Consider the following 144,179-nt stretch of genomic DNA (forward strand, 5'->3'; position numbering starts at 1 on the left):
AGAAAGAGCGACTCCGTCAAACATCAGATGAGAGGCACCCTCTGCATTGTCATACACTTACACCCAGCCGCCTAAAGTCAAGGAAGAGCTTCATGAACAGTGTTGTTCCATTACAATCAACCTCATCTGAAGCCCGCATCACCTTGTGGAAAGACCGGCTCGCCAGTCTTGAACAACCCCCAGCGATGGAAATTTTACCTGATGAAAGCCTTCCCCCAGGAGCTAATTGCAACTGGGCAATCTGGAAGTGCCTTAACAGACTTAGGACCGGTGTAGGTTGCTCAAAGGTGTCACTAAACAAATGGGGATATTCAACCAGCCCGACAACTTGTGAATGTGGAACTGAGACACAGACTATGCAACATCTCCTGCAATGCCCATCGTTAGAGGAACCCTGCACTGTTGCAGATCTTGCCGAATCCAACAACAAGGCGCAAAAATGTGTCCAGTTCTGGCTGGGCTATGTATAGACTGTCCGTGGACACGATAAGAAGAAGAAGAAGTTTTCACACTGTTGATCTAATGCGGGGAGTTCCCAGCAATTCAGCAATGAAATCCAAGAATTAGTGCATATTTCTCAAAAGCATGAGCTTACTCATTAAATTGCAGATTTGTGACTACTTGCAATCAACGGGCTTCAAGCAACATTGTTGAAACAAGAGCTCTTCCTTCCAACTAAATAACTCATCCGGCCTGGTCTGTGACTCACGTTTGGCTTCCCCAGTCTAGTGAGATGGGTCTGCAGAGCTGCTGTGTTCAAATCTCCCAGCCACCCCCTGTACCCTACGTGAGGTTTCTGGGATTCGTGGTCCTGCGAACACATGATTTGAGCAGCTGCCTTCTCCTTGCCTTTACCGTGTGTGAGTTTGGAAGTCTTTTCCTCCCACACTCACATTACTTTGTGTAACCACAATGCTACCTTAACATCAGAAGCAAAACAATATAACACATCCCATATTAATGAACCAATCACTCCTACAATGCATTCACCTAACTAAAACAGACAGCTCCATGCATGCAGGGCTCTTTTAACTAATGTTACATTTGTGGCAGAATTTAATTTTGACTATAGTACATTATTGATTTGAAGTCTTTACTAAAAGAAATAACTTACATTTCCATAGCAACTTTCACAACCTCAGGACATCCCAAAGCACTTTACAACCAATGAAGTACTTTTGAAGTGTTGTCACTGTTTAATGTAGGAAACACTGCAGCCCATTTGTGCACACCACACTCCCACTAAAAGCAATGAGATAAATAACAAGATAATGGCCTAGAAATTCAGTTGGTAGCGCCAGCCGCCAGCGCCTTAAGAGGGCGACAAGTGGGGCGCGAAGCAGCTAGTGCCCGGGCGCGGCACGATCTGCGCCTCTCACAAACTTGAGTGAAGATTTCTCGGCGGCGCAAAACCGCAACGCCTGCTCAGCTGCGCGCGCAGATCCTGACGTAATTTCATGGTGCAACGCCCTTGGTGTGCCCCGAATCGGAACTTCAGTGGCGCCCCCCTTCTTTCCGCCTGGTGCTCCCAGCGACTGGTTGAGTGGAACGGTTCCCATTCGCTGTGGGGCTGGGGGGCGCTACTTAAAGGGGGCTCTTCCTGCATTCTTTGTGGTAGCCATTTTGGACCACTCCTTCTGTGTGAGAGAGAGAGACAAAGGGAGAGAGCTTTCTGCTTTGACTCAGCACTCGCACAGGTATTGCTGGCTTCAGCCCAGAGCTTTGCAGTTGGATTGATTTTTCAGTGCCATAGCCTTGAGTGGCCACATATAATGGGTGCAAAGGGTGGAAACGTTGGGTTTCTCCATTGCATTGAGAGGGCTCAGAGACTCTGAGAGAGAGTGCCAATCATGGCCAGATGGAGGAGGGCCAACAGGCGTCGGCACAGGAGGCCTTACCTGTTTGATCCGTGTATCTTGATGTTGTGTTTCCTTCAATAATGAGACAAGAGACTGCAGGGAACAATCAACAGGTGTTTACTGGATGAGGGTTACTCTAAAACGAACTATACAGATCCCTACTCAGGGTTTATATACAGGTGTGGTCACTGCCGGTACTACAGTATGCAGGAGCTGTAAAAGTAGTACTCCCCTTAAAGGTACATACACTACAATTCCTCCCCTTTTAGATTAACAGTACCATAACATTCATTTAACAATTAAATATCAACTAATTACAATTAACACTTTTAACATGCAAAATTAACTGAAAATAGTCAATTTATAAATTCAGTCTTTGGGGAGGCTTCCTGATCCTTTCTGGATAGCGCCTTTCCTGAGTGTCTTGCTCTTGGTGCGGTGGCGATTCTGGCCCCCTGTCGTCGGTTGGTTCATCAGCTTCCGATGCTACTGTTTCTGGGGTAGATGCTACCGGTATGTCGGGTTCATCACCAGGTACGTATGGGCGAGACATGGGGTTAACTCGTTCCTGTGACTCTAGGATCTGGTCAACATGGCATCTCACAATGTTCTCCCCAACATCCACTGTGTACATTAGTGGCCCCTGCCGTGTGCATATCGTTCCTGGTTGCCATTTCTCTGTTCGGTAGTCGCGGGCCAAGACTGGTTGCCCTACATTGAAGCTCCTTGTCGGCTTCTCATTGATGTGCTGGAATTGCTTATTCTCAACATCTCTTCGTACATTTGGTCTGAGCAAATCCATACGAGATCTCAGCCTTCGGTTAAAGAACATCATGGCCGGGGTCTGGTTGGTGACGGCATGTGTCGCATTTCTGTAGGCTAACAGGAAATTGTCCACCTTATGCTGCAGTGGAATGTCGTCATCGCACATGGCCCTTATTGCTTTCTTAAAGGTTTGTACGAACCTCTCAGCCAATCCATTTGTGGCTGGATGATACGGGGCGGATGTGTAATGCTTTACCCCATTCCTTTTCATAAATCTTCAAAACTCCTCGGACACAAACTGTGGTCCGTTATCAGAGCAAATCTGCTTTGGCAAGCTGTTCCTGGCAAATATGGTCCGTAGGACTGCAATAGTTTTTTCCGTGGTGGTGGAGGACATTTTGATCACCTCAGGCCATTTCGAGTGCGCATCCACGGCTATTAAAAACATCGAGTCCATGAATGGACCAGCAAAATCAATATGCACCCATTGCCATGGAAATGAGGGCCACTCCCATGGGTGTAGAGGGGCATGTGGTGGTGCATTTTGGACCTTCTGGCATCCTGAGCAGCTCTTTGTCAGGTCCTCGATTTGCTGATCGATCCCCGGCCACCACACATAAGCCCTAGCAAGGCTTTTCATTTTCACCCGTCCCAGATGGCCTTCGTGAAGCTCATTGAGCACTCTCTCCCTTAACTTGGGTGGAATTACCACTCGGGATCCACACATCACTGTCCCCTGGCATACTGACAGCTGTTCTCTTCTGGATGAGAATGCTGGCAACAATAAGTCGCCATGTGTTGGCCATCCCTTCACCGTCAAGTCATATACCCGAAACAGTGTCGGGTCATTTCGGGTGTCCTTCTCTATATCAGTGCTAGTTACTGGCAATCATTCAATTATAGTCGAATGAAATATTTAGACAGGGTCCACTGCTGGTGCTTACTCCGCAGTAGGCAGTGGCAGGCGTGATAGCCCATCAGCATTTCCATGCTGTTTCGTGCCCTTATACTCGATTTCATATTGGTTCGCCCCTAGAAAAAGGGACCATCTTTGTAGCCGTTGCGCAGTTATCACCGGAACGCCCTTCTTTGGATTAAAGATGGGGACAAGTGGTTGGTGGTCAGTCAGCAAGGTGAACTTCTGCCCGTGCAGATAGTGGTTGAACTTTTTTACTCCCCACACTAGGCTGAGGGCCTCCCTGTCAATCTGGGCGTAGTTACGCTCGGCTGAGGTTAGTGATCGTGACGCAAAGGCTATTGGCCTCTCTGAGCCGTGCGAGAATTTGTGCGACAGCACCGCTCCAATGCCATAGGGTGATGCATCACATGCCAACTGAATTGGTAGTGCTGGGTTGAAATGAGCCAACACCTCTTTTGATGTGATCAATTCTCTGCTCTTCTGGAAAGCTCATTTACATTCGTTATTCCACTTCCATAGTACCCCCGTTTGCAGTAGGGTGTTCAGTGGGTGTAGTACGGTAGACAAATTTGGCAAGAACTTATGGTGGTTGTTGAGTCTGTGTTTCCAAATGTAGTTATGCTGAACTGGACACAGACTACAGAAATAATTAAACAGGTCTTTAGTAATTGAGGGTCAGGGCTGAATTGGAATACACTTTGCTCCACAGGGTTTATATGCCGGTGTGGTCACCACTGGTACTACAATGTACAGGAGCCATCAAAAAGTAGTCCATCACCTTAAGGTATCCTCTTAAGGTGGTACAGGTTACATACACTACAATTCCTCCCCTTTTAGCTTAACAGTGTACACCCCAATTTAAACATTACATGGATAACATATATACAACTTTCACACAAAACTGTTCAAAGATTCAGTCTCTGAGGAGGCCTCCTGATCCGGGCCGGATAACGCCTTTCAGGGGTCTCTGGTTCTCGTTGCTGGGGTGACTCATCCATTTGATCTCCTATGGATTGAACATCATCATGTACGTTCGAGTCTGAGGTAGATGCTACAGGCTCAATAACTTCTTCAACTGGTGTCTCTGCCGTAGACATGGGGTCGACCCTTGTTCTCGATTCCACAAGTTGGTCAGCATGACGTCGTATTACGTTCTCTCCAACGTCTACCGTGTACATCAAGGGTCCTTGTCGGGCACGAATTGTTCCAGATTGCCATTTATCATTCCTATAGTCCCTGGCCAACACTGGTTGTCCTATTTCGAAACTCCAAGTGGTCTTGTTATTTACGTGCTGGAATTGCTTGTTTTCGACTTCCCTACGCACATTGGGTTTTAACAAATCCAACCGGGACCGCAACCTCCTGTTATAGAACATTATGGCAGGGCTTTGATTTGTCACTGCATGCGTGGCGTTTCGATATGCCATCAGGAAATTGTCCAACTTGTGTTGTAGTGGAATATGGTCTTCGCTCATGGCCTTTATCGCCTTTTTGAACGTTTGTACAAATCTCCCGGCCAACCCATTTGTAGCCGGATGATATGGGGCAGATGTATAGTGTTTCACCCCATTCTTTTTCATGAATTTCTGGAATTCTTCTGACACGAACTGTGGTCCGTTGTCTGAACATATTTGTTCCGGCAACCCATTCCTTGCAAATATGGTTCTTAGAACTGCGATCGTCTTTTCAGAGGTAGTGGTCGACATCTTAATCACTTCTGGCCATTTAGAATGTGCGTCTACTGCTATCAAAAACATGGAATCCATGAATGGACCTGCAAAGTCAATATGCACACGTTGCCATGGGGTTGAAGGCCATTCCCACGGATGCAGCGGTGCAATTGGAGGTGCATTTTGAGCTTTTTGGCACCCTGAGCAGCTTTTAGTCAGATCCTCTATTTGTTTGTCGATACCTGGCCACCACACATAAGCCCTAGCAAGGCTTTTCATCTTGACTCCCCCCAGATGACCTTCATGCAATTCCTTCAGAACTCTCTCCCTTAATTTAGGAGGAATAATCACCCTTGTTCCATACATCAATGTTCCTTGACAGACGGACAGCTGTTCTCGTCTGGCTGAGAATGCTGGTAACAGTGGGTCGCCATGTGCTGGCCATCCCTTCACTGTCAAATCGTAGACCCGAGACAGTGTCGGGTCGTTTCGGGTCTCTCTCTCAATACCCGCATTGGTGACTGGTAAGCATTCGATGATGGTCGAGTGAAATATCTCGACAGGGTCAACTGCCGGTGCCTCTTCCGCTGTAGGTAGTGGCAGGCGCGACAGCCCATCAGCATTACCATGTTGCTTTGTACCTTTGAATTCGATATCATATTGATGTGCCCCTAGGAAAAGGGACCATCTCTGAAGCCTCTGCGCCGTCATAACCGGAACACCCTTCTTAGGGTTAAAAATGGAAACCAACGGCTGGTGGTCTGTCAGCAGCGTAAACTTTTGGCCTTGCAGGTAATGGTTAAATTTCTTAACTCCCCACACGAGGCTGAGAGCCTCCCTATCTATCTGAGCATAGTTGCGCTCTGCGGAGGTCAATGATCTGGATGCGAACACAACTGGCCTTTCCAAGCCATTTGGAAACTTATGTGAGAGCACTGCCCCGATACCATATGGAGAAGCATCACAAGCTAAGCGAATAGGCAGCGTTGGGTTAAAATGAGCTAACACTTCCTTAGAGATGATCAGTGCCTTGCTTTTTTGAAAAGCCCGCTTACAATCATCGCTCCACTTCCATGGTATTCCCATTTGCAAAAGAGTGTTCAGCGGGTGTAACACCGTGGATAAATTTGGAAGAAACTTGTGGTAATAGTTAACCAACCCAAGGAACGACCTCAACTGGGATACATTTTCCGGAGCGGGAGCTTTCACAACAGCTTCGATTTTGTCAGGTGACTTATGGAGCCCCTCCTGGTCAATGACGTGGCCGCAGTACGAGATTCGCTTTTGAAAGAACTCACATTTCTGGCGATTAACTCTGAGCCCATATTCTTTCAATCTGGTGAGCACCTGCTTCAAATTCGCGAGGTGATCCTTATCATCATCTCCTGTAATCAGAATGTCGTCCAGGTAGCATTGTGTGCCTGGAATTCCCTGCAATACCTGCTCCATGGCCCTTTGCCAAATCGCTGGAGCCGATGCCACTCCAAAAACCAGTCTATTATACCGAAATAAGCCCTTATGTGTGTTGATCGTGAGATACTGGCGTGACGCTTCATCAACTTCCATCTGTAGGTACGCCTGCGCCAGGTCTATCTTGGTGAAGTGTTTCCCGCCAGACAGCGAAGCGAAGCTATCTTCAATCCGCGGAAGCGGATATTGCACCGTGTGAAGAACCGGATTAACAGTAATCTTGAAATCGCCACAGATGCGAACCTTCCCAGGTTCCCCCGGCTTGTTGCTCAACGAACGCTTCATGACAGGAACAATGGGTGTGGCCCATTCGCTCCAGTCCACCTTTGACAGTACTCCTGAATGTTCTAGCCCTTCCAGCTCTGCTTCCACAGCAGGTCGTATCGCATAAGGTACCGGTCTGGCTTTGAAAAATGTTGGGTTTGCATGTTCTTCAACCTTGATGTTTGCCGTAATTCCTTTCAATGTTCCCAGTCCCTGTTGGAACACCTCCTTAGCATCGTCCAATATTTTGGACAGTCGTTTAGGTTTGGCGTCGTCCTCGTTACAGGAATCTACAGTCAGTGCTTGTATGGAATGCCAGTCCACATTTATTCTCCGGATCCATTCCCGTCCCAGTAGTGGCGGATCTCCATCAGGTAACACATACAAGTCCATTTCCTGACTTTCTTTACCATTGTAGACCACATTTACTTTTATCTTTCCGATGGGGTATACTATTTGCCCCGTGTATGTTTTCAATACAATCTCCGTATCCCTCAGGGGAATGTACGAGAATAACCTTTTGTAATCTTGCTTATTCATGACCGTCAATGCCGATCCAGTGTCCAATTCCATCTTCACTTGGACTCCTGCTATCCGAAGCGTGACCCAGATAGTTTGGTGGTCTGCTGTGTTACCCACATTATGTATTTTTAGACAACCCAGTTCCTTACTGCTGGAGTCTGAATCCATCTTCTGTTCATCCGAACTGTTCTCTGTCACCTTGTGTACTTTTTTGTACTTCTCCTGCGGCGACTTTTTGCTGCTGGTCTTCTTTCCTGACTGGCATACTCTCGCTATGTGACCAAGTTTGCCACATTGCCTGCATTCTTTATCTTTGAACCAGCACTGGTTCTGGTCATGCGTTGTCCTTCCGCAACGATAGCACTTTACTGCGCCCAATGCCATTTCATTGGTGCTGAATTCCAATGGCCTTTGCTGTATCTCTGCAGCGCCTCGTGCTGCTGCCTCGTGCGATGCTGCAATGCTGAAAGCTTTGTCCAGCGTAAGATCCTTTCCCTCTAGCAGTCGCTTCTGGGTTCCTTCCCTTAGGAGCCCACACACAAACTTATCTCTCAGTGCGTCTGCTAGTCCTGTACCGAAATGACAGTACTTTGATAACTTGCACAGTTCGATTAAGAATTCAGCGTTGCTTTCCTCTTTAAGTTGAATTCTTTTGTAGAATTTAAATCGTTCCGCTATCAGCAGCGGCGTGGGGCTTAAATGCTCTTGCAGGATAGTAACAATATCCGTGAAACTCTTTCCTACCAGTTTATCTGGTGTTACAAGGTTCCTTAATAACCCGTACGTCTTCGCACCCATCGAGTTTAATAGGGTTAGTGCTTTCCTATCCTCCGGTACCTCATTCGTTGTACAGTAAACTTCGACACGTTCCACATAAGTGGCCCAATCGCCCACAGCGCTATCAAAAGCAGTGATGTTACCCGTTTTTGGCATCCTTGTTGAGTTTCCTTTCCTTCGGATATGATGATTATTTTTATTTATTTTTTTTTTTCAAAATGGCGGCTTCCCGCACTTGGCGGCTTTTCCCGCGCTTGTCTTCTTCCCCCGCCGACTCAAAATGGCGATTACCGCGCTGTTGCTGTTCTCGCCTCCCAGCGGTCCTTTATTTTCCCCTGCGCTGCTGCTCTTGTTCCCCGCCGCTCCCGCGGTCCTTGTGGACATAAACGCTTTTCTGGCTGCTGCGCGTCTCTGCCCCGATTGTAGTCCAGCCCCTGACACCGGCTGCGGTCATGTTCTCTGCCCTTTTCGTCGTTTCCCTCCCCTTCTCTTACTGACAACTCGGCCGACTTCACCGCCGTGCCGCTCGATCGGGCTTACCTGCCGCTGTCGTCGAAGGGACGTTCACTGATGTTTGACTTCGTGGCCAGAAACCAACCCGGGTTCCCGATTGCCTCCCGTGCTATGCAGTGCCCAGCAGGATGTTGAGGGTGGATGTCCTTGATTGACGCCCGTTTCCGAGGCGAAGCTTCCTTTGATGCAACTGCCGCTAGGTAAGATCAGACTCGTCGCCACTGTTGAGTCTGTGTTTCCAAATGTAGTTATGCTGAATAACTGGACACAGACTACAGAAATAATTAAACAGGTCTTTAGTAATTGAGGGTCAGGGCTGAACTGGAATACACTTTGCTCCACAGGGTTTATATACCGGTGTGGTCACCACTGGTACTACAATGTACAGGAGCCATCAAAAAGTAGTCCATCACCTTAAGGTATCCTCTTAAGGTGGTACAGGTTACATACACTACAGTAGTAGTTCACCAGCCCGAGGAACGACCTCAGTTGTGACACATTTTCCGGTGCTGGAGCCTTGACTACTGCCTCAATCTTTTCAGGGGACTTATGTAACCCCTCTTTATCAATAACGTGGCCACAATACGAGATCTGCTTCTGAAAAACTCGCATTTGTGGCGATTAGCTCAGAGCCCATCTTCCTTCAATCTAGTGAGCACCAGCTCCAGGTTGGCGAGGTGATCACTGTCATTTTCGCCCGTGACCAGGATGTCGTCCAAATAACACTGGGTCCCTGGAATCCCTTGCAGGACTTGATCCATTGCCCTTTGCCAAATAGCCAGAGCTGATGCTACCCTGAACACCAGCTGGTTGTATTGGTAGAGACCTTTATGAGTGTTGATCGTGAGGTACTGTTTCGAGGCTTCTTCTACCTCCATTTGCAGGTACGCATGGGCCAGGTCAATCTTAGTGAAGCGTTTCCCTCCAGATAGCGAGGTGAAAATATCTTCAATCCGCGGAAGCGGATATTGTACCGTGTGAAGGATTGGGTTCACTGTCATCTTAAAGTCCCCACAGATTCGAACCTTCTTTGGTTCCCCAGGCGTATTACTCAATGACCTCTTCATTACAGGAACGATGGGTGTAGCCCACTCGCTCCAGTCCACTTTGGACAGTACTCCTGAACGTTCCAAACCTTCCAGCTCTGCTTCGATGGCTGGGCGGATCGCATAAGGCACCGGTCTGGCCTTAAAAAACTTTGGGCTTGCATTTTCCTCTATTTTGATTGTCGCTGTTATGCCTTTTAGTGTTCCGAGTTCCTCCTGGAACACTTCTTGTGCGTCAGTTAGCATTTTTGACAGTCACCCAGGTGTGACGTCGTCATCCTTTTTGGCATCTACAGTCAGTGCTTGTATGGAATGCCAATCTAGCTGTATCTTCCGGATCCATTCATGTCCTAGTAGTGGTGGTCCTCCCTCTGGCAATACATATAGGTCCATTTTTGGTGTTTCCTTGCCGTTATATATAACGTTCACCCTTATTTTTCCTTTGGGGTAGACTTTTTGCCCCGTGTACGTCTTCAAGATGATCTCTGTATCTCTCAAGGGTATATGTGAAAATAGCCGCTTGTAGTCCCTTCGGTTTATGACTGTTAGGGCTGATCCTGTGTCCAATTCCATTTTCACTTGGACTCCGGCTATCTTGAGCGTGACCCAGATAGTTTGGTGATCCTCCGTTTTGATCACATTATGTAGTTTCAGACAACCCAGCTCCTTGCTTCCGGAGTCTGTATCACTTTTCTGTTCGTTTGAACTACTCTCCGTCACCTTATGTACCTTCTTGTACTTCTCCTGTGGAGATTTCTTGCTGCTGGTTTTCTTTTCCAACCTGCAGACTCTTGCTATGTGTCCTACTTTTCCACACTGTCTGCACTCTTGGTCCTTGAACCAGCAATCCTTATGGTCGTGTGTTGTTCTGTCGCAGCGATAGCACTTCACTGTTCCGTATGACATTTCATTTGTGCCATATTCTTGCGGTCTCTGTTGTATCTCTGCCGCGCCCCATGCTGCTGCTTCGTGTGATACTGCCATGCTGAAAGCCTTGCCAGCGTAAGATCCTTTTCTGATAGAAGCCGTTTCTGGGTTCCTTCACTTTGAAGCCCACACACGAACTTGTCCCTTAAAGTATCTGCTAGTCCCGTTCCAAACTGGCAGTGTTTTGATAGCTTGCACAGTTCCGTTAAATACTCAGCATTACTTTCATCTTTATGCTGGTTCCTTTTGTGAAACTTAAATCTTTCTGCTATCAGCAGCGGTGTGGGGTTTAAGTGGTCCTGTAGGATTGACACTATGTTTTCAAAATTCTTTTCCACTCGTTTCTCTGGGGTTACTAGGTTTCGCAGTAAGCCATACGTTTTGCACCCATTGAATTCAACAATACCAGCGCTTTCTTGTCATCTGGCACTTCATTCGCCTTGCAGTATACTTCAATGTGTTCGACATATGTCGTCCAATCTTCGACTTCATTGTCGAACGCTGTGATACTGCCACTCTTCGGCTCTCCCTTCTTCTCCGCTGCGGCTCAAAATGACGTCTCCCGCGCTCTCCCTTCTTCTCCGCTGCAGCTCAAAATGGCGTCTCCTGCGCTCTCCCTTCTTCTCCGCTGCGGCTCGGCCCTTGAACACCGGCTGCGCTCTGCGCGTTTTCCTGCGCACCTCTCTCTCTCGTTGCCGCTGCTCAGCCCTTGAACACCGGCTGCGCTCTGTGCGCTCTACCCTCTCTCTTCTCCCGTCGACGCCGCTCGGTCCTGAACACCAGCTGCGCCCTGTGCGCTCTACCCTCTCTCTTCTCCCGTCGACGCTGCTCGGCCTTTTCTGTGCCGTCAGTTGGCTGTAGCCGCCGCTGTCTGGGAAGGATCTGCCCCGTACCTGTTGCCAGCCCGTTTTGCTGGACCACCGTGACTGGAGAACCAAGCCCAGCTCTCAACAGCCTCCCCTGCGATGCTCAAATCTCCGCTGGATGGTCGACGCCCGTGCTTCTGGACTCGGCCTTCTTCTTTCACTGTTCTCCAGGAGTGAATCCCTGGGAGGTGATGCAGAGTTGCAGGTAGGTTTGAATCTTCTCGTCGCCAATGTTAGATCCGTGTATCTTGATGTTGTGTTTCCTTCAATAATGAGTCAAGAGACTGCAGGGAACAATCAACAGGTGTTTACTGGATGAGGGTTACTCTAAAACTAATTATACAGATCCCTACTCAGGGTTTATATACAGGTGTGGTCACTGCCGGTACTACAGTATACAGGAGCTGTAAAAGTAGTTCTCCCCTTAAAGGTACATACACTACATTACCCTCCCAGGTATACCGCCAGCACTTCTCCTACCTCAACATGTCTGAGGAGCAATGCATTCGGAGGCTTCGATTCAGAAGGGAGGTGGTCACTGAGGTCTGCCACCTGCTTCAGAGAGATCTGCAGCCTCAGCTGAGGGGCAGGACGTCTCTGTTGGTGGCAGTGAAGGTGACAGTGGCTCTCAACTTCTATGCCACCGGCTCCTTCCAATCCGCTACTGGGGACATTGCCAATGTCTCCCAGTTTGCGGTGCATTGCTGCATCTGCCAGGTCACGAATGCCCTCTTCAAAAGGAGACGTCAGTAGATTTCCTTCCCCATGACCCTGGACAAGCAACAAGAGCATGCAATGGGATTTGCAAGAATAGCGGGCTTCCCCATGGTCCAGGGCGCCATTGACTGCACGCATGTGGCTTTGCGGGTGCCTCTAGAGAATGCCGAGGATTACCGCAACCGGAAGGGGTTCCATTCGTTGAACGTGCAGTTGGTGTGTGACCACAGGCAGCTGATACTAGCTGTCAATGCCCGCTTTCCAGGCAGCAGCCACGATGCCTTCATCCTGCGCCAGACTTCTGTGGCAGACATTTTCGAAGCCTCGGCTCACCCAGGAGGCTTGCTTCTCGGGGACAAGGGCTATCCTTTGTGCACCTGGCTGATGACCCCGCTCCGTGCGCCCAGCACCCCTGCTGAAGAGCGATACAATGACAGCCATCAAGCGACCAGGAACATCATTGAGCACACAATCGGCGTGCTAAAGCAACGGTTCCGCTGTCAGAACCATTCCGGGGGAACCCTTCAGTACTTGCCTGATCGAGTTTCCCATTTCGTTGTCGTGTGCTGCATGCTGCACAACCTGGCCATCCTCAGGACTCAGCCACTGCCAGCAGACATTGGAGGACCACCAGAGGAGGAGGAGGAGGAAGAGGAGCACCAAGACGGGAGGGAGGCACAAAGTGCAAGGGCCGTCCGTCAGCGGCTTATTGCAAGTCAGTTCTAGGCCCCCTCTCAGGGAATGGCTTGCGCCATTGAAACAACATGAATGAACCCGCTCCGCAAACCCTGAGCTGGTCAAGGCAACAAATAGTTCAAAGTGCAAACGTGCACAATCTGAATAAAGACAATTATTTATTTAACAAACTCTGTGCCCTTCCCGCATGACAAACAAATACAGATAAACCCCCAAAAAAACATTCAGACACATAACTGGCTCTCACAACCTGGAGACAATGAACAAAAGAGTTAAAGATAAATTACCATGATCCTCAGCCTTCACAAAAAATAAACACAACATTTTGCCACACCTCCTACTTTTTGGCCTGCGAGGGTGATCTGCCTCGCTTGCGAGATTGGCCCCTTCCCGCCCTGCAGCTCCTCCGCAATGGGACCCCAGTGGCTGCAGCAAGGCTGGGGGAAGGTTGCTGAGGGTCAGATAGTGAGTCAGCAGATGCCCTTGGGGGACGGCCTGGACCAGCTCTGGGCCTGGAGGGCCCGGCTGCTGACTGCTCCAACTCTGCTTGGGCGGCAGCAGTCTGTCCTATGGGTGGTGGCAGCTGCAGTGGAGCATTGACAGTGTTGGCAGCAGGAATGCTGCCAACTACACAGAGCACAGGCACTCCCTGGTCAGACGAGACACTGGCACTCGCATGGGGCAGCACTGAAGCATGCGCAGCAATCTCTGAAGCACAGACTGCTGGCCTGCTGCAGCACGGCGAGGGCCCTGGCGAATCCTGCCCGATCCAGCGAGGGTGGCAGCAGTTAGTGCTCGTGTGGCCCTGATCTGTGTCTGCATCAGACCAGCCAGTGACTGCATGGCACGACTAAGCACTTGGATGGAAGCCGCCTGTGCTGCACCGAAGTCCTGCAGACTCCTTGCCTGTGCTGCACCGAAGTCCTGCAGACTCCTTGCCAATGCTGCACCGACGTCCAAATGACTCCTTGCCTGTGCTGCCCCGAAGTCCTGCAGACTCCTTGCCTGTGCTGCCCCGAATTCCTGTACACTCCTTGCCAGTGACTCTATGGAGTCAGGCATCCTTGCCACTGCAGCCATGAGCTCAGTCTGCCTGCGCTCCGCCTGGGCACCCATTTCAGCAAGGAGCCGCACCTCCTCTGCGCTCACTGTAGCAGGGCTGGAGGCCACACTTTCCCTCCAGGGAGAAGGCCGCCGAGCTTCCCTACCACCCCGCCCCCCCCCCCACGTTGCTGCAGCCCGCTGGGCCCTGGAGCTTCACCCTCCTCAGACCCTTCCCCCCTGCTCCCCTCCTGGGAAGACGTGTCCCCATCATGGCCATGGGCTGCCTCGGCTGAGGGTGGCACTGATGTTCCGGCTTCCTCTTCCTCCTCCTCGCCTTCCGATTCGCTCCCAGTGGCAGCTTGAGGGCCCGCCTCCTCACCTGGCGAATCAGCATATGAAAGCAGGGAGGTACAAGACTTTCTTTAGCATGAGGACAGGGCGGCAGCGAGGGAGGCATGAGTGCTGCAATGCACTGCATTGGTTCGATAGTGGCAAAGGATGCTGGTGTGAGGCACAAGTGGAACGAGAGAAGTCAAAAAGGTGATGGCCTTACCATTGCTGTCCAGAACGGGGTCGGCATCTCCAGCGGCGACGGGGCCAATCAGCCAGCCTGCCATTATCCATTCCACTCGCTGCTCCAGATCGCTGAGGTCTTTAAGTTCAGGACGGCCTCCCCCGGTCCGTTGCTGCTGCCTCCTATTGTGGGCCAGCTTGCCCTGCAAGAGAAAGGACGGGCTCGGAGTACAGTGTGAAGCCCTGATCTTGGCTGCACTACCTCCCATGGTAGAATAGCCCTGACAGTGTCAAGCCTTGATCTTGGCTGCACTGCCTCCCATGGTGGAATAGCCCTGACAGTGTCAAGCCCTGATCTTGGCTGCACTGCCTCCCATGGTCGAATAGCCCTGACAGTGTCAAGCCCTGATCTTGGCTGCACTGCCTCCCATGGTCGAATAGCCCTTACAGTGTGTAAAGTGGTGAATGTGCATGTGATTTTCATGAGACGCACATAGGTGTTGGATGAGGGCTGGGCATTGGGGCTTTCAGGACCCTTTGGCCATAAAGTGAGGTGCACATGCAGGGATGAAGAGGATACTGGAAAGGGTGCTCACCCTGACAACTCGAGTGAGTTCGTTGAACTTCTTCCTGCATTGCATTGGGGTCCTAGGTACCATGCTGCTGGAGGTCATTCTGTGTGCCACCTCCCTCCAAGCTTTTCTATATTCGTTGGGCAGCGGCCTCCTGCCACTGTCAGGAAAGAGGGTAGGTTGCCTGCGCTCCACTGCGCCAACCAGAACCTTCAGGGCCCCCTCACTGAAACGCTGCGCTCGCTCCCTGACCCTCTCCATGGTCGTAGGCATAACAATGTCGCAGCAGGTCTGTCCAGGCCTAGAATCAGGGCTCCAATGTGCAGGGCGTGGCTGCAAGCCAAATCGACCCTCCCCCTTTAAGAGTTGACCGGCGCCAGCATGTCTGCCTGCATTCGCTAACTGGCCACACCTGCGCTGCGCCCGCCCTCGGTGGTAGCGCCTCGGTTCACCGGCTTAGCGCCTTAGGATAGTCGTGCACCACTTGCTTTAGCGCAGCAACAACCTCTTGGGGCGATGCAACTCAATTTCGCTGAAGGTGGCGCTAAGTTGCGCCGGGCACTATATTTAGCGCACGCTCGACTGTAGCGCCCCAAACGTGGCGATACTGAATTTCTAGGCCAATATGTTTTAGTGATGTTGGTTGAGGGATTAATGGTGATCAGGGCACCAGGGAGAACTCCCCTGCTCTTCTTCAAAATAGTGCCGTGGAATCTTTTACATCCACCTATCCACCTGAGAGAGCAGATGGGGACTTGGTTTAACGTCTCATCCGAAAGACGGCACCTCCGACAGTGCAGCACTCTCTCAATACTACATCCCTGATTTTAATCGCTCCACCATTGGCGGCCGTGCCTTCAGTTGCCTTGGCCCTAAGCTCTGGAATTCCCTCCCTAAACCTCTTTGCCTCTCGACCTCTCTCTCTCCTCCTTTGAAACACTTCTTAAAACCTACCTCTTTGACCAAGCTTTTGGTCACCTGATCTGTGTACATGATCCCTGAATCTCTTTGGACCTTGTCTGCTCTCAGCTGCATTACCTAAGTCATTAATGTTAGATCCGTGATTCTGAGAGTATGATGTTTTCAAATAACTGCACGGATGCTGTAACTTAACAATCAACAGGTGTTTACTGGAGTAGGGTAGTCTCCAGACTGGGGGTACAGAGGCATGCTCAAGGCTTATATACAGGTGTGGTCACTGCCGGTACTACAGTATACAGGAGCTGTAAAACAGTTCTCTCTTAAAGGTACATACACTACAATTCCTCCCCTTTTAGATTAGCAGTACCCATAATATTCAAATAACAATTAACACTTTAACATGCACATTAAACAAAAATAGTCCATTTATAGATTCAGTCTTTGGGGCGGCTTCCTGATCCTTTCTGGATAGCGCCTTTCCTGAGGTTCTTGTTCTTGGTGTGGAGGCGATTCTGGCCCTTTTTCGTCGGTTAGATCATCAGTTTCCACTGCTACTGGTTCTGAGGTAGATGCTGAGGTGGGTTCATCCCCAGGTACTCGAGACATGGGGTTGACTCGTTCCTGTGATGCTAAGATCTGATCGACATGGCGTCTCACAATGTTCTCCCCGACATCCACTGTGTACATTAATGGCCCCTGCCTTGTGCATATCGTTCCGGGTTGCCATTTCTCTGTTCGGTAGTCACGGGCCAAGACTGGTTGTCCTACATTGAAGCTCCTTGTCGGCTTTTCATTGATGTGCTGGAATTGTTCATCCTCAACATTTCTTCGCACATTTGGTCTGAGCAAATCCAGACGAGATCTCAACCTTCGGTTAAAGAACATCATGGCCGGGGTCTGGTTGGTAACTGCATGTGTCGCATTTCTGTAGGCTAATAGGAAATTGTCCACCATATGCTGTAGTGGAATTTCATTGTCGCACATGGCCTTTATGGCCTTTTTAAAGGTTTGTACGAACCTCTCAGCCAATCCATTTGTGGCTGGATGATACGGGGCGGATGTGTAATGCCTTACCCCATTCCTTCTCATATATTTGCGAAACTCTTCGGACACAAACTGTGGTCCGTTATCAGAGCAAATCTGCTCTGCCAAGCCGTTCCTGGCAAATATGGTCCGTAGGACTGCAATCGTTTTCTCTGTAGTGGTTGAGGACATTTTTATCACCTCAGGCCATTTCGAGTGAGCATCCACTGTTATTAAGAACATTGACTCCATGAATGGACCAGCAAAATCAATATGCACCCGTTGCCATGGAGAGGAGGGCCACTCCCATGGGTGTAGAGGGGCATGTGGTGGTGCATTTTGGACATTCTGGCATCCTGAGCAGCTCTTGGTTAGGTCCTCGATTTGTTGATCGATCCCCGGCCACCACACATAAGCCCTAGCAAGGCTTTTCATTTTCACCCCTCCCAGATGACCTTCGTGAAGCTCATTTAGCACTCTCTCCCTTAACTTGGGTGGAATCACCACTCGGGAACCACACATCACTGTCCCCTGGCATACTGACAGCTGTTCTCTTCTGGATGAGAATGCTGGCAACAGTGAGTCACCATGTGTTGGCCATCCCTTCACCATCAAATCATATACCCGAGACAGTGTCGGATCATTTCGGGTCTCCTTCTCTATATCCGTGTTAGTTACTGGCAATCGTTCAATTATTGACGAATAAATTATCTCGAAAGGGTCCACTGCTGGTGCTTCCTCCACAGTAGGCAGTGCCATGCGTGATAGCCCATCAGCGTTTCCATGCTGTTTCGTGCCTTTATATTCTATTTCATATTGGTTCGCCCCTAGAAAAAGGGACCATCTTTGTAACCGTTGTGCAGTCATCACCGGAACGCCTTTCTTTGGATTAAAGATGGAGACAAATGGTTGGTGGTCAGTCAGCAAGGTGAACTTCTGCCCATGCAGATAGTGGTTGAATTTTTTTACTCCCCATATTAGGCTGAGGGCCTCCCTGTCAATCTGGGCGTAGTTTTGCTCGGCTGAGGTTAGTGACTGAGACGCAAAGGCTACTGGCCTCTCCAACCCGTCTGGGAATTTGTGCGACAGCACCGCTCCAATACCGTAGGGTGATGCATCACATGCCAAACGAATTGATAGTGCTGGGTTGAAATGGGCCAACACCTCTTTTGATGTGATCAATTCTTTGCACTTCTGGAAAGCTCGTTTACGTTCGTCATTCCACTTCCATGGTACCCCTGTTTGCAGTAGGGTGTTCAGTGGGTGTAATACCGTAGACAAATTTGGCAAGAACTTATGGTAGTAGTTTACCAGCCCGAGGAACGACCTCAGTTGTGACACATTTTCCGGTGCTGGAGCCTTGACTACTGCCTCAATCTTTTCAGGGGACTTATGTAACCCCTCTTCATCGATAACATGGCCACAATACGAGATCTGCTTCTGGAAAAACTCGCACTTGTGGCGGTTAGCTCGTAGCCCATATTCCTTTAATCTAGTGAGCACCTTCTCCAGGTTGGTGAGGTGATCACTGTCATTTTCGCCCATGACCAGGATGTCGTCCAAATAACACTGGGTCCCTGGAATCCCTTGCAGGACTTGATCCATCGCCCTTTGCCAAATAGCCGGAGCCGATGCTACCCCGAGCACCAGCTGGTTGTATTGGTAGAGACCTTTATGAGTGTTGATCGTGAGGTATTGTTTTGAGGCTTCTTCTACCTCCATTTGCAAGTATGCCTGGGCTAGATCAATTTTGGTGAAGCGTTTCCCTCCAGATAGCGAGGCAAAAATATCCTCAATTCGTGGAAGCGGATATTGTACCGTGTGAAGGACTGGGTTCACTGTCACCTTAAAATCCCCACAGATGCGGACCTTCTTTGGTTCCCCAGGCATATTACTCAACGACCTCTTCATTACAGGAATGATGGGTGTAGCCCACTCACTCCAGTCTACTTTGGACAGTACTCCTGAACATTCCAACCCTTCCAGCTCTGCTTCGACGGCTGGTCTGATCGCATAAGGCACTGGTCTGGCCTTAAGAAACTTTGGGCTTGCATTTTCCTCTATTTTAATCGTTGCTGTTATGCCTTTAATGTTCCGAGTCCCTCCTGGAACACTTCTTTTGCATCAGTTAGCATTTTTGACAGTCGTCCAGGTGTGACGTCTTCATCCTTTTTGGCCTCATCCTTCAGTGCCTGTATGGAATGCCAATCTAATTGTATCTTCCGGGTCCATTCACGTCCTAGTAGTGGTGGTCCTCCATCTGGCAATACATATAGGTCCATTTTAGGTATTTCCTGGCCTTTGTATATCACTTTCACCCTTATTTTTCCTTTGGGGTAGACTTTTTGCCCCGTGTACGTCTTCAAGACAATCTCTGTAGCTTTCAAGGGTATGTGTGAAAATAGCCGCTTGTAGTCCCTTTGGTTTATGACTGTTAGGGCTGATCCTGTGTCCAATTCCATTTTCACTTGAACTCCGTCTATCTTGAGTGTAACCCAGATAGTCTGGTGATCCTCCATTTTGGTTACCTTATGTAGTTTCAGACAACCCAGCTCCTTGCTTCCGGAGTCTGTATCACTTTTCTGTTCATCTGAACTACTGTCCATCACCTTATGTACCTTTTTGTACTTCTCCTGTGGAGATTTCTTGCTGTTGGTTTTCTTCCCAGACCTGCAGACTCTTGCTATGTGTCCTGCTTTTCCACACTGTCTGCACACTTGGTCCTTGAACCAACAATCCTTCTGGTCGTGCGTTGTTCTGCCGCAGCGATAACACTTCCCTGTTCCATATGACATTTCATTGGTGCCATATTCTTGCGGTCTCCGTTGTATCCCTGCAGCGCCCCTTGCGGCTGCTTCGTATGATACTGCCATGCTGAAAGCCTTGTCCAGCGTAAGATCCTTTTCTGATAGAAGCCTTCTCTGGGTTGCTTCACTTTGAAGCCCACACACAAACTTGTCCCTTAACGTATCTGCTAGTCCCACTCCAAACTGGCAGTGCTTCGATAGCTTGCGCAGTTCCGTTAAGTACTCAGCATTACTTTCGTCTTTATGCTGGTTCCTTTTATGGAACTTAAATCTTTCTGCTATCAGCAGCGGTGTGGGGTTTAAGTGATCCTGTAGAATTTCTACTATGCTGTCGAAATTCTTATTCATGGGCTTCTCTGGGGTTATTAAGTTTCGCAGTGAGCCATAAGTTTTTGCACCCATGGAATTTAACAAAACCAGTGCTATCCTAGCATCTGGCACTTCATTTGCCCTGCAGTACACCTCAATACGTTCCACATATGTCGCCCAATCTTCGACTTCATTGTCGAACGTAGAGATACTGCCACTCTTCGGCATCCCTGGGTGTGATTTAACTGTCAAAAATGGCGTCTCCCACTCTCTCCCTTCTTCTCCGCTGGCACAAAATGGCGTCTCCGGCGCTTTCCTTTCTTCCCGCGCTCGCCCTTCTTCTCCGCTGCGGCTTCTAAAAATGGCGTCTCCCGTGCTCTTCCTTCTTCTCCGCGGCTCAATGGCGTCTCCCGTGCTCTCCCTTCTTCTCCCCGCGGACGCTGTTCAGCCCTTGAGCCCTGGCTGTGCGCTGCGTGTTTTTTTTTCTGCGCCTTTCCCGTTTCCACCGCTCGGTCCTGAACCCGGCTGCTGCTTTACCCTCTTTATCTCCGTTTGTTTTTCCTCAACGCCGCTTGGTTTTCAACTCCTGGCTGCGCCCTGTGCGCTTCACCCTTTCTCTTACCCGTCGACGCTGCTCGGCTTTTTCTCTGCCGTCGGTCGGCTCCAGCCACCGCTGTCCGGGAAGGGTCTGCACTGTACCTGTTGTCAGTCTGTTGCTGGATCGTCGTGGCTGGGGAACCAAGCCCGGCTCTCAACAGCCTCCCCTGCGATATTCACTCTCTGCCGGATGACTGGGCGGTTGCTCGTGGTCGACGCCCGTGCTTCTAGCCTCGACTTTCTTCCACCGCCCTCCCGGAGCGAATCCTTGAAGGGAAATGCAGAGTTGCAGGAAGATTCGAATCGACACTCGTCGCCACTGTTAGATCCGTGATTCTGAGAGTATGATGTTTTCAAATAACTACACGGATGCTGTAACTTAACAATCAACAGGTGTTTACTGGAGTAGGGTAGTCTCAAGACTGGAGGTACAGAGGCATGCTCAAGGCTTATATACAGGTGTGGTCACTGCCGGTACTGCAGTATACAGGAGCTGTAAAAGCAGTTCTCTCTTAAAGGTACATACACTACAATTAATAAATATACATAGAATTACATAGGCTGCACGGCATAGAAACAGGCCATTCGGCCCAACCAGTCCATGCCAGCATTTATGCTCCACTTGAGCCTCCTCCCGTCTTTCCTCATCTAAATCTATCAACATAACCCTCTATTCCCTTCTCCCTCATATGCTTATTTAGCTGCCCATTAAAAGCATCTATACTATTTGCCTCAACCATTCCCTGTGGTAGCAAGTTCCACATTCTCACCACTCTCTGGGTAAAGAATTTTCTTCTGAATTCCCTATTTGATTTATTGGTGACTATCTTATATTGATGGCCTCTAGTTTTGCTCTTCCCCACAAGTGGAAACATTCTCTCTGTGTCTACTCTATCAAAACCTTTTTTAATTTTAAAGACCTCTCTGAGGTCACCCCTCAGCCTTCTTTTTTCAAGAGAAAAGAGGCCCAGCCTGTTCATCTTTTCCTGATAGGCATAACCTCACATTTCTGGTACCATCCTTGTGAATCTTTTTTGCACCCTCTCCTGTGCCTCTATATCCTTTTTATAATGGCTCAGAAATTCGGGTCTCCACGGGTGAGTACGCACGGGGTACTCACCCGTAGGCCCAATGGAAGTGCTGGTTTCCTGCATGCACTGCGCATGTGCGGGAAACCGGCACTTCAGTTCCTCTGAACGAAGGGGTTCAGAGGTCGAATGCGTGTGCGGGGGAGGCTGCGCGTGCGCATCGAACTTCGTTTTTTTTTGCAGGTTTTCCCGGGAGGGTCAGTCTGCAGAATTTAGAAATGTAAAAAGCAGACGTAAGGCCTGCTTTTTACAAGGTAAGTGGTGATTTAATTAAAATTAAAACATTTTTTCCACGGGTTTATTATTTTTAAATACCTTAAAGCAAGTTATGTTTATTTTTAGCCCCGTTAGAAAATAAAATTATTTTTTTCAAAAATTTAAATTATTGTTTAAAATAGTTATTTCATGTAATTTATAGTTTATTTTAAAAATGTGATGATTTTTTAAAATTTATTTGAAGATTTAGTGCTGTTTTGGGGCCATAGGGCTAGAAATTCAGTTGGTTGCGCCAGCCGTTAGCGCCTTAGGAGGAGTAGATGTCGAGCGCTAGGCGCTTAGCACCCGGGCGCAGCGCGATCTGTGCCTCGCCCCAACTTCAGTAGACATTTAGCGCCGGCGCAAAGTCTTTGCGCGCGCTCAGCTGCGCGCGCAGATCATGACGTCATTTCCTCGTGCAACGCCCTTTGTGCGCCCCCAACCGGATCTTCAGTCACGCCGGCCCATTGTGCGCCGGGCGGCCCTAGCGACTGTTGAGTGGAACGGTGCTCAGCCGATGCGGGCCGCGGGGAGCGCAAATTAAAGGGCGCTTCCCCTGCACTATAAAAGGCTGCCATTTTGCAGCACTCATTCTTGTGAAACGGATCTTTGGAGAGAGACCAAGGCAGAGAGCTTACTGCTTTGGCCCAACACTAGGACAGGTACTTCTGGCTTCAGGCCACAGCTTTGCAATTGTCTTTGCCTTCATTGACATCTCATTGTTTGCCAGCATATTATGGGGGCTGCAATGGGTGTCAACGCTAGCTTTCACAATTACATCCAAAGGGCTCACAGACGCCGTGAGAGAGTGGCAGCCCTGGCTAGACAGAGAGGGGGCAACAGGCGTCGGCAAGGGAGGCCTTACCCACCCAGGGTATACCGCCAGCAGTTCTCCTATCTCAACATGTCTGACGAGCAGTGTGTTAGGAGGCTGCGATTCCAAAGGGAGGTGGTCACAGAGATCTGCCAGCTGCTTCAGAGAGATCTGCAGCCACAGCTGAGGTGCAGGATGTCTCTGTCGGTGGCAGTGAAGGTGACGGTGGCTCTCAACTTCTATGCCACCGGCTCCTTCCAATCCGCTGCAGGGGACATTGCCAACATCTCCCAGTTCGCCGTGCATTGCTGCATCCGCCAGGTGGCCAATGCCCTTTTCAGAAGGAGACGTCAGTTCATCTCCTTCCCCATGACCCTGGACAAGCAGCAACAGCGTGCAATGGGATTTGGAAGAATAGCAGGCTTCCCCATGGTGCAGGGCGCCATTGACTGCATGCATGTGGCTTTGCGGGCACCTGTGGAGAATGCCGAGGATTACCGCAACCGGAAGGGCTACCATTCGCTGAACGTGCAGCTGGTGTGTGACCACAGGCAGCTCATCCTAGCTGTCAATGCCCGCTTTCCAGGCAGCAGCCACGATGCCTTCATCCTGCGACAGACTACTGTGGCTGACATGTTCCAGGCACAGCCTCAGCCACGAGGATGGCTTATCGGGGACAAAGGCTATCCGTTGTGTACCTGGCTCATGACCCCGCTCCGCGCGCCCAGGACCCCTGCTGAAGAGGCATACAACGAGAGCCATCAAGCGACCAGGAACATCATCGAACAAACAATCGGCGTCCTGAAGCAACGGTTCCGCTGCCTGGATCGTTCCGGCGGAGCCCTGCAGTATTCTCCGGAGCGACTCTCCCATTTCGTGGTCGTTTGCTGCATGCTGCACAACCTGGCTATCCGCAGGACTCAGGCACTGCCACCACAGATTGGAGCACCACCTCAGGAGGAGGAGCAGGAGGAGCAGGAGGAGGAGGACCAGCACAGGAGGGAGGCAGAAGGTCCAAGGGCCGCCCGTCGGCGGCTTATTGAACGTAGGTTCTCGGCCCCCTGTCAGGGAATGGCTTGTGCCAATGAAAGAAGGTGAATGGAGCCGCTCCGCAAGCCCTCAGCCGGTCAAGGCAACAAAGACTTCAAAGTTCAAACATGGACAATCTGAATAAAGAAAATTGTTTATTTCACAAACTCTGTGCCCTTCCCGCATGACAAACAACAACAGAAAAACCCCCCAAAAAACAGTCAGGCACATAACTGGCTCCCACAACCTGGAGAGGATGATCAAAACAGTGAAACAAAAATGACCGTGATCCTCGGCCTTCATAAAAAACAAACATAACATTTTCGGCCTTCATAAAAACCAAACACAACATCCTCGGCCTTCATAACAAACAAACACAACTGCCCACACATTCTACTTTTTGCCCCGCGAGGGCGATGCCTTCCGCATCTTTGTGTGGCCCCTGGCCGCCCTGCTGCTCCTCCTCAATGTGAGCCCAGTGGCTGCAGCAAGGCTGGGGGAAGGCTCCTGAGGGGCACATGGCGTGACGGCAGATGCCCTTGGGGGTCGGCCTGCACGAGCTCTGGCCCTCGAGGGGTCGGCTGGTGACTGCTGCAGCTGTGGCTGGGCGGCATCAGTCTGTCCAGCAGCTCATGGCAGCTGCACTGGTGGAGTGGCAGTGACGGCTGCAGGAATGGGGGCAAGCTGGCTGATTGCAGGCGCTCGCTGGTCACCTGATACAGTGGCACTCGCCCGGGCCAGCACTGCAGCATGTGCAGCAATCTGCTGAAGGACAGACCGCTGTGCTGCTGCAGCGCGGCGGGTGCCCTGGCGATGCCTGCCTGACGCAGCGAGTGTGGCAGCAGTTAGTGCCCGTGTTGCCCTGGTCTGTGACCGCATGAGACCAGCCAGTGGCTGGACGGCACGACTGAGCATTTGGATACTAGCTGCCTGTGCTGCCCCGAATTCCTGCAGACTCCTGGCCTGTGCTGCCCCGAATTCCTGCAGACTCCTGGCCTGTGCTGCCCCGAATTCCTGCAGACTCCTGGCCTGTGCTGCCCCGAATTCATGGACACTCTTAGCCAGTGACTCTATGGAGTCAGGCATCCGTGCCACTACCACCATGAGCTCAGTGTGCCTGTGCTCAGAGTCGACGGCCATCTCCCCTAGGAGGCGCACCTCCTCTGCGCTGACCGTCGCAGGACTGGAGGCCGCACTCACCCTCTGGGGAGAAGGCCGCCGAGCTTCCCCACCCCTCCCGCGCTGCTGCAGGCCGCTGGGCCCCGGAACTTGACTTTCCTCCGACCCTTCCCCCAGGCTCCCCTCCAGGGAAGCCGTGTCCCCTACATCGCCATGGGCTGGCGCGGCTGAGGGTGCCATTGATGGGCCGGCTTCCTCTTCCTCCTCCTCCTCTTCCGAGGGGCTGACACTGGCAGCTTGAGGGACCTCCTCCTCACCTGGCGAGTCACCATCTGAAAGCAGGAAGGCACAAGAGTAGCTTTAGAGTGAGGACAGGGCGTCAGAGAGGGAGGCATGAGTGGTGCCATTCACCGCATTGGTCGGACAGTGGCAAAGGATGTTGATCTGATGCGCAAGTGGAACGAGAGAGGTCCAAAAGGTGATGTCCTTACCATTGGTGCCCAGAACAGGGTCGGCATCTCCAGTGGCAACGGGGCCAATCACCCGGACTCCCATAATGCGTTCCACGCGCTGGTCGAGGTCGGTGAGCTCTTGGAGCTGAGGTCGGCCTCCCCCGGTCGCAATCTGGCTATGCTTGTTGTTAGCCAGCTTGGCCTGCAAGACAAAGGACGGCCTCTAAGTACGGTGTGAAGCCCTGATCTTGTCTGCACTGCCTCCCATGGTCGAAGAGCTTGGACAGTGTGTAAAGTGCAGAATGTGCAATTGATATTCATGCCAGTCCCATAGCTGCTGGATGAGGGCTGGCCATTAGGGCTTTCAGGTCCCTTTGTCCATAATGTGAGGTGCACATGCAAGGATGAGGAGGACACTGGAAAGGGTACTCACCCTGTCAATCCGAGTGAGGTCGTTGAACTTCTTCCTGCATTGTACAGGATTCCTGGCAACCACGCTGTTGGATGTCACCCTGTTGGAGACATCCCTCCAGGCTTTGCGGTAGACGCTGGCCAGCGGCTTCTTGCCACTGTCAGGAAACAAAACATGGCGTCTTCGCTCCACTGAGCTAACCAGCAGCCTCAGGTCACCTTCGCTGAAGGGCTGCGCTCTCTCCTGGGCCTTCTGCATCGTCCTGGGCGGTAAAGAGTTGCAGCAGCAGTGCTCAGGCCTAGGTGGAGGGCTGCAGTGTCCAGGGCGTTGCAGGCAAACAAATCGACCCTTCCCCCTTTAAGAGCTGGCCGGGGCCAGCGTGTCTGCCGTCAATCAAAAAATCACCGCACCTGCGCTGCGCCCGGCCTCGGCGGTATCACTCAGCACCGCCGGCTTAGCGCCTAAAGATAGTCGTGCATCGCCAATTTTAGCACAGCAGCAACCTCTTAGGGCGATGCTACTGAATATCGGCGAAGTGGCCTCGACTTTGCGCCGGGCGCAAACTTCAGCGGCCGCCCGACTTTACCGCCCCAAAAGTGGCTACACTGAATTTCTAGGCCATAGTATTCATAAGTCTTGACAGCACTTCCTGTCAGACTTATGAATGGAGCATTCCCTGCTCCGAATGGCTCCCCATGGCCCACGTGATCCCAGGGGACACATCGAACTAACTGCGCCCCTGGGATAAGCAAGCACTGTGTGCTGGCAGCTGGAGCAGGCCCAGGATCGGAATTCCACAGGGGCCCACAGCACAACGGCCGACGCGCAAGGTAAGTGCAGGTCGGGGGCTTGCACCCACGGGAAGCCCCCGACCCGAATTTCTGGACCAATATGGCGAACCAGAACTGTACGCAGTACTTCAAGTGTGGTCTAACCAAGGTTCAGTACAAGTTTAGCATAACTTCTCTACTTTTCAATTCTATCTGTCTAGAAATAAACCCTAGTGCTTTGTTTGATTTTTTATGGCCTTCTTAACCTGCTTTGCTACTTTTAGTAATTTGTGTGTTTGTACTCCGAAATCCCTTTGTTCCACTACCCCACTTAGATTCTTATTTTCCTATTAATATGTGACCTCCTTATTTTTCTTAACAAAATGTAATACCATGTAGGAATGTCTAGTTCCTATCCAAAGACTGAGGTCCACTCAGGCGCTCAAACAAAACGAAGTTTAATGGAAACTAACAGGTTTAAACAAGTAACTGCAGGAGAACATCGAGTGTAGGTCTATTCAGTTCGGAGGCTCCATGAGGACTGCTGGCTGGTCCCGTGGTTGACGTCATGACGTTCTTCCCGCCAGTGGGGGATCACGTTATGTACAGCGTGACGTCATCGCGTTTACCCGCGCTGTTAAAGTAATCACGCTCTGTACAAGTAAACATTATAAATAAAGATACAGACTCAGGCTGTAGCTAACATGTTGTTAAAGGGAATTATATACAAACAATCTGAGTCCTTTAGTGGCTCCGCCACATGTGCCCCCCCAGAATTGTCTTTAACAGCAAAAGTGAGACGGCGAGGAGGCCTGACAAGCCTGTCCGAGCGACTTCTGTAACCCTGAAGTGGAAGCTGATGGACGGTGGTCGAGCTGGCGGGCGGTTGTGGTGGATCTGGCATGGCGGCTGTGGGCGGTCGGCCCCGTTTTGGCGGTTGAGCAATTTCGACTGGGCGGTCCAGGTCTAAGTGTGCCGGCTTCAGCCAGTCAACCGATATGTGGTCCGGTTTACCTCCGATATCGACCGAAAAGGTTTTGTCTCCCGGCTCTGTGACGCGGAAGGGACCAGTGTAAGGAGGTTGAGCGGGTCCCGGTGAGCGTCGTGGCGGATAAACACGTACTCGGCGCTTTTCAGCTCAGTTGGGACGTGGGAGCTCTGTAAGCCGTGATGCGACATAGGCACTGGAGTGAAACATCCTGGTGGCTGACGAGTTGCTGGGATGTGGACCATGGCTCCGTTGGAGACGGGAGGAAATCCCCTGGTACTCGTAGTGGCTGACCATATACGAGTTCCGCCGAGGACGATTGTAAATCTTCTTTGGGCGCCGTACGAAGACCCAAAAGGACCCAGGGAAGCCTGTCCACCCATCCCGCGCCTTGAAGACTGGCCCGCAGAGTGGCTTTGAGCGACCTGTGGAATCGCTCGCACAGGCCATTCGCCTGTGGATGATAGGCTGTGGTGCGATGCAGTTTGGTGCCGAGCCCCTGAGCCACAGCGTTCCAGAGCTCAGAGGAAAACTGCGGCCCACGATCGGAAGAGATGTCCGCCGGTACCCCGAAACAAGCAACCCAAGAGAAGATGAAAGCTCTGGCCACGTCTGCCGAAGTGGTGGAAACCAAAGGAACCACCTCTGGCCATCTAGTGGTGCGGTCTACCATTGTGAGGATGTGTGTAAAACCTTGAGAAGGTGGAAGCGGCCCCACAAGGTCCACATTCACGTGGTCGAATCGACGCTCCAGAACAGCGAAAGTGGCCAATGGAGCTTTTACATGACGCTGTACCTTGGCCTTTTGGCAGACCACGCAGGTGTTGGCCCAGTCGCGGACATCCAGGTGCATACCGCTCCAGACGAATTTTGACGACATCAGCCTTTGCGAGGTCTTCATGCCAGGGTGTGACAACCCGTGTATGGCGTCGAACACTTTTCGGCGCCAGGCGACTGGAACGATAGGGCGGGGAGCTCCCATGGAGACATTGCAAAGTAGCGTGGTGCCTGTGGCATGGAATTTGACGTTGGCCGCTTGGAAGCTAGAGGGGCTGGTCCTGTATGCTTGGACCTCTGAGTCCGAGGCTTGATCCGCAGCCATGAGGGCATAGTCGATTCCGAGTTGGACTGCGTGCACAGTCGCGCGGGAGAGGCAATCCGCCACCAGGTTGTCTTTGCCGGACAAATGCTGAATGTCCGTGGTGAATTCTGAAATGAACGTCAGGTGACGTTGTTGCCGAGCTGACCACGGTTCGGTGGTCTTGGCCATAGCGTACGTTAGTGGCTTGTGGTCCACATAAGCCGTGAACGGACGTCCCTCTAGTAAGAACCGGAAATGGCAGATCGCTAGAAAAAGGGCCAGCAACTCCCGGTCGAAAGTGCTGTACTTTCTTTCGTTTCGCCGTAGTTGACGGCTGAAAAATGTCAGCGGTTGCCACGTCCCATTCACCCACTGTTCCTGCACTGCGCCTATTGCGTAGTCCGACGCGTCAGTGGTAAGGGCAATGGTGGCACCTGGAAGCAGGTGCGCCAGCATGGTTGCGTTGGCCAAGGCGCCTTTGGTGTCGACGAACGCCCAGTCCATCTCGGCCGTCCAGCTGATTGGATCCTTACCGGACTTGGCCTTGAGGGCCTCGTACAAGGGCTGCATAAGCAGAGCCGCCTTAGGGATGAACCGGTGATAAAAATTGACCATCCCGAGGAACTCCTGTAGGGCCTTGATGGTCTGCGGGCGAGGGAAAGATGTAACCGCCTCGACCTTCATCTGTAAGGGAATTGCGCTATCTGATGTGATGAGGTGGCCCAAGAAATCAATCCGCTGCAGGCCGAACTGGCACTTGGCCGGGTTGATAATCAAGCCATGTTGACTGAGGCGTGTGAAGAGGGTGCGCAAATGGCAGAAGTGCTCCTCTTTGCTAGGGCTGGCGATGAGAATGTCGTCGAGGTGGACGAAGAGGAATTTTAGGTCCCAAAGCATAGAGTCCATCAAGCACTGGAAAGCCTGTGCAGCGTTCTTCCAGCCAAACGGCATCCGCAGAAATTCGAACAGGCCGAATGGGGTGATGACTGCGGTTTTCGGGACGTCTTTCGTGTGCACGGGGACCTGGTGGTAACCACGGACGAGGTCGACTTTTGAAAAAAGGTATTTCCTGCCAAATGGGCCGAGAAATCTTGGATATGTGGGATTGGGTACCGATCAGGAGTAGTGGCATCATTCAGGCGTCGGTAGTCGCCGCATGGCCGCCATCCGCCGCCAGGTTTCGGAACAATGTGGAGAGGCGAAGACCAGGGACTATTTGACCGGCGAATAATCCCCAGCCGCTCCATCGTGTCGAACTCCGCTTTCACAGCCGCGAGCTTGCCGGGTTCGAGTCGTCGGGCCCGTGCGTAAACCGGGGGACCGGTGGTGGTGATGTGATGTTCCACACCATGTTTTGTAGCCGAGGAGGAGAAAGTGGGCCTGGTCAGATCGGGGAACTCTCCGAGGAGCCGAGTGAAGTCGTCTGGAGGTGGGAACGCACAGAAGATAGTGCATGGCACGGCGTTACCACGGTGGCACGGAATGGAGTGGAACGTGGCCGCATTGATCAACCGGCAGTGCCTGACATCGATCAGGAGGCCGTTGGCGCACAAAAAATCCGCCGCAAGGATGGCCTGCGTGACTTTGGCCGTGATGAATTCCCAGTGGAAACGCTGGCCGCCAAAACACACCTGGGCCCGCAGCCTTCCGAAGGTCCAAACGGCCGCGCCATTAATCGCCGCGAGGGCGAGGCCGTGGCCCCCAGCTAGTATATCGAGATTTGACGCAGGCAGGATGCTACACTGCGCCCCGGTGTCGTAAAGGAAACATCGACCAGATAGGGAGTCGGTGATGAAGAGAAGCTTCCCTGAATCTCCGATGGCCATCGCAGCCATGGGGCGCTCGTTAGACCCGGTCCTCCTTCGCCAGGGTGGCTGTAGATTTTTTTTTGTGCAAAAAACTGCAGGGAGGGCAGCAGCATCTTGCTTTCGCGCCAAAACGGGCGTGGTAAAAGCACAACCCCGCTGATTGAGGAGCTGGAGCAGCGTCTGTGGGGGATGGGCGCCTCGTGGCCGCGCAGTGCTGTTGTGTCACCGCAAAAATCTTGTCCGCTTCGGCAGCAAGCTCCACGCAGTCTGTGACTTCGGACCTGGCTAGGGCAGCCTGAACTTGCTCCGGGAGTAGACTGAGGAATAGTTCCCTGAAGAGGAAGCATTCCGGCTCGGACCCGAGGAGTGTGAACATCTGGCTCATGAGCTCGGACGGCTTGGAGTCCCCGAGGCCGGGCATAGCGAGCAGCCGGCGGGCGCGCTCCGACTTCGTGAGCCCGAAGACCTGCAGCAATCGCGCCTTTAAGGTGTCATACTTGCGATCAGTTGGCGGACTACCGAGTAGGCTGACGATCCACGAGGCTGTGGCGCTGTCGAGGGCGGAGACCATGTAATAATAACGGGTCTGATCCGCAATGATGTCCCTGATGGCGAACTGGGCTTCAGCCTGGATGAACCACGCGGCTGGTTGTTGCTCCCAGAACTGCGGTAGCTTCAAGGTAACGGCGTTTGTTTCCATGTGATTATCTTCTGCGAAAACCGTTCGCTAAAGTCGGGGTCACCAATGTAGGAATGTCTAGTTCCTATCCAAAGACTGAGGTCCACTCAGGCGCTCAAACAAAACGAAGTTTAATGGAAACTAACAGGTTTAAACAAGTAACCGCAGGAGAACATCGAGTGTAGGTTTATTCAGTTCGGAGGCTCCACGAGGACTGCTGGCTGGTCCCGTGGTTGATGTCATGATGTCATCACGTTCTTCCCACCAGTGGGGGATCACGTGATGTACGGTGTGATGTCATCACGTTTACCCGCGCTGTTAAAGTAATCACGCTCTGTACAAGTAAACAGTATAAATAAAGATACAGACTCAAGCTGTAGCTAACATGTTGTTAAAGGGAATTATATACAAACGATCTGAGTCCTTTAGTGGCTCCGCCACAACCTCACATTTATCTGTGTTGAAATTCATTTGCCAGTTATATGCTCATTCTGCAAGTTTATTAATGTCTTCTTGAGATAGTGAATAGTTGAGGCCTCAGCACAGATCCTTTTGGGATACCACTAGTCACTTCCAATTCGAGTACATCCCTACTCTCCATCTTCTACCGTCTAACCAATCTCCTAACCAGGTCAATAATTTGCCTTAAATTCCAAGAGCTTTAATTTTAGTTAACAGTCTCTTGTATGGAATCTTATCGAATGTCTTCTGGAAGTCCATATAAACTACATCCATAGACAATCCCTTGTCTACTACTTTAGTTACTTCCTCAAAAAATTCAATTAAGTTCGTTACCTACCCTTTAAAAATCCACGTTGGCTCTCTCTAATCAGCTCAAATTCACAGTCTCTCTGTCCTTAATTATAGATTCCAATAACTTCCCCATGACAGATGTTAGACTAACGATCTATAATTTCCTGGTTTCTCTCTCTCACCTTTCTTAAATGATGGAGTTACATTTGCAATTTTCCAATCTAAACGGACAGTTCTTGAAATGAGAGAACTTTGGAAGGTTATGGCTAAAGCCTTGCAATTTCCTCACCTACCTCCTTTAAAACCCTGGGGTGGAAACCATCAGGTCCTGGGGATTTGTCACTCTTCAGTGCCATTACTTTTTTTAATACTGTTTTCTTGCTTACGATAACTTTAGTGAGTTCCAATCCTTGATTCTCATTAATTTCCCTGGAATTTCAGGTATATTACCCCTTTCCTCTATTGTGAAGACTGACAAAAAGGCCACAATTTTGCCTACTGAGGCGGGTTCGGTGCCGCCAGGGTCGAAAGCGAGGTTTCAGCCTGCTCCCTGCTCCAGCCCACTCTGTTGAAGTGATTTTACGATGATTGGACTTATTAAGCCCGCCCAGCAAGGTTCCTGGCCAATTAAAAGGAAGCGGGGTTGATGATGTCATTTGATGAAGCGTCATCAGCCGGGTTCCTTAAAGGGGCCATGGCCACATTCATTTTGACAGATCTGCTGTCAGCGTTCTACAGCATTGAGGTATTACAAACACTGACGAGCACTGCACAAAGGTACATGGTTTCACCCAGGCTCTCCCATGACTTCCGCCATGATTTGAGCACATAAATCAAGGCTGACACCCCAGTGCAGTGCTGAGGGAATGCTGCACTGTCGGAGGTGTCGTCTTTCAGATGAGACGTTAAACCGAGGCCCCGTCTGCTCTCTCAGGTGGACGTAAAAGATCCCATGGCACTATTTCGAAGAAGAGCAGGGGTGTTAGCCCTGGTGTCCTGGCCAATATTTATCCCTCAACCAACATAACAAAAACAGATTATCTGGTTATTATCACATTGCTGTTTGTGGGAGCTTGCTGTACACAAATTGGCTGCTGCGTTTCCCACATTACAACAGTGACTACGCTTCAAAAGTACTTAATTGGCTGTAAAGACCTTTGAGACGTCTGGTGGTCGTGAAAGGTGCTATATAAATGCAAGTCTTTCTTTTGTTGTTTCTTATGGAGGGAGTCACAGCATGCAGGGAGGTACTCTTCCCTTCCAATGTGGGGAAGAGACCTCCCCAGTACACCAACGCAGCCTGATTGCACATTGCACAGGAGGACACAAGCAGGGATATCATCAGGAGGACCTGGGTGCAGTGGCGCAAACCTTTCAATGATCTCAGTAGATCACGAAACATTAGTACAAAGCCACACTCAACCTTACCCTGCTGTGCCACTCATCACATCCCCATCACTCTGCCTTCCCTACCCTACTCCTGCACATCCTTACTCACACCAACTTACCTTGATCCTCCACCCATCCCTCTCTATCTACATTATCACTTCCCATCTCACTAGCCAGCCCTCACACTCACCCTCACCCTAGTGCAAGCATTCCAACAAACAACACACAAAGGTAGGCACGTGTGTGTTTTAGTCAATGTTCATGTAAAGTTTCTGTTAATGTGTTGTCAAACATTGAAATCTTTATTTTCAACACTTTGCCTTCTTGGACAAATTCATGTGCACCTTTGGAAGTGTCTTAGTGAGTTGCAGAGAATGGTGACACATAACTGTACCCCTCGCAATGGTGATGAGTGTGAAAGGAATGGCTTGGACATTGTAGGGGTGCTTTATGGTGCTGGTGTGGAGTTGTGTTAAACTGGCGCATCATGTGGCAGCCAGGGTGTATAGCTTCAAGTGAAGTAAATCTGGCCATGGTGAGGCCATCCCTGGTGTCCCGGGCAGCAATGTGAACATGTGATGAAAACTTGTGTCCTGTGAAGCATCAGTTGATTGTGGAGATGGTTGGTGTTGTTGTTGGTACTGCTGGTGTGCCTGGTGCTGCTGGTATTTGGGCTGATTGTGGTGGGATTCTGAGGACCAAAGTGAGATTTTTCAAGGGCACCGATGCTGATGGAATAGATGGCAGGTGAGGTTGAGATGACAGAAGGTGATCTGTCAATGGGGAGAGAGGTTGCTCCAATGACGTGACACTGGATAGAGAGTTTGCTCCAGACACTTGCAAGCTCCATAAAGATCTATCTGTCTTCCAAATGTAGTAAGCAACAGCTTCTAACCTTGGAAAGTGAACACCTATGGCTTGGGAGCTTTAATAGACCATTTGCAGCTGTCAAGTTAATCATCACATGCTGACTCAAGACCTGACCTCCTTACCTGACATGATTCCCGAGCAGCGGGGAAGCCATTGGTGAACACTTAAAATCTAAAGGTGAGCTTAAAATAGTTTTAAATTACCTGGTAACAAGTTCTTAATATTCTAAATTGCCCCCGCCCCCCCCCCAACAGACCCAACAGCTGGGAGACTAGCGTGGAGGCAGATTGACAGTGGGGACCCGACCCGTTGTCAATCATTTCAAATTTCACAGCTGACCCGCCTTCGATCCCGTCCTCTCAGCACCAGTAAAATTCTGGCCTAAGTAATTATTCAACAAGTCTGCCATTTCCTTATTTTCATTTGCAATATTACCCGCAGCTGTATTTAAAGGGCCCACTTTACACTTGACTACCCTTTTCTTCTCAAATAATTGTAAAAAAAATGTTGTGTTAATTTTGATGTCCCTCGCAAGTATATTTTTGCATTCCCTATGAAGAGATCACAAAGTCTCTGAGGAATGGACTCTGTCGGGAATATTTTGTGGACTTTATGGGATTTTCCTGAGGGATTATTTCCTGTTGTGGGATTGCCCTGTGCAAGTACGTGAAAGACTGGTTTGTTAAAAACTCCAGAGAATGCATGGCAGTTGGCTATGACAAAAGGACTGTCAGTCATCCAGTATGTATGGGTTCGCCAGACAGTCCTGGAAAAAGGAAGGGGGCCATTGAACTTGATTAGAAAAACCACTCTAATATGCAAAGCACTTCTCACCTCCATCTCAGAAGAGAAGCAGAACAATGAACCCACTGGCCTCAGCCAGCCAAAAGGCAGCCAGTTTTGTTTCCCAACACAAAGACCGAAAGATATGTCCCAGACTTAGGGCCATTAATCCAATACGCATGTGTCCGAGGATGACTCATCACAGATTAAGCACCGGAGTGCTCAGAAGCAAATGGATTTAAAGATTGGTGAGAAAAGATAGGGACTACTATAAAGATAGACTCTTTTCCACCACTCTCTCTCTCTCTCTCTCTCTCTCTCTCGCTTCCTGCTCCTACAAGATCGAACTAACAAGAAGTACCAGAGAAGCCGACGAGCAGAGCGATTGAAACAGACCGCATGTGGGGGTAAGCATAGTCTCTCAGAAGTGAAGCTTTTGGGCTATTCCGAGGGTGGGAGCTTCGTATGGTTTAGCCAGGCGAAGGGGTTTATGCGACTGGGTAATTCGTTGATAGGGGTGGAATTATAGTCCACCATAGCAACAAGGAAATTACTGCTTCTTATAGTCCCCAGTTTTGTACTGTATGTATGTGCATTGTCATCTGGATTTTATTCTCCACAGGGATAGTGATTTCATTTAGTAGTGCATGTTTTAGCCAGTGTATGTCAGACCAAATAAATACAAGTTTGATTTTTCACTGAAGCATTCCTGTCCGTGACTTATTTCATTTACACTCAGAATAATAATTCCTGGTTATAGAACTTTCGTAAGGCGGGGGCGATTCGAACCGTTGTAAGGGGTGGTGAGTGCGTTGTTTGTCAGCTTCACCTCTGATTCCTTTGAGCGGTTCGAATTGCTCCCACTCCTTTTTGTTCTAGACTTTGGACTTATTTAGGGGTTGTAATAAACTTGCAACAGACACCTGGGTTAGTCAAAAAGAAATCAGATCTTTATTTTGAGACAGGAAAATATACAATACAATATAACTTATACTTTAAAGGGGTGGGGGACACACAGAAATAAGCGAGGGCGAATTAAAATATGCAAAAACCCTTACCCTCCCAACCCCACTACACTAGCTAGGCTGGAATCTAGAGGACTAGGAAATGCTCACCAAAATGACTTTTTGACAGAAGTAGAGGTTCGCGATTTCGGGGTTCTCTTTAGTTGTGGCGGTTGGGGCCTGCTGTACCTCGGACGTGGTAGAAGACTGCACCTGCATCGGGTCTTCAGTTTGGGTTGGTCTACAGATGCGGTTAGTCACGCTGTTGGTTCTATCGGGTAAGTACCCAATTTTCTTTGGTTAGGGCTAGTTTTAGGGTCTTTTGTATCCAAATCTTACCCAGGGGTAAGTCAGACTAGCCTGTCGAGTGGAAACAAGTCTTTGGTTCGTGAGTTTTTCGGCGGTTGGTTTTTTTGTTGGTCGTGGTGGCCCAATGTTACCTGGTTGGTGGTAATATTGGCAGTTGTTGGTTTCTGTAGGCCTTTGGTTGCCACGATCGCTGTTTCTTCTTTCTTCCTTCGAGTCTCCATTGATAATCTCTCTCTTGAGCTGTACTGTGCTCTCGCTGACCTTCTGACGAGCTGACTGACCGACTTGTGCTGAACTTGGCTCGACTCTTGTCTCGACTTGACTGTTGAACTGAAAAGGCAGGCCTCAATTATACTAATTTGGGGCCTGGCTTATCTGACCGCCAAATCTCGGGTTTCTTTGTTAAATTTGGCGGGCTCGTTATTTTTAATGTCCTTTAAAACTTTGACGAGCTTCGGGGATGGCCCATCCAAACTTAACGAGTTTAGGGGATGGCTCATCCAAACTTAATCGGCCTTTAACTGGTTTTGGGATTGCCTTGAAACCAGTTTTAAAATGCAAAATGTTTGTTAATCTCTTTAAATTGACTTTGGACTGTGGTTTGTTTGTGGTAACCTGTAGGGCTAATGTTCCTTCCTTTGTATTCCTGGGGACATGTCCTGTTTATTCGATATCTGGTTCTGCGAATTCTCGGCGGGAAAACCGGCTTCATTGTCCTTATGTAAAACTGGGGTGGCCCTGGACATTCCTTGGACAGTCCAATATCCAAACCATGGGGGCCCACCCCGCCTCCCCGTTGTTCCAGCCTTTTGCAAGCCTGGACATGTCTTTTAAACCAGCCAAACTTCTTGGCATTTTTATTTTAAATCCCTTTTGCCCAATAACTTTTTTTAAAACAGTCCAAAAGTCTCTTCCTTAATCAACTCTTTGAAATCTTCTGTTTGGCCCAACCACACTTTTTCCCCTTTTACAAATTTCTTCTGTGATGTTCCAAAATCCTTTTAAAAATGACTTTCCTTGTGTTCTGGGGTTGTGCAGAAATTTTCGAACCTTACACTTCCCCCTTCATACTTTATAACACTACAGTATCATGCAGGTGTGAGCAAAATTTCTGATCCTCGGGAGCCAACCTTCCCCTGTATTATTAAAACTAATACCCAAACAAAACACTCTCCCATTCCCTTTAGGTATAGTGTTTATCAAAAATACACAAAGTAAAACTTTTATTACATTCACATCCAAGCACGGAGGGGGTCCAACACCCCTGCACCACTTGGAAAACACACACACAGGAAAAATAAATTGGCACACACACTCATCAAACTTTATTTTTAATCACGTTCACTGTTGTTTTTATAGCTGGGCATAGCCTTTATTTTTGTTTTTGTCCCATCCTCCCTCATGCTGAGAGCGGATCATTTGGTCCCTTCCTTTGCACTTCGCACACAACAGATAGAAAACTATTCCCAGCTGGCAAACCACTAAAATGTGCAAAGCCAGCCTAAACCAATATTTTCAAAAATGTCCCACCAGGGTGGAACCACAATATCCAATATCTTGGCCCCTATCTCCACTGTCTTCTGCTCCAATGTATAGAAATGTTTCTGTGAGATGACCACTGCTTTTAATAGGGCGGTAAGATGTTCTGGTAGAGGGGGGAACTCATAGCCAAAATGTGTTACATATCTTTGCAGGTTGGTGATGTTTTCCCTGATAGTGAGGTGAACAGTCGAGGGTTCAGAGATGGTTACAATCCATTCCTGGGCCACTTGAACTTCTGCCTCGTGTTTAAAACAAAAACTGCTGTCACTCACCGGACACCAGATGTACTGTCCATGTCGGTAGTGGGGCGCACTTGTGGTGATACAATATGTCCCACCCCCTATGAATGCTACCTGAGGGGAAACATGGTCTTTTGCCATTACCTCCATGGTACAGTTCACAGGTTGTGCGCCAGCACCTTTAAGCCCGCACTGTGGCCTTGAATAGGCATTCAAATGCTGGGGACACAGTATTATGCGTGCTCTCCGGTTCCGGCACCCGGAGAGGTCTGTACCTGTCATAGCGTGCTCCCACTTTATGACATAAGATGGGATCTCTGCAAAACAAACGTGTGCACCCCCTTGAATGATCCCAATGTCCTCCACCCTGTATACTGGTGCGGGTCGGGCTGTCCCACCCATGACCGGCATCCTCACTACTATCCCCATGATACTGTGATTGGAACGTCCAAAATCCACTGGGACAGGGTAGGCTTCAGAAGCTAGACGGAGCTCACACGAGCTCAGCGAATTACTAAATGGCTGGAGGGCTGTGAGGTATTTGTTGCTAATCCAGGAGGGGACTAAACCTTGTTTTAAATCCTCCAGGTTTCTGCGGCCCTCGCCTAGCAACCATGCCCTGTATAGCACGCACACCTCATTCTGTGCAGCTTGATCCGAAGCATTCCTGTCTTCCCGTATAAGTGCATTTACTGTTTTGGCGTGTTTCTCCAGCTCAGCTATTATCTCCTTTAAATGGACCATCATGGCCTGGTCCTCATGCAACTCTGAGCCCACCACTGTGTTCTCTTCTGTTAGGAGTTTTCTTAACTGGGTCTTTAAACCATTTATCTGAGTTTGTAACTCTATATCATCTAGGCTGTTTATCACTGAGGATCCTGTACTATAAGCTGTGAAAATATAATTCCAGGTCCCCCTTCTTTGTCTCCCTGCACCCATATTATGTTCAGGGTGTAAACTGTACAGTTTCGCTTTGTCTACATTGGCAAAGTCAAATTCCTAAAATTTTCTAAACATTTCCTTCAACAGGGCTTGGTACAATCGTTCTGTCTCTTTAGGGCACCACTCAGGTAAGTGCACCTCGGTCAGCTTCAGGATCACTGAGGCCACTGCATAGTGTACCCCCTGGTACAGCAGCTTATCTGTTGGTACTAGGACTAAACCATTCCCTGATCCCTTGGTGGTGGTAGGACACCACTGGACTATAGTCCGTGATGTCGTGGTCGTGGGCAAGGGCTTTCGGGGGCGGGTCACAAGTTCAGTGGCATTCACTGGGATCGGGGAGTGTGGGACCGCGCACGCATGCAGGCTGGAATCCCACTCCACCCCCTCCCCGGCATCTTGCTATTGCCGGTGGAAAATGATAGATACGCCTTTGGGGCAGACCTTCTCTGACCCCCACATACAGACATAAATCCCCTGATCCGGTTCCCACCACTTGTCCCAGCACACACTCAATCCCCCTCGGGTCCCTGTAATCGTCCGATGGGTATTGTTCCCCAATCGTTCCCAATCGACTGCGGTGTTTCCTATATCCTTGCTCAGCTTTCTGAGCCACCACCACCTATCCAAAGGAATCTGTCCCTTGCATGTCAAGCATACACATTTCCCCGCAGTGACACTGACCCTTGTAGCAACGACCTGTACCCTGGGGCACAGGAGTGAGGCCTCCCCATACGTGAACCCGGTCTGGCTGGAGTACTGGGTCGAATTGGACCCCAACCAGCCTGGCCACCTTCCCTCATGGAAGTAAATGGCGAGCTCCTCCACACCCCGTTCGCCACCTCCAGCGGTAGCGATCGGTGCTCTCTCTCCTGAACACCTATAGATATGGGAGTTCTCCCCTCTTATGTTCATTAATAACTACACATTCTTATTATGAACACAGCTAGCTTTTGCTAGTTACTTTATTGAGCCCATGTGGACTAGGTACAGTATCTGTAGAGGCTTCCATCTTAACTGCTGCCTTGTGGGTAGCCTAGTGCCTCATGGGTAATGTAGTCTTAATATATATACAGCTGGGTAGTGTAGTCTTGTACATACAGCTATATCCAGCTCTACACAGCTCTACGGCTCCACCTAGTGTCCACTATAGAATGACATGTTATTGATCATTACATCTCCCTTTCTTTGAGGTTTAACAAAATCAATATCAACTTTCAAGAAAACAATAAAGATAATATCAGTAACACTTTTGTTAGTGCTCTATAAACATAAACATTTTCAAAACAGTCAATACATTTTCAAAGCTTTACATTGTACTCAAAGATTAAGTCTATCAGGTTCTTTTACTTCACGTGTGGATCTTCTCAACACGGGTAAGTCTGATGTGTCTTCATGAGATTGATCTGGCGGTGAATGACAAGATGCAGTTGCGGCATTGTCATCAATCTGCTCTTGTATAGGTCGAGGTCTCCTTGCGATCTTTGCTTGGAGAGGGTTTCAGTGTTTCCTTCACTCTTCATGCCATAACTCTCAATGTAGTCAATGCACTCTCGAAAAACTGCTGGCAGCTGGATCCCATCATACAGCATAGTCCTCTCAGCAGCCTCGGCTAATGGAACACCAAAGATTGGCCTGAGGGAAGAAGGAGTATCCACCGGAACTGCTTCCTGCTCTGCTGCAGGCTTCTTCTTTTCCTTTTACTCTTTCCACTGCTTAACAGCATCTGCTGCAGTTATATCTTTGGACTTTTTCTTCTTGTGTTTTTCCTCTTTGTGCTTTTCTTCCTTTGGCTTCTCTTTGACCTTAAAGTCTTTTTCTTTCTTCTTGGAGAAACTAGGCTTTTTGAAGACATGGATACCCTTTGGCCTTTTCATCCTTGATAGGCTCTCTGCTTCATCACCTGAGTCATCTGGTCTGCTTATGGCACAGTTTATACGGTAGACTCTCTTGACCAGTTCTAAGTCTTCACAAGCTTTGTCACCTAATAGTGAATCAAGTCTTTCAGCCACAACAGAAAACATGAGATGATGCACTTTGCCTCTGACTGTCACTTTAAGTCTGCATACACCTAAGCTATCTATTTTCTGTCCATTATAGCTCTTCAGTAGTACTGACTTTTTCTGTATTTTGGGCTTTTCTTCCATATTTTTATGTCACTCATACTGATTAAGTTTGCTTTTGCCCCAGTGTCCAGTTTCAATGTAACTAATGCTCCATTTATCTGCAGTGGGATCATCCATTTGTCCACTTTTACTGCATTGACTTTATGTTCAGCATTGTCCATTTCTGAGGGCTGCACATTTTCTGTATCTTTTTTGATATCGTCACATGACACCATTCCTACAAAAAATGTCTCACTTAAATCAGTGTCCTCAATCACATTAACTTGTTGCCCTTCCGTTGTTTTTACTTTTGAAAAGCATTGTTTGGCAAAGTGATTCTTTCCATTACACTTTGTGCACATTTTTCCAAACGCTGGGCATTGTCTTAACTGGTGTTTGTAACCATAGCGTTTACAATTAAAAATTTCATCCTCTGATTGCTTTTCATTTCTGTTCTGCCCACGTTTCTTCCCCTTATAGGACACAGCACCGACAGCAGCATTATCACTCATTACAATCGCATCATTATTGATTTCACTGAAAGTCTTCACGTGCTTTTGAGCTAGCTCGCTGGCTTGGCATATTTTCACTGCATTTTCCAAATTTAGTTCGGTTTCTCTCAACAGACGTTCCCTGACTTTTTTATCATGAATACCAAACACAATCTGGTCACGAATCATGGATGCTTTGAGCTCAGAGAAATTACATGTCTGTGCTTTCAGTTTTAGATCAGTTATAAAGCTATCAAAAGTCTCATTTTGTTGCTGTGTCTGAGAACAGAAGATGTATCTTTCATAGGTCTCTTTCTTTTTGGGAGAGCAATGTGCATCAAATTTTTTTCGCACATCTTCTAATTTTTCTCTGTTCTCCACTGGATTAAATACAAATGTATTAAATACCTCTATCGCCTGTGGGCCTACAACCGTAAGCAGCAACGCTATCTTCCTTGCGTCTGGCTTTGTACCGAATCCGATGGCTGCAATGTAGAGTTCGAATTGTTGTTTAAAAATCTGCCAATTGTAGTCGATTTTTTCCTCGAGATTCAAACGTTCTGGTGGCTTCAAATTCTCCATATCGCTTTTCACAATTTTCAGCAGATCTTCACCACCCTGGTACCATCTTATGTTCATTAATAAATAGACATTCTTATTATGAACACAGCTAGCTTTTGCTAGTTACTTTATTGAGCACATGTGGACTAGGTACAGTATCTGTAGAGGCTTCCATCTTGACTGCTGCCTTGTGGGTAGCCTAGTGCCTCATGGGTAATGTAGTCTTAATATATATATAGCTGGGTAGTGTAGTCTTGTACATACAGCTATATCCAGCTCTACACAGCTCTATGGCTCCACCTAGTGTCCACTATATAATGACATGTTATTGATCGTTACATCCACGTCTCCTCAATCACTGATGCTCACCCCCACCAGGGTGAGCAGGAGCAGAACCTTCCTCATCCCGATTTCCTTTCTGCGGGGACACACAAACAAAATAGCCATGTCCCTCGAAGGTTCTCTGGCCTGACACAGTTATCAAAATTCAAAACTTAAACTTATCACCACTAAAATTAAACTACTAAAATTCAAAACTTCCAAACTGTAAAACATTCTTAAAATACTCCAGAAAGCTATATACATCCGCCGCCTATCTCCAGACGGCCAGGCTAATTCCTGATTGGCCTGTACCTTTTGTGGAATCTGGGCAGCTTGTACGCCTGGGCGTAAGGTGACCTATGCCACCGGACTCGGAGAGTCCTTCTTAAAACAACTGGGAGTTTCCCTGACTCCCAGTTAACCAGGGGATTGTGTCCTCCGGTGCTGCAACACACTACTCCCTTCTTTGTGGCTGCCAAGTCCCTATCCTATCCTGTGGGTTCCCCGCAGCCTGATGCCGCAGGCTGGGGACCCTTCTCTCTCTCCTTGCCCAACACTACCTCTCCTGTGAGTCCCTCACCTTTGGAGGCTATAGGCTGGGGATCCGTATCCCTAGATTTGTCCCTAACCTTTGGTTATTTTGCTATCGTACTTTGGTTTTCCCTTCCTGCTAAGGATTCTCCTGGGGCTGGACCGTTTAAAATAATACTCAGGTGACCAAGGTAGCTTAGGCTGTGGTGTGCATGGAGACCTCCTTAAGGCTCTGACTACTGGGAGTGTACCTGAATCCCGCTTAATTGGTGGGAGGGCCTCTCCAGTCACACAACTCACTGCCCCAACCTTTGCGGTCTGTGAATCAGCTACAGCTGCAGGTGGTTGCTCTCTAGCTTAAATGCAGTTAACCCTTGCTGACCATTCTCCACTCTCCGCCTTAAACAGCTTGCACTGATTAATGTGGAACCACTTTGTGCAGTGGGGCATCTTGATGGCATACACCATGGGGCTTGCCTTGTCCACAATGCTGTATGGTCCCATATACAATGGTTCGAAACTTCCCAACCGGGTAAAGTTTCTCACCATGACCTGATCCCCTATCTCCCACTCGTGGTGCCTGTTGGGTTCTAGCAGCAATCAGTTACTCCGATGCTGCTTTCCTATGTTGCTAGCAGCCTGCCAGTGAATCTGTTTGAGGTGTTCAAACAGATTTCTGACAAAACTGTCCCGGTTCACCTCTCTGAGCTGACCTTCCATCAGCACCGGTGCTAGCATATGGGCGGGGTCCGCATAACCCTGCCAGTCATCAGCTCATGGGGAATACCCCGTGCTCTTTGACTGGCTGGCTCGGATCCCCATCAAGACTAACGGTAAGACCTCCACCCACTTCTTGGGTGAGTCTCCCGTTTCCTTCCTCAGCTTTTCCTTTATGGTACGGTTTAAATGCTCTACAGGACCCGATGTCTGCGGGTTGTAGGCGACGTGCCATTTTCCTTTAAAGCCGAGTACCATGAGGGTCTCCTGCATGACTTGTCTGGTGAAGTGACTCCCTTGGTTGGACTCCACATACTGTGGGAGTCCCCATTGTGAGAACACTTCCCTGACCAGGATCTTAGCTGTACCCAACGCGGTAGCTGTACGGCAGGGAAAAGCTTCCACCCACTTTGAGAACACATCCACCAGGACTAGGCAATACTTGTAGCCTCCCTGGGCGGTGGGTAGGGGCCCGATGTAATCGATCTGGATCGACTGCCATGGTCCCTCTACCCTCCTGGTGTGTCCCAAAGATACCTTCCTTTTCTGGGGGTCAGGGTTATTGGCAGCACACACCAGTCGGCACAGAACTCGCGGACCTGTTCCCTCAGTCCTGGCCACCATCCTGCCTGTTCCACCCTCTGCCAGGTGGCCTCAGACCCGGGATGCCCCGCTCCTGGACCCTCATGGGCCAGTTGGAGGAATTCCCTTCTGTGCTGCTGCGGCACTACCCATTGCTCCCCCCTGAACAGCATGCCTTCCTTTATGGTGATGGCTGCTGTACCATACGGGCCCTCTACCTTCTCCCCTTTTGTGAGTGCATCCAGGACGGCTCTGAGGATGGGATCTCATACCTGGGCCTGCTTTAGGTCTGGGACCAAAGCTACCCCTTGTGTGCCTCCCTTGTCCCAGATTGCAGCTACCGACCCTGTCTGATAGGGGTCCCAAAACTCTCCTTCCCTAGCTCCCTGCTTGGCTAGTTCATCTGCCCTTTGCTTCCCCTCTCTCAAGGGCTCTGTCTTCGAATGGGTCTTAACCTTATGGATAAAGACATTCCATTCTTTCCCTACTGCTGTCATGATTTTCTCCAGCAGAGGCTTGATGGCTAGAGGTCTCCCGTCAGCGGAGGTGTATCCCAGATGGGACCAGATGGCCAGGTATTCCATACACGAATTGCACATAAACATGCTGTCCGAGCAAATTGTGTATGGGGTAGAGAATTTCTCTGGGTGTGTAACCATGTACACTACCATGGACAGTTCAGCCTGCTGGGCACTCATGGTGCTGGGGAGTTTAATTGCCAGGGCAATGTCTGCCCCTGGGTCATAAACTCCACACCCTGTGAGTCGTTTCCCAGCAGATACTGTGCTGGAACTGTCCACATAGATTTTGCGGCCTGTGGGGTGTATCCCGGCCCGAAAACCTACGTCTACTTCCCATACCCCTTCAATAGAACACCTGTGGGCTGTCCCTGGATAGGTCATGTTGGCTGCGAGCTTTGGCTCACAGAGACCCTTTACCCTTAGATCTATCTGTGAGAGAAGCAGGGTCCAGCGAGCAATGCGGGTGCTGCTCACTGTCCCATGTATAATTCTCCCACCTAGGAGCATCTGGGTGGGCGTGTGATGGGTGAGGAGGGTGATGGGCGAGGTGTCTATGAAGATCAATGATCTTTTCACAGCCCAGAGAGTGGCGAGGAGCTGCCTCTCACAGTTGGAATAGCCCTTTTCTACCTCTGTGAGTATCCTGGAGGAGTAAACCACTGGTCTCAGCTGACTATGCTGCTCCTGGAGCAGCACTGCACTCAGACTGTCCCTGCTGGCTGCTACCTCCAAGAAAAACTCTTTTTCCCATCTATCACCCCTAGAGCTGGTGCGGTCTGCAGATTTTTCTTGAGGCTTACAAATGCTGCCTCGCAACCCTCATCCCAAACTGTAGGGGGGCATCTTTTACCTGGTTTACGGTAATTTACCTGGTCAAGCAGCTTTTTGCTGCTGCACTCTGACCAATCCCAAACAGCGGTTTCGAATCGCTAAACCATCCCTTCCAGTTCTGACTGGAGGAACTTATAATTAATGATATATTAAAAACGGACAAATGATCTGGATGCGAGAAAGTCAAACTTTATTAACTAAATAAACTACACCACACGATCAATACAACAGTTAAAATTGCTTAACAGGGGAAGGCAGACAGCAAAAATGAGGGATAAATGGCTACAATGTTAACCTTACAATCTTAGAACAGTCCCCTTAAATTACCACCCCTTTACTTCTCACTAGGTTGCCTTGTTGAGGAGTCAGAAACCTGCTCACCTGTGGTCCAAAGAGTAAGAGAGAGCGATATGCTTCTGAGAAGCTATCTTTATATCCTGGGAGTTCCTGCTGTTTTGGCGCTGAAAAGGTCTGTGTGCAAATTCGCACCGAAAAGTTCGAATACACAAGAGAAAGGCCATGATTGGCTGATTCAAATGGGCTATTTCCCAGTGGCCAAACTGCTCCCATTGTCTGGAATGGGTTTCGAATAAAGCTTGGGGTGGTTTGAATGTGTCTTCATTCTGGGGCCGAAATGTACCCGCCCACATCCAGAGTTTTCTGGGCTAACAAAATGGATCCAACTGCCCTATTGTCTGGGATGGGTGATTCAAACCCATTCAGTTTAAACTGTTCCCTTCCTCAGTTTGAGTGTCTTTTTCAAAAGTCTGTGCTGAGCCTTTGAACCATCTCCATTCACCCTGATGGGTTTTGAATGGGGTTGGATTACTATGTAAACAGAAACCGATTCTCTTGTGGTCACTCGAAACCGCAGCCTAAGTGGATAATCCGTTATGTCAACAAGGCAGCAGTTTCAGTAAACAAACATCGATTGTCAGCAGGGAGGGGAAACTCCCCTTTTTGATTGACAGAATTTGACTGCCATTGCTTGATCCTCCCCTTTTCACAGACATACATGCCTTTGTCCTTGGCCATGCTTTCTGATGGCCATTTTTATCCCTTTGCAATTTACACAGTTCAAAACTCAAGAGTACATTTTTTAAAGAAAATGTGCTGTCTTAAAGTGTGCAAATTTTTCCACAAAGTTACTCGATTCCAGTGTTGTCCACATGCTGCCCAACTCAATGCAGCCCCCATGCGATTCTGCATATGTTTAAAACATTGTCCAACCCAGAGGCAATTTCCACGATGTAGATTAATATTTCCCGATCTTCGGGGACTGTGGGGATTTTTGCGAACCCCTACATTCCTCCCTTTGGATACTTCCAACTTGCTTGTAGTATCCACTTGAAGAAAGTGAGCAAAATTTTCTGACCCCCGACAAACAACCATCCCCTGTATTTACCTATAGCTACCTGTCACTGATCCCTCGACCCGTCTACTCCCCTCAAATCCGAGAAAGACCGTGGTGCGGTAGGCATCTACAGATACATCAATTACAAAATGTTACAACAAGGGTTCTCATACCCCTGCACCACTTGTTACATTATAACATATTACAAAATGTTGCAATCTTGGTTATACAATGTAATCAAAATGATTCCAAGCACGGAGAGGGTCCTGCACCTCTGCACCACTTGGAACTGTAAAACAAAATACAAAAATCTCCATTAAACCTTTGAAACAAAATGCTGCAATAAACCCCGACCATCACGTGCCAATGATGGGTCGTGAAATTTGAGTGGGTATTGCTCCTCCCCCTTAATGGTCTTAAACTTTTAAAACATACAGAATGGATTTTACAGAACAGTCTGCTCCGCCAGCCCCGAGCCGTTCCCTTGTCCCTTTGTGGAGGTGGGGTACCCCTCACGTTTCATAGACCAAGACCGGGGATTATGGGATCGTGACTCCCAGTCCCTCCCCCTCCCGTCTTCCCTCAACTGGCTGCAGAAATTGATGGGTGCTTGTGTGGAGGCTCTCACTGGCCCCAGACTCAAACTTGGATCCCAGATCCGGCCACCCACTCATCCTCCCCAGCCATACTTACACTCTAACTTTGTCCGTGGGCCCCCGGGTGAGTTCCTCCCTTCCGCAAACGCACCCACGCGACTCTTGGGTCTCCCCCTCCCCTTTACAATCTTTCCCAGGCCATCACCACCCACTTCCGGGGAACACGTCCCTATCTGACAAGGCGCCCGCGCTTCCCCACCATGACTCCTCAATAGCGAGGTCTCCCACAAGTGAAATTCAGTCAGGATAGTGCTGGGTTGGGGGCCGTGCCTCACCCAGTTGGGGCCATCTCTTCTGCGTAGGATGCGTAGGCAAGTTCCTCCAGACCCTGTCCGGTTTCTCCCAAAGGTCGCTGCGGGGTCTCCTCCTGGATTTGTCCAGTGGCGAGCTGATCCCCAACATTCTGTATCCATATTTTCATTCGATGCCCAGCTCGGGCTGGGCGAAGAGGGCTGCTCCTTTGTCCACTCTCCTGCAAAAGAACTTAAAAGGACATGCAGCCAGGTCTGTCACTGACCTGCTGCCTTAGGTGGAGACATGGTCGGGTCCCTCGACCTCGGACCAAAATACAAGCATTTGGCACACTTATAAACTTAAACTTTAAAAACTACTAGTTATATCAAAACTTAAAATTCAAACACCTTAAAAACAAGCTATATACATTAGTTACTTAACACAAAGCTATAATACAAATGCCGCCCGTCTCCGGACGGCCAGGCTAATCTCTGGTGTCACTGTCGCAGATTACTGCTGCCTGCAGTGAAGCTGGACTGCCTCCTGCTTCTGGTCCCTTGCAGCTTATGGCTGCTGATTGGGGACCTCTGCCCTTTGGCTTCTCCCTGGTTCGGGAGTCCGCCCTACTCCACTGTAAAGTGGGTGACCATGCTTTCTTGGGCTGGGGCACCCGAAGAGACCTTCTGAGGGGTGTCTCTGTGGGGAAAACTTTGGCTGACGGACCCTGAGCCTAGGTCGCTGCCCTAGCTGGCTGGGAACCTTCTCCCCCTGATGCAAACAGCCCGCACTGTATAATATACCTGGCAGCCTGTCGGTACTCTGGGTTTGTCTCCTTTTCCCTACCCACTCCTGTACTGGGGGCAGGTATCCCCTCACCAACCGCTGCTGATTGCTGAAAATCTTCCTCTCCAGGTCCAAAACCTGGTACCGGCTCCTTCCCTATGTCCCCTGCAAGAGGAATTTCCACCCCTTCCTCCCCAGGGTCTCATGCCATAGGGGGAACCACTCTAGAAGCGGGCTGGGAAGCTTGTCCCTTTAAACAGGCGACTGCGCCTGCGCGAACCTCCTCCCCGGAGTCCCCCGGCAGAGGCTGTGAAACCTCTGTATTCAAACAGGTGACTGCGCCTGCGTGAACCTCCTCCCCAGAATACCACGGCAGAGGCTGTGAAGCCTCTGTCTTCAAGCAGGCGACTGCGCCTGCGCAGGGAAACTGAGGAGTCGCCGCTGGGGTCCCACAGGCAACTGCGCCTGCACGAACAATCTCTTCAAAGGGCTGGGGAACTGTTATATTATCACAGGCAACCGCGCCTGCACATTCGATTTTGCTGAAAAGGGTAGGAAGAACTGCTGTGTCTTCCAAGCAGGCTACTGCACCTGTGCATATAGACTGGGAAGCAGGGACCTTTAAACGGCCGACTGCGCCTGCACGCGTGGCCTCATAGAGAAAAGGAGTCACTGGGCGTTCCAAGTCTGTAACTGCGCCTGCGTGAACCCGGTGTTGGGAAACCTCTCCCCTCAGGTGCGCGACTGCGCCTGCGCGAACCTGTTGTTCAAAAGACTGGGGAATTCCTGTCTCCAGACCAGCGACTGCGCATGCGCGGGCAGTCTCTTCGGTGAATGAACTCGCAGCAGCCTGCAGATTTCTACTCTCAGGCTGCTGTTTCTCTGTTTCTGAGCCAAATAACTGGTTCAAATTTAAACTTTGACCAAAACTTAGGTCCCACTGGGGCGGGGAAGTGTCCCAATTTGTGGGCTGGACAACTTTTCCCTTGAAACAAGCCACAGCACCTGTCTTTACAGCTGGTGGACTTGAACTTGCATGGTCAGATTTATACAGTTTACATTGGTTGGCATGGAGCCACTTTGTGCACTGGGGTAGTTTTACTGCATAGATCATAGGGCTGGCCCTATCAACTATACTATAGGGTCCCATGTAGAGTGGCTCTAAACATCCCACCTGGGCATAGTTTCTTACCATCACTAGGTCTCCTATCTCCCACTGGTGGCTCTTGCTAGGCTCGAGCCGCAGCCGGTTATTCCGATGCTGCTTCCCCATGCTGTCTGCTGCCTGCCCATAAATTCATTTGAGGCGTTCTAGAAGGGTTCGGGCGAATTTATCCTGGTTTATTTCCTGCGGTTGTCCTTCAGTGAGGACTGGGGCAAGGACATGAGTGGGGGTCCTCATAACTCTGCCGGTCATGAGCTCATGTGGTGAATGCCCTGCACTTTTGGACTGGCTGGCCCGGATCCCCATGAGGATCAGAGGTAGGGTCTCTGCCCATTTTTGGGGTGACCCCACTGTCTCTTTCCTCAACCTTTCCTTAAGGGTCCGGTTCATGTGCTCCACAATCCCTGAGGACTGGGGATTGTGAGCAACATGCCACTTCCCCTGAATACCAAGCAGCCTGAGGGTGTTCTGCATGACTTGGCCAGTGAACTGGCTTCCCTGGTCGGACTCCACGAACTGGGGCAGTCCCCACCGCAAGAACACCTCCTTCACCAAGATCTTTGCAGTCCCCATTGCTGTGGCCGTCCTGCAGGGGAAGGCTTCCACCCACTTGGAAAAAATGACAACAGAGAAGGTCATAGACTTAGGTAGCAGTGGGGAAATTAAAAACCAGAGCGTGTCAGGAAGGGGCAGAAGGTATGGAGTAAAAGGTAAAGTAATAAAAAGGGCAAAAGCAGGAACTAAGTGTCACAAAACATATTTGAAAGTTCTCTATCTGAATGCACATAGCATTCGTAACAAAATAGATGAGTTAATGGCACAAATAACTACATATGGGTATGATCTTGTGGCCATTACAGAAACATGGCTGCAGGGTGACAATGCCTGGGAATTAAACTTACCAGGTTATTTAATGATCAGGAAGGACAGGCAGGAAGGAAGGGGAGGTGGGGTGGCTATGTTAACAAAGGAAGGAATCACTGTAATACAGAGAAATGATATTGGGTCAAAAGATCAGGATAATGAAACAGTTTGGGTGGAGGTAAGGAATAATAAAAGGAAAAAAACACTAGTGGGCGTAGTCTATAGGCCTCCGAACAGTTGCAACTATGTTGGACAGAGTATCAATCAGGAAATAGTTGAGGCTTGTAATAAGGGAACATCTATAATTATGGGGGATTTTAACTATCATATTAATTGGACAAATCAAATTGGGCAGAGCTGCCTTGAGGATGAGTTCATTGAGTGTATTAGGGATGGGTTTCTTGAGCAGTATGTAACTGAGCCGACCAGGGGGCAAGCAACCTTAGATCTGGTCCTGTGTAACGAGACAGGATTAATTAAAAATGTCCTAGTAAAGGATCCCCTTGGAATGAGTGACCATAACATGGGTGAATTCCATATTCAATTAGAGGGTGAGAAGGTTGGATCTCAAACAAGCGTGCTAAGCTTGAATAAAGGAGACTATGAAGGTATGAGAGCGGAATTGAGTAGAGTGGATTGGGAAAATAGGTTAAAGGGTAAGACGATACATGATCAGTGGTGTACATTTAAGGAGTTATTTTACAACTTCCAAAAAAAAAATATTCCACTGAGAAGAAAAGGGTGTAAAAGAAAAGACAGCCATCCGTGGCTAAGTAAAGAAATTAAGGATAGTATTCGACTAAAAACAAGGGCATATAAGGTAGCCAAATCTAGTGGGAGGATAGAGGATTGGGAAAACTTTAAAAGACAGCAAAAAATAACAAAAAGATTGATTAAGAAAGGGAAGATAGATTATGAAAGTAAATTAGCAAAAAATATAAAAACAGATAGTAAGAGTTTTTATAGTTATATAAAAAGAAAAAGGGTGGCTAAAGTAAATGTTGGTCCCTTAGAGGATGAGACCGGGAAATTAATGGTGGGAAATATGGAGATGGCAAAAACACTGAATGAATATTTTGTATCAGTCTTTACAGTAGAAGACACTAAGAATATCCCAACACTGGACAAACAGGGGGCTATAGGGGGGGAGGAGCTAAACACGATCAAAATCACTAAGGAAGTGGTACTCGGTAAAATAATGGGACTCAAGGCGGATAAATCACCTGGACCTGATGGCTTACATCCTAGGGTCTTGAGGGAAGTGGCGGTAGGGATTGTGGATGCATTGGTAATAATTTTCCATAACTCCCTGGACTCAGCAAAGGTCCCGGCAGACTGGAAAACTGCAAATGTAACACCCTTATTTAAAAAGGGCAGTAGACAGAAGGCTGGAAACTATAGACCGGTTAGCCTAACATCTGTGGTAGGTAAAATTTTGGAGTCCATTATTAAGGAGACAGTAACAGGACATTTGGATAATCATCATTTAATAGGACAAAGTCAGCATGGTTTTATGAAAGGGAAGTCATGTTTGACAAATTTGCTGGAGTTCTTTGAGGAAGTAACATATAGGGTGGATAAAGGGGAACCAGTGGACGTAGTGTATTTAGACTTCCAAAAGGCATTTGACAAGGTGCCACACAAAAGATTATTGCTTAAGATAAAAAAATCACGGGATTGGGGGTAATATTCTGGCATGGATAGAGGATTGGCTATCTAACAGAAGGCAGAGAGTTGGGATAAATGGTTCATTCTCAGAATGGCAATCAGTAACTAGTGGTGTTCCGCAGGGGTCGGTGCTGGGTCCCCAACTCTTTACACTCTATATTAACAATTTGGAGGAGGGGACCAAGTGTAACATATCAAAGTTTGCAGATGATACTAAGATGGGAGGGAAAGTAGTGAGTGAGGAGGACATAAAAAACCTGCAAGGGGACATAGACAGGCTAAGTAAGTGGGCAGAGATTTGGCAGATGGAATACAATACTGGAAAGTGTGAGGTTATTCACTTTGGCAGGAAAAATCGTAGAGCAAGCTATTATCTTAATGGCAAGAAACTGGAAAGTACTGAAGTACAAAGGGATCTGGGGGTCCTGGTGCACGAAACTCAAAAGGTTAGTATGCAGGTGCAGCAAGTGATTAAGAAGGCCAATGGAATGTTGGCTTTCATTGCTAGGGGGATAGAATATAAAAATAGGGAGGTATTGCTTCAGTTGTACAAGGTATTGGTGAGCCCGCACCTGGAATACTGCATACAGTTTTGGTGTCCATACTTAAGAAAAGACATACTTGCTCTCGAGTCAGTACAAAGAAGGTTCACTCAGTTAATCCCGGGGATGAGGGGATGGACATATGAGGAGAGGTTGAGTAGATTGGGACTCTACTCATTGGAGTTCAGAAGAATGAGAGGCGATCTTATTGAAACATATAAGATTGTGAAGGGGTTGGATCGGGTGGATGCGGGGAGGATGTTCCCGATGATGGGTGAAACTAGAACTAGGGGGCATAGTCTTAGAATAAGGGGCTGCTCTTTCAAAACTGAGATGAGGAGGAACTACTTCACTCAGAGGGTGGTAGGTCCATGGAATATGCTGCCCCAAAAAGCTGTAGAAGCTACATCATTACATAAATTTAAAACAGAAATAGACAGTTTCCTAGAAGTAAAGGGAATTAAGGGTTACGGGGAGTGGGCAGGAATTTGGACATGAGTCTAGGTTCGGATCGGACATGGCCCTGTGGGTAGCGGAGCGGGCCCAGGGGCCGTGTAGCCTGATCCTGCTCCTATTTCGTGTGTCTAATTCTGTTAGATTCAGGAGATGGTTCTGTGATAGTAGATTGGCGGTTAGGATCAGATCAGCTATGATCTTATTAAATGGCGGAGCAGGTTCTTATGTTAACACATCCACCAGGACGAGGCAGTATTTATAGCCTCCCTGGGTGGTGGGCAAGGGCCCTATATAGTCGATCTGGATTGACTGCCATGGTCCCTCCACCCTCCTAATGAGTCCCATGGGCACCTTCCTTTTGTGGGGATCGGGATTATTTGCTGCACACACAAGACAGCTAGCACAGAACTCGCGGACATCATCCCGGCGTCCTGGCCACCATCCCGCCTGTTCCACCTGTTGCCAGGTGGTCTCAGGCCCGGGGTGTCCCGCTCCCAGCCCCTCATGGGGCAGTTGAAGGAACTCCCTCCGGTGTTGCTGGGGCACTACCCACTTCCTCTCTGAACAGCATGCCCTCCCTTATGGAGAGGGCGGCTGTGCCATAGGGGCATTCTAACTTCCTGCCCTCCATCACTGCGCTGATAAGTTTTGAGGACAGGGTCCTGGGCTTGGACCGTCTTAAGGTCCGGGGCTAACACTACCCCTGAGCTCCCTTGAGTCCCATCCTTGCCTCTAACTGCCGCCACGGGCCCGGACTCATACGGGTCCCAGAAAGTGCCTGCGTGTGCACCCTCCTTGGCCAGCATATCGGCTTGCTGGTTGCCCTGGCTGCGGGGTTCTGTGGAGGAATGGGCTTTCACCTTATGGATGAAAACTGCACCTTCCTCCCCCACAGCTGCCAGGATTTTCTCCAGCAGGGGCTTTACTGTTAAGGGCTTCCCGTCAGTGGAGGTATACCCATGACGGGGCCAGATGGCCAGGTACTCCGTACACGAGTTGCAAGTGAACATACTGTCAGAGTAAATCGTATACGGGTTAGGGAAGGTGTCGGGGTGTGTAACCACGTACATCACCACGGACAGTTCAGCCTGTTGGGCACTCATGGTGTTAGGGAGCCTGATTGCCAAGCCAATGTCTGCCGTTGGGGCAAGTATCCCGCAACCCGTGAGTCATACCCCAGCGGATACCATGCTGGAACCGTCTACATAGATCTCACGGCCCTTGGGATGTATCCCGGCCCGTAAACCTATGTTTACCTCCCATACCCCTTCTATGGAACACCGATGGGCTGTTCCAGGATATACCATATTGGCCGCAAGCTTTGGCTCGCAAAGGCCGTTTACCTTCAGATCCATCTGTGAGAGTAGAAGGGTCCAGCATGCAATGCGGATGCTGCTGACTGTCCCATCTTTAATCCTCCCATCCAAAAGCATCTGAGTGGGTCTGTGGTGTGTGAGGAGGGTGATGGGAGAGGTGCCTGTGAAAATTAAAGATCTTTTCACAGCCCAATGTGTGGCCAAAAGGTGCCGTTCACAGTTGGAGTAGCTCCTCTCCACATCCGTGAGGACTCTGGAGGAGTAGACCACGGGTCTCAGCCTACCGTGCCGCTCTTGGAGCAGCACAGCACTCAGACTATCCCCGCTGGCTGCTACCTCCAAGAAGAACTCCTTTTTCCCATCTATCGCTCCTCGGGCTGGTGCGGTCTGCAGGTCTCCCTTTAACTTAACAAATGCTGCCTGGCATCCCTCATCCCAGGACCACTCCACCCCCTTGTGTAGGAGACGGAGCAGAGGGGCCGCTGTGGCTGCATAGCCCTCTATAAAATCCCTGCAGTACCCCGTCAATCCCAGGAACGACCTCACCCCTCTTACTGAATTGGGAATCGCTAACTCCTGGACCGCTTCCCTCCTTGCCTTATCTGTGGCCCTCTCTCCTGTGCGGACAGTCAGACCCAGGAATTTAACTTCTTGCTGACCGATCTGCGCCTTCTTGGGGTTGACTTTAAACCCCTTTCTCTGCAGCAGCTCCAGCAGCTCAGCCAGCAGTGGGCCATGCTCCCCGACCGAGTCGGTAAATAAGAGCAGGTCATCCACATACTGCAGTAACTGAGTGGGCTGACTGAACTCTTTTAAACTATCCTTCATGCATTGGTGGAAGATGCTGGAGCTGTTGTGGAAACCCTGTGGCAGACAGGTCCAGGTATACTGCTGTCCCTTAAAGGTGAAGGCAAACTTATATTGGTCCTCCCGTTTTAAAGGGATGGACCAGAACCCATTCGAAATGTCCAGCACCGTGAATGTGTTCGCGGATGCTGGAATACTGCTAATAAGATTAGCCACTGCTTCTACTGTGGGGGCACATGCGGGGATATTGCTGTTAAGCACCCGATAGTTCACCGTGGCTCTCCATGAATTGCCTGGTTTCTTAACCGGCCAGAGTGGAGAATTAACATGTGTGGCTATGGGCCTCAACACTCCCTGTTTAACTACGGAGGTGATGGCTGCCTCCATGTCGGGTTCTGCCTCCTTGGGGAAATTGTACTGCTTCTGTGGTCGGGCCATTCGGTCCCCGTCTATTTTAACCTCAAACCCTGTGATCCTCCCGCAGTCGTGTTTATGGGTGGCAAACGCTGTGAGGTTTGCCTGCACGACTGCCTGCAGTGCCTCCGGGACACCATTTACCATGAGCCTGAGGTCATAACCTTCTTTGGGCTTCACAGTACAGAAGGCCCCCTTACCCTCCTTGCCCGGGATGACCACTACACCTTCTTCCCGGTCTGTGCTAGCCCCCCAAAGGCAATGGTTGCGGAGATCCACGAGGATCCCGTGGCCCACCAGGAAGTCGGCTCCTAGGATCCCCTTTCCTCCCTCCGCCTCCCACCTTGCCAGGATGCACGTCCACTTAGTTTGGAGTGTGCCCAGATGGACTGAGAGGGGTCTGGAGTATACCCCCGCCTGCTCCTGACTGGTGAATCCCGATAGTATGTATGGAACCCCATCAGACAGAGGTGAGGTGGTGGGATTATCCGTATGGATCACGGTGCATGATGCCCCGTACCCAATAGATAAGTCCCTGTAACCTTCTCTACATCCATCTGTACGAGCGGTCTCTTCCATTCATCGTACCGGAGATTACACAGACGGACAGGCTGCACGGGCTCCAGTCATTGTGGAGAGGCAGAGGTGGGCGAGGGGGCTGCAGCAGCACTGATGGCTGCTACCTTTCCCTGATTGGCCCTGAGGAAAGATTTTATCGACTCCATGATGGACTCGACTGTATCGGGAGGAGTTTCTATCTCTGCCTTCTGAGTTGGGGCTGCGGGGGTCCTGGCTTTATCATCTCTCCCAGGCTTTTTACAATCCCTGTGCCAGTGGCCATCCTTCCCGCACCTGTAACAAGTGACCTTTTTCTTTGAGGGACGGCTCCCCTCCTGGCGCCACTCTTTCTTGTATTGAGCCCCAGGTTTAACCTCGTGGACCTTACCCTTTTGCTGGGGGGTCCCACTATTCCTACCGTTCCTATATGCTACCGTGAGCTGCCGGATTACAGTCTCTTCGGTTGCTAGGGGGTCTCGGGGGTCAAACCAAGTATCAGCCTTTGCTCTTATCTGGAGCAGGCAATTGGACACCAGGCAACGAAGCCATTGGGTCCGCTGCTGCTGGTTCAGTTGTGCCCTATTTTGTCCCCCTGTACATGCGCTGTTGCAGACTGGCCACAGCCTGTCTGCAAATGCCTGTGGGGTCTCCCCTTCCTTCTGCAGTGTTTTCCCTATGCGATCGAACGGATTGCCGTCGTTCGCACCCATGGCTTCCAGTATTTCCTCCTTTAGGTCCTCAAAACCCTTCTGCCCTCTCTTAGCCTCATCTGAAAGGGTCTGATAGAGCGTACTATCTACAGAGAAAAGCAACATTTTGGCTTTCTCTTCCTCATCACAGCCGTTAACACAGGCTGCCTGTTCTATCCCTTGGAAGTGCACTGAGGGGTCTCCATTTTCGGAGAGCAGGGGAATATGTTTCACCAGGCCTCTGAGCTGTGGGGTCTCATAGGGTACCAGATACGTATGCTGAACAGCCCCTGGGTCATTATCGTTCACGGGCGGACCGTACCTCCATTGTCGGAGGGGGTACACTGGTCCTGGTCCCCGTCTGCCTAGCGGGACCTGCTGGCGTTCTCCTACCACCCCATTGTCCACCCCTTCTTGCTGCCAGAGCTCCTCAAAACCCGGAGCTGTGGGATCTCTAATTCCCTAGCCAACCTTTCCCTGGGTGTTGCCTGTGGGGCTGTTTTACTTAGGTTGCCAGTAAAATCCGGCTGACCTGCCTTCGGGCTGATCAGAAAAATCATCCCCTTTGGTCCTTTTAAAGCCATGTTAAGGCTTTCTATCTCTGCCCTACAGGGGCCATGATTTGCTTCCTCAAACCTTTGGTCACAGGCCAGCTTATAAGCTGCCTTTACCTCCCTAACCTTCCCCTCCTGCTCTGTTACTTCTGAGGTGAGGCGGGCATTCTCTTCCTGCAGTCTCATCTCATTCCTCCTTGCTTCTGTAAATTGGCACTTTAGGAACTCTATCTTGTGCCTTGCGTGGCTTTTGCCCTCGCTAGCTTCTTGGGTGAGGTGTGCGTTTTCCTCCCATAGCCTCATCCCGCTATCTCTGGCCTCATTCACCTCTCTTACGAGGCGTTCTACCTCCGCCTGGCATTTTTCAAACTCGGACTCCCAATTCTTGGCCTCTGTATCCTCCTCCCGCACCCTCATCTCACCCTTCTTAACCCAGCCTCCTATACCATAATAGGTCAGCTTACACGCTGCCGCTAACTTCTGCAGAACTGCCCACAGACTGAGAGCAAGAAAGGCAAAAGCTGATGCTTGCTCCAGATCCAGACCACTTATCATATCAAAAACTGCCTCCAGTCCTGCCGTGGTCGCCAATTTGTAGGGGGCATCTTTTACCTGGTTTACGGTAATTTACCTGGTCAAGCAGCTTTTGCTGCTGCACGCTGACCAATCCCAAACAACGGTTTCGAATCGCCAAACCATCCCTTCCAGTTCTGACTGGAGGAACTTATAATTAATGATATATTAAAAACGGACAAATGATCTGGATGCGAGAAAGTCAAACTTTATTAACTAAATAAACTACACCACACGATCAATACAACAGTTAAAATTGCTTAACAGGGGAAGGCAGACGGCAAAAATGAGGGATAAATGGCTACAATGTTAACCTTACAATCTTAGAACATTTCCCTTAAATTACCACCCCTTTACTTCTCACTAGGTTGCCTTGTTGAGGGGTCAGAAACCTGCTCACCTGTGGTCCAAAGAGTAAGAGAGAGCGATATGCTTCTGAGAAGCTATCTTTATATCCTTGGAGTTCCTGCTGTTTTGGCGCTGAAAAGGTCTGTGTGCAAATTCGCGCCGAAAAGTTCGAATACACAAGAGAAAGGCCATGATTGGCTGATTCAAATGGGTGATTTCCCAATGGCCAAACTGCTCCCATTGTTTGGAATGGGTTTCGAATAAAGCTTGGGGTGGTTTGAATGTGTCTTCATTCTGGGGCCAAAATGTACCCGCCCACATCCAGAGTTTTCTGGGCTAACAAAAGGGATCCAACTACCCTATTGTCTGGGATGGGTGATTCAAACCCATTCAGTTTAAACTGTTCCCTTCCTCAGTTTGAGTGTCTTTTTCAAAATCTGTGCTGAGCCTTCGAACCATCTCCATTCACCCTGATGGGTTTTGAATGGGGTTGGATTACTATGTAAACAGAAACCGATTCTCTTGTGGTCACTCAAAACCGCAGCCTAAGTGGATAATCCTTTATGTCAACAAGGCAGCAGTTTCAGTAAACAAACATCGATTGTCAGCAGGGAGGGGAAACTCCCCTTTTTGATTGACAGAATTTGACTGCCATTGCTTGATCCTCCCCTTTTCACAGACATACACACCTTTGTCCTTGGCCATGCTTTCTGGTGGCCATTTTTATCCCTTTGCAATTTACACAGTTCAAAACTCAAGAGTACATTTTTTAATGAAAATGTGTTGTCTTAAAGTGTGCAAATTTTTCCATGAAGTTACTCGATTCCGGTGTTGTCCACATGCTGCCCAACTCAACGCAGCCCCCCTGTGATTCTGGGTATGTTTAAAATATTGTCCAACCCAGAGGCAATTTCCACGATGTAGATTAATATTTCCCGATCTTCGGGGACTGAGGGGATTTTTGCGAACCCCTACACAAACCCACTCCACTCCCTTGTGTAGGAGTCGGAGCAGAGGGGCTGCTGTGGTGGGATAATCTTCAATAAAATCCCTGCAGTACCCTGTTAGCCCTAGAAAGGATCTCACTCCTGTCACTGTACTGGGGGCTGGTAACTCCTGTACTGCTTCCCTTCTGGCTTTATCTATGGCCCTTTCTCCTGCTCATACAGCCAGCCCTAGGAACTTTACTTCTTTTTGGCCGATCTGTACCTTCTTGGGGTTTACCTTAAAACCCTCCTGCTTCAGCAACTCCAGCAGATCAGCCAGTAGTGGACCGTGTTCCTCTCCTTCATCAGTGAATAGGAGCAGGTCATCCACATAATTGGCTAACTGTCAGGGTCGGCTGAAGCCTTTTAAGCAATCTGCCATACACTGAGGGGAGATGCTGGGGCTGTTGTGGAACCCCTGTGGTAGGCAGTTCCATGTGTACTGTTGGCCCTTGAACGTAAAGGCGAACTTGTACAGGTCCTCTCTCCGTAGAGGGATGGACCAAAACCCGTTGGAAATATCCAGCACCGTGAAGGTGGTTGCAGAGGCTGGAATACTTCCTATGAGGTCGGCGACGGCTGCTACCATGGGTGCACAGGCGGGGATGTTCCTATTGAGCACCCGATAGTCCACCGTGGCTCTCCAGGAGTTGTCCGGTTTCCTAACCGGCCACAACGGAGAGTTTACATGGGTGGCTATTGGTCTCAATACCTCCTGTTTGACCAGAGAGGTCATGGCCGTTTCCATGTCCTTCTCCGCTTCTTTTGGGAAATTATACTGCTTTAGTGGTCGGGTCATGGGGTCCCCACCTACACTCACTTCGACCCCGTTTATCCTCCCACAATCATGCTTGTGAGTGGCAAATGCGCCGATTTGTGCTCGCAGAAATGCCTGGTACTCCACTGGAGTGTTACTGACCATTTGCTCAAGGTCGTAACCCTCCTTTGGTTTTAGGGTACACAAGGTCCCCTTGCCCTGTTTCCCTGGGATAACTGCCACTTCGCCCTCTTTGCTGGTGCATTCTCCCCACAGACAGTGGTTCCTAAGATCCACTAGGATCCGGTGGCCTATGATAAAATCAGCCCCCAGGATCCCCTTCCCTTCCTGCTCCCACTTCATTAGAACACAAGTCCACTTGGTGTGAAGTGTTCCTAAATGACTAGACAGCAGGACAGAGAACTTGCCAACCTGCTTGTTGCTAAGCTGTATGGGACCCCGTTAGACAGAGGTGAGGTAGCGGGGTTATCTGAGCAGCTTGAAGCTCCCGTGTCCAACAGATAGGTCCCTTTTACCTTTTCCACCTCCATCTTAACAAGCGGTCTTTTTCATACATCATACTCAAGGGGACACAGATAGACAGGCTGCGCTGGCTCTAGTCATAAGTCTGTGTTAGCTGGGGGGGCAGATGGAGTTAAAGCACCCATGGCCATGGCTACCTTCCCTGGGCCAGCCAACAAAACCTGAAGTGCAGCTACTATCGAATCTACTGTGGGGGTAGAGGCCTGTGTTTCTGCCTTTGGGGCGGGAGCTGGGGCACTCTTTCCTGCACTATCCTTCCAAGGATTTTTACAGTCCCTTCTCCAATGCCTACTCTTCCCACACCAGAAGCAGTTACGCCTCACATCAGAAGGGATACCCCCTTCCTGGTGCCATTTCTTCTTACCCTGGCTGGGTTTAAACTCGTGCACTTTCCCTTTAGTCTGCGGTTCGTCAACCCCCCTACCGTTACGGTAAGCCAGGGTCAGTTGTCTGACCACTGCCTCCTCGGTGACCTGGGGGCCCTTTGGGTCGAACCACAGCTCGGCCTTGGCCCTGATCCGTGGCAAACTGTTTGCCACCAAACTTCGGAGCCAGTGAGCCAGCTCATCCTGGTTCAAGTTAGCCCGGTCGAGATCCCATTACAGGCACTCCTGTACACAGGCCACAGCCTGTCTGCGAAAGCCTGCGGGGCCGCCCCTGCTAACTGAGTAGTCTTCTTCACCTGGGAGAACGGACCACCATCATTCATCCCCATCACCTCCAGAACTTGATCCTGGATGGCAGCGTACCCTCCCTGTCCCTTCTTGCACTCAGCAGAGAGGGACTGGTACAGCTTGCCATCCAAGGTGAACAGGAGCATCTAGGTCATTTCTGAGTCGTCGCACTCATTAATGCCTGCTGCTTGTTCCACTTCCATAAAGTGGACTGAGGGATCTGCCTAAATAACAACAGAAAATGCTGGAAAAACTCAGCCGATCAGCCAACATCCGTGGAGAGAAATTTGAGTTGACGTTTCGTGTTGAACCCTTCTTCAAAACTGGAAAGAAAATAAAAAAGATCGAAGGCAGGGCTGCGATCGGACAAAAGAAGTAAAAGAAACAAAATGGGTAAAATAGACAATGAAAGGTATTCGAAGCTAGACGAGATGGTAATAGGCTGAGATTAGGTGTGAAGTGTACTGGCAGGGCAAGAGATAGCTGCCAGGTGTGAGAGAGAAACAAAAGGAAAGGGAGGGGGGAAAGGAGTGGAAAAATTACAAGAAAAAATGTAATAGGGGCCGGGGTTATGATCTGAAATTGTTGAACTCGATATTGAGTCCGGAAGGCTGCAGAGTGCCTAATCGGAAGATGAGGTGCTGTTCCTCGAGTTTACGTTGAGCTTCCATGGAACAATACAAGAGGCCAAGGACGGTGAGGTCCGACTGGGAATGGAACGGTGAATTAAAATGACAGGCGACCGGAAGCCCGGGGTCACCCTTACGGACTGAACGGAGGTGTTCCGCAAAGCATTCACCCAATCTGCATTTGGTCTCCCCAATGTAGAGGAGACTGCATCATGAGCAGTGAATACAGTATACTAGATTGTGAGAAGTACAAGTAAATCGCTGTTTCACCTGGAAGGGGTGTTTGGGGCCCTGGACAGTGGGAAGGGGGGAGGTATAGGGGCAGGTGTTACATCTCCTCCGCTTGCACGGGGAGGTGCCAGGCGAAGGGGAAGGGCTGTTTGGGGTGATAGAGGAGTGCACTAGGTTATCTCGGAGGGAACGGTCCCTACGGAATGCTGAAAGGGGAGGGGAGGGGAAGATACGTTTGGTGGTGGGATCACTTTGGAGGTAGCGGAATTGCCAGAGGATGATCCGTTGAATGTGGAGGCTGGTGGGGTGAAAGGTGAGGACAAGGGGAACCCTATCGTGGTTCCGGGACGGAGGGGCAGGGGTGAGGGCAGAAGTGCGGGAGATAGAACTGACACGGTCGAGGGCAGTGTCAACCACGGTAGAGGAGAATCCTCGGTTGCGGAAAAAGGAAGACATGTCTGAAGCACTGGTGTGGAAGGTGGCATCGTCGGAGCAGATACGGCGGAGACAGAGAAACTGGGAGAATGGGATAGAGTCCTTACAGGAAGCGGGGTGGGAGGAAGTGTAGTCCAGGTAGCTGTGGGAGTCAGTGGGATTGTAGTGAATATTGGTCGATATTCCCAGAGATGGAGACAGAGAAGTCGAGGAAGGGAAGGGAAGAGTCAGAGATTGTGTGTGAGCTTACTCAAGTGCCTTACCATAGCCCTAAGCTGTTGGGTCCCATGAGGAATCACAAACTGGCTTTCAAGGGGCCCCTGGCCCCCACCTACCCCAGGTGGGCCAAACTTTTGCTGTCGAGCTGGGCACATCGGCCCCAGCTCCGACCTTTCCTGCAATTGTTTGCCCACTTCTGCCTGTTGCCAAACCGAGTCAAAATCCGACGCCACAGGTGGCGGTGGCGTGCACTCCTCCCTGTCTTCCCTAGAGATTGCTTGTCCCTCCTGTTGCCCAACCAGGTTGCTCCCCGGCGCCACAGGTGATTTCTGCACAGTTTCTACTTCTACTTCCAGGTCTACCCAGGCCGCACCCGGGCTTACTAGGCATACCATGCCTTTTGCCCTGGACAGAGCAAGTTTTAAACTTTCTATCTGCTTTTGACAGGGGCCGTGATCTCCCGCTTCAAAATCACTAGTGCTTGCTACTTGATAAGTTGCCTTTATATTCCTATACTGCTCCTCCTGTTCCCTTAACTGTCTGGTTAGGCGAGTGATCTCTTCTTTCAGTACCAGCTCATTTCGTTTTGCTTCGGTGACTTGGCACCGAAAATACTCATGCCTGTTTCTATGTTTCTCTACTAACTGCAATTTCTCTTGATTCTGCGCTTGTAATTCCTGCAATAGTTCCTCCCCTGCTGCAGCTCTTGCCTGAGACAGTTTAGCTGCCTCCCGCAGCTCTGCTGTCAAAGCTTTCATCTGCTGGTCTAAAAGCTGGATCTGTCGTAGGGCACAGACCAACCAGATGGCGTTCTCTACCGACTTCTTATGATCCTTGCTCTCAGTCCATTTGGCTGCAGCGTCTATGGGATGCCCAGCACACAACAGACTGGTTACCCACTTCTTGGTGATATTCACCTTCTCAAAAATGTAAGAGGAAATCTTCTCTTCCATCTTCATTCTCTCATCAACCACAGTGTCTGTTGCATTACTTCCCTTTTGCCAAAGTCCTTCCGTGGTCGCCATGCTGTAAGGGGTGGTGTGTGGGTTGTTTGTCAGCTTCACCTCTGACTCCTTTGAGTGGTTCGAATCACTCCCACTCCCTTTTGTTCGAGACTTTGGACTTATTTGGGGGTTGTAATAAACTTGCAACAGACACCTGGGTTAGTCAAAAAGAATTCTGATCTTTATTTTGAGACAGGAAAATATACAATACAATAAAACTTATACTTTAAAGGGGTGGGGAACACACGGAAATAAGCAAGGGAGAATTACAATATGCAAAAACCCTTACCCTCCCAACCCCACTACACTAGCTAGGCTGGAATCCAGAGGACCAGGAAATGCTCACCAAAACAACTTTCTTGACAGACGTAGAGGTTCGTGATTTCGGGGTTCTCTTTAGTTGTGGTGGTTGGGGCCTGCCATACCTCAGACGTGGTAGAAGACTGCACCTGCGTTGGGTCTTCAGTTTGGGTTGGTCCGCAGATGCGCTTAGTCGCGCTATTGGATCTATCGGGTAAGTACCCAATTTTCTTTGGTTACAGCTAGTTTTAGGGTCTTTTGTGTCCAAATCTTGCCCAAGGGTAGATCAGACTAGCCTGTAGAGTGGAAACAAGTCTTTGGTTCGTGAGTTTTTCGGCGGTTGGTTTTTTTGTTGGTCGTGGTGGCCCAATGTTACCTGGTTGGTGGCAATATTGGTGGTTGTTTGTTTCTGTAGGCCTTTGGTTGCCGCGATCGCTGTTTCTTCTTTCTTCCTTCGAGTCTCCATTGATAATCTCTCTCTTGAGCTGTACTGTGCTCTCGCTGACCTTCTGACGAGCTGACTGACCGACTTGTGCTGAACTTGGCTCGACTCTTGTCTCGACTTGACTGTTGAACTGAAAAGGCAGGCCTCAATTATACTAATTTGGGTCCTGGCTTATCTGACCGCCAAATCTCGGGTTTCTTTGTTAAATTTGGCGGGCTCATTATTTTTAATGTCCTTTAAAACTTTAACGAGCTTCGGGGATGGCCCATCCAAACTTAACGAGTTTAGGGGATGGCTCATCCAAACTTAATCGGCCTTTAACTGGTTTCAGGATTGCCTTGAAACCAGTTTTAAAATGCAAAATGTTTGTTAATCTCTTTAAATTGACTTTGGACTGTGGTTTGTTTGTGATAACCTGTAGGGCTAATGTTCCTTCCTTTGTATTCCTGGGGACATGTCCTGTTTATTCGATATCTGGTTCTGCGAATTCTCGGCGGGAAAACCGGCTTCATTGTCCTTATGTAAAACTGGGACGGCCCTGGACATTCCTTGGACAGTTCAATATCCAAACCATGGGGGCCCACCCCGCCTCCCCGTTGTTCCAGCCTTTTGCAAGCCTGGGCATGTCTTTTAAACCAGCCAAACTTCCTGGCATTTTTATTTTAAATCCCTTTTGCCCAATAACTTTTTTTAAAACAGTCCAAAAGTCTCTTCCTTAATCAACTCTTTGAAATCTTCTGTTTGGCCCAACCACACTTTTTCCCCTTTTACAGATTTCTTCTGTGATGTTCCAAAATCCTTTTAAAAATGACTTTCCTTGTGTTCTGGGGTTGTGCAGAAATTTTCGAACCTTACACCGTCCATCTAGCAATTGGGCTAGGATCAAAAACCGCTTACATCTCTTGGTGACCAGCAGCAGGACCTGGGTTAAAGGAGTGTAAAAAACGCTTACATCTCTTGGCGACCGGTGGCAGAACCTGGGTTAAAGGAGTGTAAATCAGTCATGGAGAACGCTTCTGGCGAAAGATCCCAAATGGAGGAAAGGATTTCTTTTTATGTGTTAAAGAAGGTTAACTTCACTAAGAAGTGGATGCTAGGCTTGTTGCGTGCAGAGCATCCGCTGGACGCAGCGGCAGAATAGCCGGAGGGCAAGGAGCATAGGCGCAGCATTGAAAAGGCGATATGGCTCAACTGTCTACAAAAACAAGTGCAACTGCTAGATAAGCAGGTTGCTAAGTTAGAGGCAGAGCTCAGGGAGTCCGAGGCACAGTCAGACACAAGGGCTGTAGTAGGGAGCAGGTTATGCACGGAGCTAAGGGATGAGAAGCAGGGAAGAATAAGCCAGGAGAAAACCTTCTGTAACCATAAGGAGTTCCTGCAATGCCAGGTAACTGAGGCAAAGGGGAATGAGAGGGTGGTTAGGGAGGAGTACGCTCGCTTGTCGAATGAGGTACAGTTGCTGGGAGAGCAGTTGAAGGATATTCAGGTGGCATACAGAGTCACCAGCACTGGAGGGTTTGATATGGGTAATCATGGTCCTTGCCAGGTGCAGATCCGGAATTTGACCGATGCTCTATCTAAGGTCAAAGGGATGGTCTGCTTGGTAACTTCTGGAGTGGCCCGGGTAGATGAGGAAGAGCAGCAGGTAGATAAGGAGGACTGTAAGGCTTGACCACCACCCGAAGTGCCGGGACCAGGACCCATGTGCCCTGTCCGGCAGCGGAAATATGGTGCGCCCGTAGACGGTCAAGAACAAGGAGCATTGCAGAGTGACTTCGTGGTCCCGTATATAACCCCCCAGCTGCAGGCAATGGTCTCTAACCTGACCACACTGACCAGCACAGGGGACCTATCTGTCCATTTTATGGATGTGGAGCAGGTGGGCAGGATCAATAATTGTAACAAAGCTGAGACAGCCAAATTACTTCTATTTTCCCTGGACAGTAGGTTGTACCAGTTGCTCTCAGAGGGTAGCAAGAGGGGGCAGGGTACGTTAGAGGGGATAAAGGATGACATCCTAGAGGCTATGGGCCTCAATGATGGAAGTCCCTTCTCCCGAGTGGAAAGGACACTGCAGTCAGCTGGGGAGGCACTGCAGGCTTTCGCGGACAGGCTTTGGCCCGTATACCGGAGTGCCTATGTGGGGGTGCCTGACCGGGTGCAGCTGCAGGGGGAGCCTAGGGCTCATTGGCTGAGGACCCTGGTGATGAACAGCCTGCCCAGGATCAAGGCCAAAGCAGAGGGGTGTTTTGATTCCAGGGATCCCCAGACCACAGAAGAGAGTGTGATCCGGCAGTTAACTCTCCCTTTTAAGAATGGTAGGGGTAAGGATGACAAACCAAAGGGCAGAGTACACGAATTAAAGCCTAGTGGAGGCAACGTTAGAAGAGAGTAGCGCCAGGAAGGGGGTAGCTCAGGGAAGAAGCAAGTTTGTTACAGGTGCGGGTATAAAGAGCACTGGAGGAAAGACTGCCCAGTCTCTGACAAAAGGAGCAGGAAAGGGGATCCTCCAACGCCAGAGCAGAAAGCCGCAGCTGTGGCAGGAAGCAGCACTGATCTGTTCGCGGTATTAGTAGTTGCCCTTCGCGCAGTCTTTCCGGCAGGGCAGGGTAGGGTGGACGCAGCAACGGGCAGCGTACTCCCATCTGCCCCGAACAATCCCGTCCCATGACTAGGGGCTTTTCAGCCCGTTTACTTGTGTCCACTAAGTTATGATGCTTGGAAGAGACCGTGCATGAAAATGGGGGTGGAGAAGGTGCCAGGGACCTATCTGCTGGACACTAGAGCTTCAAGCACCATTGTCTATGCGGATAACCCGACCACATCACCTCTATCGAGCAGGGTCCCACATAACTTAGTAGGGTTCATTGGGAACGAACAGGCTGGGTCTTTCTCCATCTCGCTAGCCATCGATCTGGGTACACTCCATATGGAGTGGAAATGTGTCCTGATGCGGTGGGAGCGGGAGGGGATAGGCATTTTGGGGGCAGACTTCATACTGGCCCACAAGATATTGGTGGATTTCCGGAATCACTGTCTTTGGGGTGCAGCATGCACGGGAAAGGAGATGGAGGTGGTAGTTATACCAGAGAAGCAAGGCAAGGGAACCGTGTGCACGATGAAGCCCAAGGGTAGTTACGACCTTGAACTTTTGGTCACTTCTACCCCGGCGGAGGACATAGCGGATGTGCGAGCCAACCTCGCGGCATTCGCTACACACAAGCACGACTGTGGGTGGGTAATAGGGGTGGAGGTCAGAGTAGAAGGGGACCCCATGGCCAGACTACAGATACAGTACAACTTCCCCAGAGAGGCAGAGGCAGATTTAGAGATGGCAGTGGGATCACTGGTTGAGCAGGGTGTGTGGAGACCCATAGCGACGCATGTGAACTCTCCGATTTGGCCGGTTAGGAACCAGACAATTCGTGGAGAGCCACTGTGGACTATCGGGTTCTTAACAAGAACATCCCAGCCTGTGCCCCCACTGTCACAGCCATAGCCGGCCTGATCAGGAGTATCCCAGCATCCACGAAAACATTCATGGTGCTGGACATTTCGAACGGATTCTGGTCTATCCCTCTCAAAAGGGAGGACCAGTATAAGTTCGCATTCACTTTCAAGGGTCAGCAGTACACATGGACCTGCCTTCCCCGAGGGTTTCACAACAGTCCTTCTATTTTCCACCAATGTATGACCAACTGTTTAAAGGGGTTCAGCAGACCACAGCAGCTTGTGCAGTACGTGGACGACCTGCTTTTGTTCTCCAACGAGGGGGAGGAGCATGGCCCCCTGCTGGCTGAGCTGCTAAGTCTGTTAAAGGAATCTGGGCACAAAGTTATTCGCAAGAAAGCACAGATCTGCCAGCAGGAAGTAAAATTCCTTGGGCTGACCATATGTGCTGGGGAGAGGGCCATCGATTAGGCGAGGAGGAAGGCGGTACAGGAGCTACCTGCCCTGACCACGGTAACGGGGGTAAGATCCTTCCTGGGACTCAAAGTGAATTGCAGAGATTTCGGAGAGGACTATGTCGCTACAGTAGCTCCTCTACTCCGGCTCCTCCACAAGGGAGTGGGCTGGGCGTGGGATGAGGACTGCATGGCAGCTTTTAGTCATCTGAAGGGAGATCTGCAGACCGCATCGGCTTTAGGAGAGATTGATGGGGGAAAATAATTATTTTGCATGGCTCGCTGGACTTTATTGCTCTCAGATGAATTTGAGTGTGAAAGGCCTCTGTGAGCCCAAGCTCGCTGCAAATTTGATCTACCCAGGGGTGGCCCACAAATGTTCTGTTGAAGGGGTATGGGACGTAGACATAGGGTTTCAGGCTGGGATCCATCCCACGGGCTGTGAGATCTATGTAGATGGGTCCAGTACAGTGGTGGCCGGGGAGCGACACACTGGATGTGGGATTTTTGACCCAAATGCAGACATTGCCAAGGCCATTAAATTCCAGAGCACCATGAGCACACAGCACGCTGAACTGTCGGCGGTGGTGTATGTGGTTACCCACCCCAAAGAGTTCCCTACACCCTACATGATTTGCTCGGACAGCATGTTCACTTGCAATTCGTGTACAGAATATTTGGCCATTTGGTCTTGTCGCGGGTTCACATCTGCAGACGGGAAACCCCTAGCAACCAAGCCATTGTTGCGACAGATCCTAACATCGATAGGAACCCAGGGGGATGTCTATATCCACAAAGTCAAGGCCCATTCAAAGACAGAACCCCGTGCAGAGGGCAATCAGCAGGCTGACGTGCTGGTCAAAGAGGGGGCTCGAACGGGCACATTTTGGGATCCATATGGGTCGAGTCTGGTAGCAGCAATCAGAGACAGAGGTGGGACCCAAGGGAGTGCAGGGGTTGCATTGGCCCCTGACCTAAAGATGGTCCAGGCACGGGATCCCGCCCTAAAGACTGTTCTGGAGATGCTGGCAAAAGGAGATAAGGTAGAGGGTCCATACGGAGTGGCAGGTATTATGGTAAAGGAAGGGATGGCTTTCAGAGGGGAACAGTGGGTAGTTCCACAGCAGCACCAGAGAGAATTCCTTCAGTTGGCCCACGAGGGTCCAGGAGCGGGGCACCCCGGGCCGGAGACCACTTGGCAATGGGTGGAACAGGCAGGGTGGTGGCCGCAACTGAGGGAGGATGTCTGCGACATCTGCGCGGATTGCTTGGTGTGTGCTGCAAACAACCTTGACCTCCAGAAAAGGAAGTTATCCATGGGACACACTTGGAGAGTGGAGGGACCATGGCAGTCCATACAGGTCGATTATATCGGACCACTGCCCACCGCACAGGGGAGTTACAAGTACTGCCTGGTCCTGGTGGATGTGTTCTCTAAATGAGTAGAAGCATTCCCATGCCGAACAGCTACAGCTTTGGGGACCGCAAGGATTCTAGTGAGAGAAATGTTCTCTAGGTGGGGGCTACCCCAGTATGTGGAGTCCAATCAGGGGAGTCACTTCACAGGGGCAGTCATGCGAGCGACTCTGAAGATGCTAGGTGTAGAGGGTAAATGGCACGTCGCACACAACCCACAGTCATCGGGGATTGTGGAGTGGATGAATAGGACCATCAAGGAAAGGTTACGGAAGGAGATGGGAGACTCGCCTAGAAAATGGGCGGAGGTCTTGCTGTTAGTTCTGATGGGGGTCTGAGCCAGCCGGTCTAGAAGCACAGGGTATTCCCTGCATGAGCTCGTGACTGGTAGGGTCATGAGAACGCCCTGCCATGTACTGGCCCTGGTTCTCACGGAAGGTCAGTTGAGAGAGGTGAACCGGGGCAGGTTTGTTAAGAATTTGCTTCAGCATCTCAGACAGATCCATTTGCAGGCTACCAGTAACATGGGGAAGCAACATCGTAGAAATCGTTTATTGCTTGAGCCTCAGAGGCACCACGAGTGGAAGGTCGAAGATCAAGTAATGGTTAGAATCTTCGCCAAGGTAGGGACTTTTGAACCGCTATACATGGGGCCGTACAGTATCGTGGATAGGGCAAGTCCAATGGTATATGCGGTCAAAATGCCCCGACGCACTAAGTGGTTCCATATCAATCAGTGCAAGCTTTTTAACCCTGGGGAAAGAGCTGATAAGAGGAGGAAACAGCAGGGAGTGGTGAGCTGCGCTACAGGTGTGGGTCTCCAGCCCCTAATCTGGGATGGTGAGGAGCCCACAGAGGGACCAGTCATTCCGCCTGTGGGGGCAGGAGTGAGAAGGCGTGCCAGGGCCCCACGGCCGAGGGTGCCGTGGACGCCTCCTTACACACCGGTGAACAAAGGAAGCCGGAGTCGTAAGAGGCCCAGGGTTGAGGAGACTTAGTGTGGCCACCCAGAGATGGGTGGCGCTGTACATAACTTCTTTCTCTCCTGTTTGTTGCCTTAGCTTGTCTATATAGTTTGGATTTTAATCGTGTGTAGTTGTGTCTGGAAAGGTGAGGCATCACCCAAGGACAACGTTGCATTCTGTGTGTTTTCAGGGAATGCCTAAGCCAGCACGAGTCACAGAGGCGACACTGAGAAATCGGTTATCTTCGGCTGCACCGGCGGAGACAGACCGACCGTGACCACTGGAGGTGGCTCGAAGGATGGGGCGAGCGTCTATCTCCATGAGGGAAGATGTCCTGGATGGCTGGGGTCAAATTCCACCCGGTATTCCAGCCAGGAGAAGTTCACCTATGGTGAAGCGTCCATCCCATGCCCGAGAATAGGGGTTACCACCTCCCGGGTTAGGGTAACAGAGGGTAAACGGGTGTGCCTTAGCTGTAGGAGACACGTTCCACTGGGAAGGTGGTGGTGGCTCAGGAAACTGAGCGCGGATACAGGGGACCAGACAGCTGACTGGGAAAGACTAAGTAATGACACGTACTGGATGATGACAGGTTCTCAGGGAGGAGTGAATGTGTGCTGGGATAAGTGGTGGGAATCCGAGGAACGGATTTATGTGTGTATGTGGGGGTCGGAAAAGTTCTGCCCAGCGGGTGTTTCGATCGCGTTTAGCAGGCGATGACAGGACGCCGGGGGTGGGATCGGTTGGGATCGGAGTGTGGACTCCTGTGTGATCCCAAAACCCCCGAACACCATCAACACCACAGAGCTCATCTCATACACCAGGAAGCCCCCGCCCAGAGCCCCGATGGTACTGGCGACTGTAGATGGGTGTCCCACCACCACCAGGGGTCCAGGGAATGGGTTGGTGTTAATCCCTACTGACAAAGTGTTGTTTCAGAACGTGCACTACGCCGTGGCATCCGTGATCCTGAACCTGACTGAAGTCCATCTGCCTGTGTGGTGTCCAAGTAAGATGGAGAAGCTTTATGAATCTCTGTTAAAAGTGATGTTTCAGGAATTTTATGAACTGGACTATGGAAAGGTAGAGAAAGAACAGCTTCATAGTCTGAATGTTGGGGGTAGTGTGGGGTCCGGGAGGCAGAGAAGAGGGACCTAGAACGATGAAGCCACAGCGTTCAGTACAGGAACGGGTATTATTAATAGTATGGATGATGCACAACTCCAGATGCAGATCACTGGGTTAAAGAACCAACTGCGTAAGATTCTAGGGGAAGAGAATACAGTGGTGGGTTCAGAGCTTCATGAGGATCAGGCAATGACCATTCATTTAAAGGAGGTCATTGCGGAGCTAGAGAGACACGCAAAAACTGTTAATGATTTGATACGGGAGGACAGGAACGCCTCGGAGCAGGCTGCACGGAATGAGGTGTGTGTGTTGTATGGAGCATGGTTGCTGGGCGAGGGCCGCAGTAACCTGGAGGACCCAAGGCAAGGTCGCGTCCCTTTATGGTTAAGCACCTCGCCGTGCTGCACCCGTATAGCAATTTGTTGTGCTCGTGCCAGCTTTGTTTAGCCTCTGAAGCCTACCCTGTCCCTGTAGATTGCGGGCGGTCCAAACATACTATGTGGAGCATTTCGGGTACCCGATTCCTTTTCTGCCGGAACACCTCACTGAGATAATAAAGAGCGTTGAGCTCTCCCAGAAACGTTTCTACACTTTAGAGCAAAAGACAGTCGAAGTGGGGGAGGAGATCAAAAGGAATGTCTCGCCACCATGGTGGGACATCGGTCTGAGTATAGAGATTCCTCCCTGAATCCGCATCTGTTCCCATGCATTAGTTATCATACAATTGTTGCTTGTAAGCTACTTGTTTTACACCAGCTGCAGGCGACGGAGCCAGATGCTCCAAGCGCAGTGGCAAGGGGTGTGAGATCGATCTGGAAAGGTGTAATTCGATTTGTGTTGATGATGGTTTCTCCCTGCAAGACTTATAATGTACCAAAGTTCTGTAAGCAAGTGTATTGTATTCTGGTTATAGTTTTGCACTCTGTATTGCGCAATGTGCGCTGTTGCATTTTTGTAATGTGTTACCACCTGTCAATGCTGTACTGTGTAATGTGCGCGGTGACTTTTTTGGTAACGTCCTGTGGATCTTATTAATGTTCTGTATTTTGACTTAAAGTTTGTCGGTGGAAATTGGAACCCAGCCATTTGAATGTGTTAAGAAGCCGTTTCGCTGATGTTTTGACTCTGTAAAAGGGAACTGTGACACGCAGTAACGGGTACAGTTCCAGGGTTTTAAAATGTAAAATCAGGGAAACAGCTTCACTTGTGGGAGACTTTGGCCTTTTCTCTCTCATCGAGTGAAGCTTTGTTGAAAGAAAAGGATCAAATGGGGGACTGAAGAGATCGCAAAGTCTCTGAAGAATTGGTTCAGTCAGGAATATTTTGTGGACTTTATGGGATTTTTCTGAGGGTATTTTTCCTGTTATGGGATCGCCCTGTGCAAGTACGTGAAAGACTGGTTTGTTAAAACCTCCAGAGAATGCATGGCTGTGACAAAAGGACTGTCAGTCATCCAGTATGTATGGGTTCGCCCAACAGTCCTGGAAAAAGGAAGGGGGCCGTTGAACTTGATTAGAAAGGCCACTCTAATATGCAAAAGCACTTCTCACCTCCATCTCAGAAGAGAAGCAGAACAATGAACCCACTGGCTTCACCCAGCCAAAGGGGAGCCAGTTTTTTCCCAACACAAAGACCGAAAGATATGTCCCAGACTTAGGGCCATTAATCCAATACGCATGGGTCTGAGGATGACTCATCACAGATTAAGCACCGGAGTGCTCAGAAGCAAATGGATTTTAAAGATTGACGGGAAAAGATAGGGACTACTATAAAGATAGACTCTTTTCCACCACTCTCTCTCTCTCTCTCTCTCTCTCTCTCACCCCCTGCTCCTACAAGATCGAACTAACAAGAAGTACCAGAGAAGCCGACGAGCAGAGCGATCGAAACCGACCGCGTGTGGGGGTAAGCATAGTCTCTCAGAAGTGAAGCTTTTGGGCTATTCCGAGGGTGGGAGCTTCATATGGTTCAGCCAGGTGAAGGGGTTTATTCGACTGGGTAATTCGTTGGTAGGGGTGGAATTGGAGACCACCATAGCAACAAAGGAATTACTGCTTGTTATAGTCCCCAGTTTTGTACTGTATGTATGTTGATTGTAATCTGGATTTTATTCTCCACAGGGATAGTGATTTTGTTTAGTAGTGCATGTTTTAGCCAGTGTATGTTAGACCAAATAAATACAAGTTTGATTTTTCACCGAAGCATTCCTGTCCGTGGCTTATTTCATTTACACTCTGAATAATAATTCCCGGGTATAGAACTTTCGTAAGGTGGGGGCGATTCGAACCGTCCGTCCAGCAATTGGGCTAGGATCCAAAAATCGCTTACACCTAGAGATTGTTAACGATGTGACTGAGTACAATGAGTGATATTGAGACACCAGCAGAAGGGGATCGATTAAGGTGAGACTGAATACAGTGATACAGAGAGACACCAGCAGAGGGGGATAGATTAAGGTGTGACTGAATACAGTGATAGACAGACTACAGCAGAGGGAGATAAATGTTTGACTGAATACAGTGACAGAGAGACTCCAGCAGAGGGTGATAAAGGTTTGACAGAATACAGTGATCCAAGGTTGTCCCATCCTCTGTCGTCGAATTACAGTATGCAGATGATGCTTGCGTCTGCGCTCACTCGGAGGTCGAACTCCAAACCATCGTCAACACCTTCACCGAAGCGTATGAGAGCATGGGCCTTACACTAAACATCCGTAAGACAAAGGTCCTCTACCAACCTGCCCCCGCCATACAGTACTGCCCCCCAATTATCAAAATCCACAACAAGGCCTTGGACAATGTGGACCACTTTCCATACCTCAGGAGCCTACTGTCAACAAGGGCAGACGTTGACGACGAAGTCCAACACCGCCTTCAGTGTGCCAGTGCAGCCTTCGGTCGCCTGAGGAAGAGAGTGTTTGAAGACCAGGTCCTCAAACCCGGCACTAAGCTCATGGTCTACAGAGCAGTAGTGATACCCGCCCTGCTGTATTGTGGATGCATTGGTGATCATTTTCCAGAACTCCCTGGACTCAGGAAAGGTCCTGGCAGATTGGAAAACTGCTAATGTAACACCCTTATTTAAGAAGGGAAGTAGATAAAAAGCTGGAAATTATAGACCAGTTAGCCTAACATCTGTGGTTGGTAAAATGTTGGAGTCCATTATTAAGGAAACAGTAACAGAGCATTTGGATAAACATAATTTAATAGGACAGAGTCAGCATGGTTTTACGAAGGGGAAGTCATGTTTGACAAATTTGCTTGAATTCTTTGAGGATGTAACATACAGGGTGGATAAAGGGGAACCAGTGGATGTTGTGTATTTGGACTTCCAAAAGGCATTTGACAAGGTTCCACACAAAAGATTACTGATCAAGATAAAAAATCACGGGATTGGGGGTAATATACTGGCATGGGTGGAAGATTGGCTATCTAACAGAAAGCAAAGAGTTGGGATAAATGGTTTGTTCTCGGGCTGGCAATCAGTAATTAGTGGTGTTCCGCAGGGGTCAGTGCTGGGACCCCAACTCTTTACAATCTATATTAACGATTTGGATGAAGGGACCGAGTGCAACATATCCAAGTTTGCCGACGATACAAAGATGGGAGGGAAAGCAGTGAGTGAGGAGGACATAAAAAACCTGCAAAAGGACATAGACAGGCTAAGTGAGTGGGCAGAGATTTGGCAGATGCAATATAATGTTGGAAAGTTTGAGGTTATGCACTTTGGCAGAAAAAATCAAAGAGCAAGTTATTATCTAAATGGAGAGAAACTGCAAAGTGCTACAGTACAAAGGGATCTGGGGGTCCTGGTGCATGAAACACAAAAAGTTAGTATGCAGGTACAGCAGGTGATCAGGAAGGCCAATGGAATCTTGGCTTTTATTGCAAGGGGGATGGAGTATAAAAACAGGGAAGACTTGCTGCAGTTATACAGGGTATTGCTGAGGCCACACCTGGAATACTGCGTGCAGTTTTGGTTTCCATATTTAAGAAAAGATATACTTGCTCTCGAGGCGGTTCAGAGAAGGTTCACTCGGTTGATTCCAGAGATGAGGGGGTTGACGTATGAGGAAAGGGTGAGTAGGTTGGGACTCAACTCATTGGAGTTCAGAAGAATGAGAGGCGATCTTATCGAAACATATAAGATTGTGAGGGGGCTTGATCGGGTGGATGCAGTGAGGATGTTTCCACTGATGGGTGAGACTAGAACTAGGGGGCATAATCTTAGAATAAGGGGCTGCCCTTTCAAAACTGAGATGAGGAGAAACTTCTTCACTCAGAGGGTAGTAAATCTATGGAATTTGCTACCCCAGAGAGCTGTGGAAGCTGCAACATTAAATAAATTTAAAATGGAGATAGACATTTTCCTAGCAGATAAGGGAATTAGGGGTTACGGGGAGAGGGCAGGGAAGTGGACGTGAGTCTAGATTCAGATCAGCCATGATCCTATTGAATGGCGGAGCAGGCCCGAGGGGCCGTATGGCCTACTCCTGCTACTATTTCTTATGTTCTTATGCCTTAGAGACATGGACCATGTACAGCAGGCACCTCAAAGCACTGGAGAGGTACCACCAACGCTGCCTCCACAAGATCCTGCAAATCTATTGGCAGGATAGGCGCACCAACGTCAGTGTTCTTGCTCAGGCCAACATCCCCAGCATCAAAGCTTTGACCACGCTCAATCAGCTCCGATGGATGGGTCACATTGCCCGCATGCCCGATACGAGACTCCCAAAACAAGTGCTCTACTTGGAGCTCCGGTACGGCAAGAGAGCCCCTGAATACAGTGATAGAGAGACAACAGTAGAGGGAGGTCTGACTAATGTAGTCCATAGCTGTATATATGGACTTTCAAAAGGCATTTGATAAAATACCTCATAAGAGTCTTATTCGGAAAATAGCGGCACACGATACTAAAGGGACAGCAGTAACTTAGGTATGTAATTGGCTCAGGATAGGAGGCAGACAGTAGTGGTGAATGGATATTTTTGTAAATGAAGAGAAGCATGCAGTGGGGTCCCCCAGTGGTCAATATTAGGATCATTGTTTTTCCTGTTGTATATAAATGACCAGGACTTGTATATTGGGAGTACAATTTCTAAGTTTGCGGATGATACAAAACTTGGCAATGTAGTAAATAATGCGCAGGAGAGTAGCAGAGTTCAGGAGGATAGAAATAACAACAGAAAACGCTGGAAACACTCAGCAGGCCAGGGAGCATCCGTGGAAAGAGAAACAGAGTTAACATTTCAGGTCTGGGACCCTTCATCAGAACTGGAAAAAACTGGAGATGTAACAGATATTAAGCAGGTGCAGGGACAGGGAGGGGAGGAAGGAACTGAAGGAACATTCTGTGCTAAGGTAAGAGGCAGGAAAGATAATATGTTGCAAATGGGGTTGGCAAAATCATGCAGCATGAAAATGGATGCAGGGGTTATAGTCTAAAATTGTTGAACTCAATGTTAAGTCTCGAAAGATGAGGTGCTGTTTCTCAAGCTTACGTTGAGCTTCATTGGAACAATGTAATAGGCCGAGGACAGAGAGATCAGAGCGGGAGTGAAGCGGTGAATTAAAGTGACAGGCGACCGGAAGCTCAGGGTCACCCTTACGGACTGAACGGAGGTGTTCCGCAAAGCGGTGGCCCAATCTGCATTTGGGTCTCTCCAATGTAGAGGAGGCCGCATCGTGAGCAGTGAATACAGTATATTAAATTGCAAGAAATACAAGTAAATCGCTGTTTCACCTGGAAGGGGTGTTTGGGGCCCTGGACAGTGGGAAGGGAGGAGGTAAAAGGGCAGGTGTTGCATCTCCTGCGCCTGCACAGGAAGGTGCCAGGTGAAGGAGAAGGGCTGTTGGGGGTGATTGAGGAGTGGACCAGGGTTTCGCGGAGGGAGTAGTCCCTTCGGAATGCTGAAAGGAGTGGTGAGGGGAAGATGCGTTTAGTGGTGGGATCACGTTGGAGGTGGCGGAAATGGCGGAGGATGATCCATTGAATGTGAAGGCTGGTGGGGTAAAAGGTGAGGGCAAGGGGAACGCTATTCTGGTTCTGGGAGGAAGGGGAAGGGGCTAGAGTAGAAGTGCAGGAAATGGAACGGGCACGGTCAAGGGCCGTGTCAACCACAGTAGAGGGGAATCCTTGGCAAAGGGAAAAGGAAGACATACCGGAAGCACTGGTATGGAAGGTGGACAGAGACAGACTGGTGAAATTGGCAGACACATGGCTGATGTAATTTAACGTGGATAAGTGTGAAGTGATGCACTTTGGAAGAAATAACATGGAGAGGCAGTATAATCTAACTGGTACTATAATAAGGGGGGTGCAAGAGCAGAGGGAGCTGAGGGTGCAGGGTGTTGTGTATGTAATATGTATGCTACTTTAACCCTATGGCCAGGGCAGCACTACTTTGTAGGGCGTAGTGATACCGTAGTACCACTCCTGGCCATAGGGGTATAAATAGTACTGCGGGTACTGATCTCCCCTCAGTTCCCGCCTGTGGGTATGAAGTAAAGACCTAAGTTAAACCCTTCCAAGCTGTCTCTTCCTTATTGTATTAAGTATATTCGCATACTTTACACTGGCGACTAGGAACGTTCGAACTCACCAGTACAAGGTGCAACAAAGGATCGGTAGCAGTACGGGGAGAGAAGCTTCTTACCAGCCTGCAGAGTCCAGCGTCGACCGAAGGAGGCCACCCAGTTCAGGAGGAGCGGCAGCAACGGAGCGAGAGAGAGAGGTTCCAGCGAAGGCTGCGGCAGCTGAGAGAAGAGGTTGAACGGGCGTTCCAGCCACGGGGCAAAAGTCCACTCAGGGTCAGGTAAACTGCAATCCTTCCCGGGGAACGCGAGCTGCAAGGGCCAGAACAGGCAGGCGATCTGGGGAACAAACGGAGCCACGAGGACTAGCGGGCCACGAGAGGGGAAGGTCGTTGTAATAGCGGCGGTGGCAATAACGGGAGCTGCAAGAAAAAAAAATAACGAACCTGGAGAGACGTCGTTGACAGCAGAGGGAGAAAAGGCGGGAAAAGCGCCATCTAGTGGACAAAGGGGAAAAGTTTTTCTCTTCAGCAGTTTAAAATGAACAGTGCCATCTAGTGGACAAAAGGGGGAAAGTTTTTCTCCAGCAGTTTAAAATGAACAGCGCCATCTAGTGGACAAAAGGGGGAAAGTTTTTCTCTTAGGAAAAAAAAATAACAGCGCCATCTAGTGGAAAAAGGCGGGAAAACCTCTTCAGTAGTTTTAAAAATGGCTAAAGAAGCTCGGTTGTCAGAATTTGTTGCCGACATAGAAGATTGGGACGCATATGTAGAAAGGCATGAGCTTTATTGCATAGTAAACAAGGTGAAAGATGACGAAAAGGCAGCAACCTTATTAAATTCTATGGGGGCAAAAACATACGGTCTGCTGAGGAATCTTCTTACTCCAGAAAAGCCAGCAGACAAAACGTATGCCCAAATTGTTGATACGTTAAAGGAACATTTAAACCCTAAGCCACCATTTATAGCGGAAAGGTACCGCTTTTACAGACGCGACCAAAGGAATGATGAGTCGCAGGCAGCCTATTTGGCTGAGCTCAGACGGTTGTCCAAACATTGCCAGTTTGGAGCCTTTTTGGCGGAAGCGATCAGAGACAGATTTGTCTGTGGCATGTTAAATGAGAGTACACGAAAACGGTTGCTGGCCAAGAAACAGCTCAGCCTAGATCAGGCGATAGAAATAGCATTGTCCCATGAAGCAGCAGCACAGGGTGCTGCCCAAATACGACAAAATACAACCGGCTATGACACCCATGAGGTGACATTTCACAAAGGTAAATGCTACCGTTGTGGCAAAACCACCCACGACCAAAGTAATTGTTGGTTTCGTGATAAAATATGCCGGCAGTGTGGGAAAAAGGGGCATATAGCGAAAGTTTGTCGGTCGGGTACGAAACCCAATAGTGGGGGCAATCCGAGCAGTACCAAGGCAAGGACAAAAATACATAAGATATCTGACAGTAGCTCAGACGAGTCACAGGAAGGCACAAAAGCAGAGCCTAAAGGTCTGGGATGTCTCAAGTTATATGGTGTAGACAAAACGGAGGACCACAGCACAATGTGGGTTAAAATGAAGGTAGCAGGCGTCGAAGTTAATATGGAGCTGGACACGGGTTCAGCCCTATCAGTAATTAATGAACAAGATTATAACAGGCTGTTCAAACGCATTCCCTTAAAGGATACCGAAATCAAATTAAAAACATATACGGGACAAAAAGTTTACCCGAAGGGAAAAATGCAAGTAACAGTTAAATACAATGGCAGAAAAGTGCCAGGACTTTATTTATACGTCCTACCAAACGGCGGACCACCACTTTTGGGTAGGGAATGGATAAGAAAAATCCATTTCGACTGGAAGTCGATACACGAGATAAAAGTAGAGACCACCAAGGATGATACAACCATTACAAGCAGGCTGTCGAAACTATTGGCAAAAACGCCAGAGGTGTTCCAACAAGGGCTGGGGACCTTAAAGGACATTAGAGCAAAAATAACTATTGCTCAAGACGCAAACCCCAAGTTTTGTAAGGCCAGACCGGTGCCTTACGCCATCCGGCCAGCTGTGGAAGCAGAACTGGATGCCTTAGAGAGTGCAGGTGTCCTTACAAAGATTGAGTGGAGCGAGTGGGCCACGCCCATCGTCCCAGTTATAAAGAAATCTGCAAATAACACGCCGGGGGAACCAAAGAAGGTTCGCATTTGCGGGGATTTTAAAATAACTATTAACCCAGTCCTGCACACGGTACAGTATCCGCTGCCGCGGATAGAGGACATATTCGCATCGTTAGCTGGGGGTAGACACTTTACGAAGATTGACCTTTGTCAAGCTTATTTACAGATGGAGGTGGAGCAGGACTCGAAAAAGCTCCTAACGATTAACACCCACAAGGGATTGTACCAGTACAATCGCCTGGTATTTGGTGTGGCGTCCGCCCCAGCCATATGGCAGAGGACCATGGAACAGGTCCTACAGGGCATTCCAGGAACGCAATGCTACCTGGATGACATCCTGGTGACAGGACAAACGGATAACGACCACCTCGCTAACCTGGAGCGAGTACTTCTGCGGTTGCAACAATACGGACTCAGGGCAAACAAGCAGAAATGTGAGTTTTTCCAGGAACGTATCTCATACTGTGGTCACATTATAGATAAGGAAGGCCTGCATAAGTCCCCAGAAAAGATCGAGGCAGTAGTGAAGGCCCCGCCCCCTGAGAATGTATCTCAGTTACGATCATTCTTAGGCCTTATAAACTATTACCATAAGTTCCTCCCGAACTTATCGTCCATTTTACATCCACTAAATTCATTGCTGCAAAAGGGAGTCTCCTGGAATTGGGACGAAGCGTGTGAGGCTGCTTTTAAAAAGGGTAAACAACTCATTACATCAAAGGAAGTGCTCGCACACTTTGACCCAAAAATGCCAATGAGGTTGGCATGTGACGCCTCCCCGTATGGTATAGGGGCAGTGTTGTCACACAAATTTCCCAATGGGACGGAGAGGCCAATAGCATTTGCCTCAAGGTCGTTAACTACAGCCGAAAGAAACTATGCGCAAATCGACAGGGAGGCCCTCAGTCTGGTGTGGGGTGTAAAAAAATTCCACCACTATCTACATGGACAACGTTTCACACTACTGACGGATCATCAACCGTTGGTGTCCATATTTAATCCAACAAAAGGGGTGCCCCTGATGACGGCCCAAAGGCTACAGAGATGGTCACTGTTCTTAGGAGCACACCAGTACCTTATCGAATATAAGGGTACCAAACAGCATGGCAATGCGGATGGCCTGTCGCGGCTACCATTGCCTGCAGAGATCGAAGAGATAGTACAGGACCCCGTGGAAATATATCATACGGCGGTTATGGAACACTTGCCCATCACCAGCCAATGTATCGAGCGGGAAACACAGAATGACCCGACACTGGCAAGGGTTTACGAATTGACCGTGAAAGGCTGGCCGGCGCAGGGTGACGCATCATTGCCGGCGTTTTCGGCAAGGAAGGACCAGTTGTCTGTCTGCCGGGGCACATTGATGTGCGGAGCCAGGGTGGTGGTCCCTCAAAAATTACAACATAAAGTGTTGCGGGACTTACACGAAGGTCATCTGGGGGGTGTCAAAATGAAAAGCCTCGCCAGAGCCTACGTCTGGTGGCCCGGCATTGACAGGGACATCGAGGAAGTAGCAAAAGCATGCCAAGGGTGCCAGATGGTACAGAACGTACCACCCCAAGCCCCACTACATCCGTGGGAGTGGCCCTCAACGCCGTGGCAAAGGATCCACGTGGACTTCGCTGGGCCCTTCATGGATGCGATGTTCCTTATTGTAGTGGACGCCCACTCAAAATGGCCGGAGGTCATAAAGATGTCATCAACGACAGCCGAAAAGACGGTCGCAGCCTTAAGGACCATTTTTGCCCGAAATGGGGTGCCCGAGCAAGTCTGTTCGGACAATGGGCCACAATTTGTGGCAGAAGAATTTCAAGCATTCCTAAAAAGGAATGGAGTGCGACATTATACGTCCGCACCATATCATCCGGCTACAAATGGGCTGGCAGAGCGATTTGTACAGACTTTTAAAAAGGCCATCAAGGCGATGGGGGAGGAAAGGTTGCCACTACAACACAAGGTGGACAATTTCCTATTCGCGTACCGTAATGCTGCACATACGGTGACCAACCAGGCCCCCGCCGTCATGTTCTTTAATAGAAGGTTAAGGTCTCGCCTCGAATTGCTCAGACCAAACATCCGGAGAGATGTGGAAAACCGAGTATTTCGTAGGGCTCCTGACAGACAGACACGGAGCTTCGAGGTGGGGCAGCAAGTGTTGGCCCGTGATTATAGAAATGAAAAGTGGCGGTCTGGTACGAAAAAGGCCCGCCAGGGACCTTTGATGTACACAGTGGATACTGGGGACGGCATAATCAGACGACATGCTGATCAACTTGTGGAGTCCAGAAACCCAACTGATTCACTACCTCAAACGTCTCAGCACATTGTTCCAGCGGAATCATGGCCCAGCTCGTCGCTACAGAAGTCTCAGGATGGCGAGGAGTTCAGCACTCCAGTGAGCTCCACGGCACAGGATGTGCCATCAGACACCGACGACTCCAGCGATGAAGTGGTGACGGAAGTACCGCCGCCTACACCGAGACCGACTAGAGAAAGACGTTATCCTAGTCGAGACAGGAGGCCTCCTCAGAGACTGAATCTATAACATGTTTCTTTTTATATATATATATAGGTAGACAACTCTGATGTAAATATGTTATGTATGTTGTGTTACCAAATGTTATTAGCCCTAGTTATGGTGCATCTGTTGACTTAATTGCACGGGTACGTTTTAATTAAAAGGGGAGGAATGTTGTGTATGTAATATGTATGCTACTTTAACCCTATGGCCAGGGCAGCACTACTTTGTAGGGCGTAGTGATACCGTAGTACCACTCCTGGCCATAGGGGTATAAATAGTACTGCGGGTACTGATCTCCCCTCAGTTCCCGCCTGTGGGTATGAAGTAAAGACCTAAGTTAAACCCTTCCAAGCTGTCTCTTCCTTATTGTATTAAGTATATTCGCATACTTTACACAGGGCAAGTTGATAAAGCAATTAAGGAAGCGTATAGGATACTTAGCTTTGTAAATAGGGGAAGGAAGTCATGCTAAACCTTTACAAATCTCTGGTTAGGCCTCAGCTGGAGTATTGTGTACAATTCTGGGCCCTACACTATAGGAAGGGTGTCAAGGGCCTCTGGCAAGTGGGTCAGTAACTAAAGGTCAGAGATTTAAAATAATTGGTAAAAGAAGTAGAGGGAAAACGAGGAGAAATTTCTTCTCACAGAGGGTTTTTAAGATCTGGAACGCACTACCTGAAATGGTGGTGGGATCAGATACCATAAGAAATTTTAAAAGGCAATTTGACATGTAGTTGAAGAGGACTAATTTGCAGGGCTATGGGGAAAGAGCCGGGGAGTGGGACTCAATTGGACGGCTCTTTGAAAGAGCCGGCACAGGCACGATGGGCTGAATGACCCCCTTCTGTGCTGTAAGATTCTATGGCCGTGAAATTCGGTATGTTATTGCCTCCTGTTAGCGCCTGGCAGGTGCGCTAACAGGGCGCTAAGGGGTTAGTTGCAAATACAGCAATGCTCGCGAACTTCAGTGCCGGTTTAGCGCTGGCGCTAACTCTCACCGCCTGGGCCTCTAGCGCCTCGCTGATCATGACGTCATCAAGTGCACACTGCCCCGTTAGTGCCCCGGTTGTGCAATTGACTTTTGCCCCCTGCATTATCGCCTCGCGCTGACAACGCCAGCAAGAGGAGACGTTCTGAAGTCAGATGGCCGCTTCCGGTGTGGTAATTAAAGGGAATGGTTTTCAGATCACTGAACCGTTATTATTTGCACCAGTCCGGTGCCTGCGCAAAGTTTCCACTCTTTCATTGTTGCGGGATGTCCAACCCCTCCACTTGGTGACAGTGTTAGGAGCTGTATTGGCAGTCGTCTTGCAAGACTGCAAAGCTGACAAATAGCTTCTGATGCAGTATTGTCCTTTCCCTTTAAGTGAGGTAAGCAGCCTCTGTGATTGAAGAGTGCAGTCTGTAATGTGCTCCACATTGTTTCGCGTTCTGCTGGTACCGCCCCGCTCTCGGACTTTAGCGCCCTAAGAGAAGTGTTTAGCGCATTAATCTAGCGCTCCACTTCCCTCTTGGAGCACTCCAACTGAATTTCACGGGAGGCGAGATTGATTAGCGCCTGGCGCTAGTTATTACGTTTTCAAAGTTTTAGCGCCCCAAACGGGACTATAATGAGTTTCTCCGCCTATGATTCTAATGGTGTGACTGAGTACGGTGATTGATACAGCGAGATGACAGAGGGAGATAGATAAAAGTGTGACCGAGACACCAGCAGAGGGAGATAAAGGGGTGACTGAATACAGTGAGTGATACAGCGAGAGACACCAGCAGAGGGAGAGCGATAAAGGTGTGACTGAGTACAGTGAGTGATACAGCGAGAGACACCAGCAGAGGGAGAGCGATAAAGGTGTGACTGAGTACAGTGAGTGATACAGCGAGATGACAGAGGGAGATAGATAAAAGTGTGACCGAGACACCAGCAGAAGGAGATAGATAAAGGTGTGACTGAGTACAGTGAGTGATACAGCGAGAGACACCAGCAGAGGGAGAGTGATAAAGGTGTGACTGAGTACAGTGAGTGATACAGCGAGAGACACCAGCAGAGGGAGAGCGATAAAGGTGTGACTGAGTGCAGTGAGTGATACGGTGAGAGACACCAGCAGAGGGAGAGCGATAAAGGTGTAACTGAGTGCAGTGAGTGATACAGCGAGAGACACCAGCAGAGGGAGAGCGATAAAGGTGTGACTGAGTACAGTGAGTGATACAGCGAGAGACACCAGCAGAGGGAGAGTGATAAAGGTGTGACTGAGTGCAGTGAGTGATACGGTGAGAGACACCAGCAGAGGGAGAGCGATAAAGGTGTGACTGAGTACAGTGAGTGATACAGCGAGACAGCTGATAGACATGAAATCCACATTAACATGAGATTGACAAACACTGAGTTGGAACACACTGTATGAAGCATAGGGACATGTCGACACAAACTCTAGAATGCTCAGTATCACAAGGGCAATCTCGGGAGACAGGGAAAACAGCAGATGGGAAGCCAGGAAAGGAGATTGGAAACAGAAAGATGAACCAAAGGAGAGATAAACATAGGCGGTAACAGAAAACACGCAGCAGCTAGAATAAAACAAGGTGATGACATGGGAGAGTGGAATGGATGTGAATGAAAGGCTGATCTGTGCAATGTAGCTTTGCAGGTAAGTGAGACCAGCTCTCAGTGCCTGTCTGAACACAATCAAGGGCCGGCAGGAAGCAGCAGATGGAACTGGTTCTCAGTAGGAGGCCTCACTTGGCCCAGGAAGGCTCCATCTTGGAGAGACATGTGTCCACCTTGGTCAGGTTAGTGGACTAATCGGAGAGGGGCTTTCAAGGAGTCACTCATCTTCTGTTGCCTACTCCCCCACAGATCATTGGGAATGATGAGTCCCAGCCCCACAGCAGCAGCAGGTGTTGTCCTCTCTCAGCATGTCTACTCTTTGCCAACCCCTCAACCAGTACCCGCCATGGTGCCAGCACGTCAGCTGGGCCAGACTGCCTTGGCAGCAACCGAGGTACGGTGGTCTGCAGCAGGGCCGTCACAGGCTTGTGCTCCCAGAAGTTACCAGCCACAGACATCTCAAGGTTCCCCAACATGAGGAGCAGCAGCCTTCTCACCAGCTTTGCTGAGGCCACAAGGAGAGCACTTCATAGAAGTAATAGAGTCAGGAAACCTTCTGATAAAAAAGCACCATGCGTGACCATTGGGTGAGAAATGAATGGCAGGCAATTTTTGTGTTTGTCATTAAATTAATCACCCTCATCATATTTGGCACTTCAGACTACAGCAGCTTCTAAGTCTGGGTTCTCAGATTGTCAGATGTAGAAGTTGTCTGAATGGTTTCAATGTTCGTTAATGCAGGATTTAGGGAGTGGTGGAGGATGTTCGAAGGATTGTTAATGCAGGGGGATGCTGTGTAAGTTTTCAAGACAGGGGAATGAGCAGATCATTAGAATCACTGAGCAATTTACTCATCCCTGACATCTCTTGCTGCGAGGTGTTGAGGTGGCTCTCCTCCTTCACCCTGATCTTCCTCATCCGGTGAGGATTGCTGTTACTGCTGGTGCTGCGACGGATCTTCCAAATGTGAGCCTCTCTGTATGGTGAGGTTGTGCAGGATGCAGCACACTGTTTATGGGCATATTGTAGGGGGCCCGCAGACCTGTCGACACCTGAACCTCTGCTTCAGCAACCCTATTTCACTTGATTTTTCCCTCTGTCACTCTGTGTCTCTCTTTCTTTCTTTCCCCCTATCTCTTTGTCTCCCTGTCTGTCTGACTTTTTCTGTCCCTCTCACACTGTTTCTAGCTTTCTGTCTCTCTTTCCCTCACTGTCTGTCTTTCTCACTATCTGTTTCTGACACTCTCACTGCCTCCATGTCTCATTCATTGTCTATCTGTCTGTCTATGTCTCTCTCATTCTGTCTCTCTCTCTCTGTCTCATTCGTTCTGTCTGTCTTTCTCACTATCTCTTTCCCACTCTTGCTCTTGCTCTTTCTGCATCACATTCATTATCTCTTTCTCTGTCTCCTTCATTCTCTCTCTCTCTGTCTCATTCATCTCTCTCTCCAATTCCAATTCCAATTCCAATTCAAATGCTTTATTGGCATGAAAGTTTACAGAGAACCATATTGCCAAAGCTTACATAGCAAAAAGGTACAGTTTTCCAACATTCTGTAGGTGTCAATCGATTTGACATTTGTTGGGTACATACAATATTACTTTTAAACAATATTAATTTTAAACAGTCTTTGTACTTCATTTGGTACGTTCAATATTAATTTTAAACAGTCTTAATTTTAAACAGTCCTCAGGTTGTGACATGTTGTTACATATTTGGCCCCAAGGTATGGTCTGTCTCCTTCTCCCAGGACTAATCTCAATTTTGACAGGTCATCCAATTCCTTGAAATCTGGGGTTGTTTGGCTTAGCTTGTTGAATAATATGTTTCTTGATGTGTTGAATTTTTCGCATTTTAGGAGGAAATGCATTTCTGTTTCAACCTCGCCGGCCAGACATTGATCGCATATTCTATTCTCTCTAGGCTGCCAGGATTTCTTGTATCTGCCTTTTTCAATTTCCAGTTGGTGGTCGCTTAGTCTGTACCTGGTGAGGGTCTGTCTCTGTTTTGTGTCTCTGATGTTCGTGAGGTAGTCTGCCAGTTTATATTCTCTTTTTAGGGCCCGGTAACATTCTAATCTGCTTTGGCTTTCGGTTATTTTGTTCCAATGTTCCAGGTAGGTTTCTTTGCATTGTTTAATGATTTGGTTCACTCGGATTGGTGTTTGGACGGCTGTGTTGGTCTGGGGCTGGTCAGGGTCCGGCTGAGTACTTAGTTTCAGTAGCAGCTGACTCAGGGGACTCTTTTCTGGGTTTAGCTCTTGGGTCTGAAAGGCTTTGAAATGAAGGGTGTCTGGGGAGCTAGATTTGAGGTGATTTAGGAAGTTTAGTGCTCGTTTTTGGATGTTTATTATCAGTGGGTATCTGCCTAGTTCGGCTCTGCATGCATTTGTTGGCGTTTTTCTTTGGATGCGAAGGATGCTTCGGCAGAATTCTGCATGTAGGGCTTCTATTGTGTGTTTTTCCCATTTAGTGTAGCTTTGGTGATTTAGCGGGCCCCATACTTCACTACCGTACAGTGCAATGGGCAGGATTATGCTGTCAAATATTTTGAGCCAGATTTTGATTGGGATTTGGATGTTGTAGAATTTTCTTTTTATTGCATATAGGGCTCTTCGGGCTTTTTCTTTTAGTGCATTCACTGCTATGCTGAAGCTCCCTGATGCTGTAATAGTTAGACCAAGGTAGGTGTAGCTCATAGTGTGTCCTATAGTGGTATCACTGAGGGTAAACTGGTATTTGTTTTCCTGACATCTGGGCCTTTTTTGAAAAATCATGATGTTGGTTTTCTTTAGATTTACTGTTAGAGCCCAATTTTGGCAGTATTTGTCGAGTAGGTCTAGTTGTTGCTGTAATCCCTGTTCTGTGGGAGACAGCAGAACCAGGTCGTCCGCATAGAACAGGGATTTCACTTTCATTCTCATTCTCTCTCTGTCTCTCTCTCTCTCTCTCTCTCTGTCTCTCTCTCTGTCTCTCTCACTGCCTCATTCATTCTCTCTCTGTCTCTCTCACTGTCGCGTTCATTCTATGTCTGTCTCTGACTCTCTTTCGTTCTTCGGTTATAGCAACGTTTCTTGAAGTACAGTCGTGAAGCTCTGGAACAAACTGATTTAATTGGATTTTTTCTAATTCCTCACTAGTTTGTGTCTTGGCTGGTGTGGCATGTCCATCTTGACAATGAATATATGGCCAGAATGATCAAATAGACTCTCCAATACATTGTGCAGAGCTGCAGCCTGTTTCTGCTCATTGTGCTCAGTCCCACACACCCGGGGGGATGGGGTCAGTTACCCATCTCCTGCCTCTCTGAAATGTTTCTCATTTTAATCACTGGTCTGACTGGTAATTATATGTTTATCAGGCAAAGGGCTAATAATAGCCTGAAACCCAGTGACGAGGTGAGAACGGAGCAGCAGGGAATGATCTCAGAACAACAACAGCTCACTGACTGGTCCGTGTGTCAGGAACAATACACAGCACCTCAGGCCCAGACCAGGAACAGAGCTGCTGTTAAAGGGGCCCTGCCCTCACAAATTGTTGGATCTGTGGGATGCAACACAGGCTTGGGTCTCAGCGAATGTTTAATAGGGACAGTGGCTCATCAAAAGAATGGTTTCTATTAAAGAGCAGGGCTCTGCACCATCACAGACTGATAGAGTACAGTACATGGCAGAGTAAAGCTCTCTCTACACTGTCCCATCAAACACTCCCAGGGCAGGTACAGCACGGGTTAGATACAGAGTAAAGCTCCCTCTACACTGTCCCATCAAACACTCCCAGGGCAGGTACAGCACGGGTTAGATACAGAGTAAAGCTCCCTCTACACTGTCCCATCAAACACTCCCAGGGCAGGTACAGCACGGGATAGATACAGAGTAAAGCACGCTCTGCACTGTCCCGTCAAACACTCCCAGGGCAGGTACAGCACGGGTTAGATACAGAGTAAAGCACGCTCTGCACTGTCCCGTCAAACACTCCCAGGGCAGGTACAGCACGGGTTAGATACAGGGTAAAGCACCCTCTACACTGTCCCATCAGACACTCCCAGGGCAGGTACAGCACGGGTTAGATACAGGGTAAATCTCCCTCTACACTGTCCCATCAAACACTCCCAGGGCAGGTACAGCACGGGTTAGATACAGAGTAAAGCTCCCTCTACACTGTCCCATCAGACACTCCCAGGGCAGGTACAGCACGGGTTAGATACAGAGTAAAGCTCCCTCTACACTGTCCCATCAGACACTCCCAGGGCAGGTACAGCACGGGTTAGATACAGAGTAAAGCTCCCTCTACACTGTCCCATCAGACACTCCCAGGGCAGGTACAGCACGGGTTAGATACAGAGTAAAGCTCCCTCTACACTGTCCCACCAGACACTCCCAGGGCATGTACAGCACGGGTTAGATACAGAGTAAAGCACCCTCTACACTGTCCCGTCAAACACTCCCAGAGCAGCTATAGCACCGATTGGTTCTGGAGTACTGGGTCAGTTTGACAGTGCTCACACACGGGGCATACAGTGCCAGACAGGAGTGAATCATTCCCTTTAACCTGCTGTGTACTGTACATGTACAGGAGCTGAAACTGAGACACACATGGGGCATACAGTACCAGGCAGGAATGAATCCTTTTTATCCATTGTGTACTGTACATGTACAGGAGCTGAAACTGAGACACACATGGGCTGTACAGTACTAGATGGGAGTGAATCGTTCTCTTTTACATCACTTGTGTTCTCTCCACTGTGGCGTTTTTAAGGTTGAAGAGCCCTAGATATCCAATGCTACACCCTGAGGTGCCAACTGAGGGAGGTTTTATTCATGATTAGCTGTTCCCTCTACTCCTCAAATCAATAAAATTCTTAGATGCTGAGGCCAGCATTCATATTTTATTAAGCACACAGTACATGCAACAGTACTTAACATACACTTAGCAGACAGTACTTACAGCCGCACCAAGGCATGGAATGGTTGGGACTCAAACACGTTACAGTTCTAAGTTCAGTAGACATATTGATCAGACCTTTCTCGAATCCAAGATAAAAACTGCCACATTTTATGCATTTCTTTCACTCTCTCTACTTGACAATCCACACATTTTGGAATTACATTATTATACAAATGTTAAAATACAACTCCAGATAAGAAGAACATAATTGAACTTGTCCCTGATCAATAATTTTAGTTAATAAACTAGATTCCTTACTCAACTAGTTCTTTTTCCATTGGGTTAATGGGATTGGTATAGCTCCCTTACTTTATTATCTTATCAATAGTTTTGCTCTTTTATATGTAATTGCTTCCCACAAAGTGAAAGCTTCTACATGTATATAAAAAAGGAAGACAGTAGCTAAAGTAAACGTTGGTCACCTAGAGGATGAGTCTGGGGAATTCATAATGGGAAACAGGGAAATGGCGGAGACCTTGAACAAATATTTTGTATCAGTCTTCATGGTAGAAGACACTGAAAGCATCCCAATAATGAATAATCAAGGGGCTATTGGGGTGGGGGGTGGGAACTTAAAACAATCACTATCACTAGAGAGAAAGTACTAGGCAAACTAATGGGACTAAAGGTGGACAGGTCTCCTGGACCGAATGGCCTGCATTCCAGAGTCTTAAAAGAGGTGGCTGCAGAGATAGTGGATGCATTGGTTATAATCTACCAAAATTCCCTGGATTCTGGAGAGGTCCCAGCAGACTGGAAAACTGCAAATGTAACGCCCCTATTTAAGAAAGGAGGGAGACAGAAAACAGGCAATTATCGACCAGTTAGCCTAACACCTGCCATTGGGAAAATGCTGGAGTCCATCATTAAGGAAGTGATAGCAGGACATTTAGAAAATCATAATATAGTCAAGCAGAGTCAGCATGGTTTTATGAAAGGGAAATCATATTTGACAAATTTGCTGGAGATCTTTGAGGATGTAACGAGTAGGGTGCATAAAGGGGAACCAGTAGATGTCGTGTATTTGGATTTCCAGAAGGCATTTGATAAGGTGTTACATGAAAGGTTACTGCACAAAATAAGAGCTCATGGGGTTGGGGGTAATATATTGGCATGGATAGAGGATTGGCTAACTAACAGAAAACAGAGAGTCGGGATAAATGGGTCATTTTCAGGTTGGCAAACTGTAACTAGTGGGGTGCCGCAGGGATCGCTGCTGGGGCCTCAACTATTTACAATCTATATTAATGACTTGGATGAATGGACTGAGTAATGTAGCCAAATTTGCTGAAGATACAAAGATAGATGGGAAAGCAAATTGTGTGGAGGGCGCAAAGAATCTCCAAAGGGATATAGATAGGCTAAGTGAGTGGGCAAAAATCTGGCAAATGGAGTTTAATGTGGGAAAATGCAAGGTTATCCACTTTGGTAGGAAAAATAAAAAAGCAAATTATTATTCAAATGAGGAGAGATTACAAAATGCTGAGGTACAGAGGGATCTGGGGGTCCTTGTACATGAATCACAAAAAGTTAGCATGCAGGTACAGCAAGTAATTAGGAAGGCAAATGGAGTGTTATTGCAAAGGGAATGGAGTATAAAAGTAGGGAAGTCCTGTACAGGGCGTTGGTGAGACCACAGCTGGAGTACTGCATACAGTTTCGGTCTCCTTATTTAAGGAAGGATATACCTGCATTGGAGGCAGTTCAGAGAAGGTTCAAGAGGTTGATTCCGGAGATGAAGGGGTTATCCTATGAAGAAAGGTTGAGCAGGTTGGGCCCATACTCATTGGAGTTTAGAAGAATGAGAGGGGATCTTATCTATATATATAAAGCGGCACTTCTGTCTGTCCCGATGTCTGTCTGTCTGTCTGTCTGTCTGTCCGTTCTCTATACGTTTGAAAGTTATAGAGCGTACCGACGCGCGCGTCACCTCAAAAGAAAGCTTGCGATTCTGGACCGGTCATAGGCGTATTTACGTTTCGGCCGGACAAAAATCCCGCCCACGGTATCCGAAAAACGTTCAGCGTTCCGCTCATTAGCATCTCATTAGCGACCGTGTGACGTCGAGGTCGACCAATCGGACGGGCGCATGCCATCCTACAGTTGAGTGTCGAGTGACTCGACGATTGACCAATCCTACGCTTCGGTGACCTGACCGGTCGACCAATCGGTGCGTGTGTGGGCGGGCCTTATCCTTCTGAACCGAGGTGAGTGGCCGCCATATTGATTTTTCACAATTTTTTCCCCCACACTTTCTGTGTGTTAGGGAACTAAGGTAAATATTTTAATGATGTGTTAGGGAATTAAATAACAATTTAATTGGGGGGGGAGAGCCTCGGGAAAATGCGGGGGGGGGGGAGAGCCTCGGGAAATCGCGGGGGGGGGAGCCTCGGGAAATCGAGGGGGGGGAGAGCCTCGGGAAATCGCGGGGGGGGGAGAGCCTCAGGAAATCGCGGGGGGGAGAGCCTCGGGAAATCGCGGGGGGGGGAGAGCCTCGGGAAATCGCGGGGGGGGGAGCCTCGGGAAATCGCGGGGGGGGCGAGCCTCGGGAAATCGCGGGGGGGGAGAGCCTCGGGAAATCGCGGGGGGGGGGGGCGAGCCTCGGGAAATCGCGGGGGCGCTCGCGCCTCCCGCACTGACCGCGCATGCGCCGCCCGCCCGCCCACAGTGGCCGTCCATCAGCCGCGCGATACGCGGGGGACCTCAGCTCCGGGCCTCAGGCGCTAGGCAGGGGGAGGGGCCGAAGAGAGGGACAGAGGGGAGGGGTGGGGGTGGGCGAGGGGAGGGAGGGAGACAGGCGAGGGGAGGGAGGGAGGGAGACGGGAGGGGAGGGAGGGAGACAGGGGAGGGGAGGGAGGGAGACAGGGGAGGGGAGAGAGGGAGACAGGGGAGGGGAGGGAGGGAGACAGGGGAGGGAGAGGAGAGGAGGGAGAGGAGAGGAGGGGAGGGGAGGGAGGGATAGGACAGGGAGAGGACATGACAGGGAGAGGGGGGACACACAGGGGCAGGGAGACCAAGCACCCCAAAATTGCCCTCGCAACGCGGGGCTCCCCAGCTAGTTGAAATACATAAGGTTCTGAAGGGGCTTGACAGGGTAGATGCAGAGAGGATGTTTCCCCTCGTGGGGGAATCTAGAACTAGGGAGCATAATTTCAGAATAAGGGGGCTCCCATTTAAAACGGAAATGAGGAGAAATTTCTTCTCTCAGAAGGTCGTGAATCTTTGGAATTCTCTTCCCCAGAGAGCTGTGGAGGCTGGGTCATTGAATATATTTAAGGTGGAGATAGGCAGATTTTTGAACGATAAGGGAGTCATGGGTTATGGTGAATGGGCAGGGAAGTGGAGTTGAGGCCAAGATCATAGAAACATAGAAACATAGAAGATAGGAACAGGAGTAGGCCATTCGGCCCCTCGAGCCTGCTCTGCCATTCAACAAGATCATGGCTGATCATCCAAATTCAGTACCCTGTCCCTGCCTTCTCCCCATATCCCTTGATCCCTTTAGCCTTAAGAAATATATCCAACTCCTTCTTGAATATATTTAATGAACTGGCCTCCACCACCCTCTGTGGCAGAGAATTCCACAGGTTCACCACTCTCTGGGTGAAGAAATTCCTCCACATTTCAGTCCTAAATGGCTTACCCCTTATCCTTAGACTATGACCCCTGGTTCTGGACTCCCCGGCCATCATAAACATCCTTCCTGCATCTAGTCTGTCCAGGCCTGACAGAATTTTATAGGTTTCGATGAGATCCCCTCTCATTCTTCTAAACTCCAGTGAGTATAAGCCCAGTCGACACAATCTCTCCTCATACGTCATTCCTGCCATCCCAGGTATCAGCCTGGTGAATCTTCGCTGCACTCCTTCCATGGCAAGAACGTCCTTCCTCAGGTAAGGTGACCAAAACTGCACACAATACTCAAGGTGCGGTCTCACCAAGGCCCTGTACAACTGTAGCAAGCCATCCTTGTTCCTGTACTCGAACCCTCTTGCTACGAAGGCCAACATACCATTTGCCTTCTTAACCGCCTGCTGCACCTGCATGCTTACCTTCAGCGACTGGTGCACAAGAACACCCAGGTCTCTTTGCACTTCCCCTTCTCCCAATCTATTGCCATTCAAATAATAATCTGCCTTCCTGTTTTTGCCACCAAAGTGGATAACCTCACATTTATCCACATTATAGTGCATTTGCCATGTTTCTGCCCAATCACCCAATCTGTCCAAATCGTACTGGAGTTTCTCGACATCCTCCTCACAGCTTACCCTCCCACCCAGCTTTGTGTTGTCTGCAAATTTGGAGATATTACATCCAATTCCCTCGTCCAGATCATTAATATATATTGTGAACAGCTGGGGTCCTAGAACCGATCCTTGCGGTACCCCACTAGTCACTGCCTGCCACTCGGAAAACGACCCGTTTATTCCAACTCTTTGCTTTCTGTCCGCCAACCAGTTATCTATCCAAGTCAATACCTTGCCCCCAATCCCATGTGCCTTAATTTTGCACGCTAATCTCTTATGTGGGACCTTATCGAAAGCCTTCTGAAAGTCCAAATACACTACATCCACTGGTTCTCCCTTATCTATTTTACCAGTTACATCCTCAAAAAATTCCAGTAGATTAGTCAAGCATGATTTACCTTTTGTAAATCCATGTTGACTTTGTCCGATCCTGTCACTGCTTACCAAGTGCTCTGCTATTACATCTTTTATAATAGATTCTAGCATTTTCCCCACTACCGACGTCAGGCTTACCGGTCTATAATTCCCCGCTTTTTCTCTACCACCTTTTTTGAATAGTGGGGTAACATTAGCTACCCTCCAATCCATGGGTACTGTTCCAGAGTCTATCGAGTTCTGGAAGATGACCAGCAATGCATCTACTATTTCTAGGGCCACTTCCTTAAGTACCCTGGGATGTAGATTATCAGGCCCTGGGGATTTATCGGCCTTCAGTCCCATCAATTTTCCTAACACCATTTCCCTACAAATACTGATTTCTTTCAGTTCCACCCTTTCATCAGGCCCTATGTTCCATGGTATTTCTGGGAGGTTATTTGTGTCCTCCTTTGTGAAGACAGAACCAAAGTATGAATTTAGTTGGTCTGCCATTTCTTTGTTTCCCATTATAAATTCCCCTGATTCTGACTGCAAGGGACCTATGCTTGACTTCACCAATCTTTTTCTCTTCACATATCTATATAAGCTTTTACAGTCAGTTTTTATGTTCCCTGATAGCTTACTCTCATATTCTATTTTCCCTTTCTTAATTAATCCCTTTGTCCTCCTTTGTTGAATCCTAAACTGCTCCCAATCCTCAGGATTATTGCTTTTTCTGGCCAATTTATATGATCAGTCATGATCTTGTTGAATGGCGGAGCAGGCTCGAGGGGCCACATTACCTACTTCTGCTCCTACATCTTATGTTCTTATGTTCTTATTATAAGTCTGTCTTTGATCCTGTATCATTCAATACCAGTCAATCTCCTGATTCTACAGAAACCCCAATTAAAAATGATGCTGTGTACCCAGATGTTTTCCTTATGCAGGACTAATTGTTTTCCCTGCACCTATTATCAATGATTACTGCTCCCTGAATCTTAGGAACCAGTACAAAATGGCATGTCTTTAATTAAGTTCAGTCAATATGCAGGTGATTACTTCACCTTGAAACTAACCGTTGCTGTAGGGTTAGTTTCAGTTCAAAACTTCAGTGTTCACTAGTTTAAAATTGATTCATACTTCCCTACTTAACAAAGGCTAAAGACTAACATTACTACAATACAGAGAGAAATTAATAGTAGTATAACATTAGTAGACGTCAGAAATGTCTGATTAACCCTTTCCCACTGGAGCCTGCTCCACTTTGCATGCTTCCCATTCTATTTATCTATCCCCTTCAGCTCTTCTCACTCTCTCAGTGTCTTATATATGTTTGTTTTATTTCTTTGATTTAATAGAATCATCGAATAGTACAGCACAGAAGGAGGCCATTTGGCCCATCGAGTCTGCACTGGATCTTTTGAAGAGCAATCCAGTTAGTCCCACTCCGCCTGCTCTTTCCCCATATCCCTGCCATTTTTTCTCCTTCAAGTATTGATCCAATTCCCTTTGGAAGGCTACTATTGACTCTGTTTCCACCACCCTAGCAAGCAGTGCATTCCAAATCCTAACCACTCATTGTGTAAAAAAGTTCTCCTCATGTTGCCTCTGGTTCTTTTGCCAATCACTTTAAATCAGCCCTCTGGTTATCGAACCTTCTGCAATTAGAAACAGTTTCTCTTTATTTACTCTATCTAAACCCTTCATGATTTTAAACATCTCTATCAAAATTCCTCTTTGCCTTCTCTGCTCCAAGGAGAACAAACCCAGCTCCTCCAGTTTATCCACATAACTGTATTCCCTCATCCATGGAAGCATTCAAGTAAATCCCTTCCATACCCTCTACAAATCCTTCACATCTTTCCGAAAGTGTAGTGCCCAGAATTGGACACAATACTCCAGCTGGGGCCAAAGTAATATTTTATTTAGGCTTAACATAACTTCCTGCCTTTTGTACTCTGCCTCTAATTATAAAGCTCATGATCCCATATGCTTTCTTAACTGCTTTTGTTAACCTGTCCTGCCACCTTCAAAGATTTGTGCACAAACACCCCCAGGTCTCTCTTCTCGCTACCCCTTTAACATTGTACCATTTAGCGTGCATTGTCTCTCCTCATTCTTCCAACCAAAATGTATCACCTCACACTTTTGTGCATTGAATTTCATCTGCCATGTATTCGCCCATTCCACCAGCATATCTATGTCCTAGTACTAGAACATTGGTCCTAGTACTGAACCTTGGGGAACGCCACCCTCCAGTCTGAAAAACAGCCATTCACCATAACTCTCTGTTTTCTATTCCTTAGCCATTTCTGCTACTGCCCCTTTCCCTGGGCTTGAATTTTGCTAACAAGCCTAACATGCGGTACTTTATCAAATGCCTTTTGAAAGTCCATAAACACAACATCAACTGCACTGCCCTCATCCACCATCTCTGTTACCTCCTCAAAAAAACTCAATCAAGTTATTCAAACATGATTTGCCCTTAACAAATCTGTGCTGCCTCTCCTTTATTAGTCCATGCTTGTCCAAGTGGCTGTTAATTTTCTCCTGAATTATTGTTTCTAAAAGCTTCCCCACCACCGATGTTAAACTCTAATACAATAGCAAAATACTGTTGATGCTGAAAATCTGAAATAACAACAGAAAATGTTGGAAATACTCAGCAGGCCAAGCAGCATCTGTGGAGAGAGAAACAGAGTTAAAGTTTCAGGTATGTGACCCTTCATCAGAACTGGAAAAGGTTAGAGATGCTCTCTCCATCGATGCTGCCTGGCCTGCTGAGTGCTTCCAGCATTTTCTGTTGTTATTTCTGACATGAAACTGACTGGCCTGTAATTGCCAGGTTTATTCTTCTCCCCTTTTTTGAACAAGGGTGTAGCGTTTGCAATCCTCCAGTCCTTTGGCACCATCTCTGCACCGAAGGAGGATTGGAAGATTGTGGCCAGCACCTCCGCAATTACTTCCCTCAGCAACCTAGGATGCATCCCATCCGGAACAGGTGACATTTCTGCTTTAAGTATCTACTTGAAGGTACGGTAGCATAGTGGTTATGTGAGTGGACTAGTAATCCTGAGGCCTGGACGAATGATCCATGAGATGTGAGTTCAAATCCCAACACGGCAGCTGAGGAATTTAAATTCAGTTTAATTAAATAAATCTGGAATAAAAAAGCTAATATCAGTAATGGTGACCATGAAACTACCGGATTGTCGTAAAAACCCATCTGGTTCACTAATGTCCTTTAGGGAAGGAAATCTGCGTCTAGAGATAACAATACTAACATCTGGGGACTTGTGCCAAAATTAGGAGAGCTGTCCCACAGACTAGTCAAGCACCAGCCTGACATAATCCTACATTTCAGCCACTGCCCCAGATTATTCCATCACTATCCTGCAGGGCAGACCCAGCAGAGGTGGTAGCACAGTGGTATACAATCGGGAGGGAGTGGCCCTGGAAGTCCTCAACATTGACTGTGGACCCCATGACGTCTCATGGCTTCAGGCCAAGAATGGGAAAGGAAACCGCATACCGCCCTCCCTCAGCTGATGAATCAGTACTCCTCCATGTGGAACACCACTTGGAAGAAGCACTGTGGGTAGCAAGGGCACAGAATGTACTCTGTGTGGGGGACTTCAATGTCCATCACCAAGAGTGGCTCGGTAGCACCACTACTGACCGAGCTGGCCAAGTCCTGAAGGACATAGCTGCCAGGTGGTGAGAAAACCAACGCAAGGGAAAAACCTACTTGACCTCATCATCACCAATCTACCTGTCTCAGATGCATCTGTCCATGACAGCATTGGTAGCAGTGACCACTGCGCAGTCACAGTGGAGGTGAAGTCCCATCTTCACACTGAGGAACCTCTCCATCATGCAGTGTGGCACGACCACCGTGCTAAATGGGATCGATTCAGAACAGATCTAGCAGCTCAAAACTAGGCATCCGTGAGGCGCTGTGGGCCATCAGCAGCAGCAGAATTGTATTCCACCATAATCTGTAAACTCATGGCCTGGCATATCCCTCACTCTACCATTACCATCAAGCCAGGGGGCCAACCCTGGTTCAATGAGGAGTGTAGAAGAGCATGCCAGAAGCAGCACCAGGCGTACCTAAAAATGAATTGCCAACCTGGTGAAGCTACAACACAGGACTACATACATTCTAAACAGCAGAAAGAACGTGCTATAGATAGGGCTAAGTGATCCCACAACCAACGGATCAGATCAAAGCTCTGCAGTCTTGCCACACTCAGTCGTGAATGCTGGTGGACCATTAAACAACTAACGGGAGGAGGAGGCTCCATGAATATCCCCATCCTCAATGATGGTGGAGCCCAGCTCGTGAGTGCAAAAGACAAAGCTGAAGTGTTTGTAACCACTTTTAGCTAGAAGTGCCGAGTGGATGATCCATCTTGGTCTGCTCCTGAGATCCCCACCATCACAGTCTTCAGCCAATTCAATTCACTCCACGTGATATCAAGAAACGGCTGAGCGTACTGGATACAGCAAAGACTATGGGCCCCGACAACATCCCAGCTGTTGTGTTGAAGACTTGTGCACCAGAAGTAGCCATGCCTCTAGCCAAGCTGTTCCAGTACAGCTACATCTGTGGCATCTACCCAGCAATGTGGAAAACTGCCCAGGTATGTCCTGTCCACAAAAAGCAGGACAAATCCAATCCAGCCAATTACTGCGCCATCAGTCTTTTCTCAATCATCAGCAAACTGATGGAAGGTGTCATCGACAGTGCTATCAAGTGGCACTTACTCACCGATAACATGCTCACTGATGCCCAGTTTGGGTTCCACCAAGACCACTCAGCTCCCGGCCTCATTACAGCCTTGGCCCAAACATGGTTAAAAGACCTCAATTCCAGAGGTGAGGTGAGAGTGACTGCCCTTGACATCAAGGCAGCATTTGACAGAGTGCAGCATCAAGGAACCCTAGTAACATTGAAGTCAATGGGAATTGAGGGAAAACTCTCCACTGGCTGAAGTCATACCTAGCACAAAGGAAGATGGCTGTGGTTGTGGAGGCCAATCATCTCAGCCCCAGGACAGCACAGCAAGAGAACATAAGAGCAGGAGTAGGCCATTTGGCCCCTCTGAACACCAACATTTCCCAAACCCTCACCATTTAAAAGATACTCTGCTTTCCTCAGTTCCTCAGGGCAGTGTCCTAGGCCCAACCATCTTCAGCTACTTCATCAATGACCTTCCCTCCATCATAAGGTCAGAAATGGGGATGTCCGCTGATGGTTTCACAGTATTCAGTTCCATTCGCAAATCCTCAGATAATGAAGCAGTCTATGCCTGCATGCAGCAAAACCTGAACAACATTCAGGTTTGGGCTGATAAGGGACAAGTAATAGTCGCACCACACACATGCCAGGCAATGATCATCTCCAACAAGAAAAAGTCTAACCATCACCTCTTGACATTACCATCGCCGAGTCCCCACCATCAATATCCTGGGGGGTCACCATTGTCCAGGAACTTAACTGGATCAGTCACATAAATACTGTGGTAACAAGAGCAGGTCAGAGGCTAGGTATTCTGCAGCGAGTGACTCAACTCCTGACTCCCCAACGTCTTGCCACCATCTACAAGGCACAAGTGAGGATTGTGATGGAATATTCTCCACTTGCCCAGTTGAGTGCAGCTCCAACAACGCTCAAGAAGCTCGACACTATCCAGGACAAAGCAGCTGTCTTGATTTTGACACCATCTTCCACCTTAAACATTCACTCCCTCCACCACCGGCGTACTGTGGCTGCAGCATGTGCCATCTACAAGATACACAGCAGCAACTCGCCAAGGCTTCTTCGGCAGCAACTCCCAAACCCGCGACCTCTTCCACCTAGAAGGACAAGGGCAGCAGGCGCAAGGGAACACCACCTCCTCCAATTTCACCTCCAAGTCACACACCATCCTGACTTGGAAATATATTGCTGTTCCTTCATCGTCACTGAATTAACATCCTGGAACTCTCTCTGTAACAGAACTATGGGAGTACCTTCACCACATGGACTGCAGCGGTTCAAGAAGGGTGGCTCACCACCACTTCTCAAGGGCAATTAAGAATGGGCAGTAAATGCTGGCCTCGCCAGCGATGTCCACATCCCATGAATGAATAAAAAAACTGAGTGGCGAGAGTTAAAATGAGCGATCAGAAATAGCCTTTTCTGTGATTGAGATGATGGAAGTAGGGAGGCCACGTTAGATGGCAAGGTCGCGGGTTGGCCATGTATATGGTAACTCAGAGGAGGGAGGGCAAGGTGAGTTGAAGTGGAAGTTGGTCTAACCAAGGATGAGGAGTTGCTCAGTGCAGAGACTTAGGGAGGAAAGGAGTGAGGATATGAGGATATCTTTGAGAGAAACTTGGAGTGCAGCTCGGGAGCACAAGAATTTTAAAGGATAGGCAAGAGGGTTGGAACAAGATGAGGTGCACAACAGCAACAACAACCTGCTTTTATATAGTGCCTTTAAACGTAGTAAAACATCCCTAGGTGCTTCACAGGAGCATTATGAAATAAAATTTGATATTGAGCCACATAAAGAGATATTAGGACAAGTGACCAAAAGCTTGGTCAAAGAGGTAGCATTTAAGGAACAACTTAAAGAAGGAGAAAGAGGTAGAGATGCAGAGAGGTTTAGGGAGGGAATTCCAGAGCTTAGGGCCGAGGCAGCTGAAGGCACGGCCACCAATGGTGGAGCGATGGAAATTGGGGATGCTTGTCCGACAGCAAATATTTCCTCCAATTGGGAAGACTGAAGCCATTGTCTTCAGACCTGGCCACAAACTCCTTTCCCTAGCTACCAACTCCATCCCTCTCCCTGTCTGAGGCTGGATCAGACTGTTCACAATCTCGGTGTCCTACCTCATCCTAAGCTGAGCTTCCAACCCCATATCCTCGCCATTACCAAGACCGCCTATTTCCACCTCTATAACATCGCTCATCTCTGCCCCTACCTCAGCTCATCTACTGCTGAAGCCCTCATCCCCGCTTTTGTTACCTTTAGACTCGACTATTCCAACGCTCTCCTGGCTGGACTCCCACCTTCCACCCTCCAGTTCATCCAAAACTCTGCTGCCTGTATCCTAACTCGCGTCATGTCCTGTTCACCCATCACCCCTGTGCTCGCTGACCTACTTTTGCTCCCAGTCTGGCAACTCCTCGATTTAAAATTCTCATCCTTATTTTCAAATCCCTCCATGGTCTCGCCCCTCCCTATTTTTGTGGCTTCTTCCAGCTTTATAACCCTCCAAGATCTCTGCAGTCCTCCAAATCTGGCCTCTTGTGCAGCCTTGATTTTCATCGCCCCACTATTGGTGGCTGTGCCTTCAGCTGTCTGGGCCCTAAGTTCTGGAATTCCCTCTCTAATCCTCCCTGTAATGTATGTACCTTTAAGGGGGAGAACTACTTTTTACAGCTCCTGTATCCTGTAGTACCGGCAGTGACCACACCTGTATATAGACCCTGAGTAGTGATCTGTACAGTCAGTTGCCGTTTGAATCCTCATTCAGTAAACACCTGTTGATCATTCCCTGCAGTCTGTTGTCTGATTATTGAAGGACACAACATTAAGATACACGGATATAACATTGGCGACGACGCAGATTCGAACCTACCTGCAACTCTGCATCACCTCCCAGGGATTCGCTCCTGGAGAACAGTGGAAGGAGGTCGAGTCCAGAAGCACGGGTGTCGACCACGGGCAACCACCCAGTCATCCAGCGGAGATTTGAGCATCGCAGGGGAGGCTGTCGAGAGCCAGGCTTGGCTTTCCAGTCACGGTGGTCCAGCAAAACAGGCTGGCAACAGGTACTGCGCAGACCCTTCCTGGACAGCGGCGGCTAGAGCCGACCGAGTGGCACAGAAAAAGGCCGAGCAGCGTCGACGGGGGAGAGAGAGAGGGCAGAGTGCACAGGGCGCAGCCGGTGTTCAGGACCGAGCGGCGTCAATGGGGAGAGAGACGAGAGAGAGCAGAGCGCAGCCGGTGTTCAAGGGCCGAGCAGCGTCAACGAGGGAGAGAGGCGTGCAGGAAAATGCGAGGCGCTGCCATTGCCACGAGGACCGCAGAGAGCGGCATTGGCAGCAGCGCAGGAGCAGCGCACGAAACCCACAGGGCATTGCCATTTGCCACGAGGACCGCCGAGAGCGGCGTTGGCAGCAGCGTGGGAGACGCCATTTTAAGCCGCAGCGGGGAAGAAAGGAAAGCGCGGGAGACGCCATTTTAAGCCGCAGTGGGGAAGAAAGGAAAGCGCGGGAGACGCCATTTTAAGCCAGTCTAACCACACCCAAAAATGCCGAAGAGTGGCAGTATCACAGCGTTCGACAATGAAGTCGAAGATTGGACGACATATGTCGAACGCATTGAAGTATACTGCAAGGCGAATGAAGTGCCAGGTGACAAGAAAGCGCTGGTATTGTTGAATTCAATGGGTGCAAAAACGTATGGCTTACTACAAAACCTAGTAACCCCAGAGAAGCCAGTAGAAAAGGATTTTGAAAACATAGTGTCAATCCTACAGGACCACTTAAACCCCACACCGCTGCTGATAGCAGAAAGATTTAAGTTCCACAAAAGGAACCAGCATAAAGATGAAAGTAATGCTGAGTATTTAACGGAACTGCACAAGCTATCGAAACACTGCCAGTTCGGAACAGGACTAGCAGATACTTTAAGGGACAAGTTTGTGTGTGGGCTTCAAAGTGAAGGAACCCAGAAACGGCTTCTATCAGAAAAGGATCTTACGCTGGACAAGGCTTTCAGCATTGCAGTATCACACGAAGTGCTGCAGAGATACAACGGAGACCGCAAGAATATGGCACAAATGAAATGTCATACGGAACAGTGAAGTGCTATCGCTGCGGCAGAACAACACACGACCATAAGGATTGCTGGTTCAAGGACAAAGTGTGCAGACAGTGTGGAAAAGTAGGACACATAGCAAGAATCTGCAGGTCGGGAAGGAAAACCAGCAACAAGAAATCTCCACAGGAGAAGTACAAGAAGGTACATAAGGCGACGGAGAGTAGTTCAGACGAACAGAAGAGTGATACAGACTCCGGAAGCAAGGAGCTGGGTTGTCTGAAACTACATAATGTGATCAAAACGGAGGATCACCAAACTATCTGGGTCAAGCTCAAGATAGCAGGAGTCCAAGTGAAAATGGAATTGGACACAGTATCAGCCCTAACAGTCATAAACCGAAGGGACTACAAGCGGCTATTCTCACATATACCCTTGAGAGATACGAAGATTGTCTTGAAGATGTACACGGGGCAAAAAGTCTACCCCAAAGGAAAAATAAGGGTGAACGTTATATATAACGGCAAGGAAACACCAAAAATGGACCTATATGTATTGCCAGATGGAGGACCACCACTACTAGGACATGAATGAATCCGGAAGATACAGCTAGATTGGCATTCCATATAAGCACTGACTGTAGATGCCAAAAAGGATGACGATGTCACACCTGGACGACTGTCAAAAATGCTAACTGACGCACAAGAAGTGTTCCAGCAGGGACTCGGAACACTAAAAGGCATAACAGCGATGATCAAAATAGAGGAAAATGCAAGCCCAAAGTTTTTAAAGGCCAGACCGGTACCTTATGCGATCCGCCCAGCCGTCGAAGCAGAGCTGGAAGGTTTGGAACATTCAGGAGTACTGTCCAAAGTGGACTGGAGCGAGTGGGCTACACCCATCGTTCCTGTAATGAAGAGGTCGTTGAGTAATACGCCTGGGGAACCAAAGACGGTTCGCATCTGTGGGGACTTTAAGGTGTCAGTGAACCCAGTCCTTCATACTGTACAATATCCGCTTCCGCGGATTGAAGATATTTTCGCCTCGCTATCTGGAGGGAAACGCTTCACTAAAATTGATCTGGCCCAGGCGTACCTGCAAATGGAGGTAGAAGAAGCCTCGAAACAGTACCTCACGATCAACACTCATAAAGGTCTCTACCAATACAACCGGCTGGTGTTCGGGGTAGCATCAGCTCCGGCTATTTGGCAAAGGGCAATGGATCAAGTCCTGCAAGGGATTCCAGGGACCCAGTGTTATTTGGACGACATCCTGGTCACGGGCGAAAATGACAGTGATCACCTCGCCAACCTGGAGCAGGTGATCACTAAATTGAAGGAATATGGGCTCCGAACTAATCGCCACAAATGCGAGTTTTTCCAGAAGCAGATCTTGTATTGTGGCCACGTTATTGATAAAGAGGGGTTACATAAGTCCCCTGAAAAGATTGAGGCAGTAGTCAAGGCTCCAGCACCGGAAAATGTGTCACAACTGAGGTCGTTCCTCGGGCTGGTGAACTACTACCATAAGTTCTTGCCGAATTTGTCTACGGTATTACACCCACTGAACACCCTACTGCAAATGGGGGTACCATGGAAGTGGAGTGACGAATGTAAACGAGCTTTCCAGAAGAGCAAAGCATTGATCACATCAAAAGAGGTGTTGGCTCATTTCAACCCAGCACTACCAATTCGGTTGGCGTGTGATGCATCACCCTATGGCATTGGAGCGGTGCTGTCGCACAAATTCCCGGATGGCTCGGAGGGGCCAGTAGCCTTTGCGTCTCGGTCACTAACCTCAGCCGAGCGTAACTACGCCCAGATTGGCAGGGAGGCCCTCAGCCTAGAGTGGGGAGTGAAAAAGTTCAATCACTATCTGCACGGGCAGAAGTTCACCTTGCTGACTGACCACCAACCACTTGTTTCCATCTTTAATCCAAAGAAGGGCGTTCCGGTGATGACTGCGCAACGGCTACAAAGATGGACCCTTTTTCTAGGGGTGCACCAATATGAAATCGAGTATAAGGGCACGAAACAGCATGGAAACGCTGATGGGCTATCACGCCTGCCACTGCCTACTGCGGAGGAAGCACCAGCAGTGGATCCTGTCGAAATATTTCATTCGACTATAATTGAATGCTTGCCAGTAACTAATGCTGGTATAGAGAAGGAGACCCGAAATGACCCGACACTGTCTCGGGTATATGATTTGACGGTGAAGGGATGGCCAGCACATGGCGACTCACTGTTGCCAGCATTCTCATCCAGAAGAGAACAGCTGTCAGTATGCTAGGGGACCTTGATGTGTGGATCCCGAGTGGTAATTCCACCCAAGTTAAGGGAGAGAGTGCTCAATGAGCTTCACGAAGGTCATCTGGGAGGGGTGAAAATGAAAAGCCTTGCTAGGGCTTATGTGTGGTGGCCGGGGATCGATCAGCAAATCGAGGACCTGACAAAGAGCTGCTCAGGATGCCAGAAGGTCCTAAATGCACCACCACATGCCCCTCTACACCCATGGGAGTGGCCCTGATCTCCATGGCAACGGGTGCATATTGACTTTGCTGGTCCATTCATGGACTCAATGTTTTTAATAGCCGTGGATGCGCACTCGAAATGGCCTGAGGTGATCAAAATGTCCTCCACCACCATGGAGAAAACGATTGCAGTCCTACAGACCATTTTTGCCAGGAACGGCTTGCCAGAGCAGATTTGCTCTGATAACGGACCACAGTTTGTGTCCGAAGAGTTTCGAAGATTTATGAAAAGGAATGGGGTAAGGCATTACACATCCGCCCCATATCATCCAGCCACAAATGGATTGGCTGAGAGGTTCGTACAAACCTTTAAAAAAGCAGTAAAGGCCATGTGCGATGACGACATTCCACTTCAGCATAAGGTGGACAATTTCCTGTTAGCCTACAGAAATGCGACACATGCAGTCACCAACCAGGCCCCGGCCATGATGTTCTTTAACCGAAGGTTGAGATCTCGTCTGGATTTGATCAGACCAAATGTATGAAGAGATGTTGAGAGTAAGCAATTCCAGCACATCAATGAGAAGCCGACAAGGAGCTTCAATGTAGGGCAACCAGTCTTGACCCGCGACTACCGAACAGAGAAATGGCAACCAGGAACGATATGCACACGGCAGGGGCCACTAATGTACACAGTGGATGTTGGGGAGAACATTGTGAGACACCATGCTGACCAGATCCTAGAGTCACAGGAACGAGTCAACCCCATGTCTCGGCCATACGTACCTGGTGAGGAACCCGACGTACAGGTCGCATCTACCTCAGAAACAATAGCATTGGAAGCTGATGAACCAACCGACGACAGGGTGTTAGAATCGCCTCCACACCAAGAGCGAGACACTCGGGAAAGGCGTTATCCAGAAAGAATCAGGAAGCCTCCCCAAAGAATGAATTTATAAATAGACTATATTCAGTTAATGTTGTATGTTAAAAGTGTTAATTGTAATTAGTTTGATATTTAATTGTTAAATGAGTGTTATGGTACTGTTAATCTAAAAGGGGAGGAATTGTAATGTATGTACCTTTAAGGGGGAGAACTACTTTTTACAGCTCCTGTATCCTGTAGTACCGGCAGTGACCACACCTGTATATAAACCCTGAGTAGTGATCTGTACAGTCAGTTGCAGTTTGAACACTCATTCAGTAAACACCTGTTGATTGTTCCCTGCAGTCTGTTGTCTGATTATTGAAGGACACAACATTAAGATACACGGATATAACACTCCCCACCTCTCTCTCCTGCTTTAACGTTCTCCTTAAAACCTACTAGACAGACTAGATGCAGGAAGGATGTTCCCGATGGCGAGGGAGTCCAGAACCAGGGGTCACAGTCTAAGGATAAGGGGTAAGCCATTTAGGACAGAGATGAGGAGGAATTTCTTCACCCAGAGAGTGGTGAACCTGTGGAATTCTCTACCACAGAGGGCGGTGGAGGCCAGTTCATTAAATATATTCAAGGAGGAGTTGGATATATTTCTTAAGGCTAAAGGGATCAAGGGATATGGGGAGAAGGCAGGGACCGGGTACTGAATTTGGATGATCAGCCATGATCTCGTTGAATGGCGGAGCAGGCTCGAGGGGCCGAATGGCCTACTCTTGCTCCTATCTTCTATGTTTCTATGTTTACCTCTTTGACCAAGCTTTTGTTCACTGTCCTAATATCTCCTTATGTGGCTCAGTGTTAAATTTTATTTGAAAGTACTCTGTGAAGCACCTTGAGATATTTTACTACATTAAAGATGCTATATAAATGCAAGTTGTTTCTGTTGTTGCTGTGGTGAGGTAGTTCTGGGTGTCATCAGCGTACATGTGGAACCTGATGTGCTTTCGGATGATGTTGCTGAGGGGCAGTATGTAGATGAGAATTAGGAGGGGCCCAAGAACAGAGTTCCCACTAAGGTGCGCACACGCTCGACCACACGCTCATTGGCTTTTACATTGTAGGTATTGTGCATGTGCAAAAATTTGAATGGGCTGCGCATTGGGGGAGGTAGGCCGCGCAGGAGGCTGTGCAGCTTACGGGGGACATTGGCCAAGAATAGATCCTTGAAGACTCCAAAGGTAACTTTGTGGGAGTGGGAAGAGAAGCCATTGTAGGTAATTCTCTGGTGTAGTGTGTGTGCTTTAAGTCAGAACTACTTTTTACAGCTCCTGTATACTGTAGTACTGGCAGTAACCACACCGGTATATAAAGCTGTGCGCATGCCTCTGTACTCCAGTCTAGAGATTGCCCTCCTCCAGTAAAGACCTGTTATTTGTTTATGTACAGCATCCGTGTAATTATATATCCACTGAGCCACGGATCTAACAGTCGCGACGAGTGTTGATGCGAATTTACCTGCAACATTAAACAAACAATAAAACAAAAAAATAGTCGAGTCCAGGAACACGGGCGTCGACTGTAGTGTATGTGCCTTTAAGAGCCCCCTGTGTACTGTAATGCCGATAATGGCCACTCGGGCTATATAAGCCTGTATATTGTGTTGTATCAGTTAGTTCCCCTCCAGACTTTGTTCAGTAAACACCTGTGAAACCAACTCCTGTCTTCAGTGTCTCTATTAACACACGGACACAACAGTGGCGATGAATTGGAAACGGACTTACCTGCAATTCGGCAGCACCTCAAGGACATCGATTCCTCTGGCGTCCAAAGTCAAAGAAAAGCAAGAAAAAGAAAAAGCTGTGGTTTCACCAGCTAGCCGAGCTGGTGGCAGGTACTGCAATAATCCTTCCTGGGTGTCGGGCTGGGGCTCCAGCTGCTGGCTCTGCAGCGAGGCCAAGCAGCGAAGGCAGAGGCAAGCAGTAACAGACGGGGAGGGAGCACTCGGGAGACGGCCGGCGCTGCAAGCAGGTCAGCGTTCAGACCAAGCAGAGAGAGTCCGGCAGGAATGAGTCTCCACCTGTAAATAAATAAATAAAAAGAAGGGAAACCCGTGGAAAACAGCGTTGTCATTGACAGCAGCGGCGGGGAAGCGCGGGAAGCGCCATATCTTTTCTGCAGAAAAGAAAGAAAAGCGCGGGAAGCGCCATTTTTTTTCCAGGATGCCTAAGGCTGGCAATATTGATGCTTTTGATAACGATATAGAGGATTGGACCACATATGTGGAAAGAGTGGAGGTATATTGCACCGCAAATGGAATAGAAAATGAAAAAAAAGCGTCAGTACTTCTAAATCTAATGGGCGCAAAGACATACAGGCTGTTACGAAACTTAATCACTCCAACCAAACCAAAGGACAAGAATTTTAAAGAAATTGTTGATACCCTACAGGAGCACTTAAACCCAACACCGCTGCTGATAGCGGAACGATTCAAATTCTTCAAGAGGAATCAACACAAGAATGAAAGTAACGCTGATTATCTCACCAAATTAAGAAAGCTATCAAAGCACTGCCAATTCGGGGCAGGACTAGCAGATTATCTTCGAGACAAATTCGTCTGCGGTCTCCTAAGTGAAGGAACACAGAAAAGGCTGCTTTCTGAGAAAGATTTAACACTGGACAAGGCTTTCAGTATGGCTGTATCATACGAAGCAGCCGCAAGAGGAGCTGCAGAGATACAACAAAAGACACAGGACTTCGGCACCCATGAAATGACACAGGGTTTCGAGAGATGTTATCGCTGCGGCAGATCCACCCATGACCAGAGGGACTGCTGGTTCAAGGACAAAGCATGCAGGCAATGCAGAAAGATGGGACACATTGCACGGGTATGCCGATCTGGACAAAAAAAATCCACGGACAGGAAAAAAATAATCAATAAAGAAAAGTACAGAAAGGTACAAATGATGATGGACAGTAGCTCCGAAGACCAGAAGAGCGATAGCGACTCCGAAAACAAGAGACTAAGCTGTCTCAAATTACATAATGTAATTGCCAAAGAAGATTACCAGACCATTTGGGTTACCCTCACGATAGCAGGGTCCCCAGTTAAAATGGAGCTAGATACAGGATCAGCTCTGACCGTCATAAATCGACGGGATTACGAGCGGCTATTTCCGCATATACCTCTAAAAGACACATCCATTATCTTGAAAACATATACGGGGCAGAAAGTATACCCCAAAGGAAAAATAAGGGTGCCTGTTGTATACAACGGCAAGGAAATACAAAAGTTGTATTTATACGTTCTACAAGATGGTGGTCCACCACTGTTGGGACATGAATGGATCAGGAAAATACGTTTAGACTGGCACTCCATTCAGGCACTGACGGTGACCAGTAAGGAAAAAAATGATGACGACGTCATACCTGAACGATTAAAAGACATCTTGGCCAACGCCAAAGAAGTGTTTCAAGAGAAACTAGGAACCTTGAAAGGCATCACTGCCTCAATAAAAGTGGAAGATGCGGCAATTCCCAAGTTTTTTAAGGCAAGACCGGTGCCATACGCAATTCGTCCAGCAGTCGAGGCAGAGCTGGAGAATTTGGAAAAGGCAGGCGTATTATCCACAATAGATTGGAGCGAGTGGGCAACACCCATTGGCCCAGTCATGAAGAAAACGTTGAATAATGATAAATCTGAAGAACAGAGAAAAATTTGCATCTGTGGAGACTTCAAGGTGACTGTAAACCCAGTCCTTCACACGGTACAGTATCCTCTTCCGAGGATAGAAGATATTTTTGCCTCACTATCCGGAGGGAAAGTTTCACCAAAATTGACTTGGCACAGGCATATCTACAGATGGAGGTTGAAGAGGCCTCTAAAAAGTATCTCACGATAAATACACACAAAGGCCTGTACCAGTACAATCGACTGGTTTTCGGAGTAGCATCCGCTCCAGCTATCTGGCAAAGAGCTATGGAGCAAGTCCTCCAAGGGATTCCGGGGACTCAATGCTACCTAGACGACATCCTTGTAACAGGAGAAAACGACAACGAGCACCTTGCCAATTTGGAGCAGGTGCTCACTAGGCTGAGAGAACGGGGCCTACGAGCAAATCGCCCCAAGTGTGAATTTTTCCAGAATCAAATATCATATTGTGGCCACATAATTAATTAGGAAGGGTTGCATAAGTCACCTGAAAAAAATTGAAGCGGTCATAAAAGCCCCAGCACCTGAAAATGTTTCACAATTAAGGTCGTTCCTGGGATTAATAAATTACTATCATAAATTTTTACCGAACTTATCAACTCTTCTGCACCCTCTTAATGAACTGCTACAAACAGGAGTAATTTGGAAATGGAGCGAAGATTGTAAACGTGCCTTCCATAAATGCAAAGACTTAATCACGTTCAAAGAAGTTTTGGCTCATTACAACCCATCACTGCCAATCAGAGTGGCGTGCGATGCATCCCCTTACGGCGTAGGAGAGGTATTATCGCATAAATTCCCTGATGGCTCGGAACGGCCGATAGCTTTTGCGTCACGCTCATTGAACTCAGCTGAGCGTAACTATGCCCAAATTGACAGGGAAGCACTCAGCCTGGTATGGGGAGTGAAGAAATTCAACCATTACCTACACGGACAAAAATTTACCTTGTTGACTGACCATCAACCCCTCATCTCCGTATTCAACCCTAAAAAGGGTGTTCCCATTATGACAGCGCAAAGGCTACAGAGGTGGTCCCTTTTTCTAGGGGCACACCTATATAACATAGAATACAAAGGATCAAAACAGCATGGGAATGCTGATGGTTTATCGCGCCTACCGTTGCCAACGGTAGAAGAGGCACCTACCGTAGACCCAGTGGAGATTTTCCACTCTACCATAGTCGAATGTCTACCAGTAACAAATTCTGCCATTGAAAGGGAAACTAGAAATGACCCGACTCTCTCACGAGTCTACGATTTAACAGTGAAGGGATGGCCAGCACATGGCGAACCACTGTTGCCAGCATTCTCGCAAAGAAGAGAACAGCTGTCAGTGTGCCGAGGAACCTTGATGTGTGGATCCAGAGTGGTGATTCCACCCAAACTCCAGGATAAAGTTCTAAAGGAGCTTCACAAGGGGCATCTGGGTGGAGTGAAAATGAAGAACCTAGCCAGGGCGTTTGTATGGTGGCCAGGTATCGATGGAGACATCGAAGAAATGACCAAGAGCTGCCTAGGATGCCAGAAGGTCCAAAACGCTCCACCACAAGCCCCTCTACATCCATGGGAGTGGCCCTCATCTCCATGGCAAAGGGTACACATCGACTTTGCTGGTCCATTTATGGACTCAATGTTCTTAATCGCGGTTGATGCACACTCCAAGTGGCCGGAGGTAATAAAGATGTCCTCCACCACCACGGAAAAAACCATCACAGTATTAAGGACCATATTTGCCAGGAATGGGCTGCCTGAACAGATCTGTTCTGATAATGGACCGCAATTTGTGTCCGAAGAATTCAGGAAGTTCTTAAAAAACAATGGGGTTAAGCACTACACGTCCGCCCCATACCATCCCGCCACCAATAGATTGGCTGAAAGGTTTGTCCAGACCTTCAAGAAGGCCATAAAGGCCATGGGTAATGAAGACATAAAACTTCAGCATAAGGTGGATAACTTCTTGTTTGCATACAGGAATGCAACACATATGGTTACAAACAAAACTCCCACCATGATGTTCTTCAATAGAAGCCTAAGATGCCGGCTGGATTTGATCAAGCCAAACATCAGAAGGGACGTGGAGAACCGGCAATTTCAAGGCATGAATGAAAGGCCAACTAGAACCTTCCAGATAGGTCAACAAGTTTTGGCCCGGGACTACCGTACCGAGAAATGGCAGCCTGGAACTATCTGCACACGACTAGGACCGCTGATGTATATCGTGGACATTGGAGAAAGCATAATAAGGCGCCATGCTGACCAAATCATAGAGTCATCTGAAAAGGGACAACCTACACCACAACTCTATATGCCTAATGATGAAGTAGAGATACCCATAGTATCTACCTCCGATCCGGTGATACTGGAACCCGATGAACCCGACACTGACATTCAAGCCGAAGCAGCCTTGCCAAAAGAACCTACTACACCACCAGAAACTACTACACCACCGAGGCATTATCTGGACCGAGTCAGGAAGCCTCCAGGGAGACTGACTTACAATTGATTAACTGCAGCAATGTGTGGATTATTTTTCTTGTAACATGTAATTAATGATTACTTAAAATATTATGTACTGGTTGGCTAAAAGGGGAGGAATTGTAGTGTATGTGCCTTTAAGAGCCCCCTGTGTACTGTAATGCCGGTAATGGCCACTCGGGCTATATAAGCCTGTATATTGTGTTGTATCAGTTAGTTCCCCTCCAGACTTTGTTCAGTAAACACCTGTGAAACCAACTCCTGTCTTCAGTGTCTCTATTAACACACGGACACAACAGACCGCGAGCAACCGCCCAGCAGTCAGGCAGAGATCCAACTTCACTGGGGAGGCTGTGGAGAGCCGGGCTTGGTTCCCCAGCCACAACGAGCAGTAAGAGACCGACGACAGGTCCAGAGCAGATCCTTCCCAAGCAGCGGCGGCTGGAGCCGACTGACGGCAGAGCGAGCCGGGCAGCGTCGACGGGGTAAGAAAAAGGGTGAAGAGAGCAGGGCGCAGCCGGGGGTTGATCACCGAGCGGCGTCGAGGAAAAATACTGCACAACCGGAGAGAGAGAGGGTAAGAAACAGCCGGGTTCTAGACTGAGCGGCGTCGACAAATATCAAGAGAAGAACGCGCAGAGCACAGCCAGGGATCACGGGCTGATCAGGGTCCGCGGGGCAAAGCAAGGGGAGACGCCATTGAGCCACGGAGAAGCAGGGAGAGCGCGGGAGACGCCATTGAGCTGCAGAGAAGCAGGGAGAGCGCGGGAGGCGCCATTGAGCCGCGGAGAAGAAGGAAGAGTGCGGGAGACGCCATTTTGTGAAGCCGCAGCGGAGAAGACGGGCGAGCGCGGGAAGGAAGGAAAGCGCGGGAGACGCCATTTTGTTCCAGCGGAGAAGAAGGGGAAGCGCGGGAGGCGCCATTGGTGATAGTTAACGCACAACCAAGGATGCCGAAGAGTGGCAGTATCTCTACGTTTGACAATGAAGTCGAAGATTGGGCGACATATGTGGAACATATTGAGGTGTACTGCAGGGCGAATGAAGTGCCAGATGCTAATAAAGCACTGGTTCTGTTAAATTCCATGGGTACAAAAAACTTATGGGTTACTGTGAAATCTAATAACCCCAGAGAAGCCGGTAAACAAGAATTTTGAAAGCATAGTAGAAATCCTACAGTACCATTTAAACCCCACACCGCTGCTGATAGCAGAACGATTTAAGTTCCATAAAAGGAACCAACACAAAGACGAAAGCAATGCTGAGTGCCTAACGGAACTGCGCAAGCTATCGAAACACTGCCAGTTTGGAGCAGGACTAGCAGACACGTTAAGGGACAAGTTTGTGTGTGGGCTACAAAGTGAAGGAACCCAGAAACGGCTTCTATCAGAAAAGGACCTTACGCTGGACAAAGCTTTCAGTATGGCAGTATCACACGAAGCAGCCGCAAGGGGCGCTGCAGAGATACAACGGAGACTGCAAGGATATGGCACCAACAAAATGACCTATGGAACAGGGAAGTGCTATCTCTGCGGCAGAACAACACATGACCAGAAAGATTGTTGGTTCAAGGACCAAGTGTGCAGACAGTGTGGGAAAGCAGGACACATAGCAAGAGTCTGCAGGTCTGGGAAGAAAATCAACAGTAAGAAATCTCCACAGGAGAAGTACAAAAAGGTACACCAGGTGATGGACAGTGGTTCAGATGAACAGATAAGTGACACAGACTCCGGAAGCAAGGAGCTGGGTTGTCTGAAACTACATAATGTAACCGAAATGGAGGATCACCAGACTATCTGGGTTACACTCAAGATAGATGGAGTCCAAGTGGAAATGGAATTGGACACAGGGTCAGCTCTAACAGTCATAAATCAAAGAGACTACAAGCGGCTATTTTCACACGTACTCTTGAAAGCTACAGAGATTGTCTTGAAGACGTATACGGGGCAAAAAGTCTACCCCAAAGGAAAAATAAGGGTGAAAGTGACATATAAAGGTCAGGAAATACCTAAAATGGATATATATGTATTGCCAAATGGAGGACCACCACTGCTAGGACGTGAATGGAGCCGGAAGATACATTTAGATTGGCATTCCATACAGGCACTGAAGGTGGAGGCCAAAAAGGATGACGACGTCACACCTGGACGACTGTCAAAAATGCTAACTGATGCAGAAGAAGTGTCCAGGAGGGACTAGGAACACTAAAAGGAATAACAGCAACAATTAAAATAGAGGATAATGCAAGCCCAAAGTTTCTGAAGGCCAGACCAGTGCCTTATGCGATCAGACCAGCAGTTGAAGCAGAGCTGGAAGGGTTAGAACATTCAGGAGTACTGTCCAAAGTGGACTGGAGCGAGTGGGCTACACCCATCGTTCCTGTAATGAAGAGGTCATTGAGTAATATGCCTGGGGAACCAAAGAAGGTCCGCATCTGTGGGGATTTTAAGGTGACAGTGAACCCAGTCCTTCACACAGTGCAATATCCGCTTCCATGAATTGAGGATATTTTTGCCTCGCTATCTGGTGGTAAACGCTTCACAAAAATTGATCTAGCCCAGGCGTACTTGCAAATGGAGGTAGAAGATGCTTCGAAACATTACCTTACGATCAACACCCATAAAGGTCTCTATCAATACAACCGGCTGGTGTTTGGAGTAGCCTCGGCTCCGGCTATCTGGCAAAGGGCGATGGATCAGGTCCTGCAAGGGATTCCAGGGACCCAGTGTTATTTGGACGACATCTTGATCACGGGCAAAAATGACGGTGATCACCTCGCTAACTTGGAGAAGGTGCTCGCCAGATTAAAGGAATATGGGTATGAGCTAATCGCCACAAGTGCGACTTTTTCCAGAAACAGATCTCGTATTGCAGCCATGTCATCGATGAAGAGGGGTTACATAAGTCCCCTGACAAGATAGAGGCAGCAGTCAAGGCTCAAGCACCGGAAAATGTGTCACAACTGAGGTCGTTCCTCGGGCTGGTAAACTATTACCACAAGTTCTTACCAAATTTGTCTACGGTATTACACCCGCTGAACACCCTACTGCAAACAGGGGTACCATGGAAGTGGGATGACGAACGTAAACGAGCTTTCCAGGAGTGTAAAGAATTGATCACATCAAAAGAGGTGTTGGCCCATTTCAACCCAGCACTACCAATTCGTTTGGCATGTGATGCATCACCCTACGGCATTGGAGCAGTGCTGTCGCACAAATTCCCGGACGGTTTGGAGAGGCCAGTAGCCTTTGCGTCTCGGTCACTAACCTCAGCCGAGCGCAACTATGCCCAGATTGACAGGGAGGCCCTCAGCCTAGTATGGGGAGTAAAAAAATTCAACCACTATCTGCATGGACAGAAGTTCACCTTGCTGACTGACCACCAACCACTTGTCTCCATCTTTAATCCTAAGAAGGGTGTGCCAGTAATGACTGCACAGCGGTTACAAAGATGGTCCCTGTTTCTAGGGGCGAATCAATATGGAATAGAATATAAAGGCACGAGACAGCATGGGAACGCTGATGGGCTATCGCGCCTGCCACTGCCTACTGTGGAGGAAGCACCAGCAGTGGACCCTATCGAGATATTTTATTCGTCGATAATTGAACGATTGCCAGTAACAAACGCGGATATAGAGAAGGAGACCCGCAATGATCCGACACTGTCACGGGTATATGAATTGACGGTGAGGGGATGGCCAACACATGGCGACTCACTGTTGCCAGCATTCTCATCCAGAAGAGAATAGCTGTCAGTATGCCAGGGGACAGTGATGTGTGGATCCAGAGTGGTGATTCCACCCAAGTTAAGGGAGAGAGTGCTAAATGAGCTACATGAAGGTTGTGGTGTATGTAACCGTTCCACCGCGGAGAACTCAGCCGCAGCCGGGGGGGAAAGGACCGGACTGCAAGAGGGGCTGGGAGGCACGATTTGAAAACCGCTGGGGAGGGCGAACGCAGCAATACGGCAATCGCCATTACAGCCAGCGAGGGAGAAAGGCAAACGCGGGAAGCCGCCATTTTCGTAGGCGGGGGAAGAAGACAAGCGCGGGAAACCGCCATTTTGAAAAAAAATAGAAGAAAAATTTCTTTTTGTTTCTCAAGAAGATTGCGAGGATGCCTAAGCGTGGTAACATCAACGATTTCGATCCCGATGTTGAAGATTGGGCCACGTATGTAGAACGCATAGAGATATATTGTAAGGCAAATAAAATATCAGATGAAGATAAAGCACTAACCTTACTAAACTCAATGGGTGCGAAGACATACGGGCTATTGAAGCATCTTCTATCACCAGCTAAACCGGCAGATCAGACTTTCGCTAAAATCGTTACTGTCCTGAAAAATCATTTGAACCCCACACCGCTGATGTTAGCGGAACGATTTAATTTCTATGCGAGAACGCAACTGAAAGAGGAAAGCAACGCGGAGTATTTAATTGAACTGCGTAAGCTAGCGAAATACTGTCAGTTTGGGGAAAGTCTGACAGAGGCACTGAGAGACAAATTCGTGTGTGGATTGTCGAAAGAAGGAACACAAAAGCGAGGCTTGAAGAGAATGATCTTACACTTGATAAGGCGGTCACTATTGCAGCATCGCACGAAGCCGCAGCGAGAGGCACTGCGGAAATGCAGCTGAAGGCAGCGGTACTCAGCGTAGATCAAATGGCTTTGGGTAAAACGAAATGTTATCATTGTGGAAAGACAACACACGATCAGAACCAATGCTGGTTTAAAAACCAGGAATGTAGAAAATGTGGCAAGCTTGGTCACATAGCTAAAGTATGCCGGTCAGGAAAGAAGACCAGCAACAAAAAGTCACCGCAGGAAAAGTGCAGAAAGGTACATAAGGTGGCTGAGAAGAATTCGGATGAACAGAATTCGGATTCAGACTCCAACAGCAAGGAACTGGGTAGTCTGAGAATTCACAATGTGAGTAAGGAAGCTGACCTACAAACTATCTGGGTCACACTGCAGATAGCAGGAGTCCAAGTGAAGATGGAATTGGACACCGGATCGGCGTTGACGGTCATGAATAAGCAAGATTACAAAAAGTTATTCAAACATATTCCCCTACGGGATACGGAGATAGTATTGCAGACATACACGGGGCAAAGAGTATACCCCATCGGAAAGATAAAAGTCAAGGTGGTACACAAGGGCAAAGAACACCAAGGAATGGACATATATGTACTACCTGAGGGAGGTCCACCACTTCTGGGACGGGAGTGGATCAGGAAAATAAATATGGACTGGCACTCCCTAAACGCAATAACGCTAGATTCCGGAAAAAAAGATGTCAAACCTGAATGATTGTCCAGAATATTGGATGAGGCTAAAGAGGTGTTCCAACAGGGACTGGGAACACTGAGAGGAATTAAGGCAAAAATCAAGATTGCAGAACATGCAAACCCAAAATTTTTCAAAGCCAGACCGGTACCTTATGCGATACGACCTGCTGTGGAAGCTGAGCTGGAAGGGCTAGAACGTTCAGGAGTACTGTCTAAGGTGGACTGGAGTGAGTGTGCCATGCCCATTGTTCCCGTCATGAAGCGTTCATCGAGTAACAAGCCAGGGGAACCGGGGAAGGTCCGCATCTGTGGAGACTTCAAGATCACAGTTAATCCGGTGCTTCACACGGTGCAATATCCGCTTCCGCGGATTGAGGATATCTTTGCTTCATTGTCTGGTGGGAAACGCTTCACCAAGATAGACCTGGCGCAAGCGTACTTACAGATGGAAGTTGAGGAAGAGTCGCGCCAGTATCTCACAATCAACACGCACAGAGGCTTGTATCGATATAATAGACTGGTTTTTGGAGTGGCTTCGGCTCCAGCAATTTGGCAGAGGGCCATGGAGCAGGTATTACAGGGAATTCCAAGCACTCAATGTTACTTGGACGATATCCTGATTACAGGAGATGACGATGAGGAAGACCTTGCAAATTTGAAACTGGTGCTCACCAGGTTGAAGGAATATGGCCTTCGAGTTAATCGCCAGAAATGTGAGTTCTTTCAGAAACGGATCTCGCACTGTGGTCATGTCATTGACCAGGAGGGGCTGCACAAGTCACCTGACAAGATCGAAGCTGTTGTGAAGGCTCCCGCTCCGGAAAATGTATCCCAGTTGAGGTCGTTCCTAGGGTTGATTAACTATTACCATAAGTTTCTGTCAAATCTATCCACGGTGCTGCACCCGCTGAATGCTCTTTTGCAGAAAGAAATACCATGGAAGTGGAGCGAGGACTGTAAGAAGGCCTTTTGCAAAAGCAAGGCATTGATCACCTCAGAGGAAGTGTTGGCTCACTTCAACCCAACGCTACCTATTCGTTTAGCTTGTGATGCTTCTCCTTATGGTATTGGAGCAGTACTCTCACACAAGTTGCCAAATGGCTCGGAAAGGCCAGTCGCATTTGCATCCAGATCATTGACCTCCGCTGAGCGCAACTATGCTCAGATAGATAGGGAGGCTCTCAGCTTGGTGTGGGGAGTAAAGAAGTTTAATCATTACCTGCAGGGCCAGAAGTTTACACTGCTGACAGACCACCAGCCGTTGGTATCCATATTCAACCCTAAAAAGGGCGTTTCCATTATGACAGCGCAAAGGCTACAGAGGTGGTCCCTTTTCCTAGGGGCACACCAATATGACATAGAATACAAAGGATCAAAACAGCATGGGAATGCTGACGGTTTATCGCGCCTACCGTTGCCAACGGTAGAAGAGGCGCCTACAGTAACCCAGTGGAGATGATCCACTCAACCATAGTGGAATGTCTACCAGTAACAAATTCTACGATCGAAAAGGAAACAAGAAATGACCTGACTCTCTCACGAGTCTACGATTTAACGGTGAAGGGATGGCCAGCACATGGCGAACCACTGTTGCCAGCATTTTCGCAAAGAAGAGAACAGCTGTCAGTGTGCCGAGGAACTTTGATGTGTGGATCCAGAGTGGTGATTCCACCCAAACTCCAGCATAAAGTGCTAAAGGAGCTTCACGAGGGGCATCTGGGTGGAGTGAAAATGAAGAACCTAGCCAGAGCGTTTGTGTGGTGGCCAGGTATCGATGGAGACATCGAAGAAATGACCAAGAGCTGTCTAGGATGCCAGAAGGTCCAAAACGCCCCACCACAAGCTCCTCTACATCCATGGGAGTGGCCCTCATCTCCATGGCAAAGGGTACATATCGACTTTGCTGGTCCATTTATGGACTCAATGTTCTTAATCGCGGTGGATGCACACTCCAAGTGGCCGCAGGTAATAAAGATGTCCTCCACCACCATGGAAAAAACCATCACAGTATTAAGGACCATATTTGCCAGGAATGGGCTGCCGGAACAGATCTGTTCTGATAATGGACCGCAATTTGTGTCCGAAGAATTCAGGAAGTTCTTAAAAAACAATGGGGTTAAGCACTACACGTCCGCCCCATACCATCCCGCCACCAATGGATTAGCTGAAAGGTTTGTCCAGACCTTCAAGAAGGCCATAAAGGCCATGGGTAAGGAAGACATAAATCTGCAACATAAGGTAGATAACTTCTTGTTGGCGTACAGGAATGCAACACATGCGGTTACAAACCAAACTCCCGCCATGATGTTTTTCAATAGAAGACTAAGATGCCGGCTGGATTTGATCAAGCCAAACATCAGAAGGGACGTAGAGAACCGGCAATTTCAAGGCATGAATGAAAGGCCAACTAGAACCTTCCAGATAGGTCAACAAGTTTTGGCCCGGGACTACCGTACCGAGAAATGGCAGCCTGGAACTATTTGCACACGACTAGGACCGCTGATGTATACCGTGGACATTGGTGAAAGCATAATAAGGCGCCATGTTGACCAGATCATAGAGTCATCCGAAAAGGGACAACCTACTCCACAACTCTATACGCCTAATGATGAAGCCGAGATACCCATAGGATCTACCTCCGATCCGGTGATACTGGAATCAGATGAACCCGACACTGGCATTCAAGCCGAATCGACCTTGCCAAAAGAACCTACTACACCACCGGAAACTACTACACCACCGAGGCGTTATCCGGACCGAGTCAGGAAGCCTCCAGAGAGACTGAATCTGTGAACTGTTTTTGCATGAAGTTGTGTATATATGTTATTATGTTATGTTAATGGGGAATATATACTGTTAAGCTAAAAAGGGAGAATTGTGGTGTATGTAACCGTTCCACCTTTAAGAGAACTATTTTAAGAGTTGCACTACTTTATCATGGCTGCTGTATACTGTAATACCGGTGGTGACCACACCGGTATATAAGTGCTGTGTAATGATTTATTGGGCAGTTCAGCCCGGACCTTCGACTAGTAAAGACCTGTTAAAAGTTACTCTTGTGGTCTGTGTAGTAATTCTCATTATAACACACAGACTTAAGAAAGGTCATCTGGGAGGAGTGAAAATGAAAAGCCTAACTAGGGCTTATGTGTGGTGGCCGGGAATCGATCAACAAATCGAAGACCTAACTAAGAGCTGATTAGGATGCCAGAAGGTCCAAAATGCACCACCACATGCCCCTCTACACCCATGGGAGTGGCCCTCCTCTCCATGGCAATGGGTGCACATTGATTTCGCTGGTCCATTCATGGACTCAATGTTCTTAATAGCAGTGGATGCTCATTCAAAGTGGCCTGAGGTGATAAAGATGTCTTCAACCACTACAGAGAAAACTATTGCAGTCCTACGGACCATATTTGCCAGAAACGGGTTGCCAGAGCAGATCTGCTCTGATAATGGACCACAGTTTGTGTCCGATGAGTTCCAAAAATTCATGAAAAGGAATGGGGTAAGGCATTACACATCCGCCCCGTATCATCCAGCCACCAATGGATTGGCTGAGAGGTTCGTACAAACCTTTAAGAAGGCGATAAAGGCCATGTGCGACGAGGAAATTCCACTACAGCATAAGATGGACAATTTCTTATTAGCCTACCGAAACGCGACACATGCAGTTACCAACCAGACCCCAGCCATGATGTTCTTTAACCGAAGGTTGAGATCTCGTCTGGACTTGCTCAGACCAAATGTGCGAAGAAATGTTGAGGACAAATAATTCCAGCACATCAACGAGAAGCCGACAAGGAGCTTCAATGTAGGGCAACCAGTCTTGGCCCGGGACTATCGAACAGAGAAGTGGCAACCCGGAACAATATGTATAAGGCAGGGGCCATTAATGTACACAGTGGATGTCGGGGAGAACGTTGTGAGACGCCACGTCGATCAGATCTTAGCATCACAGGAATGCGTCAACCCCATGTCTCGAGTACCTGGGGATGAACCCGAAATACCGGTAGTATCTACTTCAGACCCAGCAGCAGTGGAACCCGATGAACTACCCGATGAAAGGGGGTCAGAATCGCCTCTGCACCAAGAACAAGAACCTCTGGAAAGGCGCTATCCCGAAAGGGTCAGGAAGCCGCCCCAAAGACTGAATCTATAAATGGACTTTTGTTATTGAATGTACATGTAAAAATGTAATTGTTATTTGAATATTAAGGGGGTATTATTAATCTAAAAAGGGAGGAATTGTAGTGTATGTGCTTTAAGTCAGAACTACTTTTTACAGCTCCTGTATACTGTAGTACTGGCAGTAACCACACCGGTATATAAAGCTGTGCGCATGCCTCTGTACTCCAGTCTAGAGATTGCCCTCCTCCAGTAAAGACCTGTTATTTGTTTATGTACAGCATCCGTGTAATTATTTATCCACTGGACCACGGATCTAACATCTGGCTACGACTGGATAGATAGGAATGGAACCAGGCTCAAAGAAACAGAAGGTGCCAGAGGAATTGGGGGCCACCGCAGTGGTTTGGGTGGTGGGAGGTATAGCCTGGCGGGCAGGCTTCAGTAAGGAGGTGAAATCACCTGTAAGACAAGTTTCCATCCAGCAATCATCCACAATAAGATCGTGGATAACAAGGACCTTGTTCGCAAGTGAATGGACATTTTGGAGGGAGATGCAGAGTGGGGCAATGATTGTAGATCTGCTGGCAAAGTCCACAGGGTCATCGGTGGGAGGCATCAGTAAAGAACAATGTGTCATCACCTGTGAATCAAGTTTCCATCAAGGCCATGATGTCAATGTACTCACCCACAATAAACACTGGTCCCCTAGTATTTCATGTTGTAATTTGGAGGTTTGCTTTAAAACTCTGCAATATGCAGGCAAATGTAATCTATTTCACAACAGGGATTCGAGTGACAGGTGTTGTTTTAGTAATCTGATTGTTCAAAGGACTGTTAGTAATGTCAATGATCATGCAGCCTAATAATCCCACGGGAGGTTTCTCTTCAGTATAAATAGAAACTGCTTTTGAATTCATAGCCTGCCAGCACCAGGCAAGGTATTGTATGGAGCCCCAAGCAACTTCATCACTTCAGAGAGAAAATGGTGTTTTATTCATTTTATGATACAGAATGAATTTTCTTCCCTATTCTTGCCGCCATCGGTGTTCCTGGTGAGTGAGTGGAACCAGTAGCTGCCTTGTCATTCTAGGCACTGCAATGGTGTGTCGAGCCCATTGCTGCATTGACTGATGCCTGTTGATGCTTCGCCTGGTGTGTTCCGGATCTGTGCTGTACAGACTCTTGGTCAATAAGAGGAGCCCAGCCAATGATGTATCCTGATATTCTGCTGCTTGATTCATGTGTTACCGCGATTCAAATTGTAACATGTTTTGAGTCTCCCGCACAGGTATCGTTCACAAATAGTTCCCTTTATTGGCTGTCTTACCATTTGGTATCCAGTCCAGAAGCAGTCATTGGTTAAGAGGATAAAGAGGTGTTAATAGGATTATGTGATTTTTTTATTTGTTTTAAACAATCTGATGAATTCAATTACCTATGACTGAAACATAACATTGGCCCGGAAATTCGGGTCGGGGGCTTCCCGCGGGTGCAAGCCCCCGATCTGCACTTACCTAGCGCGCCGGCCGTTGAGCTGTGGGCCCCCGTGGAATTCCGATCCGGGGCCTATATCTATAACATTCATATTTACTGCAACTCTGAGAATCTCTCTCCCAGCGTGACTGTCCGCCTGGATTTAAAGGAAAAAAATGTGTTTATGTAGCGCCTTTCACAACCTCAGGACCTGCCAGAGCGCTTCACCGCCGATGAAGTATTTTTGAAGTGTAGTTACTGTTCATCTAATCTAATCTGCAGTTTGGAAGCTAAATAATTGAAGCTGGAGGGTGCTGTACAGTAAATGGAAATGAATTGTTTTGACATATGATAGCAAAATACTGCGGATGCTGGAAATCTGAAATAACAACAGAAAATGCTGGAAAAACTCAGCAGGCCAGACAACATCCATGGAGAGAGAAATGGAGTCAACGTTTCAGGTCGAAACCCTTTGTCAGAACTGAAAAAACACAGGAAATGAAACAGATTAAAAGGTCAATTTGGGGGCTGGGAAATGGGGATGAAGGAACAAAAGAGAAGTGAAGAGACATTAAGAGGTATTCAAAACAAGACGAGATGGTGATAGGACTAGTAAAGAGACAAAAGACAGCTCTAGATTAGGTGTGAAATGCGCTGGCAGAATGAGAGACAGCTGCCATGTGGGAGAGAAAAAAAGGGGGAAGGGCACAAAACAAAGGTGTGGATAAAAATGGCCCAGAAATTCGGGTCCCAACGCATGAGTACGCACGGGGTACTCACGCGTAGGCCTAACGAAAGTGCCGGCTTCGTGCATGCACTGCGCATGCGCGGGAAACCGGCACTTCCGTTCCCCTGAAAGAAGGGGTTGACAGGTGGAACGCGTGCACCGGAGAGGCAGCGCGTGCGCATTGAACTTACGTTTTTTTTCCAGGTTTTTCTGGGAGGGTAAGTCTCCAGCAGTTGCACTTTAAAAAAGCAGACGCAGGGCCTGCTTTTCACAAGGTAAGTGGTGAATTAATTAAAATTAAAACATTTTTTCCACAGGTTTATTATTTTTAAATACTTTAAAGAAAGGTAAGTTTATTTTTAGCCGTTAGAAAATGTAATTAATTTTTTCAAAAATTTAAATTACTGTTTAAAATAGTTATTTCATGTAGTTTATAGTTATTTTAAAAATGTGATTTAAAAAAAAAATTATTTGAAGTTTTAGTGATGTTTTGGGGCTTATAGTATTTATAGGCTTCACAGCTCTTCCTGTCAAACTTATGAATGAAGCATTCCCTGCTACCATTGGCTCTCCATGGCCCACGTGATCCCAGGAGACGCATCGAACTAACTGCGCCCCTGGGATATGCAAGCACTGCACGCCGGCAGTTGGAGGAGGCCCAGGATCGGAATCCCACGCGGGCCGACAGCTCAACGGCCAGCACGCTAGCTAAGTGCAGGTTGGGGGCTTGCACCCACGGGAAGCCCCTGACCCGAATTTCTGGGCCAATATATATGAAAATGTAATAGGAGCCGAGGTTATGATCTGAAATTGTTGAACTCGATATTGAGTCCGGAAGGCTGTAAAGTGCCTAATCGGAAGATAAGGTGAGCACAGTTTACAGTAACAATGCTGTGGCCGTGCTGTTTACATCGTCTCTGCAATTGGACCTCGATGTATTATTGTAAGTCCTGCAATCAAACATTAATGATAAAGGTGACCCCGAGCTTCCAGTCGCCTGTCATTTTAATTCACGGCTCCATTTCCACTCAGACCTCACCGTCCTTGGCCTCTTGCATTGTTCCACGGAAGCTCAATGTAAACTCGAGGAACAGCACCTCATCTTCCGATTAGACACTTTGCAGCCTTCCGGACTCAATATCGAGTTCAACAATTTCAGATCATAACCTCGGCCCCTATTACATTTTTACTTATATTTTTTATCCACCCCTTTGTTTTGGTTTTTCCCTCCCCCCCCTTTCCTTTTTTTTCTCTCTCCCACATGGCAGCTGCCTCCCATTCTGCCAGAACATTTCACACCTAATCTGAGCCGTCTTTTGTCTCCGCTAGTCCTATCACCATCTCGTCTCGTTTTGTATACCTCTTAATGTCTCTCCACTTCTTTTGTTCCCTCCCCAGCCCTGCCTTTCGATCTATTTCATTTCCTTTCCCGTTTTGAAAAAGGGTTAGACCCGAAACGTCGACTCTAATTTCTCTCCACGGATGTTGCCTGGCCTGCTGAGTTTTTCCAGCATTTTCTGTTGTTATTTCGGATTTCCAGCATCTGCAGTATTTTGCTATCGTCTTAATGATAAAGCATGTTGCTGGGAAAGTGCATTAGTGTGAAGTAATCTGCAGCTGAACTGCTCTAAACTTCAGTAAATGTATAAATAATCTTAAGTTCCTCAGCAATAACTTAATAAGCTTCAGAATATGCAAGGAAATGGTATGTAGCTCTTGAATATTTTGTTTTCAGATCTTCACGTTCCCATGTAACAGGATTCGTAGGCACTGTTTCTTTTTCAAATAAAGCCCCACACCTCCTGACCTGTGACATGCTCCTTGAGGTGGTTACCTCTTGCAATGACCTTCCAATCTTCAGGCTGAGATTTTTACAGGTTCCTTTGCCAATTAGGTTTGCTATCAAGGCACACACAGTAAATGACTCGATTCACAGTTCAACAATCTTATTGATGCGAGGAATTCAAAACATTCACGTACAAAAGGTCAATCTTACAACCTGGTTGGGCCAACGGTCCGTACAGTGCGGTGAACAACAGGACTCTCTCATCCTCCTATAATCCACCTGCTGTGGCCCTGCTTCATTCTGCATTTGCTTTTCCGGGTCAGCTACTGAGTCCCTGCTTGTTCTCTATCCCATTCCCTTCCTGTCAATTTCCCCACCTGGCCCTGCTTTAACTGACCTGCTCCAGCCCTGTGCACCACTTCAAACCATCTTCGCCATCCCTTGGAGTCCTCCAGAAAATTGGTGACTGTTCGCCCTGGTGCCCAGATCCAACCAACCAGCCCATTCCCCTTGCAGATGTACTGTGGACTCTCCCTTGGTCACACTTTAATTTTTGTGTATTAGCTTCGTAACTACCCAGTTCCTATTGCAACTTTACCCAGTATTTGCACTGTAATCGCTGTCTGTTCCCTTTCTTTGTTGGCCAATTTCTCTCCAACCATTTCACTGGAAAACCGCTCTGAATCAGGGAGCACTGAATCAACGGATGTTGGCCACTGTACGTGTTATCTATCAACGCCTGAACTCTCGCACCAAATCCTGCCAAAGCCTCGCTTCTGACGGGAGTCTGATAATCAACCTCTGTCTTCTTGTCTCACAGTTAACTTGGTGGCGATTGTTATCCTGTCCCGAGGAAAGTGCGGACTCTCCAAGTGCATCACTCGCTACCTGGTGGCCATGGCGGTGTCCGATCTACTGGCGGTCATCATTGAGGTGATACTGAGATGGATTGTCCCACTTTATTGCAAAAATACTTTGCTGGTGTTCAGTCCCGTGTATATTCTCCAAATGCTGCTGCGTTACGCGCCTGAAGGCAGTTCAGTCTGGCTGACTGTCAGTTCCAACTTCGATCGCTTCCTGGCAATTTGTCACCAGAAACTAAATCCAAAATAATAGCAAAATACTGCGGATGCTGGAAATCTGAAATAACAACAGAAAACGCTGGAAAAACTCAGCAGGCCAGGCAGCATCTGTGGAGAGAGAAACAGAGTTAACGTTTCAGGTCTGGGACCTGAAGAGATCGCAAAGTCTCTGAAGAATGGATTCAGTTGGGGATATTTTGTGGACTTTATGGGATTTTTCTGAGGGTATTTTTCCTGTTATGGGATCACCCTGTGCAGCTACATGAAAGGCTGTTTTTGTTAAATCTCCAGAGAACACATGGCAGTTGGCTGTGACAAAAGGACTGTCAGTTATCCAGTATGTATGGGTTCGCCCGACAGTCCTGGAAAAAGGAAGGGGGCCATTGAACTTGATTAGAAAAACCACTCTAATATGCAAAAGCACTTCTCGCGTCCATCTCAGAAGAGAAGTAGAACAATGAAGCCACTGGCCACAGCCAGCCAAAAGGGAGCCAGTTTTTTTTCCCAACACAAAGACTGAAAGATATGTCCCAGACTTAGGGCCATTAACCCAATACGCATGGGTCTGAGGATGACTCATCACAGATTAAGCACCGGAGTGCTCAGAAGCAAATGGATTTTAAAGATTGGCGGGAAAAGATAGGGACTACTATAAAGATAGAGGCGTGGAAATTGGGTTTTGGCGCAGCGACGGCTTTAGCGCCGGAAGTTAGTGCCGGAGCTAAGTCGCGCTGGGCGGGCCAAAAATTCACTAGTTCTGCGCCCAAACGGCTGCCGGCGCTGCTGAAAGCTGTTTACGCCTGAAAACTGGCGCTATGCGCTGAATTGCGGCGCTATTCCCGCGCTGCGGCGCCCGCTGCGGTGCGGCAGGTTCGGGAAGTGCAGGCCTCCTCCTTCCCTTAAGGAGGAGCTGCCTGCACCCGGCCGCGGCCCGCGAAAATCATTGTAAAAATGAGCCCGGCACCTCGGACAAGTGCCGGGCTTGCATCTGTCCCGGGGGGGGGGGGGGGGGAGAAGTCCGGGGAGGGAGCTGCGGCCAGGCGGCCAGCGGGAAAGCGGCCGGCCGCCGCGGGGCCTTTAATGCGCCGGCGCAAAGTCCAGTAAGGCACCTCTGCCAGAACGTTGCTTGCGGCTGCCACGGGCGAGGCGGCCGCAAGTCAATTTCAGAGTTCGGGCGGGTTACCATGGCAACCGGGACGCTGCGCACACCGATGACGTCATCGGTGCCGGCGCAGCGCTAACGGCCTAACGCCGATTTAGGGACCCACTCAATTTCCAAACTGGCCATAACTCCGGCGCTAGGCCCTCTAGCGCCTCAAAAGCGGCGCTAAGCCTACCGAATTTCTAGGCCAGACTCTTTTCCACCACTCTCTCTCTCTCTCTCTCTCTCGCTCCCTGCTCCTACAAGATCGAACTAACAAGAAGTACCAGAGAAGCCAACGAGCAGAGCGATCGAAACCGACCACATGTGGGGATAAGCATAGTCTCTCAGAAGTGGAGCTTTTGGGCTATTCCAAGGGTGGGAGCTTCGTTTGGTTCAGCCAGGCGAAGGGATTTATGTGACTGGGTAATTCGTTGACAGGGGTGGAATTATAGTCCACCACAGCAACAAGGGAATTACTGCTTGTTATACATAGAAACATAGAAACATAGAAAATAAGAGCAGGCATAGGCCATTCGGCCCCTCGAGCCTGCTCCGCCATTCAATGCGATCATGGCTGATCATCCAAATTCAGTACCCTGTTCCTGCCTTCTCTCCATATCCCTTGATCCCTTTAGCCTTAAGAAATATATCTAACTCCTTCTTGAATATATTTAATGAATTGGCCTCTACTGCCTTCTTTGGCAGAGAATTCCACAGGTTCACCACTCACTGGGTGAAGAAATTCCTCCTCATCTCTGTCCTAAATGGCTTAACCCTTATCCTTAGACTGTGACCCCTGGTTCTGGACTCTCCCGCCATCGGGAACATCCTTCCAGCAGCTAGTCTGTCTAGTCCTGTCAGAATTTTATAAGTTTCGATGAGATCCCCTCTCATTCTTCTAAACTCCAGCGAGTACAAGCCCAATCGACCCAATCTCTCCTCATATGTCATTCCTGCCATCCCAGGTATCAGCCTGGTGAATCTTCGCTGCACTCCTTCCATGGCAAGAACATCCTTCCTCAGATAAGGCAACCAAAACTGCACACAATACTCAAGATGTGGTCTCACCAAGGCCCTGTACAACTGCAGCAAGACATCCTTGTTCCTGTACTCAAACACTCTCGCTACGAAGGCCAACATACCATTTGCCTTCTTAACCGCCTGCTGCACCTGCATGCTTACTTTCAGCGACTGGTGCACAAGGACGCCCAGGTCTCATTGCACTTCCCCTTCTCCCAATCTATTGCCATTCAGATAATAATCTGCCTTCCTGTTTTTGACACCAAAGTGGATAACCTCGCATTTATCCACATTATATTGCATCTGCCATGCTTCTGCCCAATCACCCAACCTGTCCAAATCATACTGGAGTTTCTCGGCATCCTCCTCACAGCGCACACGCCCACCCAGATTTGTGTCGTCTGCAAACTTGGAGATATTACATCTAGTTCCCTCGTCCAGATCATTAATATATATTGTGAATAGCTGGGGTCCAAGGACCGATCCCTGCGGTACCCCACTAGTCACTGCCTGCCACTTGGAAAAAGAGCCATTTATTCCAACTCTTTGCTTTCTGTCTGCCAACCAGTTCTCTGTCCAAGTCAATACCTTGCCCCCAATCCCATGTGCCTTAATTTTACATGCTAATCTCTTATGCGGGACATTATCGAAAGCCTTTTGAAAATCCAAATACACCACATCCACTGGTTCTCCCTTATCTATTTTACCAGTTACATCCTCAAAAAATTCCAGTAGATTAATCAAGCACGATTTACCTTTTGTAAATCCATGTTGACTTTGTCCGATCCGGTCACTTTTTTCCAAGTGCTCTGCTATTACCTCCTTTCTAATGGACTCTAGCATTTTCCCCACTACCGATGTCTGTAATTCCCCATTTTCTCTCTACCACCCTTTTTGAACAGTGGGGTAACATTAGCTACCCGCCAATCCATGGGTACTGTTCCAGAGTCTATCGATTTTGGAAGATGACCAGCAATGCATCTACTATTTCTAGGGCCACTTCCTTAAGTACCCTAGGATGTAGATTATCAGACCCTGGGGATTTATCGGCCCTCAAGCCCAATTTCCCTAACACCATTTCCCTACAAATACTGATTTCTATCAGTTCCTCCCTTTCATTAGACCCTATGTACCCGGCATCTTTGGCACGTTATTTGCGTCCTCCTTTGTGAAGACAGAACCAAAGTATGTATTTAATTGGACTGCCATTTCTTTGTTCCCCATTATAAATTCCCCTGATTCTGACTGCAAGGGACCTACGCTTGACTTCACCAATCTTTTTCTCTTCACATATCTATAAATGCTTTTACAGTCAGTTTTTATGTTCTCTGCAAGCTTACTCTCATACTCTATTTCCCCCCTCTTAATTAATCCCTTTGTCCTCCTTTGTTGGATCCTATACTGCTCCCAATCCTCTGGTTTACTGCTTTTTCTGGCCAATTTATATGACTTCTCCTTAGATCTTATGCTATCCCTAATTTCCCTTGTTAGCCACGGTTGAGTCACCTTTTTTGCTTTATTTTTATGCCAAACTGGGATGAACAAATTCTATAGTTCATCCATGCAATTTTTGAATGTTTGCCATTGCCCATCCACCGTCAACCCTTTCAGTGACATTCCCCAATCAATCCTACCCAACTCGCACCTCATACCATCGTAGTCTCCTTCATTTAAATTCAGGACCCTAGTCTCTGAGTCAACTATTTCACTCTCTATCTTAATGAAGAATTCTATCATATTATGATTGCTCCGACCCAAGGGGCCTCGCACAACAAGATTGCTAATTAATCCTTTCTCATTACATAATACCTAGTCTAAGATGGGCTGACCTCTAGTTGGTTCCTCGACATATTGGTCCAGGAAACCATCCCGTATACACTCCAGGAATTCCTCCTCCACAGTATTGTTACTAATTTGGTTAGCCCAATCTATATGTAGATTAAAGTCACCCATGATAACTACTGTGCCCTTATTGCACGCTTCTCTAATTTCCCGTTTAATGCCATCCCCGAGCTCCGCATTACTGTTTGGAGGTCTATATACAACTCCCACTAACGTTTTCTGCCCCTTGGTATTTCTCAGTTCTACCCATACAGATTCCACATCATCAGAGCTAATATCCTTCCTTTCAATTGTGTTAATCCTCTCTTTAACCAGCAATGCTACCTCACCTCCTTTTCCTTTCTGCCTATCTTTCCTGAATATTGAATACCCCTGGATGTTGAGTTCCCAGCCTTGGCCACCCTGGAGCCATGTTTCCGTAATCCCAATCATATCATATTCGTTTACCTCTATTTGCGCAGTTAATTCATCCACCTTATTACGAATGCTCCTCGCATTAAGACACAAAGCCTTCAGGCTTGTTTTTTTAATGCTCTTAGACCTTTTAGAATTATTATTTACTGTGGCAATGTTTGATTTGAACCCTTGATTTCTCTGCCTGTCACTTTTGTTTTTCTCCTTCCTGTCTTTTGCTTTTATCCTTGTTTCCCTTTCCTCTGTTTCCCCGCTCAGGTTCCCAACCCCCTGCCATTTTAGTTTAAACCCTCCCCCAGAGCATTAGCAAACACTCCCCCTAGGACATTGGTCCCGGCCCTGCCCAGGTGCAAACCATCCATTTTGTACTGGTCCCACCTCCCCCAGAACCGGTTCCAATGTCCCAGGAATTTGAAGCCCTCCCCCTTGCACCATTCCTCTAGCCACGTATTCATCTGAAATATCCTTCTATTTCTACTCTGACTAGCACGTGGCACTGGTAGCAATCCTGAGATTACTACCTTTGAGGTCCTATTTTTTAATTTACCTCCTAACTCCCTATATTCAGCTTTTAAGACCTCATCCCGGTTTTTACCTATATCGTTGGTACCTATATGCACCACGACAACTGGCTGTTCACCCTCCCCCTCCAGAATGCCCTGCAGCCGCTCTGAGGCATCATGCACCAGGGAAGCAACACACCATCCTGGAGTCTCGTTTGCAGCCGCAGAAACGCCTATCTATTCCCCTTACAATAGAATCCCCTATTACTATAGCTCTCCCCCTCTTTTTCCTCCCGTCCTGTGCAGCAGAGCCAACCCTGGTGCCAGGAAGTTGGCTGCTGCTGCCTTCCCCTGGTAAGCCATCCCCCCCATCGGTATCCAAAGCGGTATATCTGTTTGAGAGGGGGATGGCCACAGGGGACCCCTGCACAACCTGCCTGCGCATACTACTCTGCCTGTTGGTCACCCGTTCCCTTTCTGCCTGTGCCACCTTTATCTGCGGTGTGACCAAATGATTAAACGTGCTATTCACGATGTCCTCAGCATCGCGAATGGTCCAGTATGTATCCAATCGCTGCTCCAGCGCCGCAATGTGGTCTGCCAGTAGCTGCAGCTGGACACACTTCCTGCACACATGGTTGTCAGGGACAGAGGAAATGTCCCTGAGTTCCCACATAGCACAGGAGGAGCATACCACAGCACCGGGCTGTCCTGCCATGACTTACTCTTTAATTAATTGAAATTAAATTAAATAAATCAATCCCACCAATTACACTATAGATAAATGATATATTTAAGGGCCTTGGTTTACCAACAGTCCCCACTACACCACAGAGACCCTAGAAACTATAAACCACAGAGTTAGAGTTTAAAAAACAGAAATACTCACCAACCAATCACTTACCTGCTTTCTGATGACGTCACACTTCGATTACTTTTTACTTCTCTCCCATTCTGAGATTGGTAAGCCTACCTGCTCTCAGCCGCATTTTATAGCCTCACCGCTCGCGTTTCCCGCCACCGCCGCTGCCGCTGTGATGCCTACCTGCTCTCAGCCGCCTTTTATAGCCTCGCCGCTCGCGTTTCCCGCTGCCGCCGCTGCCGCTGCCGCTGTGATGCCTACCTGCTCTCAGCCGCCTTTCATAGCCTCGCCGCTCGTGTTTCCCGCCACTGCCGCTGCCGCTGTGAGGCCTACCTGCACTCAGCCGCCTTTTATAGCCTCGCCGCTCGTGTTTCCCGCCGCCGCCCAGTCCCCAGTTTTGTACTGTATGTATGTTGATTGTAATCTGGATTTTATTCTCCACAGGGATAGTGATTTTGTTTAGTAGTGCATGTTTTAGCCAGTGTATGTTAGACCAAAGAAATACAAGTTTGATTTTTCACCGAAGCATTCCTGTCCGTGACTTATTTCATTTACACTCTGAATAATAATTCCCGGATATAGAACTTTCGTAAGGTGGGGGCGATTCGAAACTTCCATGTAGCAATTGGGCTAGGATCAAAAACCGCTTACATCTCTTGACGACCAGCGGCAGGACCTGGGTTAAAGGAATGTAAAAACCCCTTACATCTCTTGAGGACCAGCGGCAGAACCTGGGTTAAAGGATTATAAATCAGTCATGGAGAGCGCTTCTGGAGAAAGATCCCAAATGGAGGCAAGGATTTCTTCATATGTTTTTAAGAAGGTTAACGTCACTAAGAAGTGGGTGCTAGGCTTGTTGCGTGCTGAGTGTCCGGTGGACGCAGCGGCAGAATGGACGGAGGGCAAGGAGCATAGGCGCAGCATTGAAAAGGCGATATGGCTCGTCTGTCTACAAAGACAAGTGCAACTGCTAGATAAGCAGGTGGCTAAGTTAGAAGCAGAGCTTAGGGAGTCCGAGGCACAGTCAGGCACAAGGGCTGTAGTAGGGAGCAGGTTATGCACGGAGCTAAGGGATGAGAAGCAGGGAAGAATAAGCCAGGAGAAAACCTTCCGTAACCATAAGGAGTTCCTGCAATGCCAGGTAACTGAGGCAAAGGGGAACGAGAGGGTGGTTAGGGAGGAGAACGCTCGCTTGTCTAGTGAGGTCAAGTTGCTGGGAGAGCAGTTGAAGGTTTTCAGGTGCCATACGGAGTCGCCAGCACTGGAGGGTTTGATACGGGTAATCATGGTCCTTGCCAGGAGCAGATCCGGAATTTGACCGATGCTATATCTAAGGTCAAAGGGATGGTCTGCTTGGTAGCTCCGGGAGTGGCCCGGGTAGATGAGGAAGAGCAGGAGGGAGATAAGGAGGACTGTGAGGCAGAGGAGGACGCTTTACCACCGCCCAAAGTGCCGGGACCAGGACCCATGTGCCCTGTCCGGCAGCGGAAATACGGTGCGCCCGTAGGTGGTCAAGAGCAAGGAGCACTGCAGGGTGACTGATGTGCCTCAATGAATCCGAGACTCGACGTTAACGGAGCAAAGCAAGGCTTTTATTAACTCAGAAAGTAATACACATTGGAGAAGTGTCTCTCATCCAGAGATCTGCTGTACTGCTGTGAGACACACTGGGGCTTGCTTAAGTAGGGGCCAGGTATGGGTGGAGCCCTACACACAATACAATACAGGTAAGGAAATGAAACTGAAACTAAACTAAACACAGGGAATACAGTGCCTGATGAATGGCATATTTCATCACGGTGTGGAGATGCCGGAGTTGGACTGGGGTGGACAAATGTAAGAAGTCACACAACACCAGGTTATAGTCCAACAGCTTTATTTGAAATCACAAGCTTTCGGAGCGCTGCTCCTTCTTCAGGTGAAGTGGAGAAATGCATAAAGACACAGCTTATATAGTCAGAGAATCATGTCAGATGTTTACAGGTAACCTTTCCAACTGCCATTTATCACACCTCGGCAGGGAGATAATCACAGCAGTCAAAGGCGTGAATGGTGTCCAAACAGGTCAGTCAGGGAAACATTACATCAAAGAACAATGAGGTGGGGTCACAAGGGGTCAAATATTGCAGATGCTGGGGTCTGTATGAAAAACAAAAAAAACAGACAAAAAACATTTTTTTTGGCTGGAAATCACAGCAGGTCCGGCCGCATCTGTGTAGAGAGAACAAGCCAATGTCGACTCGAGTCTGGATGACCCTGCATCAGGTGGGGTTACATGTAGCGTGACATGAACCCAAGATCTCGGTTGAGGCCGTCCTCATGTGTGCGGAACTTGGCTATCAGTTTCTGCTCGACGATTTTGCGTTGTCGTGTGTCTCGAAGGCCACCTTGGAGAATGCTTACCCGAAGATCGGAGGCTGAATGTCCTTGACTGCTGAAGTGTTCCCCGACTGGGAGGGAACACTCCTGCCTGGTGATTGTTGCGCGGTGTCCGTTCATCCATTGTCGCAGTGTCTGCATGGTCTCGCCGATGTACCATGCTCCGGGGCATCCTTTCCTGCAACGTATGAGGTAGACAACGTTGACCGAGTCACATGAGTATGTACCATGAACCTGGTGGGTGGTGTCCTCACGTGTGATGATGGTATCTGTGTTGATGATCTGGCATGTCTTGCAGAGGTTGCTGTGGCAGGGTTGTGTGGTGTCGTGGTCGCTGTTCTCCTGAAAGCTGGGTAATTTGCTGCGAACGATGGTCTGTTTGAGGTTAGGCGGCTGTTTGAAAGCGAGTAGTGGAGGCGTGGGGATGGCCTTAGCGAGGTGTTCGTCGTCATCGATGACATGTTGAAGGCTGCGAAGAACATGGCGTAGTTTCTCCGCTCCGGGGAAGTACTGGACGACGAAGGGTACTCTGTTGGTTGTGTCCCGTGTTTGTCTTCTGAGGAGGTCTATGCGATTTTTCGCTGTGGCCCGTCGGAACTGTCGATCGACGAGTCGAGCGTCATATCCCGTTCTTACAAGGGCGTCTTTCAGTGTCTGTAGGTGTCCATCGCGTTCCTCCTCGTCTGAGCAGATCCTGTGTATTCGCAGGGCTTGTCCATAGGGGATGGCTTCTTTAACGTGGTTAGGGTGGAAGCTGGAGAAGTGAAGCATCGTGAGGTTGTCCGTGGGCTTGCGGTAGAGTGAAGTGCTGAGGTGTCCATCTTTGATGGAGATTCGTGTGTCCAGGAATGAGACTGATTCTGAGGAGTAGTCCATGATGAGTTTGATGGTGGGATGGAACTTGTTGATGTTATCGTGTAGTCTTTTCAGTGATTCTTCGCCGTGGGTCCATAGGAAGAAAATGTCGTCGATGTATCTGGTGTATAGCGTTGGTTGGAGATCCTGTGCAGCGAAGAAGTCTTGCTCGAACTTGTGCATGAAGATGTTTGCGTATTGGGGTGCGAATTTGGTCCCCATGGCTGTTCCGTGTGTTTGGGTAAAGAACTGGTTGTCGAAGGTGAAGACATTGTGGTCAAGGATGAAGCGGGTGAGTTGTAGGATGGCGTCTGGAGGTTGGCTGTTGTTGGTGTTGAGTACTGAGGCTGTCGCAGCGATGCCGTCATCGTGGGGGATACTGGTGTAGAGTGCCGAGACGTCCATCGTGGCGAGGAGTGTTCCTGGTTCAACTGGTCCGTGGGTGCTGAGCTTCTGTAAGAAGTCTGTAGTGTCGTGACAGAAGCTGGGGGTTCCCTGTACGATGGGTTTCAGGATGCCCTCGACATATCCAGAGAGGTTCTCACACAGGGTTCCATTGCCTGATGCGATAGGACGTCCAGGTGTGTTGGCTTTGTGTATCTTTGGGAGGCAGTAGAAGTCTCCCACGCGGGGAGTACGTGGGATGAGAGCATGTAGGATGCTTTGAAGGTCTGGACCGAAGGTTTTGATCAGTCTGTTGAGTTGGCGGGTGTGTTCTTTGGTCGGATCTGCGGGTAACTGTCTGTAGTGTTCCTGGTTGTCCAGTTGTCGGTATACTTCTTTGCAATAGTCCGTTCTGTTCTGGATGACGATGGCACCTCCTTTGTCTGCTGGTTTGATGACGATGTTGCGGTTGGTCTTGAGAGCGTGGATGGCGTTGCGTTGTGCTCGGGTGACATTCTGGACTGTCTTGTGAGTGCGGCTGATGAATCTGGCGTTGATGCATCTCCTGACAGCTTGAGCATACATGTCAAGCTTAGGGCAGCGACCCTCCGGAGGGGTCCAATTTGACTCTTTCTTCTTCGGTCGCTGCACTGCGGATCCCTCTGTCTGCTGTTCCGGATCATTGATTGTCTCATTGGGTTCGCTGCTGACATCTTGGGATTTGTGGAAGAATTCCCGGAGCCTCATTCTCCTGATGAATTCCTCTGTGTCTGCCGCGAGACCGATGGGGTCCATTTTGGTGGTGGGGCAGAAATTGAGCCCTCGGCTGAGAACTTCAATTTCGTCTGGTTGAAGGGTGTGGTCGGACAGGTTGACGATGGATTTCCCTGTGGTTTCAACCGTGGTACCGGGGGAGGCTTGGTTGCTGCTGCTGGTGATGCCAAGTTTCTCAAGCTTCCTGTTCTTGGTGTGCATGTAGGTAGCGTAGTTCCGTTGCCTTGTTTGTTTGGCGGTGTCTCGTAGCTGGTCTGCTGCGTCCTGAGCACAGGCTGAGAACATGGACTCCATCTCGGTTTCGAGGTTGCGGCGTCTGCTGTAGAGCTGGTGTACGAGATGGTTGAGGAGTCTGCGAGAGGTACGACGGCAGAGTCTCTCAGCGTAGTCTGTGTTGTAGGTCGACTTGAGTGGGTTAGTGATCTGTAGTCCTTTCAGGATCTTGTCTGCTTTCTTGCATCTCTGTAGAAACTTGATGTCTGTGTCGATATGCGCGATCTTCTTGGAGATCCTCTCCACTTTGAGCCGGCAGTTTGTGGTGTCGATAGTAGCCATGGTGTGGAGATGCCGGAGTTGGACTGGGGTGGACAAATGTAAGAAGTCACACAACACCAGGTTATAGTCCAACAGCTTTATTTGAAATCACAAGCTTTCGGAGCGCTGCTCCTTCTTCAGGTGAAGTGGAGAAATGCATAAAGACACAGCTTATATAGTCAGAGAATCATGTCAGATGTTTACAGGTAACCTTTCCAACTGCCATTTATCACACCTCGGCAGGGAGATAATCACAGCAGTCAAAGGCGTGAATGGTGTCCAAACAGGTCAGTCAGGGAAACATTACATCAAAGAACAATGAGGTGGGGTCACAAGGGGTCAAATATTGCAGATGCTGGGGTCAGTATGAAAAACAAAAAAAACAGACAAAAAACATTTTTTTTGGCTGGAAATCACAGCAGGTCCGGCCGCATCTGTGTAGAGAGAACAAGCCAATGTCGACTCGAGTCTGGATGACCCTGCATCAGGTGGGGTTACATGTAGCGTGACATGAACCCAAGATCTCGGTTGAGGCCGTCCTCATGTGTGCGGAACTTGGCTATCAGTTTCTGCTCGACGATTTTGCGTTGTCGTGTGTCTCGAAGGCCACATGGAGAATGCTTACCCGAAGATCGGAGGCTGAATGTCCTTGACTGCTGAAGTGTTCCCCGACTGGGAGGCGATCAGTCCTGCCTGGTGATAGTTGCGCGGTGTCCGTTCATCCGTTGTCGCAGTGTCTGCATGGTCTCGCCGATGTACCATGCTCCGGGGCATCCTTTCCTGCAACGTATGAGGTAGACAACGTTGGCTGAGTCACATGTGTATGTACCATGTACCTGGTGGGTGGTGTCCTCACGTGTGATGATGGTATCTGTGTTGATGATCTGGCATGTCTTGCAGAGGTTGCTGTGGCAGGGTTGTGTGGTGTCGTGGTTCATGATTCTCTGACTATATAAGCTGTGTCTTTATGCATTTCTCCACTTCACCTGAAGAAGGAGCAGCGCTCCGAAAGCTTGTGATTTCAAATAAAGCTGTTGGACTATAACCTGGTGTTGTGTGACTTCTTACATTTGTCCACCCCAGTCCAACTCCGGCATCTCCACACCATGGCTACTATCGACACCACAAACTGCCGGCTCAAAGTGGAGAGGATCTCCAAGAAGATCGCGCATATCGACACAGACATCAAGTTTCTACAGAGATGCAAGAAAGCAGACAAGATCCTGAAAGGACTACAGATCACTAACCCACTCAAGTCGACCTACAACACAAACTACGCTGAGAGACTCTGCCGTCGTACCTCTCGCACACTCCTCAACCATCTCGTACACCAGCTCTACAGCAGACGCCGCAACCTCGAAACCGAGATGGAGTCCATGTTCTCAGCCTGTGCTCAGGACGCAGCAGACCAGCTATGAGACACCACCAAACAAACAAGGCAACGGAACTACGCTACCTACATGCACACCAAGAACAGGAAGCTTGAGAAACTTGGCATCACCAGCAGCAGCAACCAAGCCTCCCCCGGTACCACGGTTGAAACCACAGGGAAATCCATCGTCAACCTGTCCGACCACACCCTTCAACCAGACGAAATTGAAGTTCTCAGCCGAGGGCTCAATTTCTGCCCCACCACCAAAATGGACCCCATCGGTCTCGCGGCAGACACAGAGGAATTCATCAGGAGAATGAGGCTCCGGGAATTCTTCCACAAATCCCAAGATGTCAGCAGCGAACCCAATGAGACAATCAATGATCCGGAACAGCAGACAGAGGGATCCGCAGTGCAGCGACCGAAGAAGAAAGAGTCAAATTGGACCCCTCCGGAGGGTCGCTGCCCTAAGCTTGACATGTATGCTCAAGCTGTCAGGAGATGCATCAACGCCAGATTCATCAGCCGCACTCACAAGACAGTCCAGAATGTCACCCGAGCACAACGCAACGCCATCCACGCTCTCAAGACCAACCGCAACATCGTCATCAAACCAGCAGACAAAGGAGGTGCCATCGTCATCCAGAACAGAACGGACTATTGCAAAGAAGTATACCGACAACTGGACAACCAGGAACACTACAGACAGTTACCCGCAGATCCGACCAAAGAACACACCCGCCAACTCAACAGACTGATCAAAACCTTCGGTCCAGACCTTCAAAGCATCCTACATGCTCTCATCCCACGTACTCCCCACGTGGGAGACTTCTACTGCCTCCCAAAGATACACAAAGCCAACACACCTGGACGTCCTATAGCATCAGGCAACGGAACCCTGTCTGAGAACCTCTCTGGATATGTCGAGGGCATCCTGAAACCCATCGTACAGGGAACCCCCAGCTTCTGTCGTGACACTACAGACTTCTTACAGAAGCTCAGCACCCACGGACCAGTTGAACCAGGAACACTCCTCGCCACGATGGACGTCTCGGCACTCTACACCAGTATCCCCCACGATGACGGCATCGCTGCGACAGCCTCAGTACTCAACACCAACAACAGCCAACCTCCAGACGCCATCCTACAACTCATCCGCTTCATCCTTGACCACAATGTCTTCACCTTCGACAACCAGTTCTTTACCCAAACACACGGAACAGCCATGGGGACCAAATTCGCACCCCAATACGCAAACATCTTCATGCACAAGTTCGAGCAAGACTTCTTCGCTGCACAGGATCTCCAACCAACGCTATACACCAGATACATCGACGACATTTTCTTCCTATGGACCCACGGCGAAGAATCACTGAAAAGACTACACGATAACATCAACAAGTTCCATCCCACCATCAAACTCACCATGGACTACTCCTCAGAATCAGTCTCATTCCTGGACACACGAATCTCCATCAAAGACGGACACCTCAGCACTTCACTCTACCGCAAGCCCACGGACAACCTCACGATGCTTCACTTCTCCAGCTTCCAACCTAACCACGTTAAAGAAGCCATCCCCTATGGACAAGCCCTGCGAATACACAGGATCTGCTCAGACGAGGAGGAACGCGATGGACACCTACAGACACTGAAAGACGCCCTTGTAAGAACGGGATATGACGCTCGACTCGTCGATCGACAGTTCCGACGGGCCACAGCGAAAAATCGCATAGACCTCCTCAGAAGACAAACACGGGACACAACCAACAGAGTACCCTTCGTCGTCCAGTACTTCCCCGGAGCGGAGAAACTACGCCATGTTCTTCGCAGCCTTCAACATGTCATCGATGACGACGAACACCTCGCTAAGGCCATCCCCACGCCTCCACTACTCACTTTCAAACAGCCGCCTAACCTCAAACAGACCATCGTTCGCAGCAAATTACCCAGCTTTCAGGAGAACAGCGACCACGACACCACACAACCCTGCCACAGCAACCTCTGCAAGACATGCCAGATCATCAACACAGATACCATCATCACACGTGAGGACACCACCCACCAGGTTCATGGTACATACTCATGTGACTCGGCCAACGTTGTCTACCTCATACGTTGCAGGAAAGGATGCCCCGGAGCATGGTACATCGGCGAGACCATGCAGACACTGCGACAATGGATGAACGGACACCGCGCAACAATCACCAGGCAGGAGTGTTCCCTCCCAGTCGGGGAACACTTCAGCAGTCAAGGACATTCAGCCTCCGATCTTCGGGTAAGCATTCTCCAAGGTGGCCTTCGAGACACACGACAACGCAAAATCGTCGAGCAGAAACTGATAGCCAAGTTCCGCACACATGAGGACGGCCTCAACCGAGATCTTGGGTTCATGTCACGCTACATGTAACCCCACCTGATGCAGGGTCATCCAGACTCGAGTTGACATTGGCTTGTTCTCTCTACACAGATGCGGCCGGACCTGCTGTGATTTCCAGCCAAAAAAAATGTTTTTTGTCTGTTTTTTTTGTTTTTCATACAGACCCCAGCATCTGCAATATTTGACCCCTTGTGACCCCACCTCATTGTTCTTTGATGTAATGTTTCCCTGACTGACCTGTTTGGACACCATTCACGCCTTTGACTGCTGTGATTATCTCCCTGCCGAGGTGTGATAAATGGCAGTTGGAAAGGTTACCTGTAAACATCTGACATGATTCTCTGACTATATAAGCTGTGTCTTTATGCATTTCTCCACTTCACCTGAAGAAGGAGCAGCGCTCCGAAAGCTTGTGATTTCAAATAAAGCTGTTGGACTATAACCTGGTGTTGTGTGACTTCTTATATTTCATCACATTCACCCCTTCTACAGATTTAGTCTGTTCGGGGGTTTGATAGTCCTCTGTGACCGCGTAGCTGTTGTGGTGCCGCGGGTGTTGGCTGGGTGTCCCCGGTGGCCTCCTGGGTCTCTGCCGGGGGCGCCGCCAGGGTTGTTGAAGGGGTAGTTGGTGGGGGCACCGTTGGTCGATGTTCTTCCGGGGGTGGTGAAAGGATAGTGGGTGGGTAGGAATTGCTGTGATCGTTGTTGCTGTTGTTGTCGTGGTTGTTGTCATTACCGGCTGGGGCGACGTCTTTTATGGACACGGTGTCCTCCCTTCCGTCAGCATGCCGGACATACGCGTATTGGGGGTTGGCGTGGAGTAGGTGCACTGACTCCATGAGGGGGTCCATCTTGTGGCCACTCACATGCCTTCGTACAAATACTGGACCTGGGGTGGAGAGCCATGATGGCATGGATACGCCTGAGGTGGATTTCCAGGGAAAGACAAACATTCGTTCATGAGGCGTGGCATTAGTGGCAGTACACAATAGCGACCGTATCGAATGGAGCACATCTGGGAGGACTTCCTGCCAGCGGGAGATAGGGAGGCCCTTGGTCCTTAGAGCTAGAGTGACTGCTTT

At 48.8% G+C, this 144,179-nt stretch overlaps 1 long non-coding RNA gene across 1 annotated transcript; it reads left to right on the forward strand.

The window, feature by feature from the left end:
* Positions 1–35,257: 35,257 nt before the first annotated feature.
* LOC147124909 (uncharacterized) lies at positions 35,258–74,602 on the forward strand. Its single transcript, XR_015079220.1, has 2 exons — positions 35,258–35,494; positions 71,464–74,602. It is a non-coding gene; the product is annotated as an uncharacterized LOC147124909 (long non-coding RNA).
* Positions 74,603–144,179: the final 69,577 nt, after the last annotated feature.

Source organism: Somniosus microcephalus, chromosome 1 (genome assembly GCF_052327205.1).
Source record: "Somniosus microcephalus isolate GS21.2 chromosome 1, FLI_Smic_1.0, whole genome shotgun sequence".
In the NCBI taxonomy this organism is placed as follows: domain Eukaryota; kingdom Metazoa; phylum Chordata; class Chondrichthyes; order Squaliformes; family Somniosidae; genus Somniosus; species Somniosus microcephalus.